Source organism: Diceros bicornis, chromosome 37 (genome assembly GCF_020826845.1).
Source record: "Diceros bicornis minor isolate mBicDic1 chromosome 37, mDicBic1.mat.cur, whole genome shotgun sequence".
Classification (NCBI taxonomy): Eukaryota; Metazoa; Chordata; class Mammalia; order Perissodactyla; family Rhinocerotidae; genus Diceros; species Diceros bicornis.
The window spans coordinates 15,523,665-15,667,843 of record NC_080776.1 but is presented as its reverse complement, the minus strand read 5'-3'; positions in this window follow the sequence as shown (position 1 = coordinate 15,667,843).

Here is a 144,179-nt window from a genome sequence, read left to right as displayed (position 1 = left end):
CATTCTCTTCTAGCCTGTAAGGTTTCTGCTGAGAAGTCAGCTGATAGCTTTGTGAGGTTTCCCTTGTATGTAACTTGACTTTCTCTTGCGTCTTTTAGGATTCTCTCTTTATCTTTAATTCTGGACATTTTGATTATGATGTGTCTTGGTGTGGGCCTCTTTGGGTTTATCTTGTTTGGGGCTCTCTGTGATTCCTGTACCTGGATGTCTGTTTCCTTCCTTAGGTTAGGGAAGTTTTCATCTATTATTTCTTGAAATAGATTCTCTGCCCCCTTGTCTCACTCTTCTCCTTCCGGGACACCTATAACACGGATGTTAGTGCGCTTGATGTTGTCCCAGAGGTCCCTTAGACTCTCCTCGCACTGTTTAATTCTTTTCTCTTTTACCTGTTCAGCTTGGGTAATTTCTTCTAGTCTTTCATCCAGCTCACAGATCCATTCTTCTGTATCCTCCACTCTGCCTTTGAGTCCCTCTAGTGAATTTTTCATTTCCAGTATTGTATTCTTTATTTCTGATTGGTTCTTTTTTATATCTTCCATTTCTTTGTTGACATTCTCATTGAGTTCGTCTATTCTTCTCCCCAGATCAGTGAGCATCCTTAACACTCTCTGTTTGAACTCTCTGTCGGGTAGGTTGCTCATTTCTGTTTCACTTAGTTCCTTTTCTGGGGTTTTGTCCTGTTCCCTTACTTGGAATGTATTCCTTTGCCTCCTCATTTTGCCTCTTTCCCTGTGCTTGTGACTATGTAGGTCAGTCACGTCTCCTGCTCTTGGATAGGTGACCTTATGTAAGTGATGGCTTAGGAGGCCTGCCGTGTGCTTCCCTCAGTTCTCACTGTTCCAGGGGTGACCCCTATGTGGGCTATGTGTGTCCTTCTGTTGTGGCCTATTTGCTCTCCCTGTAGGCGCCCAGGGAGGCCGAGTTATGCTCCTGGCCAGCTGTTGTAATGCTCAGCTGCTGGTAGTTGTTGTGGGCCCTTCAGTCTCTTTATCAGGTGTGGGGAGCCCCAGCACAGTTGGCTGCAAGTTCTAATACCACATTTGTGTTGCAGTATTTCTTTTAAGTGAGTAGGCCCCCAGTGTGGCAGCTTGTTAGGCGCAGGGCCTTACAATTGCTATAAGGCTCCAGCCTTCAGGTCTCTTGTCAGTTCTCTGAGGATTGTAGCTGGGTGGGGCTGGTCTCAGGCGTGGGAGCACCCAATTGTTTCAGGCTTTGGAATGTGGGGCAAACCCCACCTATGTGGGTCTTTGAGAAGCACAAGTCTTCTGCAGCTGACAAGCCCTGCCACCCACAGGTCCACACACACAGTCAACACAGTCCTGCCCCATGTGTGCGCCCCGACCTCCTGAAGGGGACCCAGTCTCTGCACTGCAGGAGCCCCACACACTCCACCACTGCCCCACACTCTCCACCTGCTCCTTGTGCACGCTCTGCCCCACTGAAGTTGGCTCAGCTGCCAGGCTGCAGAGAATCCAGTCACCAATCTATGCAGGCCCACAAGTTGCCTGAGGGCTTGTTGTTGGGTGGGGCCAGTCTCTAGGGTGGGCTGCCTGCCCTGGCTGAACTGGATTAAATCGGTGCTCTAGTGGGTGGGGCAGACCCTGGGCTAGCAGGCCCCAGGGAGAACTCCAATGTTGTCTCTGTCAGCATGCCCACACCAGGCCACAACAATGGCCGCCACCAATGTCCCAGACCCTGGAGAGGTCTCACCCCTCACCGAGATGCACTCAGGGCCTATTAGGTGAGTCTCTTTTCACCAAAGCATTGTACACCTGTCTTTCTGGTCATTTTAGGTTGCTTTCTGAAACGGGTGAGTTTGCGTGCGGGCCCTTTAAGAGCCCGTTTTAATTTCTTTGTGAACCAGCTTTTCTGGGGGTATTCCCCAATGTTTTAGTAGCAGGCAAAGTCAGATATTATGCCACTCCTCTCGATTGTGCTGGGTCCACAAAACGCCCACAGCGGGGGCGCTCCCGGCTCAGGGCCCCGTGTCTCCAGGGAGGCTGCGGACCTGTGAGCTGCTCCCGGGAGGCCATGCGGCGCTGCGGCTTGTGAAGGCGGCGTTTTTCCTCTCCAGAAGAGGGTTTCTGTCTCTTCCACCCCAGTTAGGATTGTCCGTTGTTGCAGGAGTTCCTCTCATCCAGTTTTCAGTTCTGTCTCAGGGGTAATTTTTCCACGAGTAGTTGTAAATTGGCTGTGTCCGCAGGAGGAGGCGAGTTCAGAGTCTGCCTACGCCGCCATCTTGACTTCTCCCCTCCCAGATATTTCTGTAACATTTAAAAGAACTGTTCATAAGAATACAAGATGAAACAGAAAATTCCTTGATAAATTTTCTCATACAATAATACTAGAAATTGGGATTAAATTTTCAATGGAAGTTTGCCATCACTTAACCACTTTAAAGCAAATAAACCAGAAAATACTGTCCTATGTAGAACATGCAAATTATCCTTCATGTGAAGAGAGAACAGCGCCTGTCCATCTCTGGGGGTGTGCCCACAGATTTGTGCTCGTAGGTAAGGAAGCTCATTGTCTTTCAATCCCTGCCTGACATGGAGAGATCAAGCTCAGATTTCACCATTTACTAGCTCTATGATCTTTAGAAATTGTTTAACTAATATAAGTTCTTTCCCTCATCTGTAAAACGGAGCTCATAGTGGTATCTATGGAGTTCTTGCTAGGGTTAAATGAGATATTACATTTAAAGTGCTTAGAACTATTTCTATAGAGAGAATAAAAATAAACCACTTAATCCTTAAATAACATAATAATAGAAAATAATTTGAAGGAAAGCGTGGGAAATGGTGTAATGCACATAAAAACCAAAATTATGAATTAAACAGGGAAACAATTGACCTGATAAACTCAAGACCTTTTTATATCAAAGAAAAAAAGATTAATATTCCAATTTAACAAAAACTAGTTAAAACACAAAACACAATATTATATATGAAATGCTTTAAAAAACTCATGCACTTGGATCCAGGATTTCCACTTCTAGAAAATTCTCATGAGGAAATAATCACAGAAATGCATAAAGATTTACAAACATACATATTATTTATTTTAAGAAAATAATAGAAACAATAACCATTAGTATGTAACTCCTTAGAAAAATTATGATAGAGCCAAACAATCAAAATCTATGAAGAATATTTATGGGTATAGGGAAAGGCCCATAATATAATAAAGTGTAAAACTAAGCTAAAAAGCTACATGCTTAGATACTAATTTGATTTTTAAAAATCTATTTTGAATTCACAGGCATAGGGGATGGATATGGGAGGGAGCTAATGATATAGCCCAAAATACTCAGATACAGTGGAGTGAGAGAATTATGCCATGAGTTTGACTTTCTTTGGTATATTTTTAAAAATTTCTTTATTTTCGGCAACAAGTATATGTTGCTTTGGTATCAGAGAAAAATATAAATACTAGAAATTACTATTGTTTTTCAAGCCATGCCTTATCATGGAAATAACCGAAAATCTCTGCTTCTCTCACCCTCTCTCTCTCTCTCTCTCTCTCCCCCCTTCCCCTTTCCTCCCTCCCTCTCTCCCTCCTGTAAGACACTTTGCTGGACTGGGTAAAGTCCAGGGATTCTTGCACAAACAGCAGTTGACATGAAGAAACTTGCATGGACAAAGATTATTGTTTTTCAAAACTCATCAAGGAGCTATGTGGGAGGAGAGGGAGTTGAAACGTCCATCATTCCCGCCTGAACCTCTTCTCACATCTATTTCTTCCCTTTATAACCTTGACGGGGTGAGACAGCCCACCATAATAAGGGGCTTCACAGCTCTCTGCTCTCCCAGACTCACCTTAATCACATTTTTTCTTTCCTGGCCTGGCAGAGTCAAATCATATTTGTATGTATTTGAACATAACTTGCATGGATAACTGATTTTTTTTTTAAAAAAATCCAGCTGCATATTTTAGTTTCTTTCTCATTTAGGAAATCTGAATGGAAAACTAAATCCATTCAGCAGAAGTTACTTTGTTAGTCTCCTGAAGCAGTCAGAAGATCCAGTTTCTAAAAAGTTGCATAAACTTCATTCAGTGGATTCATTTCTCTGTACATACTCTTATTAAATTGGTTTGCATTTCACACTTTCAAGTTTTTTATTTCCTATCTTTGGTATTGCATGTGCTTTATGGCAAGTGAGCCCAGAAGTGCAATATGCATGGAGCAGGGGTTGAGTTCCTTGGGTCGTCTCAAGGAAAACACTTGATCTTCCTGTACAGCAGCATTCTCTTCTGTAAAAGGAGAAGTTTATTTGCGTAAATTCTCTCTTGGTTGTTCTGGAAGGATTAAATAGCCAAGGCCTGGAAGCAACATAAGCGATTCTGAAAATAAGGCTCTGGGAATCCGTGATTTTCTTTCTCAGAAGGATTTATTGCTTTGGCATTAGAGCTTGCGTGTGTTGTGTGTACGGAGCAGGGAGAGATGTTCCTGGTTCAAGAAAGGAATCTATTTCTTTAACAAACACATAGGTAGTGCTTAGTATGTGCCATGCACCAGTCTAAGCTCTTTACAAATTTTAACTCATTTAATCCTTGCAATAACTCTATGAAATAGCACTATTATTATTTACAGTTTACAAGGCAAGGAAACAGCCCCCGAATAGTTAACTCACCCCAAATCTTGCATGTACTAAATGACAGAGCCAGGTTGTAAACTCAGACTACGTGTCTGTAGATTCCATGTTTATAACCATGAATCTATGCTGTTTCGAAGGAATTTTTGAGAAATGACTGAAAGTCACCCCTATTTTATATTGTTGAGGTTTGTTTGTTTTAAATATAATCTTACTAATGTCGCCTACTTCCTGATGGCTAGCCGATATTTATCCCACATGGGAAAGTAATTCCTGAACTTAACCTTTCAAGGGTGATTCCTCCTCTTTAAATGCTTTCCATGAGCTAACTGGAACCCTTTCCATCGCATCTACTTGAATGTATTTGAACACACAGGTTGAGAATTGCCAAAGAGGGGAGAAGGCAGGTCCTTCTCTGGATCCAAGGAGGAGGAATCTCAGCACGAATCTGTGCATCAGGAGGCTCAGAGCACTTAGGAAAAGCTCTAAGGAAATGGAAGTTGTTTTGAGGATTTTAAATCCATGAGCCCAGCAGATTCCCCACTGTGCTGATGGACCAGATTCACTGGACTAGCCCCGCCTAAATGTAACACCATGGTCTTGGCCCTCAGCGGAATTAGCTTGGCTGTAAATGACATTCAGCATTTGATCAAAATTAACGTAATGCAGTGCAGTTCCAGATAACAATCGTTAATTTTCAAAATGTCTCTGTTTTACCTAACATGAAACTTGGGCCGATTATGATTTCTTTTGCTTCAAACAAGTCATGCGAGTCGAAGTACCTGCTTTTTGCAATCTAATAAAAGAAAAATCCTGAAATATATGTCACCATCAAGCCATCTCATTTCTTTCTGAATGCATACATAAAATTAAATGCCATCAACCTCAAAATTGACTGCGAGGATCAGAATAAAGCAATCTCCTTGAAATAACTACTATCTGGAAAAGCTATAATAGAACTTGTAAGCATCATCTCCATCCTCCATAAGTGACTTAGTATGATATTCTTAGAGTCTTGGTGGCACTTTATAATTGGAACTGTTCTTCAATAAACTCTTTCCTAACAACACCCTTCACTCAATGATTAATTTTATAATCCATTTAAGCGGCAGATGAGTATTATTATCTGTATAATGCAAAGAAAAAATTGCAAATCACTAAATTTGAAAACTCATTAGAGTTAAGGCAAAAAAATAATAATGATAAACACTGTTAAAAATCAAACATAGAAGAGACAATAGGACAAAAAGATATTTAAAAACTCCTATAGACCGTGGACAATGTTTCTTATTTTTGTTTTTGAATACTTAGATAATTAGAGAATGCCTCTGATCAAATTCCTCTGTTTCTGTTATCTTTTTGATAGAACACTTGGTTTGTGGAGGCTGCTCATGAGATCAAACCAAGAAATTTCGGGTAGACTGACAAGGTTCGTTTATACTTTTGCTGTAGTGACACCCTTGTTTGGGCCCTCTCTGTAAAGGGTAGATATAAAGTGCTTCTCAGCTCCACAGTTGCTTTCTATACTTGGTCTCAGCAAATTGACAGCATCTCCAACAGCTCAGCAGCTGATGGAGGCTGTGAAATCCAGCCTAGGGGGCAGTGGCATTCTTCTGTTCTCTGGGTATCAGCCCTGTTTCCTTTTTGCCCCCCCATCTCATGTTAGCTCAACAATTAATTGCTCCTCTTTAAACAATTAATTTCTCATATTAACACCCCTCTATGCCTAAAATAATTCATTTTTCCTGAATGGATCCTAAGCTTAATTTCAGCAGACTCATGGAAAAGAAATGTTATTTCTTTGATCTTAATGATATCACTTGCAAACCATCCTTCCACTGGTGAGTACTTTCAGAAGGAGCTTTTAGAGGTGTGCTAAAAGCAATTTAAAAGTTGTTATCAAGCAATGATTAATCAATTTCATTTATTCATTAAGCATTTATTGATGGGCACAATGTTGTATTTATTATATACATCTACTATTTATTCTTAGCTTTTACAGAATTTTCTTCTCTTATTATTTCTTACCTAGTCTTAACTAGATCATAAAACAAGAATTTGATCAGAAGCAGAAATAAATGCTAGTTTTAATTAAAACCCCTGGTTAACAAGAAATAATGCAACTCTGATGACTCTAAGCAAAATAATAAGACAATTAAAAATTTTGGAACTGTCGAAGGAGCTTGAATCATAGCTAGAAAATTGCCAAACATCTGTAAACCTCTAAAGTACATTTTGAAACATCATCAAGGAAAATAAACTTTGATTCTAGAATGGACTTGTGCAATTTGCCAGTAGTACTAGATATAGCATTTCTAGATGCAGAAAGTATTGTTTTTAACTTCTGTAAGACTCATAGAAATCTCAGGGAATAGTGAAACTGGTTAATGGTCATCTTGGAGAATAAGAGAGGCAGCCTCATGTGCCAAGGAGCAGGCAGCCCAGTTGTGTGGCGCCTACCAGAGGTAGAATCCTGGCCAGGCCATCATTACCTGTGAGTTGTGGAGTGCAGATCTCTCCCTCTGAGGGTGATGAATAATTATAATAATAGAAATGAACTCATAGGATTATGATGGGGATCACATCTAAGGTACTTAGAATAGTGTCTGGGAGATAGTAAACGTTCAGTATGTTATTATTAACAATTACTATTATGGCTCATATGGTCACAGTGCACAGGCAGCCTAGACACTAATGAGTAATTTACCTCTGATCAGTGACACTCACCTCAAACTTCCTTCCTTCCTTCCATATTTCCTTCCTTCCTTCTTTCCACGCTTCCTCCCTCCTTCTCTCCCACTTTCTTCTACCTTCTCTCTTTGAGTGTCATTCTGTCTCTTTCTGTTTCCTTTGACCTCTCTCTCTCCGTTATTCCGCCCTCTCTGTTTATTGACTTTCAGTCTTCCCACCTCTATTTTTTCCCTACCATCTTTCTCCCATTCCTATCAATCTCATTAGTGTCCTTCCTCAACTTATGATCTGTTTAAAATGCATGTTTCATTACTTACTTTTTAAAAATAATAAAATTTTCACATCTCTACTTTAAAGGAACAAGTAGGCAATGGAAATGTGTTTTACTTCTTTAAAAGCAAAGCCCTCAAAACTAAAATAATTTTATGCATGTCTTTGCCCTGATTGGATATTTTTATTTGTAGGATAATAACAAACAAATCTTTCTTCCCTTCCACCATGGTAAAACATCAATGGCTTCCTTGCCCTGAAACAATAAAGAGAGGGAGGGAGGGAGAGAGAGAGAGAGAGAGAGAGAAAGAGAGAAGTTAGGGATTCTACAGGGTCTAATAGATTAGTATCTGCAGTTTGAACATGATTCAAACATATAGTCAGGAAGTTGGGCAATGTACAAGAGTCTGGGGCCACTTGCCCCAGGCAGCTCCAACCACTGAGCAGGGCTGGCCAAGTGGAGGTTGGGTGCAGCCATGGCCAGGCATATTGCAGGGGGAATTCCTGTCCTAGGAGGAGGAGGACTAGAGCCGCCCCTACGATGGCTCTCCCCCTGGGATATTAAGATAGTAGGATTCTTGTCTTTCAGGTCAATATATTTGGAGTGACACTTTTCTCTCTTCTTGCCTATATTTCAGAGCAACTAAGGAGACCTTAAACGTGATTCAGGATGAGATGACTAAGAGAAAGTTCAAGTGCATTCTAAGTGCTCATGATGTCACCAGTGCTTGGGAAAGCATATATCTGTGTGATTTTGTTCACTTATTTAATGGAAGGTCCCATATAAACAATATGGGGAAAAAGATTCACTTGGTAGACAGAAAACTGTTTGTCAAGAAGTACTTACCATGAAGCTACTTTACAAAAATTAAGGATTGTTTTTTTTATAAAATATTTTATCACTGTTTATATAGATTTTAATAACACATAATCCTCCCTATTATAATATAAACAGAAATGAAATGGAAATGGAAACAAAATTCCCTTTTCCTTCTTCACTGAAAAGCTTTTTACTTGGTACCTACATCATTTAGAGATGCCACAAAATGATGCATAGTTTATCAGTGTCCCATAGTATGCTGAACAGAATTAAGAATTAAGAATTCTTAATTAAGAATTAAGCCTGGACAAGTATCAGAGCTAAAATCATTAGCAGGATTACTTTACAGAATAACTAAGTGTCTCCACTTCCTCACACATTATGTTTTCATCAGAATTCTTAATAGAAACAGTGATTGAAGGATGTGGCTGCAAAGCTGGTGTCTTCAAGAACACCTGGTCTTGGATTCTGTCGTGTATCTGACATTTATACTATTGTTCACAAGACACTTCCATCTATTCCACTAGTTTGCATTTGTAGAGCACGTATAACTTCATAAAAATCTTTTACAGGCATCATAGTATTTTAATTTGAGGAGCACTTTAGCATTTATGAAGCATATTGGCCTACATGGTGGCTGGCATTTGAGTTTTGCAACAATCTTGGTGTGTTAAAGAGGGGGCCCTCTGCAGATCAGTGATTATAAATCATCCTCAGGTCACACAGGTAAGAGATAACTTGCTCTTCTAATGAGGCTGCATTAGAATCCAGGGCTTTTAACTCCTTTTCTCAGAGGAAACCGCCAACCAGTACAAAAAACTTTCAAGTTTATGCAAGGAGTGGATAGTGAACAGAATCTGAACAGATAGAAGTCACGACATTTCCTACATCCTAAGTGCAGTCGTACGCGTAAGTCAGGGTAGGTATATTGCCCTTTTTCCATATTAAATCATTCCAGCAATATGAAATGCATCAAGATGACACCAGCAGGACACTGACTTGATTTAGAACGGAGCCACACACCTGTTCTTCTAAATATAAACAAATTTGCAACCTGAGCCGTTGGCAGTCACCGGAGGGTAAGCAAGTGAAAGCTGGGGTTGGTGCCTGCCTGCAGTTTGGCTCTGGGCTGGCAGATGCACAAGAGCCAAGGAAGCATCATGACAGGCAGGATGTTTGGCATTGATCTGGTGGTCACAGTGACCTTTTATCTCATCAGAAAGATGATCATTATTAGCCTTATTATCCTTATTGTTATTTTTAAATGTGCTTTGTTTGCTCTACAGCTCAGCTTGTCCCAGGCTTGTTGAACATTCTAGGTCCTCTTGGTTTGTATATATGAAATTGCCAGAATTGCCATGTTTGAAGAAAGCTTATCCTAAGGGAAATTGTTTGCCGAGCTCCAGAACACTAAATTAAATCTATAAAGTATTTTTATGGTCCTTGTGAAGGTGACATTGTTTTGGATTTTAGAGTTCCTGGCTATTCAAAGTATGTGACAACTCCTTGATACCATCACGCCTCTTTTCATTCTTGCTCAGAGAGAAAGAGATCACACTGGGGTCCTTGGAAATGTTCCACATTATCCTTAACTGAGGGGATACTACAGAGGTGATGCAGATGTTAAGTAGCCCAGTGGCAGGGATGTTAATGTGCACATGGCAGAATTGTACAGAAGTAGGAGACTTGATTGACGTGGTTGGCCAAAGCTCTGAAGATTACACAAATTATGATTATCAGTAGATTTTCAAAGCCTTATTTCTAGATGCCGAGATCAGCAGAGAAGTCTCTTAATTCTCTTTCAAAATAACTCTTAAATCTTTCTTTATGCAGTTGCAAAAGATTTACATGTTGAAATGTTTGAATATAAGAAAAGCACCAAAGAATACTGAAACTATTGCCATCTTTTAATTTGCTTATGTATTCCCCCACCTCCAACCTGGTAATCTGGTAAATTCTACTAAAATGTCTTCTAATATGAATAAATATCTTCGTATTCTTGGGATAAATCCTACTTATACATGATAAAATGTTACATGTTTGGATATAGATAGAGATGTAGAGATTGGTATGTAAATGTAGATTGATTAGCTGTGGTGGCCATCGAGGTTTAGTTCAGTTCTCCCTTTGAGAGAATCCACTGCAAAGAGCAGTTGGCAGACAGCCTCAGTTGCTGCCACTTGGGATCTGCCTTCGTATTTGTGCTGTGGCCAGGCTCTCCGTGGTCTATTCTCAGCCAAAGGCTGAACATAGCAGGAGGATCAGAGCTGGGCCATTCTTGTTCCTCCCCATCCTCCACCAAGAAAGTAAATCAAAACAATATTGCAGCCCAAGGGAATAAATGGAGCTAATGCCACCATTAGAGACCTAAAAGATGCAGAGGAGGTGCTCCCCATCACGTCTTCACTTAATTCACCAGTCTGGCCCCTGCAGAATGACTATAGAATACCACAAAGAACCAAGTGGCTCTGATCACAACTGTTGTACTGGATGTGGTATCATTGCCAGAATAGTTTTGTAAAGGCTCAGGCACGTGGCATATGGCCATTGATTTGGTGGATGCATTCTTTTCTACTCCAATCATAAGAGAGGGGCAAATTAGTTTTGCCCCATGGCAAAGAGATCTTGACAATCTGCATATCTTGATGTGGCAGGCTGAGCAAGAAGTTGTTAGAGTGCTGGGGACCTTGGTAAGATCCATGAACTCTAGAGGATGAGAGGTAAGTTCGATGATGAATCAGGGACCTGTCTCTTCAGTAAACATTTAGGGAGCTAGTTGTCAGGAGATTTCCAGGACATAACCTCCAAAGTAAAAGTCAAATGGCTACATCTTGTATTCCTACAGCTAAGAAGGCAGGGAGCATAGGCCCTTGTAAATCCTTTCAGATTCTGGAGGCATCACATTCTACACCCAGGTCCTAGGAATACAACTCTGACTCATGTACCGGGTAACAAGGAAGGCTACCAACTTTGAGTGGAGCCTGGAGTAGGAAAGGGCTCTGCAGTAGGGTAGGCTGTGGCGTAAACAGTTCTGACATTCGGGCCACAGTGTTGGAAGCGTCAGTGATAGGAAAAGATGAAGTCTGGAATTAATGGCAAACCTAACTGGGAGAGTTACAGTTCAAGCCCCTGAAATTCTACAGCAAGTGTGTACCATTTGAGTGAGAATTATATGCCTCTTGAGAACAGCTCTCGACATTTTATTAGGCTCTGGTAAAGGCAGAACACTTCTCTATGGGGCACCAAATGATCATGCATCTAGAACTACCGATTGTGAGCTAGGTCCTGTTGGACCACCAAGTCATACAGTCAGATGGGCACACAGCAATCCATTGTAAGATGGAGATCATACATCAGAGATGGAACCTGAGCAGGAACAGACAGTATAAGTAAGCAGCATGAGCAAGTAGCTTAGATCCTCATAATTCCCACCAAAGTTGCACCAGTACTTCTCCTCCGATTTGCACCTATTGCTATACTATAGGGAGAGGTTCCTGTATGGCCAGCTGAAGGAGGAGAAAAAGCCCAAATTTGATTTAAAGATGGGTAAGCTTGGTAGGTTGGTGCAAGCTAAAATTAAAAGGAGGCTGCATTATGCTACAATCAAGGGTCACCTTGAGAATCAGTAGAGAGGAAAAATCTTTCCAAAGATGGAGCCGTGGGCAGTACTCCCGTGTGGAAGGAGAAGAAACTAAAGGTAGTCAGGGGCCTGTAAGGAAAAAGACTGGAAAATTGGAGACAAGGAGGTAGATGGACACATGGCATGGGAATAGAATGTGAAATTTTCTGTATGCCCATAACAAAGCCCCCACTTCTGATAAGACACTGAAAAACTAAAGAGATATGATTTAATCAGTTCATGTTAGCCAATTTCCATCATTGGCCATCCCAGAACTGGCAGGGTGGGCGTATGAAGTGAGCGGCTGAAATGAAGGCTACACATGGGCTCCTACTTTCCATAGACGATCTAGCTACAGCTGCCTCTGAATGTTCAACCTATCAGCAACAAAACTGATACCCAATATGACACTTTTCTCCAATAATCTAATTAGCTACTTCGTGGCAAGTTGACTACATTGGGCATCTTCCATTCTGGAGGGCCAATGGTTAATCCTTACAGAGGCAGATGCTTGTTCTGGTATGAGTTTGCCTTTCTCACCCAGAAAGCCTCTCCTAGCACCACTTTTGGGGGCTTATGAATGTCTGATCCACAGACATGGGAGACCGAATAGCACAGAATCCAACCAGGGCACCCACATTCCAGTCAAGAGGGTGTAGGAGTAGGCCTGTGACCATGAATCCATTGATTATATCACATACTATCCTGAAAGAGGCAGCCTGATAGCGCATTAGAATAGCCGACTGAAGGCAGAGGTGAAATGATAGCTTGTTGCAGACCTCTGCAAGATGAGGTGCTATCTGTATGCACAAAATAAGAGACTTCTATATGATGTTGTGTCCCCAGTAGGAAGAATACATGAGTCCACAGACCAAAGGGTAGAAGCAGAAGTAGCACCATTTGCCATTGTTCCCAATGACCCAAATTACAGAGTTGTTTATATAGCAAATATTTGGGAAAAACAGAAATGTCGGATAAATTATGGTATAATAACACAATGGAATGGTAATTAATAGATGTAATTATTGAAATTAAGAATACTTATAATATATTGACAATATTATGGGCTAATTTTTACCTCTCATCCCCCCAACTCTGGGGTCTGCAGGGTTGGAGGTTCTGTTCCCTGAAGGGCATTCACTTTTGATAGGAGACACAAGTTCCATTTAAACACATTTAAATACAAGTTCTGGCTGCCCCCAGGGCACCTTGGAGTCCATGTGTTCAGGGACCAGCAGGTGAGAAGAGGAGTTACCTTCATACCAGGGGTAACTGATCCAGACCAGCAGGAGGAGGTAAGACTGATTTTACAGAATAGAAAAATATGTGTTGAACCCAGGTAAGCCAATCAGGCACCTCCTGGTACTCCTTTACTCCATTCTAACCATGAACAGATTTGTTCAGCAACACCAGGCTGAAGATGGCATCATGACCAAGTGTTCAGACCCTCAAGGAATAAAGGTTTGGGTCATCCCACCAGGTAAACCATCAAGATCTGATGAGGTGATAGCTGAGGATGAGGGAAATTTTAAATAGCGGAAGAGGGAGAGAATGACAGCAGGTGTGGCCCCAAGTCCAAGTGCAGAGATGGGGGCTTCAGTTTATCTCACTGACTTCTTTCTTCTAAGCTTGTCACCAGGAAGAGAGGCTGTAGAAACTGTGGACAAGTTGCTCCCTGACTGTGTGGAGAAGTGGATATGTGCAATGGAAGGGGTGGATGTTGGTGGCCATCAAGTTGTATCACTCGGATCTCACTCTAAGACTATCCAATGGGTCCAGTATTGTTGGCAGACAGCTGCCAGTGGCTGCCATTTTGAATCTACCTGGTATTCAGGCCGTGGCCATGCTCTCTTCCAGCTGCTCCCAGCCAATGGCTGAGCAGGGCAAGTGTACTAGAGCTGACCTATTCCTGCCCTGAAGCGGAGGGGGATAGGGGGGTTCCTTTGATTTCTTTGTTCTGGGGCTTCTCATCAGCCTGGCTAGGATTTTTCTGAGCTGCTCTGCAATTTGAGTCTTTTCCTACCTAATTCTCACTGCTTTCAAGTTTGAGACCGTCACTGTAGACTGAGGGCTTTTCCTGCCCTCTCCTGATTCCTGCCCCACTTACTCTTCACAGACATTTCCCCTACGACAATGCACTGTGTCTAATCACATCTTGGTATCCTCTTTGCAGAGACCTATGTGACACACCAGATTTAAAACCTAAACCATGGTTTCAAGCCTTTCTGTCACGCTCCCCTTGCCGCTCCTTTAGGTTGGCTAGGGCTGCCATAACAAAGTACAAACTGGGTGGCTTAAACAACAGAAATTTATTCTCTCACAGTTCTGGAGGCTAAGAACTAAGCTCTTGTCCAAGATCAAGGTGTTAGCAGGGTTGGTTCCTTCTAAGGCTATGAGGGAGAATCTATTCCATGCCTCCCTCCTAGCTTCTGCTGGTTTGCTGGCAATCCTTAGGTGTTCCTTGGCTAGTAGACACATCACCATGATCTCTGCCTTCATGTTCACATGGTGTTCTGTGTCTCTGTGTCCAAGTTTCCCTTTTTCATATGGACATCAGTCGTTTTGAGTTAGGGTCCACCCTCATGACTTCATCTTAACTAATTATAGCTGCAATGACTCTATTTCCAAATAAGATCACATTCTGAGACACAGGGGGTTAGGACTTCAATATATGAATTTTGGGGGAGGGCACACTTCAATCCATAACAGTATTTATTTTGAAATTTCTAATAATTTTTATTTTGCCCTGGAGTCCACAAATTATGTAGCCATTCCTGGCTCTGGACAGCTAATTCTAGACTTTAATCTGCCTTAACATCTTGGATCACAGTAGAGAGAGTGCCTTTTTTCCTGTAAGTCAAGCAAAAGTCTTTCTAGGAGGCTGGATTAGCCTCAATTGGATCATCTAACCATTTCTAATCAATCACCATGGCCATAAAGACCCTGTATTCTGACTTTCCAGATCTGGAGCTTGTGACTCCCAAATCACGTTGCCTGCCAACGGGGAGGGGACAGCAGGACTGTCTTTGGTTCACTAGAGCATTCTTGTCAGGGTTTGGGATCAGGCTTACACTCGTTTGATAGAATGGAGCTTGCAGCAATCCTAATAATTCTGTGACCTGGAATGGTTTATGTTGTTTAAGAATTATCTGTGACTTGAAAGTCTAAAAACAAAAAGCACCAATAAAGTTCTCCGTTTTTCATTTTAAAATATTTTTGACAACTTGCATTTTTACATCATTAATCTCAGAATTTTCTATTCTTTGAGTCAAATTTTAAAATTTATATTTTTGTTAAAAATTTGTTCATTATTGAAATGGCAGTTTTAAAATTTTCTTCTATGTATTGTTGTTTATGCCCGTTATGGGCTGAATTGCATCCCCTGAAAATTAATATGTCATTCATATGTCAAAAGTTCTAACTCCTAGTACCTCAGAATCTGACTGTTTTTGGAGAGAGTGTCTTTAAAGATGTAATTAAGTTAAAATGAGGTCATTGGGGTGGGTCCTCATCCACTATGACTGGAGCGTTTAGAAGAAGAAGATTAGGACACAGAAATGTGTGTATACAGAGGGAAGACCATGTAAGAATACAGAGAGAAGACGGCTATCTATAAGCCAAGGAGAGAGAGGCCTCAGAAAAAACCAACCCTGCCAACACCTTGATCATGGACTTCTAGCCTCCAGAATTGTGAGAAAATAAATTTCTGTTGTTTAAGCCAGCTGGTCTATGGTACCTTGTTATAGCAGCCCTAACAAGCTAATACAATGCCTAAGGTTTTGTATTTGTATTTTCCTATTTAAGACTGTTAGACATAGATTTTTTTCTTCAGAAAATGCATTTCATTGAAATATCTTATGAAACTTTCCATGTTTGATAATATCTTTCTGTTCCTCTTCTCTCATCTGGCTATAATTTCTTGTTTCACAGCCATTTTTCGTCAAAACGCTGTGGACATTGCTTCATTGCTTTCTGTCATTTCATGTTAATGAAAAGAATTTTAATCTAAGATGAATACTTTATCTTTAGTAGACAATCTCTTTTTCTGCCTATATTCACGCAGAATTTTGTTTTCTTTATTTTTGAAATAAAAACATGTCATAAGACTATATAGCTTTTTTCATTTATTTTGTCTGGCAATCAAGGGCCCCTTTGACAAAACCTCAAACCTGCCTTCAGTTCAGGAAAAGTTTTCTTATGTTATTTTGGGTATTGTCTGTCATCTTTCTCCTCTGTTTTCTCCTTCTGAAACTGTTCTTACTTGCATGTCGTGGTTCTAGATATCTTTTCCATGTCTCTTATTTTTTCTCTCATCATTTTCACAACTTTATTCTTAACTCTCAGTTATTGAATAGTCTCTGGAGCACATCTGCTTTAATAGACTAGAGTTTCAGGTGGTTCTAACGAAGGTTTCACTGCCTCTATTGCAACTCTAAATCTGGAAATAGCGGTTTCTTTCAGATCTCAGGTGGCTGCTGCTTAGTGCATAACTTATATAGATTCATAAATGTAATGTTCTCTATAACTTTTCCCCAAATGTTTCTCCTTTTATTTCAGTAAATCTGGTGAAGTTGAGGCCTCTTTGGTTGATTTCTTGAGTTGGCTCATTTCTTTTGAATTGAAGTCTCTTTTTATGCGTTTGGCTATTTTTCTCTGTTCATCCTTACAAGGATTGTAAGGTCCAAGGTTGTCTAATATCAAAAATTCTGGTGACCTCTAACAGATATTGTGTGGTGCCTTCTTAGATCTTTAAGGCTTCAAGGAGGGGAAATGAATACTTTTATATTAGTAATAATTGTATTCACCAGGTAGTGATATGTATTGTGAGGGATAGAGAGGTAGTGAGAGCTGAGGGTGGCACACTTTGCCACTCTGTCAAGGAGTTCATTTTATTTTCTTTCTTTTCTTTCCTTTTTTTTCCCCCAGCTTTATTAAGGTATAAATGACAAATAAAATTATAATATATTTAAAGTGTACAGTGTAATGATCTAATATATGTATACATTGTGAAAGAATTACCTCCAGGAAGTTAACGAACACATTCCATATCTCGCATATTTGCCTTTTTTTTTTTGGTGAGAACATTTATGTTCTACTCTCTTAGCAAACTTGAGTTATACAATACGGTATTATACTATTGTCATCATGTTCTATATTAGATCCTCAGACTTTATTTGTCTCACACCTGAAAGTTTGTACCCTTTTACCAAACTCTCCCTATTTTCCTCATTTCCCAGACCCTAGCTACCACTTTTCTACTCTGTGTTTCTATGGATTTGACTTTTTTTTTTAGATTCCACATATAAGTGATGCTGTGCAATATTTGCCTTTTTCTGTCTGGCTTATTTCACTTAACATAATACCCTCCAGTTTCATCCATGTTGTTATAAATGATGGGATTTTCTTCTTTTTTAAGTCTGAATAATATTCCACTGTATATATATACACCACATTTTCTTTATCCATTCATCCATTGACAGACACTTAGGTTGTTTTCATACATTGGAGATAGCAAATAATGCTGCAATGCACATGAGGTGCAGATATCTGTTTAATATCCTCTTTTCATTTCCTTTGGATATATACCCAGAAGTGGTATTGCTGGATCATATGATAGTTTTATTTTTAATTCCTTGAGGAACCTCTATACTGTTTTCCATAGTGGCTGTACCAGTTTACATTCCCACCAACAGTGCATCAGTGTTCCTTTTTCTCCATATCCTCACCAACACGTGTTATTTCTTGTCTTTTTTTATTTTTGTGAGGAAGATCAGCCCTGAGCTAACATCCATGCCAATCCTCCTCTTTTTTCTGAGGTAGACTGGCCCTGAGCTGACATCTGTGCCAATCTTCCTCCACTTTATGTGGGACGGTGCCACAGCATGGCCTGACAAGCGGTGCATCAGTGCGCACCCAGGATCCGAACCCAGGCCACCAGCAGTGGAGCACGCACACTTAACCGCTACACCACAGGGCTGGCCCCCATCTTGTCTTTTGGATAACAGTCATTCTAACAGGTGTTAGGTGATATCTTGTTGTGGTTTTGATTTGCATTTTCCTGATTAGTACTGTTGAGCACTTTTTCATGTACCTGTTGGCCATTTGTCTTTCTTCTTTGCAAAAATGTCCATTCTGTTCCCCTGCTCATTTTTTCAATTGGATTATTTGGTTTTTTCTATTGAGTTGTATGAGTTCCTTGTATATTTTGGATATTATCACCTTATCAGACATATGATTTGCAAATATTTTCTCCCATACCATAGATTGCCTTTTCGTTTTGTCAATGGTTTCCTTTGCTGTGCAGAAGCTTTTTAGTTTGATGTAGTCTCACTTGCTTATTTTTGCTTTTATTGCTTTTGCTTTTGGTATCTTATCCAAGAAATTATTGTCAAGACCAATGTCAAGGAGCTTACCCCTATATTTTCTCGTAGGAGTTTTATAGTCTTAGGTCTTACGTTCAAGTCTAATTCATTTTGAGTTGATTTTTGTGTATGGTGTAAGATAGGGGTCCAGTTTCATTCTTTTGTGTGTGGCTAACCAGTTTTTCTAACACCATTTATTGAAGAGACTATTCTTTCCTCATTGTATATTTGTGACTATTTTGCTGTAAATTAATTGACCATGTATACATTGGTTTATTTATTTATTTATTTTTTTGCTGAGGGAGATTCTCCCTGAGCTAACATCCACTGCCAATCTTCCTCTTTTTGTGTGTGAGCCACCACCACAGCAAGGCCACTGACAGGCAAGTGGCGTATGTCTGTGCCTGGGATCCAAACCCCAGCCGCAAAAGTGGAGTGTGCCAAACTTAACCACTAGGCCATTGAGGCTGGCCCCAGTTTATTTCTAGAATCTCTATTGTGTTCTACTGACCTACGTGTCTGTTTTTACACCAATATCACACTATTTTGATTACTATAGCTGTGTAATATAGTTTGAAATCAGGAAGTGTGATGCCTCTAGCTTTGTTCTTCTTTTTCAGGTTGCTTTGGTTATTCAGACTCTTGTGGTTCCCTTCAAATTTTAGGATTATTTTTTCTATTTCTGTGAAAAATGCCCTTAGAATTTTCATAGAGATTGCATTAAATTTGTAGATTGCTTTGGGTAGTGTGAACAGTTTAACAAAATTGACTCTTCCAATCCATGAGCATGGAATATCTTTCCATTTATATATGTCTTCGATTTCTTTCACCAATGTCTTATAGTTTTCAGTGTCCAGATTTTTCACTTTCATGGTTAGATTTTTTCGCCATTTTTTGGTGTTTTTATTTTTTTGACTATATAAAAACTATTCATAGTTAGGCCAAGTATTTTGCTATAATTACTTTTCTTTCTTACAAAGCATTTTGTTTTTCCTGTAGTCAATAATTGCATTAAAGATTGAGATAATTATAGATTCACATGCAGTTGGTTGTAAGACAATACAGTGAAATCTCCTGTTTATTTTGCCCAGTTTCTCCCAATGGGAACATTTTACAAAACCATAGTATAATCACAACCAAGGTATTGACATTGATACAATCTATCTTATTCAGATTTTCCAGTTTTATTTGTTTACTTGTGCCCAGTTTTACTTGTCTGTGTGTCTGTGTATGTATGTATGTATATTAAATTTTGTATAATTTTATTACCTGGTCATAGTGTATAATTCTTTTCACATATTGCTAAATTCTGTTTGATAATATTTTGTTGTGGATTTTGTTTCTATGTTCACGAGAGATATTAGTCTGAAGTTTTCATTTTTTTGGATTGTGTTTGTCTTTTGATATTAGGGTAATGCTACCTTCAAAAAATTAATTGGGGAGTGTTTCCTCTTTTTCTGTTTTCTGGAATAGATTGTGTAGAATTGGTGTTAATTCTCCTTTAAATCTTTGGTAGAATTGCCATTGAATCTTGAGCTTGGAGATTTCATTTTTAGGAGCTTTAAAATTACGAATTCAATTTCCTTAATAGTGATAGGGCCATCAAATGACCTATTTCATTTTAGGTGAGTTATGGTAGTTTTTGTATTTCTTATCTTTGTTTCTCTACAAATAAGGTGTTTTTTTCTCTGGCTTCTTTGAAATTTTTCTCTGTCTTTGGTTTTCTGCACTTTGCATATAACATGACTATGTGTAGTTTTTTTGTTTTCTGTTCTTGATACTTGTCAAGCTTTGTGTTTTCTCAAAACACAGTCTATAGTTTGGTGTCTGTAATTAACTTTGGAATGTTCCTAGGCCATTGTTACTTTAAGTATTTCTTCTGCTCTGTTCTTTCTTCTCCTTTGGTATTTCAATTGTGTGTATGTTACACCTTTTGAAACTGTCCCATGATTCTTTGATGCTCCGTCCTGTTTTATTTATCCTTTTTTTTTCTTTGTATTTTAGTTTGGGAAATTTCTGTTGACCTGTCTTCACATTCACTGATTCTTTCCTCAGTCTGTTGATGAGCCCATTAAAGACATTCTGTATTTCTCCCACATTGCTTTTGATTTTTAGCCTTTTGTTTTGAATATTTCTTAGCATTTCTATCTCCTAATATCCAGGAAACTGATGAGCCCTCAAAAGAACTCATTTATAGCATTTCCGTGTGATTATTTTTCAGAGTTTCATCTCTCTGTTTACATTACTCATCTGTTCTTGAATGCTGTCTACTTTTTCCATTGAGCCCTTGACATATTAATCATAGTTATTTTAAATCCCTGTCTGATAATTCCAACATCTGTGTCATATCTGAGTCTATTTCTGATGCTTGCTACGTCTCTTCAGACTGTCCTTTCCTTTGTTCGTTTGTTCGATCCTTGCTTCCCTCCCACCTCCCTCCCTCCCTTCCTTCCTTCCTTCCTTCCTTCCTTCCTTCCTTCCTTCCTTCCTTCCTTCCTTCCTTCCTTCCTTCCTTCTTTCTGTCCTTTCTCCCACTCTCCCTCCCTTCCTCCCTCCCTCCTTCTCTCTCTCTCTTTTTCTTTCTTTCTACCTTCTTTCCTCCCTCCCTTTCTTCCTTTCTTTCTCCCTTCTTTGGAATGCCTTATACTTTTTTGTTGAAAGCTGGACATGTTGCATTGGGTAACAGGAACTGAGGTAAATAGGGCTTTAGTCTGAGGACTTAGGTTAATATGGCTAGGAATTGGTCTGTGTTTGTTGTTTGCTGTAGCTGTAGGGACCAGAGATTTCAAATTCCTCTACGGTCCTCACCTTGGTATTTGTCTTTTGAGCTTCCCTAGTACTCCTCCTCAGAGAGAGTTTGCACCTTGCACTGTTATTATACTAGAGCCCGGCTAGTTTGGTGGTTAGGTGTGGGGATGGGGGAGCTTTCTGTAATTTTATGATTAAATTTCAGTCTTTTAGTGACTGTGACCTCCCCAAGTGTTGTCCCATTGATAAACCCCTTTCCCCTCTTTAGGTGAGACAGGAATGCTGGAGAGGGCTGGAATGAGACGAATGCCTTTCCAGCTGGGATAAGGTTCTGGTAAACTTTTTCCCCTGGGGAATAAGCCTTTGTGGTGGAGAACTCTCTGGGTGAATTTCACAATGATTGTTCTCCCCCTCCCTTTGCCAGAGTCAGGAGGGGATCTTTCTGGGGATCTTCACTCTGAGTACCTGGTGTGGTTCCTGGAGGTAAAACCCACCAAAGTGGGGGGATCCCCTTAAGTCTGCAGCCTGCATGCATTTCTCCTTCTCATGCTGGTCCACATTCAGCCTCCAACAATTTATCAAAGCTATCCTTTATGTGTTCCTACTAGTTTATGGCTCCAGTGGTCATATCTATCTGCTCTAAGGAAGCAGCTTTGACTCAGAATTCACCTTTCTCTCCAGATTTTGGGTGATGGTTTTCTCTGCAACCTCAGTTTTCTGATGGGGTCGGAGAAAAGTATTGATTTTAAGTTTCCTCAGCTTATTCTTCTGAGGATGATAGTGACAACGTCCAGGGTCTTTATTATGTCAGGGCTGAATATGGAAATCCATGTGCTACTTTGTGCTGTACTTTCTTACTTCCATCTTTGAACTCTCCACAGGGATGCTAATAATTATATAACAGGCAAGAATTTTAAAAAATTGCTTTAAATGTAGGAGATAGAACACAAGGAAGAATTCAGATTTGGTATACCCATGATATAAATGCTTTTATATTGTTTCCCTGCTGCCAGGCACTATGATAAATATTTTCTTATAATCTATTTACTCTTTATAACAACCTCATAAAGTATACTATTTTGTTCTCATTTTACAGATGGGGAAACTGAGGCACAGAGAGTTTAAGCCATTTGCCTCTGGTCTCACAGCCATTAGATGACAGAGCTAGAAGTTGAACCCCAGTAGACTGCCTCTAGTGCCTGCTTGTTTAAATGCTGCTGTATGCAGTCTCTCTTCTTTCTCAGCTAAACACTTCTAAAGGTGCACAAGTCTGCATAGGTTGTACAAAAACCACTGGCAGATGCATAATCTCTCTGAAAGACCTGATAGTACAGCAGATAAATTTTATTGGACAATTTTGATCAACACTAAGTTTTCTGTAGCTTTAGACTATTTATGTACTTAGACTCTTCAAATTAAAGATAGATATGTTATATTAAAACTATATACAAGATTAAAATACATGTAAGTGAGGAAATTATGAACTAAGAAAAAATAAGGTAAGCTAAGGGTTAAGTTAGTAGCCATGCTGCTGCAAGGCTCTGCAGGGCCAGGGTAGCATGAGCAGGTGGGGCATCCTGAGTGAATCCTTGGTTCCTGTGCTCTAGGTGCCTCACTGGTCTCACCCTAGCGCTGGTCCTGAGGCTGTTCCTGGAAGATATGAATCACAGAATTGTCTGGACTATGTTTTACAGCAGTAAATACAAAAAGGCAAACATGATCTATTCTACAACTCACAACATTCACAGGATAAAAAACAAAGCTAGTAACTTATGAGAAACAACTATTGTTGGAACCTGGAATGAGAAAAAATTCTCCAATTGTTCCTCACAGAGAGACCTTTGTGTAATACCACGAAAAATGTTCTCAGCAACTTCAGAGTGGTAAAAATGAGGAGTGTCATGGGAAGAGGCTCATAATGTGACATCTAAATGTAATTCAGTGAAAGTGGTGACCTCCTATGACGTCTCAAGGCAAGATATTCCCAGGCTCCAGGCCTATCCTTTATTGTACTATTTACTCATAAGTCCCATCCAGAGAAACAGGGGCTTAATTTTATTGACCTACGCTGTTCATTTTGTTTAATGTAGTGAGTAATTATGGTGTGTGTGTATGTATGTGTATTTGGGGGGAAGGGAGGACTTAATTATCAGTTCAAATTTATCTACAATTCACAATGTGAGATCTTTCTGAATGACCTTAAATATCTTTAATTGCATTTCAGGATGCATAACTGATAAACACAAAACTGGATCTAACAGTATGAGGGAATATGTAATTATCAGGAGTGTAGTGGCTGTGTGAACAATAGAAAGCTAGAGATAGCAACAAACTAACATTGGCTTGGCTTGACTCTTGCAGTGTGCAAAGCCCAGAAGGAATTAATTGGATGAATTCTTCAATCATTTCTTTATCTAATGATCAGTCATATTTGGTATCATGACAGATGGTAGAGTTCTGCTGAAATCGAGACAGCTTTGAATAAGGAAATGTGTGAAAACTCAGGAGCCCCTCCTATAAGAACTCCATTACTATTCAATAATTAGATTTAATTTGTGGTTGGATATGTTGGTGGTTGGGGCTCAAGGCTTGTTGGAGATGGGAAAATTTCTATAAAGTAGCACTAGATTAAACAATGATAAAGAAATTTAAATGTTCACACCATTGAGTATGGGGCTAGGATAACATTCTTTTTAAAAAATCTGCTTCCCCCTCATTATAGTTGTATTTTCAATTGGAGTTTATGCATTCCTGTGGAATCTAATTCTTTCTGTTATTTGTAGTTCAAGTGATGGAGTAAAAAGAAAAATTGTTATTTCCTAGTAGAATTATCAGCCTTTATATCTTTGGGGCAAAGTTACTGGGTTTCAGCTTCTATATGTCCCTGTTCCCCATTTCAACCCCTCCTCTTGAAGAGCAATGTCATGGTTTTGGAAAGAGGAGACATCATATTTCAGGTGACTATAGAGAGTGAATATTTTTAATGAGATTGAGTTAACTGAGTCACAGGGGCTCTGTGGCTTTATAAGATACAGCATGGTTGATTTTACCTGCAGTGTTTCTTTTTCTAAGGGTAGAGATGAAGACTAACTCATGAATGATCCAGCAACAATCGGGTTACCCCTCTGTTCCTTAGGAAAGATAAATATCAAAGAATTCTAGACTATATACTATATTTAACATCTCACAAATACATGGGTAAAAGGACTGAGTTCCTTTTAAGGGCAAGATGGACATCTGATTCAACACTGGATCCCTCAAAAGACCTAGCTATGTGTTTCCTAAAGAGTTGGTGTTCAACGCATATTTGTTGAATAGAAATGTAAAAGGTGCTAGTTGGCCAATGCAAAAACAATGCATGAGAAAAACATACCCAGCTATTAACAGGTTTTGAGTATCTTTTGGAAAAGAGGCTTCATACCATACATGAGATATGACTGAAACTAATGAATATACCATAGGTGACATAGATGTCAGTTGTCCCTTCGTCTTCCTCTTGAAACCATCTGTCCATATCCTCCGCATTCTAATAAGAGAAAATCAAGCATTAGTCATATAGAATCTACTATAGATGTGCTAGGAAAAGCAGAGAAGTGGACTATAGCATAAACAATTTAGAACTTAGGAAAATTCATGGATTGGATTTTTCTGTTTTCTTCTGCCAAGTTCCTCTTGTTCCTTTTCATCTTTTCTTCCATAAAGCACCCAGCTCTCCCTAAATACAATCTCCTGCTCTCAAATATTTCTCAAGGTCACTAAATCCCTCGACCCTCTATTATATGTAGAATTTGCCTCTCCTGACTTATTACAGTGCTCAACAAAATGCCCTCTGGTTAGCATTATCCAACCTCCTTAAAAGGTATTAGGGGATTATATGCATTCAATAATTCAAAAGGACCTTTATTAAAAAGATTAAATGTTGTTAATAGTTAATACATTAACAAAAATTAACCTTATGTGATAGTATGCCTGTCCCAGATGTAGCAGATGGGAAAGGTCTGTAACATACGCAGAATTATAGCCATTTTTTTTGTTTGGAGAAGATTAAAATAAATAAGCCCTAGGGAAATGCAAGTTATGACCCATCTCAGGAATCTGTCAATCTTGTGGGCCTAACTGGAAATGACCAGGGAGTTCCTGATTCTGTGTGAACACTGTTTTAGGTTATTCAAATACACCTTTACATGCTTGTTGATGGTTAATGGGAATGTCACCTGGGCATTTCTCAAGGAGAATAAGGAATATCATGAACTCCAGGAAGCTATTTTAAGTAAGATTGCAGGGAGCAAAAGTCAGAAGATTTTATTGTTGTTGTTTTCAGTAGCCCCAAGCTCTCCCTTTTTTAACACTTTCATCAAAAAAGGCCCCATCCTTATTCTTTTTGATGAAATGTATTTGATGACTGGAAGGCAACTGAACTAGTGTTAACTTGTATAATGCTTTGCTATTTTGATTATCATTCAGAGCTGATCATTTAATCACTATTCAGAACTAATGATTAAATAGACATTATTATTGTTATTATCATAATTATTATTTTCAAACTTTCTCAAAAGTTTTGTGTTGCTGCAGATGTACTACCTGGTTTCCAACAGATTACCTGTCTTCCCACAAGAGGCCATAGATGAGCCTGTCCTATGGCCAATCATGCCTTTCCTTTTCAACTCTGCCTGCCTTAATTCTACTCCTCTGCCTAGATCATTTGAGAGTATCAAGGCTTGAATTTACTTAGCATTAACCTGGAGGAATGAAAAAGATCTCAGTTGGTTTTGGTCAGGAAACTGACAGCGTGGATGCAATAGAGCTTGGTCTGTAAGGGTACATGCACTTTACCAGAATGAAAAGGGGCCAAAGGGATGAAGCAAGAGTAGCTACTGTTGGGTAAATGTTTCTACTAGTTTAGTTACCATGGGGATCTCCTTGGCCTCATTTTAAGAAATAGTTCAATAAGTTGGTAGCCATAGAGTGATTAAAGGAGAGCAGACTAGCTAAGAGTAGCTGACTGGAGAGTGGGCAGGCTTTTAGAAGTATCCTCCCAGCTAAGAGGTGTCTCTGCATAAGACCCGTGTGGTGTTGAGCAATCGCAACTTTGAGTGACTCACCTAATGCATGAAGTAAAATGGCAGAGCCACCAAAAACAAAACAAAACAAAAAACACACACAGAAGCTACAAACCAGTGCAGACTTTTCCGAATTCCCTGTACTTTCTATGGAAATCCCCCATGAATGTTTTCAGTCAGTACTATTACTGTTCCGCTTCACAAATTTGGTTTGGAGGCAAACATATTTCCATTAAAAAGCCTAGAGTTAAACACACTTAATTTTTTACAAGAACACAACTGCTAAACACACATTTAAACAAAACTATTACAAGTGTAATAAAGCCATTTCACCACACTGCCTTATGGATAACCATAATTAATGTCATCTTCAAATATGAAGGACAGGTCCTTCTCTATTTTAAGAAAGAAGTATTTGAAAGTAATTTACGCTTCAATTATCCTACCATGAAAGTCAGCTGTATTTAGTCTGCATCGCTGAAAAGGTGAATAAAGCCAGCTGCTAAACCACTGTGGTCGTTTTTAGAACTATTTCTTTTACTAGGTTAATTGAAGCAAATTGAAGCATCTTTGTTTTCTTTCATTCATTCTTTTCTTTTTCCTGAGGAGCAAGAGTGGCGGGGATTACAGAGGGCAGGATGGTGTGATGGATTAGTAGGAAGTGCCTCAGTCCAGTGTAATAGTCATTGAAGTATCTTCAGTGTTGGCAGGTTAGATAGGAAGTAGATTGTTTCGATGCATTTGCAGGTCACATATGACCATATCAGCCAACTGTTCTCGAAACTGGAGTCCTCGTTGGCCATGTCCACAAAGAGTCCAACGCTTGAACTGTGTATAAAATCTGAGCCACCAGCTCCCTTTTTGGGGGCCAGACAGCGGCAGGCACAGGAGGGAAGGTGGTTGTAACGGCCTATGCAGAGCATGAGTTCCTTGTACTGCTTTTGTCTTTAAAGCCACACTCTTCACAAGACATTCATTAACCTTTTGTGGCCATGCTGGACCTCAGGTGCATAGAGTCAGGTTGACTCAACCAATTGAACCCCCCGTTAGTAGCACAACGTTATTATTCTTCAAATCACAACTCTATGACTATTGTTGTCTCCTTTTGACCCATTTCCCAGTTCCATCCCCTTTCTGTGCATTGCACCTAATGCATGTCCTCTCCATCCGTCTTCAACCAGGGACTTAAAATATGTAAATGTCCATTAACTTTAAAATATTGCTTAATATATAATTTTAAAATTAATGCAAATAGATTATTCGGTATGGACTACACACACTGCAACTTGATTTTTTTTTCATTCAGCATTATGTTTTTGGTATCCATCTATGTCAATAAATGTAGCTAGATTCTTTTAACTGTGGCATAGTATTCCATGGTATAGTTATACCACAATTTTTCTATCCATTCCTCCACTGACAAGCATTTACATTGTTTCCAAATTTTCCTAACAAGTTTACAGCATAAATACTACTCTAATGAACAACTATGTACATGTTTCCTGGTGAGTTTGTGCTAGATATTCTATGGCAAGAGAATTGGAATTTCTGAGGCTTGAGGCCCATGCATTTTCAGATTTGTTTTTCAAAATGGCTGTACCTACTTTTTCTCCCATCTGAAGCACAGGAGAGTTCCCAAATAAATTTGCAAGCAAACAATAATCAGTTAAACAAAAACAGAGTCTGGGGACCGGCCCCGTGGCACAAGCAGTTAAATGCGCGCGCTTGCTGCGGCGGCCCGGGGTTCGCAGGTTCGGATCCCAGGCGCGCACTGATGCACCGCTTGGCAAGCCATGCTGTGGCGGCGTCCCATATAAAGTGGAGGAAGATGGGCGTGGATGTTAGCCCACGGCCAGTCTTCCTCAACAAAAAGAGGAGGATTGGCAGATGTTAGCTCAGGGCCGATCTTCCTCACACACACACAAAAAAACCAGAGTCTCCCAGGGATGTGGTTATGATATTATCCAAGGGTAGATGAGTTGAAGTTCTTGACAAGGCCTTTCCATAGGACACGTCTGTAGTTACTGGGGAAGCATTTCTAGGTGACCATGTCTAAGGCAAGACAGAAATGACCATAGAATCAGCCACCAACTCATGCTCAATTTGTTAGTTGATTGGTGTTTTTTAGGAAGCTGGTAGAATTTGACCGATCACATCGCGTACTGACTTCACTCTAACATTCAGTTGCCCCAGCTCACAGGTTAACCACTCCTTTCAACCTGCTGGAGGCCAAGCATGATTTGCTGGGGTCAGCAACTTGCTGAAGCATGCAACCACCTCCGCCACAGGCTTGAATTAAGCAGCTACATAGAAAACAACTGTGAAAGATTCATCAATCACAGGTTGTCTATTATTGGGACTGAAACACCTTCTAACCATGGCATACATTTGCGTTGATTGCTATGGGCTGTGAGTAACGTGCTGCCTTCCCTGCTGGCACTGCACTGCCTCTGCCTTTGGCCTGAAAGCTCAGATACATAGGCTGATTTCCTTTCTTCCTTGGACCCTACTTCTGCATTGCAGAAACAATGGCGTGTTAAATGGAATACAGGTACATTAGGTGACTTGACTTGCTGTGCAGTCATTAAACTTAATATTATGGTGAACAATTCTTTGACAATTAGAAATGTGAGCATATGATCTGACAAAGACGTTTTATGCAAATTTAGTGTCAGAGGAAAGCTGGGAGATGCTGTTTGACACTAAAATATGGATAATGGAAACAAATGAAGAGAATGCCTGGAATGAGGATTTTCAAAAGTAGGAATGATGGCTATTTTTACAATGTCTTAACAATTGTCTCTCATATTGTTGTTCCTATGATGATGGGAGCCAACTTGTGTCCTTGTACCACTGAACAAGGAGAGGTAGCTTACGTTAAGGAGTCTTATAGTTAGAAAGAGTTTGTTCTTGGGGCTGGCCCCGTGGCTTGGCAGTTAAGTGCGCGTGCTCTGCCACTGGCGGCCCAGGTTCGGATCCCGGGCGCACACTGACGCACTGCTTCTCCGGCCATGCTGAGGCCCTGTCCCACATACAGCAACTAGAAGGATGTGCAACTATGACGTACAACTATTTACTGGGGGGCTTTGGGGGAGAAAAAGGAGGAGGATTAGGCAATGGATGTTAGCTCTGAGCTTGTCTTCCTCAGCCAAAAGAGGAGGATTAGCACGGATGTTAGCTCAGGGCTGATCTTCCTCACACACACACACAAAAAAAAACAAAAAAGAAAGAGTTTGTTCTTGTATATACAGTATGTTTTGAAAGTCTTTTTTGGACTTCTCAAGGTGCTCTAAATTTCCCAAGTAATAGTCACCATTTGTCAAACATGTACCAGACATAGTGCTAAATGCTTTAAGTCACTTGATCCTTATAACAATTTAAAGATGAGGTATTATTACTCACATTTGCAAAATATGGAAGCTATATTTAGGTTGAACAAGTTAATTTCTTTATGTTAAGGTGATCAGTATTAAAATACCCTTAGGAAGTGTGAATTTGTTACTTATAATTTGTCAGGCACACCCAAGGGGAAGCACCTACACCAGAGCAAGAGGCCAAGATTCACCCGGCATTACCAAAGATAAACTTCTCTCTAGCGTTTATACAGGTGATCCTCAACATCTATGCATCTTCCTTTTGTGCAATCTCTACTTTTTTACATTTTACAGTGATGCCTCAAATCACCTTTCATATGTCAAATTCAGACTTTCATTTCTCAGTGGTCAATAAACATTTTGAACTATATGGTGGTGCCAAATATATGTTTATGGTTCAATTTCAGGGACACCTTCATTTATGTGCATATAGCAGTGTTTATTTGTGTAGCTTAAAATGTTTTCTTACATTTTTAATTATTTTATAAAAATAGTAATTGGGAAAAAATAAAAGATTCATTGCTTGTAATAATAATAAGAAAGAATTTACTATTCTGGTAATTGAGACAAGGTTGGATGTCATTCATCTCAGTTGGGCGCTCAATGGACAAATGCAGTTTATTGAAATTACACATACATGAGTTTCTGCGTTTTAAAATACAACATCTAATTTATCGTTTTATTTGGAAACACTTTGCAGGAAACATGCTTTTTGCGTCACGGGGCTCTTCCTTCCTAGGAACTGAACAGTTTCCCACTAGTAAGATCTCCTTGTGCCCCAAAACTTTGTCCTTTGTGGGAAAGTTGCTTTCAGCCCACTTGTAGCAGTGCTGGAGGAGTGAGCTGAAATGGAGCCTCAAGGCTGAATGACAGGACAGAAAGAGCTAGCCAGGAGAAAGCCCTGAGCTCCAATGCAGGAAATTCAAACCATGAGGGGGAAGAGTGGGGGGAATGCAAGTGCCACCAGGTTATTAACGGGCTTCAACATTACAGATTCACAAAGTAGGCAAATCCCAAAAGCTTCTTTGATATAAACTAAGGTATAAATACATAACACAAAGCGTAATAAGTTTCTTGAATTAATCTTGATTCCCCTCTTCCTTTTACTCCACATCTTATCTGATAGAAACCTACGTTGACCTTGTCTTCAAAGTCTACTCGGAATATAACTGCTTCTTATCATTTCCACTGTTAAACCTGCTCAAGTCACAATCACCTTTCATCTAAATTACTGACATTGACTGCTATTTCACCCCTTCCCCTCATAGTCACATCAGCCAGTGATTCTTTCAAAGGGAAGGCAGGTTATGTTCCTCTGCTCAAAATCTTCCAATGGCCACTCATCTTAGAGTAAAAGGCAATGACCTTCAAATGACCTATAAAGCCTATATATATACATATCCTAAAGATTGTGTGTATGTGTATCTCTCTCTCTCTCTTTCTATGTCTATCTATCTATATCTATCTATCTATCTATCTATCTATCTATCTATCTATCTATCCGTCTGTCTATCTATCTATCTACCTATCTATCTATCTATCTATCTATCTATCTAGTACCCTCCCAGCCCACCAGATCCTTTCTGATCTCTTCTCTCACTACCCTCTCCAACTCCCCTCACCTCCAACCACTCCTGATATACTGGTTTCTCTGTTCTTCCTTGAACCTGCCAGGTACACTCCCTTCACCCAGTCTGTTCTCTAGATATCCACATGACCGGCTCCCTCACTGTTTTTAAGTCTTTGCTCAATATGAATACCTAAATGAGGTCTACCCTGACCATTCTTTTTTTAGAAAAATTACCAGTTTATTTTAGAACAATTTTAGATTTACAGAAAAGTTGCAAAGATAGTATAGTGAGGTCCCACATACCCCATACCCAATTTCCTCTATTGTTAACATCTTATATCAATATGATACATTTGTCACAGCTAATGAACCAATATTGATACATTACTATTCACTAAAGTCTATATTGTACTCAGATTTCTTAATTTTTACCTAAGGCTCTTTTTCTGTTCCAGAATCCCCTCCAGGATACAACATTACATTTAGTCTTCATGTCTCCTTAGGCTCCTCTTGGCTGTGCGAGTTTCCCAGACCTTCCTTATTTTTGATGACCTTGACAGTTTTGAGGCATAAAGGTCAGGTATTTTGCAGAATGTCTCTCAACTGGGATTTATCTGCTGTGCTCTTTATCATTAAGAACGGAACATGTTTTGGGGATGAAAATCACGGAGGTAAATTTCCATTTTCATCACATCATACCAAGGATACATAGTATCAACATGATATCACTTCTCATGTTGACCTTAATCATGTGGTTGAGGTAGTATTTGTCAGGTTTCTCCACTGTAAAATTACTCTTTATTTCCTCCTTTCCAAACTGTATTCTTCAGAAGGAAGTCTGTATGCTCAGCTCACAGTGAAGGAGTAGGGAGTTATGCTCCATCTCTTTAAGGACAAAGTATCTACATAAATTATTTGGAATTCTGCAAGAAAGGCTATCTATCTATCTATCTATCTATCTATCTATCTATCTATCTATTTGTTGTTTATTTATTTATTCAATCGTATGTTTACATCAGTGTGGACTCATCAATATGTATTTTATATTATGGCTTACAACCCAATATTGTGTTACTTATTTGTTGCTCAAATTGTTCCAGCTTTGGTCATTGGGAGCTCTTTCGGTTGTCTCCTGTATCCCTTTGAGATACGTACATCATTGTGTGTGTGTGTTTGTGTGTGTGTTGGAATGTTTAACACTTTCTTTCTTTCTGGCATAACAAGATGTTCTGGGCTTATCTTGTCACCCTAGCCCTAGAGTCAGCCATTTCTCTAGGGAGACTTGGTTCCTTTCATTGAAGACTGGGATAAGAGACTCTGGATACGCTTGCTGCTACTGGGATATTATTGCTGTTAAGCCCTCTCAGCTTCAAAGCCAGGGAGTATATCAACCCATCTTTTTTAATATTGCCCTGACACATCCCTGAGTCCTCATATTCTTTGCTTTTTTTCACTCCCCATAACATGCACCACCTAATTACATCCTGTCTCCTCTATTTGTTTACTAGCTTGTGCACGTATGCATGTATTTAAGAGAAGTGAGTGAATCAACATTAATGTACAAGTAGAATAATAGCATCCCTGGTGATTTCCCTTCCCTGGGGGAGATTGGGTGGGGGAGCTCAGCAATACCACTCTTCCATGGAAAGCACATCCTTAGAAACAAAAGCTAAATTTCATTACAAACAAGTAATAAACAAAAACCTCCTTTAAAAATCTGTCCTTGCCCAGGAGATAAGTAAATATATTTTAAATAAGATATTTAAGAAATGAAAACAAATTGCTTATATAAATAACTATGCATATATATTCAAAGTTGGCCTATAATAGAAATAAAAATCAGTTTGATTGTGGCATTTTTCCTCAATGTTCTTTAAGTTCTTGGATATATTTGGTAAGTAGAAGTTTTAATTTCTAAAACCAAAAGCAATACTTGCTGTTTCTTAATTGCCTTTTTACATTACAACCCTACAGAAAAGTCTGTTTCAATACCTATAGATTCATGACATTTCAAATGGCTACATACTTTACTCCTGTATCATTATACAGTACCATAATTAATTAATCAAATCACACTATTTTTTTTTTAATTTTATTTATTTTTCTCCCAAAGCCCCAGTAGATAGTTGTATGTCATAGCTGCACATCCTTCTAGTTGCTGTATGTGGGACGTGGCCTCAGCATGGCCGGAGAAGCTGTCCGTCGGTGCATGCCCGGGATCCGGGCCCGGGCTGCCAGCAGCGGAGCGCACGCACTTAACCGCTAAGCCACGGGGCCGGCCCTCAAATCACACTATTAATGGATATTTATATTGTTTTTCAGTTGTACTCAACACTACTTTACTGATCATCCTTGAATATTATTTGTCTAAATAATCTAAGGATAGATTCCTACAAGTGAAATTTCTGTGTGTCAATGTGGATAGGAAAAATTTTTAGTTTAGTTTTCCACTCTCCAGAAACATAGAAAATTTACACTTATACCAACAATGCATGAAAGTGACTAAGCCCCTACATGTGTACTAGTATTGTGTAATATCATTCTTTCACATTTTTGGGAATCTGAATTTGATTTGATTCAATTATTTTATTATTTATTATCAGTGAGTATAAACGTCTTTTCAGGAATATGTTGGCCATTTGCACTCCTTTGGTGAATTGCCTTTTCATCTTCCTATGCTATTTTTATATTGTGATTTCTAGTTTTTTTTTAATTCTTGATATGTAAGAATTGTTTGTATATTAAAGATATTAACACTGTATCATGTTATCAATTTTCTTTTGCTATAAAAGTCTTAATTTTAATGTCAGTCTTTTCCGTTATGACTCCTGGTATCAGTGTCATGTTAAAAAAAATAAAAGAAGGGGCCGGCCCGGTGGTGCAAGTGGTTAAGTGCGCACGCTCCGCTGTGGCGGCCCAGGGTTTGTGGGTTCAGATCCCGGGCACGCACTGATGCTTGTTAAGCCATGCTGTGGTGGTGTCCCATATAAAGTAGAAGAAGATGGGCACGGATGTTAGCCTAGGGCCAGTCTTCCTCAGCAAAAAAAAAAAAAAAAAGTAAAAGAAAACTTTTGTCTTAGTTCATATTTAGATTGTATTAAAAATGTATGTTTATGTTTTTGGAGTATATTAGTGGTGCTCGGGAAGGGGTAAATATGTGAACAATTGAGTTTAAATTGCCGTCTTGGAACCAGGTATCTTTATCTTTATTTTTAATTGAAATAAGATTTTAAAATTTAAACAATTTGCAGGCAACTCTTTAACCACTTTATTTATTGTTTAAAGAGAAGAAAAAAGTACTTTGAATTCTCTCATTTTTGTATCAATGTTGATATTTTTAAAAAATTACTCACTGATCACAAGAGTCTTTGTTCTCAATATTTTTTCTACCAGAAGAAACTGAATTCAATTATTTGTTTCCATTGTTGGAAAAATAAGCAATTTTTAAAAGAGACAAAATAAATATTCTATTAAGTATGTAAATTTTTGTATTCAGTTCACCTTTCTGGGATAAATAAAATTATGTGTTACTTCTGGCAAATGAAGGATAAAGAATGGTATATAAATTTACATTAGTGCTTACACTCACAGTTGCTATAAAACCGTAAATTGAACAGGTATATTCAGTATTTATTAGTGACTTCACACTGGAGTCTTCAGTCTTTGTTGAAAGGCATAGTCCAAGTGTTGCAAATTCATGGACATTCTGCACCTGGAATTTATAATGTTTCTTCTTCTTTATATTTCATGGGGAAGAGGAGAGGGGAGACCCAGAATCTCTAAGAATTGTCAGTTTCTTAATCTCTGCCCCCAAAACATGCTTTTTAATGAGAGGATAAGGGTGTACAGAACCCTTATGAGAGTGCACCAAAGAAGGTTGAAAAATAATGAAAAATTATGGTGTTGCCTGAGCATTCTGCCTGTGTAAGCTCTCCCTGCTCCTGAAGCCCGTCTCGGTCTCTAAGTCTGTCCATCTTTGATGGGTGGCATGCCAGGTAGTTGCCACTGGGCACGCTAGCAGACCACCAGCTAGAGGTGACTGTTGACTCGGCTCCTTGGAGCCTTCATTGGAAAACAAACTGAGCAGACAATGGGCAATCCTTATATTTCACTCTAAATAATTATATTTACACAGTAGAGATAGAGCGCTCACCGGGGTGGGGCTGAAGGGCCCTGAATTAGCCACATCAATCTGGGCAAGTGATGGATATGTTCCCCACTGCAGGGTAAAGCCTCACAGAGTGAAGAGCTTTATCTTCTATTTAAAAACTCTATGGACAAATCCATCAGGCTATTTGACAGGTAAATTAAGCAGAGATCCAGCTTCCAAGGAGCCCAACTCATATTCCTACCAGGCAGCAACAAATCATAGCCCTTTTCTTCCACCAGGCTTCACCTTCAGGAGCTTAACTGGCTTTAAAACCAGCCTCAGGATTTATGCCTCTCAGTCTTCCTTACCGTCCAAGCCAAGTCGCTGAGAGCCACCCACAGCTGCCGCCGTTTCTCCTAGATGTGGCTATTCCCGGAACAAGCAGGCTTTTCTTCTTGCTCAATCCACCCAAAGGGTGACCCATTCATTTGCAGTGCTTGGGGAAAGCTGTAGCAGTTACAAGGCACATTTTGGTCACGGATGGACCATGACATTGAAGCAAATGCGTTCCATTTGGGGACACAGACACCCAATGCTTTCCATTTACTTTCACTATAATTGGAGAGGAAAACGTAACCCCAGCCAAAATAATAAAACAAGCGAATTCCCAATCTCATATTTTCATAGAGCCACACACGATTCCTTTCTAGCTCGTCAATTGCAATTGTACTTATTCTTCTGAGATTATTTGATTGATATCTATCTTCCTTATTAGACAGAAAGCTCCATGAGGGAAGGGGCGATGTCTCATTTTGCCTTCCATTGTCTCCTCCGTGCCCGGGATAGAGTGAGTATTGAGAACTATTTGTCAAATAATTGAATGAACAAGCCTCTTTGACACTATAGTGCCATTCAGCATGTGTCATATTATTCTCTGAATAGCATGCTCCACCTGCCCGAGGGCATCTCTGCATCTGGGTCCTTCCCTAAGCACTTGCCTCATCAGTCGACAGGTCCAATTTTCAGGCTTTGTACATAGTAGGCATTGGGTACATAGTTGTTCAGTGAATGAATGTCCATATTCATACACTTGTCTTTGCACCCTGTATTACAGAGTCCTGTATCAGGACTTTTTCAGTTGTAAATGACAAATTCCTATATTATCAAAAATAATATGGAAGGGGGGAACTAGTGACTCACATACATGGGGAATATAGGGGTTGGCTACTTTCTATTCTGACCTTGATTCCGGTACTTAGATGAGGCCACCAGGATTTTGTCTCTCTCCATCCCTCTCTTCTCTGCTTGCCTTTGAGTTGACTCCATTCTCAGGCAGGTTTTTGTCACATGGTGAAAATGACTAGTGGCCATTTCAGACTTACAAGGTCTTTAAGAGTGAAAACTAAGAAGATAAAAAATTCTAGTCCTATCAATATCAATATCAATTTCCTTTCCACACAAAAGATTCTGATTTAGCTTTGCTTGGGTAACCGGTCCACTCATGAATCAATCTTTGTGGCTCGAGAAGTGAGTTATTCTAACTGGCCATTGGGGATGACACACTCACTCCTCCAGAGGGGAAGCCATGCCTTGTGACTTAAAGTTCTGCTGGGTGAGCTATCCCACTACTGGGTATTTATCCAAGGAACTTGAAATCAACAGTTCAAAGAGACTTATGTACCACTATGTTCACTGCAGCATTGTTCACAATAACCAAGATGTGGAAGCAACCTAACTGCCCATTGACTGATGAACGGACACAGAAGATGTGGTATACATATACATACAATGGAATACTACTCAGCCATAAAAAAGACAAAATTGTCCCATTTGCAACAACATGAATGGACTTTGAGGGTATTATGTTAAGTGAAATCAGACAGAGGAAGACAAACACCATATGATTTCACTCATATGTGGAAGATAAACAAACACACGGACAAAGAGAACAGATTAGTGGTTACCAGAAAGGAAGGGGGTTGGGGGGTGGGCATAAGGGGTAAAGGGGCACGTATATATGGTGACAGGCAAGTAATAATGTACAACTAAAATTTCACAATGTTATAAACCATTATGACCTAAATAAAATAAAATAGAATAAAATAAAATAAAATAAAATAAAGTAAAAATAAAATTAAAAGGATGTTAGCTGTAGGTTTTTCATAGATGCCCTTTATCAGATTGAGGAAGTTCTCTCCTATTCCTAGTGTGCTGAGAATTCTTATCATGAATTTGTTGAATTTTGTCAAATACTTGTTCTGTCTCTGTTGAGATCATCAAAAGGTTTTTCTGTTTTACTCTGTTTATATAGTGATTCATTGATTGATTTTCAAATATTAAACTAAACTTACATTCCTAGATGAAAAAAAAAGTTCTGCTCGGTGGAAATGGGACAGATGAAAAAGTAGAGCTGTTGACTGTCATCGTTGGCTTCCAGAAGTTTCACAATAAGAAGTAGATTTCTAACCTCCCCATTTTACTTGTTTACACTAATTTAAAAATGTTTTAATAGTAGTGATTTTTTAGGAAAACACAAATGAAAGAATAATTTTGATTTGCATGCAGCAATAACCCCAATGTTGTTTGTTTTGTTTTTTTAGTTTTTTATTTTTTTTGAGGAAGATTGGCCCTGAGCTAACATCTGTTGCCAATCTTCCTCCTTTTTTCCTTTTTTTTTCCTCCCCAAAGCCCCAGTAGATAGTTGTATGTCATAGTTGTACATCCTTCTAGTTGCTGTATGTGGGACACCACTTCAGCATGGCTTGATGAGCGGTAAGTAGGTCTGCGCCCAGGACCCATCTGGCGAACCCAGGGCCACTGAAGCGGAGAGAGCGAACTTAACCACTACTCTACCAGGCTGGCCCCGCAATAACCCTGATTTTTTCCCTGCAAAATACTGATAAACATCTTTATAGAAGAAAATAATTGAGGCAGTATGCATTAATGGTTTGTCTGAACAATTCCATCCAGGTGGGTTTTCCCTGGATGACTTTCAAGTTACCAGTTTTTAATTTAGAAAGTTCTGGTGTTTGGGCTGAGTGTTCCATATTATATCTGATACTTTATCTGGAAGTAGAAAAAAAAACTTAAAGTGCTCCTGTTTCTAGTATCCCTTTGGAATCGATTAATTTTTCAGAACATCATTTACAAGGAAGTTTTTAAAGGAATAATCTACCAGGTAAGACATGCTTCTGTTTTTTAGAGTAATCACAGAATGGCATGTTATGATTAATTTAATATTCTGGTTAACATGGAGTTACCCAAAATACCATTCATTGATTCTCATTCATTCTCTTTATAAAAATAAGGTCTTGAATGATTGAGTCTTTCACATGATATTTAAGAAGGACTTTAGACACGTGTGTTCTTTAATTTAAGCATCACAGTCAGGTGTCTGTGAAGAAATGATGGACTTTCTTATTGTTTAGATCAGAGGACAGCAAACATCTTCTATAAAGGTCCAGACAGTAAATATTTTAGGCTTTGCAGGTCATATGGTCTTTATCTTAACTACTCAAAAGGCCAGCAAAAGCTGCTAAAGACAATACATAAAGGGAAGGGTATGGCTGTGTTCCAATATCACTTTGTTTACAACAGGCAACAGGTGGCTTGACCCATGGGCCATAGTTTGCAGATTCTGGTTTAGATTCTGCATGAACAGAATTTATGGTCGCTATTTTGTGGTCATGGTCAAACGTTGTTTAGTTGTTTACAGTTTGCCTTGATAGCATGGTTTAAGGAAGAGATTCCTGGACAAAGAATCGTAAACTCAAGGGGTCCTGGCTGTATATGTTGACTTTAGTCCAATTACTTAATCCCTCCAAGACTCAATTTTCTACATCGTAAAATGAAGCTAGGAGTTAACTGTTCTACCAGTCTTTTTTTTTTTTGAATAGATGAATGGATTCAATTAATGTTGGCTCCATTGGTGTACTAACTGAAACTTTGAGCAAGTTATCCAACTGCTATAAGCCTCTTTTTTCAAGGAGTTATAATTGACTCATAACATTACATTAGTTTCAGGTGTATGTATTGTAAGATGATTTGATATTTGTATGTATTGTAAGATGATCACCACAATAAGTCTAGTTAACATCTGTTGCTACACATAGATACAATTTTTCTTTCTTGTGATGAGAACCATCAATCCTAAAGAACTATTTTAAGACTCAAATAAGAGAATGGCCAGGAAAGGGAATTGCAAACATAAAGTTTTTGCCACTGTAAGGGACTTGTAAGGGACCCTGTAAAAAACAGAGGAACACACACACATTGAGATATTTGGTAGCGTTTTATGAAGGGACTACTTAGAAAGATATGGGCAAAATATGAAAGAACTACAAGTGATAGTGCAGTGTTCTGGGATGAGCAACCTCAGAGCCTTGCTGGCCTGAGATATAGAGGAGGGAGAAATATAAAGAGGGTTTCCATGAGAGTAGCCATGCCCTTTGGTCAAGTGATACAACTAATCTAAGAGGACCCTGGGGAACAAATATCCTGCCTTCACACTTCTTCTCTTTCATCTCCTGTTGATGCCTCCAACTGGTGGAACCCAACCAGAAGCCATTCTATGCAGGTCAGAAACCCAGGGCAGACAGTAAGAAGAATGGCAGTTAAGAGACGATATGAAGGAATGAATAAAAGAAATCCAAAGTGACATGTATGTCTTCTTCTCAGCAAGCCTACACACAGCTTATCAATGACATTCTGAATATTGCATTTCTCTCCTTTTTCTTTGCTGGCATGTTTACGTGTTGTATAGCATTATTATTAACTAAGCCCGTTTTTAAAATTACACAGATTAAAGAGAAGACTTAATTGTACAAGTTAGAATATTCTGGAACTAAATAAAATTAAGTCAAATTTTAAAAAGTAGCCTAAAAAAATACCATAAAACAATAAATCCCTTTAAAAAAAAAAAAAAAAAGGGGCTGGCCTGGTGGCATAGCTGTTGAATTGGCGCGTTCCGCTTTGGTGGCACGGGGTCCGCTGGTTCAGATCCTGGGCACGGACTTACTCACCACTCATCAAGCCATGCGAGGGCAGCGTCCCATATAGAAGAGCTACAGCTCTACACCTGTGATACACAAACTATGTACTGGGGCTTTGGGGAGAAAAAAGAAAAAGAGGAAGATTGGCAACAGCACAGGGCCAATCTTCCTCAAGAAGAAAAATAGCCTATAGATAAATTAAAAATTCGGTGAAAAGTGGAAATTGGATAAAATGTTTCCTGCTACTTGTTTATTTATCTTTTCATTGAATTGGTGTTGTCTATTAGTGTATATAATTATATTTATACTGTAGTGAACAGGAAAATCTGGTAAAAGTAATGATGGATTTTTGTAAATGCTTGGGCCAATGTGCAAAAAAACCTCTCCTTTTGTTACTAATAAAAAATTATCGGTTAAAAATTTGATGAGTGTACATGTTTAGATTCATTTTTTCTTATTTATCAAATTAACCCAAACTCAAGTAACTACAATTTTCAATTAGCTTTTAAAAATCAACTCAAATTTTGAGCCAGCCCTGATGGCCTACTGGTTAAAGTTTGGCATTCACTGCTTTGGTGGCCCGGGTTCGTTTCCCAGTAGTGGAACCATACCACCCATCTGTGAGTTGACATGTTGTGGCAGCGGCTCACGTAGAAGAACTAGAACAATTTACAACTAGGATATACAACCATGCACTGGGGCTTTGGGGAAGTAGAAAAAGAAGAGGAAGGTTGGCAACAGATGTTAGCTCAGGGTGAATCTTTCCCTACAGAAAAAAAAGAGGAAATTAACTCAAATTCTAAGAGAAAGAAGCTTTTTTTTAAAAGCCTAGATTAAAAATTGATTTTGGAAATCCTGAAAATTTCCATGCCACAGCCCAGGATGAGCCTCTGCTCATCTCTGTCTGCTATGCCTTTAAGTCTATGCAAGAGTCCAGCACTGGGCAGGAGGAAGGACCTGTCACTTTGGAGGTTCCTTCCAACCAAGAGATATCGTGAGGCCAGGACTGAGGATGGAAATGATGGCACAGGGCATCGTGGGGTCCTGATTAATCAGAACACAATTCATCTTGATTGAGTACATGTAACCAAGGAAGGAAAGAGGGCTATTATATTTCCACAAAAAAGGCAGAAACAAAAGTGTCTTTCTGGTCCACTTTCAATTTTCAGAACATTTAAATAACTCAGATTCTACATCCCCAGAGCATTTTGATTAAACACAACTCCTTGCACACATGCCTTCACATTCTTCTCAGCTTTTCAGAGTGAGCCCCAGGGCTACTACTTCAGAAAGTGTTTCCCTGACCATCCTAATAAAAGTAAGGTTATTATAGGCATACAGGTATAGGTATATAATATAGGTTGATCCCTATAGGTGTTATTTTAAATAGTAATTACTTTTAGTTATTTGCTTACTTGTTTTTTTTGTCTGTCTCCCAGACTTGACTGTCAATTTGTGACTTATTCTTCATTGTATCTCTTCTACTTAGGCCAGTGCATGACACGGAGTGTTTGCTCAATAGATATGCCCTTGAATGAATGGATATTTTATCCACAGGTAAAAGGGCAGTCAACATGGCAGTCTAGTGAATACATCTGAGTGTATAACAACTGTTAGGCTTCCCTGAATGTCTGTCCTAATGTAGTTTGGAAAGAAACTGGGCTTTCTATATCACCGATATGCTTTCTTCATTATTGCAGACAATGGAGGCTGCTGTGAAACATGGCTCGTGAAAAGAATGCACATGTCAAGTTCTAAAATATGCAGTGCCACAAATCACGAGGATTGACACACAGACAAAATCTATGTAAATGAATCACTGATCAAAGATAAACTTGTTAGGAGAGCAGACTTTCCACAACACCAATCTATACATTTCTGAGGTTTTCACTGCATTATTCATTTATAGAATGTGTTCATGAGTCTTGGCATTTACTTTTAAGAAAAGCATATAATAGATAGACTTTGGAAATGTCTTTTCAAAAGTACTCTTTTTTAAGGGTAAGATTTAGAACATTTTGAAATAAGACAATTCGACATACATTATTTAAACGAATGTGTTCTGGAATCAAATTGCTGGGTTTAAAATTCAGGTGCTATGTGTTATATAACCTCATCAACCTCAATTTTCTCAAGAGTAAAATTGGGAGGATAATATGAAAATAGCATTTATCTAATTTGTGTGTGTGTGTGTGTGTGTGTGTGTGTGAGAGAGAGAGAGAGAGAGAGGGAGAGAACTGAGTAAATTTTGGTAAAAGTACTTAGCACAATGAGAATGTTTGGTATTTATTCTCAATTAATGCACTTTTATTTTGGTTTAATTACATGAATGGTTTTCTAAAGCTTGCTAAAGCATCTATTTGTATGAACATATTTCCCTTCCACTTATGTCATACTTTTCTTGTCTCCTTCTCTAATGTACTCCAATGTGCAAACATTACTTGACATTTTTAGGAGAAGGCAGGCCACTGTCACAGAAAAGTTGAAAACAAAGCATATAGCTTTATAGGGCATGTGTGCACTGGTGGTAGGGTGTGAGTGAGTGATCCGTTTAGGAAATGATCTCATCCAATGAAATCATTGTCATTTTTAGCTTAGTTGTCAACTTGGGAAACAGACTTCAGCCTCTAGCAGGGATTGTATATTTGATTGATTGATGGCATTAATGGTCATGATTCTTCAGCCATCCCTGTAACTATTCTCTTTGCCACGTGACTTGTATTGCCTCTCATGAACTAGGTGAAGTCTGTTTCTCCATGCCCTTCATTCTGAGTTGGCCATGTGTCTTTCTCTGTAGCAGATATGACTCTTGTAAAGACTTGAAAAAGCTCTTACACATTTCTGCTTCTCCTCTTGTTCCTCTGCTTTCCCATGAGAACATGTTGAGACATGTGAAACAGTTGCCCTAGCCAAAGCCATCCTAGGTCAGCTAATTAATAGTTGGCTGACCCCCAGACACGTCAATGGGTCCAGCTGAGACCAGGAGAATGTGCAGCCTAGCCCAGCCTAAATCACCCAACCGAAGATTCATGACCCAAATAAATATTCATTGTTTTAAGTCATTGAGAGTTGGGATAGTTTATTACTCAGCATTATTGTGGAAATACACAACTGACACTAAATATGAGATGAATAGTCTTATAGAACCCTGTGTAGAATCTTTCTTATATAACTGATTATATCGTGTTGTACTTAAATGGCTCTACGTTAAGCCCTGCCTATCTTATCAACCTCAACTTTTTCCCCCCATACCCCAAACACTATGCTTCTCTCAAAATTGTACTTATATTTCTGAATATAGAATATTATCTCATTCTTGGGCCTTAGGTTATGCCGCCTGGAAAGTCTCCTTCCACTCCCAGCAAATTAAATTTCCACTTGTCCCTTGGTTGTCATTTTAGAAATCATTGCCTTTGGAAAACCTACTTAGGCCCACCAAGAGAAGGTTAGATAACTTTCCTCTGGGTGCCCATAGCACTCTGTGGTCTCTCTTTCCTGGTGCTTATCAAATGTTGGTGTCATCACCTGTTTCCTGACTTTGCTCATTGGATCCATGTTCTTAGAAGGCAAAAAACATGTGTTTTGTGAATCATTGTATCCCCAGTATGAAGCTCAATGCCTGGCACACAGTATGTGCTCAACTAATAGATGTCAAAGAAATGAATGAATAGCTGCTGAATTCACGGGCAAATGGGGAAATGACGATATCGTGAGGGTACCATGCTGCAGGACAAATATAAGTGGAACTGACAGGAAGGGGAATATTAAGCCTGTCTGCAACTTGGTCAAACCACACAGAATAGTCTTCCACTCCGTAGACCTCTTGTATAGGTTTCCAGCAAAGATCAAACACCATCCAGATTTCTAAAATAAAATTTGAATTTTTGGTTTATAAGTAAACTACCTAAAAGGGGCAATCTAAATGGCCTCTGCAAACTAGGCGGCGTGGACTGGGTTTCAATTTCTTCTCTAAGGAAGTTAAAGAAAATGAAAAAGAAAGATTCTGTTTAGAATTTCTTTTACAAAAACCTATTTCCAAATTTTGGATATTATTTTAGGCATTGAATCTTCAGAGTTAGAAAAAAATACAAAAACAAAATGAGGGACTCAATCTTTTCACTATAAAGATCTCTTCCTATATTAGCAGGAAAATTCATGCATCAGTGACTTAGAAACATATCTATGATCATAGGATTTTAGATAAAGAGAAAACTTTTAGGATTATTTAACCTAGTATGTTTTGCAAACTAGTGGAGCACATGTTTGATACCTTATGTCTACTCTGACTCACTTCTGCTACAGCCGTTAGAATTCAGCCCCTTCAGGTCTTTCCTTTGAACCCCCTACACTTCTGTTTTCTTGAGAATTTAGACCATTAAAATTTGCATTTTAACCCATTGGTTGAGTTTACCATTTCTCACTTTACAAATAAAATAATTCCCAGACGTTGTGATTGCCCAAGTTAAGCCAAATGTAACGAGAAAGGTAAAATCCAATTCTCGAAACTTGCAGCTCACTCAGTGCTTTTTTCAACACAATGCACTCTCTTTGACCCCTCTCCTCACACATTCCATTGGGTTGTTCAGAATCTGCGTGGCTGGAATGAATACAAGTTGAAGGGGAAGTTAAATCCATCTAAACTTTAAAATCTAGGGGAGATTTAACATCCTTATGTCCTTTGGAACGCTATGGTGCATTCATGGTTCGTGTAGTCAGCAAACTAAAGGTCGGGCTTTAGTTGGTATTCAGCATAAAGTGTGTCATAACACTGACTGGCTATATTTATACAGTGGTGCTAAAAGATCAAAATAAATATATATCAACGTTGATCCTAACAAACGTGTGCACTGCAGTTGATAGAGTTAACATCAGGTTTTGACTTTGTAATCGTTTACCCATATGTTGCAAATGGTATTTTTCCCAAAATATGATAATTTGGCACATCATTCTGTAGATTTTTTTGGAGGAGGAGAAAATAATATGTTTAATATTGGTAGACCTTGATTTCTAGACTATATTAGCCAGGGGAAAAACTAGGGGCCTGGCTTTCAATCAACTCTTCAATCAGTTTTATGGGAATTTCATCTCTGCAAATCTTTCTAGGCAGCAATTTTTGCTCTTCCGTGTGCTAAAGGAATAAATACCTCACGCTTTCTGATTTCTCACAAGGGTACGTGTCATGAATCTATGGTCTTTGGATCTATAGGATAATGTATCATTTGTACGTCAGATCTGGGCTCACATTTCTCTTCTCTCTTGTGCCCCGGGGACCCCAACCTCCTGCCAACAGGGTTCAATCCCTATTGCACTTTCTGCTCACATGTCCAATGCTAATGGCTTGGTTCCCACATTTCTCTTGAGAAGAACTGCTCCCATGAGAAAGAATGGTTTCTCTCAGTGGTAGTTCTTCTTGTTCAACTGGTATGAACCTCTTAGCGTTAAAAACGTTGCCTTGTCGTATCCAGTTTAGAGCTCTTCCAGACAAAGGAGCACTTCTGGTAGCTGTTCAGTATAGCTCCACTGGATCCTGCTCCCAATGACACATGCCTTGTGTCTCCCAGCTATGCACATCTCCTTCCTATCCTCTCCACATCCCTGCCTGTCTGGGGGACCCTCCTGAGTAGCTGACAGCCTTCAGCTTCCCCTCTTTGCATTGAGTCTTAAGCCTAATGATCAGGGAGCATTCTTTTTTCCAAGCATCTTAGGGTATTTCATGCACATTGTACCTCTGGAATCCTTCATTGACATCCAAGAGCTCCTGAAATCCTTCTCTGGTCTTCTATACTGGTGATTTTTTCACAGGTGAAGTGCCTACATTGACATTTTAATAGTGTTATGGAGCTAACGTTTAAATTAGATATAAATGCGTGATTGGATGGGAAGGTTATGTAAACCATATATGGTATGCATCTGTATTAGATCCTCTTCGCTGTGTACCTGATAACCATTTCCATATCACGTCTTCCTTGTGGACAAGACCCAGGCACCATTACAGAGGCTGGAAATGCTGTTTAATAGGTTCCTATCTTTAGATTTATCAAAAGAACTTATTCATAATGGGACTTATTCATATCGTTTTTAACAATCTCTTTCTAGACTACTTTTCCAATCTAATAGCCTACGGTTTTCCCTCCCTTATAATTCTCTATCTATATTACTCTCTATATTCAACTACAGTAGGCCTTTTGTTTGCTTTTACTCATGGTGCTTCCACCTTGAAATGTCTTTCCTAGATTTTCCACTTATTAAAATTTATTCACATGGCAGGGCCCAGGGCAGATGTCCCCAGAGATATGAGCAAACACTCCCTTATGTCTCAATCAGAAGTAACTGTTTGCTTCTCCGTACTCCCACTGCACATTGCTCACATCGCTAAGAGTTCATTTATCCCATCATGTACTGTTATGTATGTTGGATATATATGTATATTTATAATATACATGAGTATGCATGTCTTTAATATTATGTACTGAAATATTTAATTTATCATAAATTCACACAGGGCCCTAAAAATAAAAGGCTCCGAATAACTATTTATTAAACCAATGGATATTTTGTGGTAGGTAACTGAACAAATGGGTTTTTTTCAAACCAATTTGATTGGATTATTTTATTGAAGAAACATTAAAATGAGCAGAGGTGACTATTCTGTTAACAGCCAATTGCTGTTGACCATGATTTTCATGAAAGTAACTTACGTCTTCCAGAAATTTAGATTCATTCTGATTTACCTAAACACAATTTTAACAAAGCACCCAGTTCTGGACCCACATAGTTCATAGAAAAATGGAAAATAGTATAGACTCTTGGTGATCAAGCTCCAAGGTGAATTCACGGGTGTTCCTGGGAAGATTTTTTTTTTTCCTTTTCTAAATATGCTTTCCCAATTTTTTTTTTTTTTTTTTTTGTGAGGAGATCAGCCCTGAGCTAACATCCACCAATCCTCCTCTTTTTTTTTTTTGCTGAGGAAGACTGGCCCTGGGCCATCATCGGTGCCCATCTTCCTCCACTTTACATGGGACGCCGCCACAGCATGGCCTACCAAGCAGTACTTTGGTGCGCGCCCGGGATCCGAACCAGCGAACCCCGGGCCGCCGCAGCGGAGCGCGCGCACCCAACCGCCTGCGCCACCGGGCCGGCCCCTGCTTTCCCAATTTGACCAAATATTTGTGCAAATATTTGTGTCATGCAGCACCATAGTAGAGAAAAGGCAACAAACAAGTGGATCACTGAACAGAGATGAAAATTTTATATTCCACCAAGAACTATGGCTTCTCTCTTTAAGAATAGAAAAATAGCAAAGAAAGAAAGAAACCAAAAAGACTTTTAAAACAGAGATCAGGAAGATGCTGCCTACAGATGGGTATCACAGTTGTGCTGACAAGTTAGGCAGAAGGAAAATCACTGTTAGCTCCCTGACTTTTGCGTGCTGAACACAAAACCACAGGTACTAATAAGAAGCCTAGGAAAGTACTCAAAACAGTATTCAAAACTAGCATTCAAAGATTACTTCATAGGGTCCAAGAAGTTCTTCTACGAATGTGGCTAGAACATATTACATCCATTATAAGAAATACTATGGTAGCATAACAGCATCTTTACAATTGCTTTACAGTTATAAAAACTATTACATATCTCATTTGATCTTCATCAGCAAAAGTTTCAGTCTCCTCCAGCTACTCGGCATCTTCCTGAATCTTCTGAGCCCTCTGTCACTTGCCCCAGGGCACCCCGGACAAGACGGATAAATATCTTCAAGTAGGTGAAGTAATGGAGAAATCACCCATGGTGATCATCTGTTGAACTGCTTTCATCATAATCTGAACTATAAAGAGACTAGAGTACAGGACAGTAATATATCATTATGGAATCCAAGTGGATTTTGATGGATTGGTTGGTGATTTGTGAAAAACATTGTTTATAAGCAATGTCAGAGTAAAGAAGATATACTTATTTAGAGTTCAGAATTTGTCAATTATTTAACTTATTAGAGTCCCAGTTATTCTAATCTATAAAATGGGATAATAGTACTTACATTGTGGAATTGTCGTGACATTAAGTAAGATCATATATAAAGTGCTTAGCATTGCACTTTGGGCATAAAGCATTCTCAGAACATGTTAGTTCTGCTAATGATAATAATAACATTGATTCACCACTTACTACTGTAGATGCTGTTCTAAGACTTCATATGGCTTAGCTCACTTCATCCTCTCAACAAACCCTACCAGGTCCTCAAAATGCTATATATAATACAAGAAGTTTAGTGCAAGCTTTGTCAGCTGATTGCTAACGTGGTATAATAAAATGTCCTTTCATAATTTAGCACTCAAAGATTAGTTCATGGAGTCAAAGAAATTCTTCCACTAATGTGGCTAGAACATTTTACAGCTATTATTAAAAATAGTATGATAGCATAACAATTTCCTTACAATTGCTTTACAATTGTAAAAACTACTACATACATATTTCATTTGATCTTCAGAATAGTTTTTTTAAGTAGGAAAGTGGTTATTAATTAGTTATTATTAAATAGTTATTATTTATATACATAGTAGTTATTAACTAGTTATTACACAGTTAAAAGTAGTTACATTTAAAGGAACCAAAACTCAGACAGATTAAGCAACTTACATTATCACATAGTAGAAATGAAGACCCAGATCTCTGAATTCTAGTCTAATATTTCAGGTCTCACATTGGTCCAGATCATATCACCTCACACCATTCATTCAATAACTAGTTTATTACACAGGATTTATTAAGCATCTGTCACTTCTCAGACCCTATGATAAGTGCAGTTAGGGTACTCTGGGATACCTTACTATGGGGACTCATAATTGGATGTGACACCAACTCTAGTCAGAAAAATCCAGAGACTACTCCCTGCTCCCAAGATCCATATTGTCTTCCTGGATACACAACTAGACCACACTTCCCAAACTCCCTTGCAGTTAGGTATGGCCAAGGGCATGAGTTCCAGCCAATGAAATGTGAATAGAGTTGTCATGCACCATCTTCAATTTCCTTTTGCCCTTCACTGTCTGGGTTCACATTACTATGGGGAATGTTGGAGCCCCAACAAAATGGAAGAAATCTCTGTCCCTGAATCACCACGTGAGGAAGCTGATCAGGGACACCTCAAACGGGAACTGAAACTATTACATAAGTGAGAATTAAGCTTCTGTTGTGTTGAGCCATAATACATATACACGTATACATATACTTCCATTTCTAAAACTCAGGGAATATTAGGAGAGGCTTCCTGAAGCAAGTAATTACTATGTAGAAATCTACACAGTATGTAGGTAAAGCATATGGGGAAGAATAGGAAAAAACCCAAGACCCAGCAGATGTAAAAGCCTAGAGACGATTTGGCCTTGCTACACAAAGTGCATGGACCAGCAACTTCAGCATCACCTGGGAGCTTGTTAGAAACGCCAAATCTTGGGCCCCAATGGAGGGAGAACCATTGAACCAGAATGTGCATTTTTAAAAAGATCCTCAAGCAATTCATATGACACTAAAGATTGAGAAGAACAGCTTTAGGATAGTAGTGGTTCAATGTAGTTGGCACATAGAGGGTGAGGTGTGGAATAGGGAGGCAAAAGGCCATAGGAGTAAATAAAGGCTAGATCTTCTGGTGTCTCGCCAGTGGTTCCTATAATAAAACAAAAGGTATATCTTAGTCTGCTCAGGCTACTATAACAAAATTCACTGGGTAGCTTAAACAACAGAAATTTATATTCTCACAGTTCTGGAAGGTGAGAAGTCCAAGATCAGGGTGCCAGGCTGGTCAGGTTCTGGTGAGAGCCCCTTTCCTGATTTGCAGATGGCTGGCCACCTTCTCACTGTGTCTTTACGAGGTAGAGAGAGAGCTCTGGTTTCTTCCTCTTTTTATAAGGACACTGATGCCATCACGGGGCCCCACCTTCATAACCTCATCTAAATCTAATTCCTTCGAAAACGCTTGACTTCCGAATACCATTACATTGGAGGTTAGGGTTTCAGCATCTGAATTTGGGGGTAACACAAACATTTAGTTCATAGCAATGAGTTAACATGGCTTTAAAAAATGTGTTCATTCAATTTCTGTTACATATCTGGCGCTGTGATGGACATAAGACGCAGAAAATATGATACCAACTGCTTAAGAAATGGTGTCCGTGGCCACACACTGCTGATTGAACTGGGATTCTCACACTGGTCTTACTCTAAAGCCAGGATCCTTTCTCTTAAGCCCCACGGATTCTAGTATGAGAAGCATGGATGAGAGATACACACTAAATTGAAGGTTTAAGATTTTATCCGGTTAACACTATACGTTCTTGAGCAAAAAACAACTGCGTTGAAAGTGGTAGTTAAGAAAATTTAACCAATGAGATGTGTGCAAGATAACTTACACAGGTAAGTTATCTCTAGATATTTATTGAGTACCTCCTATGTTCTGTGCACATACTGTTTGCAGCCAACTCTTATACTCATCTTTCAGGTTTCAATTTAGATAACACCATCAATATATTTCTTTACTAATGGAAGATTAGATGTTTTGGAAGGGTGGAGAAAGGGAGATGGAGGCAGAGAGAAATGGAAGGAGGAGGGAGAGAAAAAGAGAGAGAGAGAGAAAAAAAGGAGGAGATATTGAAACTAGAAATATTTCATATATGCATATAAACACACATTCCTATGGATCTTGAATAGTAATCTTACCTGGATTAAAAAGCAAATATTGGTATCTAATTGTTTAATGAGAATTTAATCATTTATCAATATGGTGTAACATCTTGCTTTAAATTTATTGAGTATTTACGTTTCTTCTGCAAAAAGATTTTTTTTTCTTTTTGTGAGGAGATCAGCCCTGTGCTAACATCTGCCAATCCTCCTCTTTTTTTGCTGAGGAAGACTGGCCCTGGGCTAACATCCATGCCCATCTTCCTCCACTTTATATGGGACACCACCACAGCATGGCTTACCAAGCGGTGTGTCGGTGCGTGCCCGGGATCTGAACCCTGGCCACCAGCAATAGAGCATGCACACTTAACTGCTTGTGCCACCAGGCCGGCCCCTGCAAAAAGATTTTTTAAATGTCCATTTCTCATTTGGAGTGTTTCTAATTTATAAAAGTGCTTTATACATTAATGTTACCGGTCATTTGTATATATATGTTGCAAATACTTTCTCCAGTTTATCACTTATCTTTTGATCCCTTATGTAGTTTTACAACATAAAATATTTTTTAGAAATAAATGTGTCCTTTACAGAATCTTCCATTGATGCTATACATAGAAATTCTTTTTCACTCAAGATTATAAAAACATAAATTTATATTTTCTTCAGTTACTATAGGGCTTTATTTTTTTCGGTTATATTTTTCATCCATTTGGAAGGATTTTTATGATAAGGAGTGAGGTAAGGATCAGCTTTGTGTTCTTCCTCACACAGCCGACCAATTGTGCCATTATAACTTACTTAATAATTATTATTTATAATAATAATAATTTTCTCATTAATTTGAAGTGCCTTTCAAAATAAACTACATTTTCGTGTATTAAATCCACCAATATTTTTTAATAATTTCAATTCTGAAAGAAAACTATTTTCTTCTACTAATTTCATGAATGTATATTTCACTTTGTTTTCCACCAAGAATTATTTGTGCAAAAGGCATGAGAAAAGAATTAACTCTGTTTTGCCAATATTCATCAATTACTTAAGCACGATTTATCCCCTCTTCTCCCACTGATTTCAAATGTCACCATTTTTGTACAATAAAGTTTGCTTCTGTTTTTTCTGTGTTTCCTATTTCTGTGCCATTATTATACCTTTAAAATTACTGTGGCTTCGTATTATACTTTGATATCTGATTGTACTGATCATAAATAGCTGGTAAAGTCCTTCTCATTATACTCCTTTTTTCTAAATGCTCTTGGCTATTTTCGTGTTTATTCTTTAGGTGAAATTTAGAATCCTTTTGTCAATCTAAGTACATATGAGTATATGGGCAAGGGGAATAGGCATTATTGGATATAGAGACTTCAGTGTCCTATAGGGCTTTCTGGGATATTATTGGGAAGTTCTTATAAAGAAATAGAAACTTTTAGAGGTAAATGCTCTTGCTTTAGATTAATAATAAATCTGAAGAAGAGTGAAGGACACATAATTTTTTTTTTTTGCAATATAAATTTATTTTTTTTTGTGTTAATTTCTTTTTTTAAACTTTTTTATTTTTATTTTTTTTATTGTGGTAACATTGGTTTATAACATTGTATAAATTTCCAGTGTACATCATTATACTTCTATTTCTGCATAGATTACGTCATGTTCATCACCCAAATACTAATTACAATTCATCACCACACACAGACACATAACTTTTTATTTCTAGTATGTTTGGAGGCTTTTTTTTTTTTAAAGGAAGCTATCTTCTAATTGTGTGTATCTCCTAAAGTTTCACTACTGTCATCACAAAATTGTTAATATATATTTGTAGACTAATGAATGGGTAACTCTGTAGAATTATTAATGAATGGGTGTGTTTTTGAAGAGGTACTTAAAACCAGTCCCTTTTTTAAGTCTATCTCAGGCAGGCTCCTAGGAGAATAGCACATTATAAATCCAGCATAACAACAAGATCTGGTTTTAAAAACTTCATGTCTATATGTCACAGAAAAACACAGAATATTGTTAACACTCACTTTGCATGATGGCAAGTCTTCCCCCTTCTCCTCTCTTACAAATGGAGCACCAGTGAAGAGCTGTTCTTGTAGTGTTCTTTGAGCTCAATAGCTCTTTCAAATTACAACCAGCTTGAGTAGAAAATGAAAAATGAGTGAGGGTTTTCATGTAACCCAAATAAAATCCAGGATGCCACATGGCCCAGTATTAGCAAATTGTTGTACTGAAAGAATCACCATTAGCAACCAATGTTATTAAAAATTAATTCCTAATTTTATTTATTTTTTAAAGAATTTTTAGATTCAAGAAACAATCCAAAACATGACTTCTTAAAATCCTTTTCCTCTGTTCTTCTATTCTCTAAAGCCCAGAGGCTTCTCCAGAGTCTTGTTAGTCATAGTCCTCCTTCTCCATCAACATTTTTTTCACTGATAATCCTGCACGCATAATGTCCGTCTTCTCTTTTCTTACTCTTTTATTTTTATCCTTAATTTCCAGTCCTTTATCTGCTCCAAAATTTGCATCAAATAATTTTATAAACTAACCAGAGAGAACTCTTCTTTAAGAAATAAAGATTGGGGGTGGGAGGAAGGGATGTGATGAGCAAATACAAGATTCTCTGACAGATGGAATGGGCAGGGCAGAGATAGTTCAAGACTGAGAATACTTGATATTAAATAATTTTGGACGGGTCACATTTGCACAAACTAATAGAATCCTGTCTAGATCATATCAAGTTATGGAATTAGGACCGGCTTTTGTGAAAGGATAAAGGCATTAGTAATTATTTCCATCTTTTATTTAAGGAAATGATTGCAGTTTTCTGAAGTACAGCATGGGAAGAAATAAGATGAATAAAAAATAGGAGGATACATTAATAGCTGTCATTTATTATGTGATTACTACATTCTATGCGATGGGCTAAGCAGTTGACATCTTAAAACAACAAACTTTGTGTTAGTATTTGTTCTTAACCCAGTTTTTCAAGGAGGAAACAAATAATCAGAACTTTAATCAATTGTCTCAAAGCACATAACTAGCAAGTGGTGAATTAGTCTTCCATTGTATGGTCTCTGCCTCCATATTTATAATAATTCCAATATACAACAAGATAGTCAGAATATAGTCAAATTAGGGAAATCGAAGAGGGAAAGCAACCCTTGTAAAATATCTACAAAAAATTCAGTGACTAAAAGCAGTGTGTACTCTTTCTAATAGAGAGCAAGCGTTCAATATTTTTCAGTGAAATGAATGAATAAATGAAATGGCAAGTTTCCTTAATCATTAGTACTGTTAACCTATTTTATTTTATTTTGTATTTTAATATTGTTTCATGTTCTAGCTGATTTTGAGTTTATTTTTATCTTGCTCTATTTTAAGAAGCATTGTAAGCTACTGAAATTATCGTTGCAGTGATGAAGGGGTTGTAAACAATTGTATGCAGTCTTGACAAATCACGTGAGGCAATTTATAGAGCACAATTCAGATATGTTTACTGTAGTATTATTTCTAATTTTTATATTCCCTTGGAACCCTTGTCCAAGATTGTGAACCAAGTGAATCGAGAGGAATCCACTTAAGAGACTTCCTCAGAATTTCTGAGAAAAATCCACAGGATGTTAAATTCCCTATTGAAATAGAAGCTCATGTTATTCATAATCACATATTTACATATAATCAGGTCAGTATGTAAGGGACTTTGAATGTGATCCATTGTGTCCATATTTTCCTTCAAAGGTTCAGCAAAGTCTGTTTTCTCCAGAGAGAGGTTAGTCAATATCTGTGGCTTGCACATGCCAGAAATGTGACATTTAGGGATCTGAGTGCCACGGAAAAATGGATTCCCATCTCATTTGCACACTGCACAAAGATTAGCAGTTATAGTAAGGATGACACTAGCATGAAAAATCCTTCCTCCTGATTGTAGGCTGGACTTGCTGTTCCATCAGTTCAATACAAATTATTTCTGAGCAATACCCCCTGCAATTACCTGATTAGCAATCCCAATTGCTTCTCCCTGTTTCAAAGACTTTGATTAAATGATATCCCCTCCTGATTGCTTTATCAACTCCAGCTACTACGGATTATTGACTGCTCTGTGTTAACTAACTGTCTTGTTTCTTTGGCAAGCCGCCAGGCAAATGGGAAAGCAGCTGTTTCTCGAGATGGGGAGAAGAGAAATGCCAATTGATACAGTCCTTATGACTTTTGCAAGGTGACAGACCATTAGTTGACCTTGAAATTGTTTTGGTGATTGTTAGTGTGTTTGACATCCCTTTGGATTACCAAAAATTGACAACTAGATAGCAGAGATGGTTGACATTCTAATGCAAAACCCCATCACTGTACAGCTGTAGAAAGGAAGTGTACTGTGGGTTGTTGTAGAGGTTTGCTAGATGGAGGAAACAAATGCTTTAGCCTGCTTCTCAGAGGCTTTGACACATGGCCAAGGAAGATTTAAACACTTTCATAATCATCCTCCCACCCTGATCTTTAAATACAGATCACTTCATTTTTAGATGTTTTCCTTCCTTTTCAAAATATTAAGTCCCTTTTTATGTCTTTTTTTTTTCCCCCATCCAAATGGTTCTTCAATCCGAATCTTTTGGAGCATGGGTAGGCAAAATGTTGAGAGAGAAGGATTGAGGTAATAAATATTATTGGGATGTATTGTGAATCAAGTGAATCAAGAGTAATCCACTTAAGACACTTCCTCAGAATTCCCGAGAAAAATCCACAGGGTGTTAAATTCCCTGTTGTAATAGAAGCTCATGTTCTTCACAATTATGAGGAAAAATACCAGACAAATCCCAACAATGATGTTTGCCTTTTCCTCACACTTAACTCCAACTACATTGTTTCTTTTTAAGTAAACTTTATTTTAGAACAGTTTTGGATTTACAGAATTATTGTGAAGGTAGTACAGAGAGTCGCTGTATATCCTACATCCAGTTTCCCCTATGTATTCTCCTGTTCTTAGTATCCTACATTACCATGGAAATTTTGCCACAATTAATTAACCAAAATTGATAAATTACTACTAACTAAGGTACATAGTTTAGTCACATTTCCTTAGTTTTTACCTAACGCCCTCTTTGTGTCCCAGATCCCATCCAAGAAACTATGTTGTATTTAGTCATCATGTCTCCCTAGGTTCCTCTTGGCTGTGAGAGTTTCTCAGACTTTGTTTTTGATGACCTTGACAGTTTTGAGGCATACTAGTCAGGTGTTTTTTAGACTGTCCTTACATGTAAAGAGTAATTTTACCCTGGAGAAACCTGATAAACACTACCTCAAGCCAAATGATCAAGGTCAACATCAACAGTTATAAGTCATGTTAATAGTATGTACCCTTGGTATGATGTAATGAGAACAGCACTTTACATCTGTGGTTTTCTTCTCCAAAACTCATAACTCCAAACTAATCATGAGAAAAAGATCAAACAAATTCCAATTAAGAGACCTTCTACAAAATTCCTGACCAGTACACCTCAAAACTGTCAAATTCATCAAAAACTAACCTATTAACTAATTAAGTAAATGAAGGAGAGTCCTTACTGTGGACTCACGAATATTTTATACTTTGGGTTACAGTCTAACACTACTTAATTTATTTTGTTACTCAGATTGTTCCAATTTGAGTTCTTCTAGTCGACTCTTGTATCCCTCTGACATATCTCCATCATTGTAGTGTTTTTTCTTTTTTTGTGGAGGGAGTACTTTATTAACTCCTAAAACTTTTTTTAAATTGTGATAAAATACACATAACTTAAAATTTACCATCTTAATCATTTTTAAGTGTACAGTTCAATAGTGTTAAGAATATTCACATTGTTGTGCAACCAACCTTCAGAACTTTTTCATTTTTCAAAACTGAAATTCTATACCCGTTAAACAACAACTCCCTCTTTTCCCTCTCTTCAGCCCCTAGAAACCACCATTCTAATTTGTTTCTATGAATTTGACCACTCTAGGTACATCATATCAATGGTATCACACAATATTTATCCTTTTGTGACTGCTTTATTTCACTTAGCATAATATCCTCAAGGTTCATCTATGTCGTAGCATGTGTCAGAATTTCCTTCTTGTTAAGCTACGTTCCATTGGAAGTATATACCACATTTTGTTTATCTATTCATCTGTTGATGGGCACTTGGGTTACTTCCATCTTTTAGCTATTGTACATAATGCTGCTATGAACATGATTGTACGAATTTCTCTTCAAGCTCTTACTTTCAATTATTTTGGATATATGCCCATAACTGGAATTGCTGGATCATGTGGTAATTCTATTTTTAATTTTTTGAGGAACTGCCATATTGTTTTCCATAGTGACTACACCTTTTTATACTCTCATCAATAGTAAACAAGTGTTCCAATTTCTCCATATGTTTGCCAAACTTGTCATTTGCTATTTTTTTGTTCGTTTTGTTTTTGATGGTAGCCATCCTAATGGGTGTGAGATGATGTCTCCTTGCGGTTTAGATTTGCATTTTGCTAATTGTTAGTGATGTTGAGCATCTTTTCATATACTTGTTGAACATTTGTGTATCCTTTTTGGAGAAATGTCTATTCAAGTCCTTTTCCCGTTTTTAAATCAGGTTATTTTCTGTTGTTGTTGACTTGTAGGAGTTCTTTATAAATGCTGGATATTAACCACTTATTATATATATGATATCCAGTTTTCCAATACCATTTGTTAGAAAGGCTGTCCTTCCCCCCATTGATTGGTCTTGGCACTGTTGTCAAAAATCATTTGACCATATATGTGAGGATTTATTTCTGAGTTCTTTTCTCTATTCCTTTAGTCTATATGTCTATCTTTATCCAGTACCACATTGTTTTGATAACCTTAGCCTTGTAATAAGTTTTGAAATCAGGAAACGTGAGACCTCCGGCTTTGTTCCTTTTTTTCAAGATTGTTTAGGCTATTTGGGTTTGAGATTCCACGTGAGTTTTAGGATGGAATTTTCTATTTCTGCAAAAAACACCATTGGAATTTTGATAGATATTACATTAAATCTGTAGATCACTTTGGGTAGTACTGACATTTAACAATATTAAGTCTTCCAATCCATGAACATGAGATATCTTTCCATTTATTTGTGTCTTCTTTAAGGAACATTTTGTAGTTTTCAGTGTACAAATCTTTTGTCACCTTCGTTAAGTTTATTCCTAAGTATTTTACTCTTTCTGATGCTATTGTAAATTGAATTGTTTTTTAAATTTAATCTTGGATTGTTCATTGTTAATGTATAGAAATATGCTGATTTTTGTGTTCGATAACTTTTAATTCTAATTTAACTCATAGCTTCAGAAAACAGGTATAGAATTTTAGTGTCCATTTTGGGGTATAATAGTTTGCCTGAAGAGGAATCTACAACCTCAGCATTTTGAGTTCAGGGTGCTTTCACTCACCTATGTGACTCAGTATCTAATTTATTTAAGTCAGTTCTTGACTTAAGGACTTTCTTTACACCATCTCGCTCTCACTCCCAGGAGAGTGGACATGCTTGTCCTTCTTGGTAATGGGGAAGAGAGAGACCAGATTAGTCTCATCTTGTTTGGCAGATCCCCTGAGTTAGTAATAGTGTCTTTGCTACTGATGAGAAACCTTGTTTCACATGAGCCAATTAGAATTTACGTAGTTGTTAGAAACATGGTTTTGAGGTTTGAAAAATTTGGTTTTACTCTAGCTCCAAGATTTACTAGCTGTGAACATTTTCTGATTTTCTTACTATTACTAAACCTCAATATTCTTATTTTTTTTTTTTAAAATGACAAAATACTTATAACTACCTCCTAAAGTTCTTATATGTATGAGTCAGTGAACATATGTGAAGTACTTAGCACAAGAACAAGTGTCTAGAATACAAGGCATTGTATAAATTGCTATCATGTTTGTCATCTGATCAATGATCACATAACACAATGAATCTAGTGTTTAGCAGTAGAGTTTTTCAACTTTGCTATTACCAAATGCAATAGAAAGAAATACTAATCTCAACTGGAAAACATTAGCAGTGCTAATGATTTTCTTGTAGGAGTGGTGGAAAGGATTTGCACCAGAAGGCATGACCAGATAGCCATATTTCCTAGTCTTATCTTTTTATTTGAAAGTTGATTGAGAAAGATCAGTCTGTGGCAAGGGGGCTCAGCAAGGATAGCATATGTGTGTCAGGGGACAGGATGTGGTGTGTGGTGTAGAATTCATAATCTACAATGATTAGAAATTCAGATGCCAAATTTCACAAACTGGCTCCATTCCAACTCTCCTGAATGTGTGCCTGAATCCAAATAGCATCGTTAAAGAGAAAAGAACAGCAAAACTGTGAAATATGCAGTTTAATGAACTTCCCACATATAGGGCCTCAACAAATCAGCTCTAAATGAAATAGATAAATATGTACTAAATGAAATTTTATCTTCCAACACTCTGAATGCCACTTGTCCAGAAGTCCTCCTACACCAAATATGCTTGGGATTATCTTAGCAAATGTGTATCACTCTAGATGAAAATAGTTGAAATGAAAACAAGTGGGTAAAAAAGCAGAGTTAGAGAAGTGAACAGATGGTATGTAAGTATAATGATGATCCAACTGCACCATATTATAAATGAGCTATCACAGAATCTCAGAGGAGCTTCCGGCCAAACACTTGGACGTAATGGAGAAAAACCCTTCTTCTATCTCTCCTCCCTTTTTTTTTTTTTCTTTCACAATTTAAGAAAATTGCAAACAAAGGAAGCAACTTACCAGAAAGTGTAACCTGGAACACTTACTCATACAACACATATCCTTCTTAATGTCCTCCATTGGAAATTGAAAAAGGCTGATTGGCATTTGGTCAGAATGAGGTGTCTAAATACTATTTCCTTGGAATTTATAGCATAAAGGGCAATCGTTAAAAGGGCCTTTAGAACAGCAAGAGACCACAGCATTTTCCCTTTCCTAGTCTCTCAAGGAAGCCATGCATTTCATTTCCCTCAGTTGCGGTTTGGTTTTCTGGCATCTTTTCTAATTTCCTCAAATTGTTGGTGGAAATTGCTTCAAATCACTTTGTTATCTCTCTCAGATGTTCTCACTGAAACTAACAGAGATGTGTCATCTGCAATCATTTAACAGTTTTTAAAAGCACTTCTTTTAGAACTTCACAACATAATTTTGCATTCCGTTTAAGCCCTTTCGACTAGGTTGAACCGCTAGCAGAGATATTTGCAAGAGCCCAATGATTGTTTTATTAGTCTGAACATCAAATGAATTCTGTTCAGCAAATATTTCCAGAACATCTACAGTCAGCTTAGAACTGAGTTAGGCAGAAGGTCTCCACATTCTTGAGGAGCACTGAAATTTCCATGCATAGAGAAATCTGTTGATCCTGAACAGTTTACACTAACAAAGTGTTAAAAGGAGACATTAGTGGCTATTCACAGGTGAATCCTTAGTTTTAAGAATTGGCACAATTCAAATGCTTATAATATCAACTGATGAATTTTAGGGATTACTGTAAAAGAGAGTTTTTCAACCTCAGCACTATTGATCTTATAGTTCAGACAGTTCTTTATTGGTGATGGCAGAGGGAGCTATCCTGTGCATTGAAAAATATTTAATAGCATTCTTGGCCTCTACCCACTAGATGCTAATAGCACTCCCTTACCCACCAAAAATATCTCCAGATTTTTCTAAATGTCTCTTGAAGGGCAAAATAACTGCTGGTTGAGATGTTGCTATAAAAGATATATCCTCAGTCCTCAAAGAGTTTTCTATCCAGTGGTAAAAGAAATAGTACACATATTAAGCAGTTAAGTCAATAACAGTACTAAGAAGAAGATAATTCAATGCTAAGGAGAACAGTCAAAACATACTATGAAACCTCAGAAGAGATCCTTAAGTCAATTGATCTGGTTTCCTACTTGAAGGACTTCTGATAGTACCACCAGTTTGCTCTCAGAACTCTCATGTGGTAAAATTTTCTTTCTCATAAAATTTTCATCAATTGTTTTTAGTAGCATGCATTGACTAACAATTACCTCCCGGATGGTAGTGAGTAATCAGAAAAATGATAGTACTAATGCTTCTAGTAAATTTTTCTATTTGTTGTATGATGCCTTGCTCATTTTTGATTCTCTGCCTGTGCTATTTTTTTCTAGAAATTCTAAATTGAGAATCCAAGTAAAGCAAATTGGAGGTAGTGCATATGATACCTCTTCTTTGATTGGAAATTATAAAGTCAAATGTCTAATGTCAAAGGAGACACCTTACAGAGGCTAGAGTTTGCTCTAAGGAAATAGTGGCTAATCATTGACTTTCCGTTACTATGATTATGCATCGTTCACCCATTAAACATTTATTAAGGACTTATTGTGGAAGACATTGTCCTTCCCATCCTCCTTGTAATTTGAAGACAGAGTCTCTTGCCCTTGTTAAAGATGGAAACTACAAGATACTCAATTTCTTGTCTCTCTTGAAAGTTGAGCCTATGATAGAATTCAGAGTCTCTGAAAGGAACGCTGCAAGAGCTAGTGGATATGAATTTTCAAAGAAAAATTTGACTCCATGGTGAAAAAGAAACTGTTAGAAGTAGCTCTCCTTCTCTTGGGCCATGGTTATGTCAGGAAATAATGCCTGGAGCTGTGGCAGTCATCGTGGGGTAATGAAGGGGCAGCCTGGTGATGACAGCTACACTCTGTGAATGGCAGAAGTGAAAAATGAACAGCCCAAGGTCCTTGGTAACATGACTGAGTGGCTGAATTCTTTAATCCTGTATCCACCTGCCATCATACTTCTTGTTAGGGAAGATTACAAATGTTCTTATAGGAAAAGCCTCTATTAGCAAGATTTTCTGTGAATTATAGCTAAAAAATTTCCCAGATAATATTTTCTACTATATTTAAGATACTATGCTAAAAAATGTGTGGAACTAAAAATGAACGAAACAAGAAGAATGAAAAACCCTATCCTCAAGAAATGCAACTTGACATCATTGGGGACGTTCTGTTTCTAGAATTAATATTATGTCTTCAGAATAACCCTCAGACTCAAGTGGAGACAGATAATATAGCATTTCGTCAACTTGATCTTGCCATGTCTGTTATGAGTTGAATTTTGTTGCTCCAAATTCATACGCTGAAGTCCTAACCCCTAGTCTCTCAGAATGTGACCTTATTTGGAGATAAGGTCTTTACAGAGGTAATCAAGTGAAAGCAAAGTCACTAGAGTGGATCCTAGTCTGCTGCGACTGGTATCCTTACAAAAAGGGGAAATTTGGACCCAGAGATACCCAAGAAGGGTATAAAATGTGAGGAGACGTAGAGAAAAGATAGCTAGCTACAAGCCAAAGAGAAAAACTTGGCACAGATTCTTCCCTCACAGTCTCAAAAGGAACCACTCCTGCTGGCACCTTGAGTTTGGACTTCTAGCCTCCAGAACTGTGAGACAATAAATTTCTGCTGTTTAAGGCCATCCTCTTCACGGTTCTCTATTGCAACAACCCTAGGAAACTAATGCAATGTCCAACATCGAACTCCTGATTTCTTCTCCAAACCTGCTCCTTCAATAGTCTTCCCCATCCTAGTTATCCTTCCAACTCCATCCTTCCAAAGCTCTGGCAGAAAACCTTGGCATCATCCTTGACTGCTTCTTCTCTCCTACTCTCCATCCAGTCATTTGGCACATTCTTTTGGCTCTACTTTCAAAGTTACTAAAATCTCCGTGTTTCTTGCTACCTCCACAGCCACTACCCTAGTCAATGTCACTGTTGTCTTTCTATTTGACTACAGCAAAAATTGCGGAGCTTGTGTCTTTTGACCTCATTGCAGTCTCTTTCTATCAGAGTAAGCAGATTGATCCTGTTAAAATATAAGATAGGTCATGCCATGACCCTGTTCAAAACCTCCAATGGCTTCCATATGACTCAAGTAAAAATCAAAGTTACTGACAATGCCCTACATGATCTTGCCCCCATTATCTCTCTTAATTTTCTATTATGCTTTCACTCGGCTAAGGCCATAGTGGCATGCTGGTTGTTCTTTGAGCTTCCAGGCATTCTCTTTTGAACTTATAGTTCTTTTGCTTGAATAATTGTTTCCTCCAGATATTTGGTTGACTCACTCTTTCACCTCCTCTAGATACTTCATATCAGAAGATCTAATTTTCCTAATGAGATCTTCCCTGACTACCTATTTAAATATGTAATTGTTCCCCTCTCCCAAACCTAGACATAACCCACTCCTTTCCTGCATTATTCTGTGTTGCAATAGCATTTGTTGCCATTTACCACATCATATATATTTTTCTTTTTTTTTTGAATTAATGTCTGTCTCCCTTACTATAATGTAATTTTTATAAAAGCATGGATTTTTGTCTAGTTTGCTTGCTGCTCCATCTCTAGTGCCTAGAGTAGTGCCTAAGAAATATAGACACTCAAAAGATATTTGCACAATAAATACATGAGTGAACAAGAACTCGCTTGACCACCATGTATTACAAAGCTGGGAATTCCAGGGGATTTGGAATCATCAGAAAGTTCTTCTGCTTTGTAGCATGTTACTGTTACTGTACATGTTACTGTACATGTCACTGTTACTTTGTAGCATGTTACTGTTACATGTTACTGCCAGCTTTGAAAATTAAAATTCCTTGTAGTGTATGTGTAACGTTTTAATGTCAATGAATAAATAATTAAGTGCTTACTATGTGTAAATTTCTGCAATATAGGCTCACAACGCCAAATTTAAGATTATGTACATATTACAGTTTTAGTAAAATTTTGTTTAGAGAGTGAAACCAAAAATACCGTGCTTCATTACCTTCAATATCACACTCCACGACTATCTGAGTGACTAAGATAAGTGAATGTTATTGCTGTTTTTGTTTTTCTTCTTTATTCAAGTTAGTTCCTAGGGTCATGTGTTTAAAAGTTATCTGAGTAAAGAGTTACATTAGTAAACAGTTTCCAATCTTTCTTGATGCAAATAGCAGACCTAACTTTAGTTGCTACATAGTTTTAGTTTTATCTCACTGGGGGAAGGTAAAATAAAATAAATTTGTTTATATTTTTAGATTCTTACTATAATACAATTTGTTTATAGAAATCTCTGTCTTCTTTTGATTTCTAGCAAATGCGTTATACGGAAATATTTAACATATCAACTGTAAACATTTTGTATGAAAGCAGCATATGTACCTTTTTCATCTCTCTTATGCTTGATATAGATTTAGACTCTGTGATTTTAAGCCCTGTCAATTACCTGGAATCAGCTGTCAGAGGAGATTTCCTGAGGAATTCTGAGCATGGTCATAAATTCAGGTTAATTTACACCCAAACCATCAAACACAGGTGGTGTTTTAGTCTTTCTTTTTTTTTTTTAAGGATTTCCAGGGTTAGAAAATCTACAAAGGCCTCCCTTCACTCCTGAGTTTAAATCACGCCTTTAAAACAAAATATCTATATCTAGCTTAAGTCATTCTTGCTAAAGATAGATTTATTTTCTTTTAGTCCTTAGTGAATAGGGGTGGGCAATGTCACAAGGAGAAAAAAAAAAAGTAGTTGAAGGTTATACATAAGACGTAAAAGCACACTTTTAAATTATGGACTTCTGGCAAGTAATAGCCAAAGAGATTCTTACCAGAGATTTTGTAACAAAAAATATTACAACTCTTTTTTGAGTGAATCTATATAGTCATAAAGGAGGGATCTTTGAGAGTGTCTCTCTTCTTTCTCTCTCTCTCTTTCTCTAATGTATAATTTTAAAGCCATGCCTTTTGTGTGATAATTAGTAATGCAGGGGCACCTATTTCCCTCAATTCTTTCTATAGTCTGTTGCCATACTAATCATCTTAAAACATAGTTGTTCTAAAACCTGCAGTAGCTCCCCATTGCTTATATAATACAATCCAAACTTCTTAACTTGACACTCCTTAGTGTCTTAGGTCAGATCCCCTAGAAGTGAATATGAAATAAGGATTCTTCTGCAAGTAAATGATTAAGGAGATGTTCTTAGCAGAAACCTATAAGGAAGAGAAGGAAGCAGGAGAGGGCAAAGGAAGAAGCTAAACAAAGACGTGGTTTCAGGTGACATCTAACCTTAGCCTGATCCCCTGGGAAGCTCTGAAGTATAAATGGCACCAATGAGTTTTTCCACCTTAAGGCAAGGAGACAAGATTTTTTGGTTTTTGGTTTTTTTTTTTTTGAAGAGGAAGATTAGCCCTGAGCTAACATCTGTTGCCGATCCTCTTCTTTTTGCTGAGGAAGATTGGCCCTAGGCTAACCTCTGTGCCCATCTTCCTCTACTTTATATGTGGGATGCCTACCACAGCAAGGCTTGATAAGCAGTGCGTAGCTCTGCGCCAGGGATCTGAACCTGTGAACCCTGGGCCGCTGAAGTGGAGTGCGCAAACTTAACCACTATGCCACCCAGCTGGCCCGGAGACCACATTTTGTATCCTTGTATCACTGCCTGCAGGCCACCATTAATCCTGCAGATCCTAGGCATCTCTCGCTGAGGCAGCTTCCTTCAGCCATGAGCAATTTTCCAGAGAATGGTATGGCTGTGAGCCTTTATCACCAGCACTCATGGCAGCTGGGGGATGGGTGCACAAACCTAGCAGAGGAAATCTGGGTGGGGCACTAGTAAAGTCTAGTGCCCAGGCTCCTATGATCTGGCTTCAGTCTTAGATACCAGCTTCCTATTTTGTTTTCATTTCCCTCTGCTGTTTCCTACAAACATTACTTCCCCCACCTCCTACTTTATAATGTTACGGTTTAAGGGTCTACCACTTCTTTCACCTTCCCTTCTGGGACCTGGACAATGGTTCACTATAAGATTCTCTAGACGACTGGTAAACCAGTACAACATTTATTAAACTAGATATGCTTCTGGGTGAGATCCTCTGGGCTGTGTACCTGATTACCATTCCCATCTCCCTTCTTCCTTGTGGACAAGACACGTGCACCATTATGGAGGCTGGAAATACTGGATACTCCCTATCACAGTCTCCTCTCTTGCAGTAGCCTGAGTGTGTGACCTAATCCTGGTCAGGGGATTTAAGAAGTCTCCTGAGGACTTACGGGAGGAGACTTTCACCTCTGTCTGGCTGCTTTGGACAACATCATGTAAAACACTGGGCTTAGAGTCAAGAGAAGGAGATTCTAGACCTGATGCTGTCATAGAGAAAGGTGTGTGCCGTCAGAAGCGGTTATGGGTTACTAGATAATCATTAAGGCCATTTCTATTTCTAAATGTATGCCATTACCTTAAAAGTATTTGAAAATAATTTACTAGATGCTAAGAGTTTTTGATAGATATAACTTAGCCATGTGTATATTTGTTTGGTTTCCCCTGAGGAATGACATAATTATGTGTTAAACATAATTAAGTGGCTATCTCAAGAGATATATGAAAGAAAACCAACTACTCCAGAGGGAATAAGATAAAAGATGAGATGGGGGCATGGTTACATGGCTTGTGATTTTTTTTGTGTGACCTTAGAAAGAAGTGCTCCATTTCAACTTGGCTTAAGCTTTCTTTACAAAGCCCTAGTTGATGTAGAGCTTGGTGGGGTGTGGGAATTGAGAGGAGGTGTCTTTCAGTGGTCCTGTGTTTCATCTGACTTAGCCATCAGAGCTGACTTTCGCACTGGCTCCGAAGATGTATTTTTGTACCAGGCAGGATTGTCTTACATAAGCTAAGTACTTGCCTTTCCCCCAAATCCCTTCAGAAAGAATATCTGGAGGATGGGCCAGGGGATTCTCTTCCTCTCAAATACATAATTATCTATGCTGTATTTATAATCACTCTAAAATCTAATTTTTGGAGATTTGATGCCTGTAGTGTGGCTGTGTAAGTGACAAATGACCGAAAATATAGCAGCTTAACATCCATTTATGACCTCACGGTTTCTGTGGGTCAGAAATTCAGACACAGGTGGCTCTGCTGGTTCTCTGCTCAGAGCCTCAGAACGTGACAATGTCCCTCTTGAGTCTCTAGGAGGAAATTCATTTCCAGCCTCATTCAGGTTGTTGACTGAATTGAGTGCCATGGGGCTATAGGACTAGGGTCTCTGTTTCCTCACTGGTGAAGGTCGTTCTCAGCTTCTGGAGTCCACTTGCATTTGAAAGGCTTGTGGCCTTCTTCAAGCCAGCAATGGAGAACTGAGAAGTCCTTTTCACTCTTCTAATCTCTCTGACTCTTCTGCTTCATCTCGCCCCATCTCCAAGAGGGCAACATCTCCCTTCTGACTCCAGCCAGAGGAATTTCTGTGCTTTTAAGGATTCATGTGATTAAATATGGCTCACATGGGTGGATATTCCAGGATAATCATAAGATTCACCACGTTAATTACATCTACAAAGTTTCTTCACCAAAGTGCCTAGATTAGGGTTGATAACCAGGAAATGTGGATTTTGGGGGACAACCCTTTATAACTCTACCTACCACAGTGGTGTAGTTTGAAATTTAATTCAATGTGAATTTTAATGCTTATACATGAATGAGAAATTAAGTGTCATTCTTCTTCCTCACTGATTCATTCATTTATTCTTTTAGTGATTATTTCTGGAAAGCTTATTTATTATTTGTCAGGCACTGATCTAGGCACTGAGAATACAACGATGACTGGGACTAGATCTATGTTACCCAGTATGGTAGCTAGTAGCCACATAGATGGCTATTGCAAACTTGAAATGTGGCTAATGAGACTGAGAAACTGAAATTTTAATTTTATTTGATCATAATTAATTCAAATTTAATTGCCTCATGTGTCTATTGGCTACCATTTTGATAACAGACATAGAACGTTTCAATTATAGCAGAAAATTCTCTTGACAGTGTTGTGCTAGACACATAAAGTTTCTGCCCTCTTGTAGTTTATATTCTAGTATGGAGTCGACAAACTTTTTCCATAAAAGGCCAGATAATAAATATTTTAGTCTTTATGGACCAAATTGTTTCTGTTTAACTATTCAACTTTGCCACTATTTCTGAAGGCTGCCATAGACACCCACAGACATTTGTAAATGAATGAGCATGGCTCTGTTTTCCAATAAAATTTTATTAGCAAGAATAGTTGATGGGATGGATTTGTCTGGTGGGCTATAGTTTGCACACTTCAGTTCTTATGCATGATTCCCTATTCATTCATCTTCTGAATGTTGCTAGATCTTCTCCACTTTTTCTATGATCTTCACTTTTACTATTAGACCAACCACTCTAACATCATTTTATTCAACATTCAGCGAATTAGTTTGCTAAGGCTGCCATAACAAAATACCACAGACTGGGTGGCTTAAACAACAGAAATTGATTATCTCAGGTCTGGAGTCCGAGAGCAAGTTGTCAGCAGGTTTAGTTTCTTCTGAGGCCTCTTTCCTGGGCTTGCAGAAAGCTCCTTCTTGCTGTGTCTTCACACGCTCATTCCTCTGGATGCACGCATCCCTGGTGTCTCTGTGGATGCGCAAATTTCCTCTTCTTACAAAGACACCAGTCAGACTGGTTTAGGGCCCACCCTAATGGTCTCATTTTAATTTTATCACCTCTTTAAAACTCTTATCTTCAAATAAAGTTCCATTCTGTCGTTCTGGGAGTTAAGGCTTCAGCATAGGAATAGTGGTGGACCCAATGCAGCCCATAACAAGCCTTAAGTTTTAATACAGTGCTTTTCAAACTTGGCCAAAATTAAGACCACTTAAGAGCTTAAAACATATATAAGAGATTCACTGAGTAAACTTGGAGTATGGCCTGGGAATTTAGATTTTTAAAGTTCCCTAGATAAGAATGATGATCAACCATGCTGAGAAGTACTGTTCTATCATGTATCCAAATGCTGCGTATTAAGAAATCCAGACTGGCATGTGTGATGCACCATACGTGACTCTTCAAAGACATGATGTTTGCATCTCTATGCACCAATTGCAAAAATTAATTTAGTTTAAACTAATTTTTCTCAAGCTTTTCCCTGACCTATGACACTTTGGAACAAGCCAGAGACACTGGGGAAAGGACTAACTCTGCCAGGGGTGGTGCCTGTACTCCAAGATGAAGCAGGTCACTCTGTCTACTTCTCTGCAAGTGATGCTGCTTATGTGTGTGAAAATGGTGATGACGAGGACTCAGATAAAGACACCTAGTCTATATGTTTCTAAAAAGAAAAAAATTTTTAAAACTATAATGTTCCCTTGATTCTAAAAAAATCGTTAAAAATGATGAATAATTGAAATCGTTAGCATGCTCTAGAGAACCCAAGACCAGGCGGCCTCATGCTGCCTGCTCTGCTTCACTTCCTGCCATCCTTACGTAGGATTGCTATGTCATAGCCACTAGCACTTCTCACTATGCTCATACACATGCTTTCCTCTCTATGGAAAGTTCTTTCTCTTACCTTATGCCTTTTTAAAAACACCTCTATGATTTTGATGTCTTCTCTACATCTCTATGTATAATTATTTATTATCTATGTTTCTTACTATTCACCTTCTAATATTGCAAATTTTCTGTTTATGTATTTATGCTGCTCAACAGATGGAAGACATCATCTGCTATCCCTTATCTCCATGTCCATTGTAGATATTGATAATCTACTATGGCACTCTTTCCTGCTTGACCCACATGTGGACTCACAACTCACTTCAGCAAAGTGTGCTAAGCAGCCACCACTAACTGACCATTTGTTTGGGAGATTAAAAACGCTTGCCATTCGGGCATTGAACTGTTTCTTACAAGCAGAGATTGACAGTCAAAGCTTGACAGATGTTAATTGCATTAGTGGAATCTTGACGTAAAGGAGGGTAAATGGAGCTTTTTTAAAAAAATTAAACCCTTTATATTGAGATAATTGTAGATTCATATGCAGTTGTAAGAAATAATACAGATGCATCTCATGTACCCTTTACCCAATTTCCCCCAATGATAACATCTTGCAAAATTATGGTACGCTATCACAACCAAGATACTGACGTTGATATATTTAAGTTACAGAACATTTCCATCACCCAAGAGTCCCTCACGTTGCCCTTTCATAGCCACTTCCACCTTCCTCCTATATCTACCCTTCCTCAACCCATACCAACCACTGATATATTCTCTATTTCTATAATGCTTGTCATTTCATGTTATATAAATGGAATCTCACACTATGTAAGTTGGGTTTGGCTTTTTTCACTCAGCATATTTCTCTGGAGATTCATTCTGGTTGTTTGTGTATCAATAGTTCATTTCTTTTTGTTTGTGGGTAGTATTCCGTGGTATGGCTATACCACAGTTTGTTTAACCATTCACCCACTGAAGGACAATGACTTGTTTCCATTTTGGGGATACTATGAATAAAGCTGTACATGATTTGTGTAAATACATGTCTTCATTTCTCTGGGATAAATGCCTAAAAGTGCAATTTGCTAGGTCATAAAGTAGTTGCATGTAAATTTTTAAGAAACTCTTCAACTATTTTCCAGATGGCTGTACCACTTTACATTCCTACCAACAACGTATGAATGCAGTTTCCTCACATTCTTCCCGGTATTTGGTATCGTCAATATTTTAAATTTTAGCCATTCTGATATGTGTGTAGTGACATCTCATTATTGATCTGTAGGTGCTTGAAAAGAATGTACATTCTGTTGTTAGTGTTCTATAAATGTTGATTAGATCCTCTTGGTTGATGGTATTGTTAAGTCCTGTATCGATGCTGACTTTCTTTCTAATTGTTCTAGCAATTATTAAGAGAAGAGTGTTGAAGTTTCCAAGTATAATTTTAGATTTGTCTATTTTTCCTTTCAGTTCCATTAGTTTTTGCTTCATATATTTTGCAGATCTGTTGTTTGGCACATGCACCTTTATGATTGCTATGTCTTCTTGGATGGCTGACACTTTTATGATTATATAATACCCGTCTCTGCCTCTGGTTATATTCTTTTCTCTAAAGTCTACTTTATCTGATATTAGTAGGCACACTATTGCTTTTTTTAAATATTTGCTTGATATATTTTTCACCCTTTTGCTTTCCATCTGCCTATATTGTCATATTTGAAATGAATTTCTTGCAGACAGCAAATAGTTGGATCGTGTTTTTAAGTATGATCTGCCAATATGTCTTGTAATTCATGTATTTAGACCATTTACATTTAATCACTATTGATATGTTAGGGTTTAAATCTGTCATTTTATTTTTTGTTTTCCATTTGTTCTTTCTGACTTTTCCTTTCTGTTTTCTTTTTCCTCCCTTTTGGTGGATTACTTGAACATTTAAAAAAGTTACTTTGATTTATATATAGTGTTTTTAATGTAGCTCTTTGTATAGCTTTTATAATGGTTGTTATTGGTATTAACTTATCACATTCTGTTGGTGTTGACACATTACCCGTTCAAGTGAAAATAGAAACCTTACCTCATCCATTTACCCTCTCTTATTTATAGTAAAATTGTCATAAATATTTCCTTTACATACATTTAGAAACACATCCCACAGTGTTATAATTTTTGCTCCAATCATGAAACTTAGTTTAGACAATTCTCACTATTTGGACATGTGTTTGGCTCAAATTGGCAGAGTTAGTCACCCTTTGGGGAGGCTATCTTCATCAATAAAACACCATTTTTAACTAGCTACATCTACCAGATCAACCAGTGATCACTGGGGGACAGAGATCCCAGGCAGAGTGTCTTAATATTTGTGAAAACTTGATGTCATCCTGAAACATAGAATTTCAAGACAGACCAATTTTAAATTTTTCTTTATTTGTATGGCATTTCAGAAGTTAAGTAACAGACAAAAGGAAGTGGGAGGTGTAGTTACTAAATTCATGATTTTTCACTTAACATTTCTCAAAAACTCTTTCTCCAGACATTGGTTTCAAAATATGTTCACAAGAATAAGGCAAATAAAGGATTCCATGATCAGATGAATTTGGGAATATACAAAGTTAAGCAAGACTTTTACTCGGAACTTTTTATGTTCTAATAAATATTAAGAAGAATACACAGGCCCTATTTAAACCATAGGGCCTAAACATATTTAATCTATTTAACCAATTTATTTTCTAAATGCATTTAACCATAACACCTTTTTCTCTTCATGGAATATGTCATATGGTCAGTAGACCCCAGATTACACTCTGGGAAACCCTGTAAGCCTTAGTTTGAGAATAGGTGAGTTAGAAAAATTGGGACTAATTTTTCATTTTTTAATCAGGGGGATAAAAAAGATACATACACACAAATAATTATTTTACATCTCAAAATATGGTGAATAGTCTACTGGAACAAAATTTATAGAAAAGAGGGTTTTTTGGTTTTAGGAGGAAAGAGATTCAGAAAAAAAATTACTAGGAGGAGATAGTACTTGAGTTGAAATTTTACGATGGGTGGGAAATGAAATAAGTTTTACGCGAAGGAAGTTCATAGGTGAGTATAAATGTGATGAGTCCAAATTCGACAGAATGTGAAAAAGTTACGGGAGACATATCGTACAAAGTTCTTTTGGTTGCACTTCAGAGACCCTACGTACTAGTTCACACTTTTGAACTTCTGTAAGGAATGGGGAGTAATGGGAGCATTTTGAAGGTATGTGGATCACGTGCAGAGTCATGTTTCAAGAGCGTAAATCTAGCCATTGAATACAGAATGAACTGAAAGAGTAAAAAAAAAAGGAACAACAACAACCGAAAAAAAAAAAAACATAAGAAAAGTAATAAATTATGATGCTGTTGGCAAGTTTTGGAGACATATAATTAAGAATGAATTGAGGTGTGGAGTGAGGGTGGTGAGGGTGGAAATCTGCATCTTTCTCGTCCCATAACGAGGTTTATGTGGATAGATGATAATTACAGATTCTTACTCTCTTTCAGCCATCATTTTAACTTAAGTCATATGTTCTCCTTTCATAAACTGGAAAACTCAGAGCTTTGTAGGTAAAACTCAAATTTAACCCTTAATTCATGTCTTCCACAATACCCTTTCCTTTCTATTTATTGCAATTTTAACTTCGCTCTAAACTACCCTAAATCCTGGGCTCTTCTCATTCCTCTAAACTTGATATACTTCTTTTTTCATTTTTCTACAGCTCTTATCATCTTCTAACATAAAATATGTTTTACTTAATTGTTACTTAATATGCTTTACTTAATGTGTTTTCCGTCTCCTCTATTAGAATGTAAGTTCCACAGGGTAAATATAGTATGAGCTCAATACAGGTTTGTTGAATGAATGCGTGAATGAATGAATGAATGAATGAATAGATTAGCTGCAAAGCTGGAACTATATTGTGACACTCAGTATTTCCAGAACATGCTTCTCTGGCATTCTCTCTCACATATTTAATAAGATGATAAACAATTAACTTGGAGGGTAGAGTATTCTACTGATACTTGCAAACTACAAAACCATTAATGTATGGAAAGTAATTATATCACAATTTGATGCATTCACATTAATTAGGCCTCCACTGCTGTTATAAGAACAAAGTTGAATTAAATTGTGCAATCATACAGGTCCTTCAGTGCTAATCAGTCACTTGTTACATATTGACAAGAGGAATTCTGGGAGGATCACTTAAAACAGATGACCTTCAGGTTTTGGGCCACACCTAAGGTGTGCTCTACAAATGTGTGGCCATGTGACTGTGCCTTGGTGAGCAAACAGGCGGTGTGGGACCAGATTTTGGCTTACTCAAAGGCAACAAAGGAAGCCAGCCATATGGTGTTATTTCAAGCATGTCAGGAAAAACTTTGTATGAGCTCCCAAATGCTTTTCCTATGTACTTGTTGTTGGTTTTACTAGGAAACAAACAGAAAAAACCTTTCTTTCTACAAATACATATATGGCTTAAAATGCAATTTCTTTGGAAAATGTTAAACTCTGATTTAAAAGTCCATTAAAATATGAATGATAGCAATCTTTTGTCCTGAGAGGATATTTTAATATGGAGATAGCAGTGCAGAGGCATTACAAGCCTGATGATGGGGAAGATGAGAATGCCAGGACAGGTGTCTAAATACAAACAAGGAGTTGAGTGCATTCCGTGAAGCATCTATTTCCATTGCAGTATTAGTGAGTTCGGGCATTCTGTGTGTAGGAAAGGAGATTTACAATGCATAGTCCCTTTTTCTGGTCATCCACAAAGTTGGTAGGTAGAACCTTTGTTTCACATTGTTTACAGAATAAAATAGTTTGATCTTCAGTTTAGGCAGATAAGACCCCATATAAACTAAGTACATTTCCCAAGGTTCTTTGGACTTAGAATGAGACCGAATTCTATCTGTTCCAGACGAACCATAGAATGGAGGGTAAAAGATCATCAGCTCCTGTTATTACCTAGTTAACTTATTAGTTAGCCTTAAGGAAATAGTTTCTTGTGTCTCCATTAATGTCTTCATCTATTAATCAGTGGGATAAGCTGGTCTCTAATTGGCCTTCCATTTCTGAGAAGCTAAGACCTCTTTATTTTTGTCAGCTCATGAGCAAAACAGATTAAAACCTGAGATTAGTAGACAAGGCCTTTGAAGGAGCTGTGATGGGACAATTTCGTTTAAAAGCATCCAATTCTGAAAATGTGCTGTCTTGTGTAACAATTATCCTTCTTGGGCCTCAGGTTCCCATTCTGTGAAATGAAGGTATTGGGTTATAGATTCTATTAACTTCTGTTAAAATAGTCTGTTTCCGTAGTTCTAATATTAACATCAAGTTTTATAGTTGAGACAAGCTATGTAGTGATTTGGTACAATGCAGAAATGGGGCTAACATTAATCAACATGGTCTTCCCATTTGGTAAAAGAACAGCTACTGAAGATCTTTTCTTATATTCCTTTATAACCTGTTCAAGAGGGTAAGAAAATATCTGCAAAAATTGCAAATTTAAAATCAACAGGAAACCTATACATAAGAGAAGCATGCTGAAGAGTTGCTTTTATAATTCAGTCATACTGTACACCTTGACCTTAGTATATAAGGATTTTTTTCATCTAGAAATGTAGACAGATCTTCTGAAAGATATTTGAATTGCATGGATTTCGGAAGTCATTTTATGGAAGTAAATTCAAGGTAGATATATATATATTAAATCAATTATAAATCGATCATATTAAATCAAATATAAATTAATTATATTATATAAATATATAATATATATATATTAAATCATTTATTTATTTTAGCATTCTCACAAATGTTTTTCTAATCCATTTTATTCTAGAAAAATTGAAAAAGTATTCTTTTTATGTCCTCCCTCTCTCTTTCACTTTCACTAGAATTTACAATTCTTCTTAAATCACTTTGTTCCCATGAAACAAAGACGGCTCTGTCATTGTATTTTCCAACAGTTCAAGTTTGAATTCTTGTGGATTCTACTTGTAAAGGTTACATTTCAACTCTGTCATGTTCAACCTCGATTTATTAACTAGCAAATTCTTTTCTTCTGGCCAAGCTCCTGGTTGCCAATGCCTTTATCCTTTATTTCATTATTTCCATCCATTTTATTTTGTTCATCTGCCTACTGTAGAAGAAATACCCTCCAGTCAGCAGATTTTCTCAGAATTTGTGAAAAAAGGGTTGATGATCTAAGTGTTTGCTGGCCATGACACGGGTGGGGCAGTGATGAGGAGAGTCTGTCAAAATAGGAAGTTATCTTGTCACTAGATTTGATAGACCTAAAGCCAGGATACTGAAATGTATGAAATAGCAATATCTAGCTTTCAGTGCAGGTAGAAAAATGCAATAAAAGAAGTTTTATTAGATTCCCAGAAAATATGAGTTACCACTGATGTGTCTATAATTGCAATGCTGTGCAGCACAGCACAATGGAAAACTTTATTGCTCTGTGTCCCTCCAACTCCCATTTGCATCTGTTTACTGGATGAATGTGTACAGATCTTGGCTGGCTCAGGCTTTGCTGAGGGCGCTTTATGGCAATGTGCTTTGTTGTTTATCTAGCGGTGTTTTTCTGTTTTCCTACAAGGAGATGCTTTGAAAGAAAAGAAGCAAAGGGGAAATGTGCCATTCAGAAATGGGCTTATACCAGGCAAGTTCTGTGCCAACTGCCAGGAAAGTCACAGGTGCGTTCCACCTGAGACAATGAAATGTGCTTGGGGGTATGAGTAGGTGACTGGGCTGGAATGCATCCATCACGAAGACTCATGTGCATCAGCTCCATTGTGACAGTATTTTTCAAATATATAAATCAGGTTAACAAGTATCACCTTATATTAAAAAATAATCAAAAGACTAAACAAGTGGATCCAATCGGGATTTGGAGGCTTCGATAACTCTCATGAACTCTATTAATATAAAAATATCATCTGCAAAAAAGACAGTCATTTTCTGGCTATTGTTTGTTCTCAATGCATTCTCTCTGTTGTTCCCAGCTGTTCCCAGAAGTGAGCTGATCTTGGCTTGTTTCACTCTGCCTTTCAAGAACAGAGAGGCCAGGCCATTTGTTAAATTCATACTAGTTTCCCACAAATTGGGTACTCATACTACATTTTGGGTACTTCTATCTAGCTCTACGGCAGTGAAAGAAACTTTTATTTCTTCAAAAAGCAACTTTCTTTTTTTCAAAATAATAATACTTTAAATGTTTTAATTGTCTTATAGTATAAAGACCAGTTTCACATGTTCTCTCATTTAAGTAAAGCAACACTCTTAGGAACTTTAGTTATTAAGTACATTTCATAAGTTCATTAATTATTATTATTATTTTATTTTACCTATTTTCTGTAAATCACCTCAAAACTTTGAAGGGATGAAGTGGAAATAAATTTAAAAAATAAAAATAGATATTGCCTATGTAGTGGTAATAAAATAACCATGATTAGGACTCGGATTCTTTGTTGCTTAATTCAGCTGCCTCTACCTATTAGCAAGACAATCAGAATCAGTCTCTCACAGCAGTTTTCATTCCATGACTTGTTATGCCCTACAATAATTGTCAGAATAAATGTTACATTGCTTTAAGAATTAAACATTTTAATAACTATTGAGAAAATTAGGGTGGGGAAGCTGACTGGCTCACTTCTTGGGCACGAAAGGAGAATGGGCAGCTTTTCAAGGTGCATGCTTTCCTCAGTCATGGATTCCTCCACTAATTCAAGAGGGATTAAATGTGACCTGTTTTCAAGATAGTGTTATTTGTGCTTAGGACTCAGAGATATAAAGAACCATTGTTTCTACCCTTTATTGAATAATAATACTAACATTAATTGTAATGAACTGTTGTATTTTACGTGGTAGGTAGTACATAGATGGTAGTCAAAGCTTTGTGGTGGATGAAGTAGTTTAGCTAAATCGTGTAAAATGAGAAGGATAAAAGGCTGCACATCAAAATCTGGTAAATAACATTTAAATATCAAATGGAGGAATAAGAGAAGAAAATCTGGAAAGAAGTAGGAAATATCAGAAAATAACATAATGGCGTCATAAACGTTAAAGTAGGTGAGTGCATTAGTTTCCTAGAGCTCCCGTAACAAAGTACCATAAACTGAGTAGCTTAAAACAAGAGAAATTTATTCTCTCACAGTTTGGAGGCTAGAAGTACAAATTCAAGGTATCACAAGAGTCATGGTCTCTTCAAAATCTGTAAGGATGGATCCTTCCTTGGCTCTTCCAGCTTCTGGTGGCTCCACGTATTCCTTGGCTTATAGCTGCATAACTCCTCCCTCTGCTTCCATCTTCATATGACCGTCTACCCTCCGTGTCTGTATCTTCACATAGCATTCCCCTCTGTCTGTGTGCGTGACTGTGTCCAAATTTCCTTCTTCTTATAAGGACACTAGTCATAGTGGATTAGGACCCACCCTAATGACCCTATCTTAACTTGATTACATCTGCAAAGAGCCTTTTTCCAAAAAAAGTCATATGCACCGGTGCTGGAGATTAGGACTTCCTTATATCTTTTGCAGGGGATATAATTCAATCCATAACAGTGTGTGTTGCAGGAAGAAAGGAGAGTCAAACATAAAAAAGAAAGCAGAGAACAAATAAGGTAAGGAATACATATGTCTGCTGGATTTCACGATTAGAAGTTGGTTAATAACCTTATGTCAGCAGACACATGAGAATGATGGGAATAATGGAAGATTACATAGGATTGAGAATTGAATGATGTAAGAAAACTCTATGAAGAGGAAAAAGAGAGAGTAATGACCAAAATGAGATCTAGAGGTGAGGAGTGTTTGTGCGTGTGAGTGAGAGTGTGCGTGTGGTGTGCACACATATGCAAAAGCACTCCCCTGTGTACATGCGTTAGGACAGATTTTCCTGCTTCCTTCAGTCTCCTTATTCCTTCCTGTCAGTCTTCATTTCTAGGCAGTCAGGAGTCTTTTGATATAATGACACCTAAGTGATGCTGGGAGAGGTCTACATTTGTGAGAGAAAGTCTGTAGAGACTGTAAGAATGTACCAGAATGAAGCCAAGACCAAGCTCCAAATGACTTGGTATGGACGATGAGAAAAGCAGTGAGATGATCTGCCCTGCTTGTTTTTGTGGATTGTGGTGCCTTGTAGTTGAGTAGAGTTGCCAGAATAAATACAAGATGTCCAGTTTAGTTTGAATTTCAAATAAAACATAAACAATAATTTTTGTATATAATGCAATATTTAGGACATACCTAAATTAATGTTTTTCATTGTCTATCTGAAATTTTTGGGGATGTCCTGTATGTTTTTTTGCTAAATTTGGCAATCCAATAGCTGAATGAATATGTGTTAATAGGGGAAGAGAGAAAGGGGTATAGATACAGAGAGAATATGAATATAAGAAGAGTTCTAGAAACAATAGGAAGGGATAAAATCTAGAGCTTATGTGGAAGAATTAACTTGAAATAGAAGGAACGATTCTGTCACTGAGGCAGAAAAGAAAAGAGGAGGATTAATTATAAATAGGGTCATGCGTTGTTTAATGATGAGATATATTCTGAGAAATGTGTCATTAGGCGGGTTAGTCATTATGTGAACATCATAGAGTGTACTTACACAAACCTAGATTGTGTAGCCTAATACACACCTAGGCTAATGATACTAATCTTATGGGACCACCTTTGTATACACTGTCCATTGTTGACCGAAATGTTGTCATGTGGCATCTCTATTTTTATCTGAATTAGGAGGGAAAGCCATCTTCTGGAATTGAATGAAATTGATGTGAAACTAGAGAGGAGGAGCTTGGAGAGAATAGCGAATATTTGTAAGGGCCAACGGAGAGACAATGTCATAGGAAGGTGGAGGGGATAAATGGTGATCCAGGAGATCAAGAATTGAGCCTCCCTCTTGTGCAATATTAGTAGCAAGAAGCGTAACTTTACTTCTCAAGAGGACTGCAGAGGAAATGGTTTAAGTTGTAGGGTAAGGAGAATCGCCAAGCCATCAGGTCCCCAAGTCTGGAAAAGAAATTGGTGAGACTGGAAAAGGAAGAGAAGACTGAAAAAGGATAATCTCTCTCTCTCTCCCTAACGCTTTTCTGCGTGTTAGTTTACATGTTAGGTAAGGTTCTTATGTCACTGTGGAAAGATGCCAGCAGAAGCTTCAGACTTCCTTCAGTACTCCTGCAGAAAGAGAATTTCTAATTCCTATTTGCTATAGCAGAGGTTTCAGAACTGATGCTCCTTGGTTCTGATTGGCTCTGGCTGGCTCTAGTTGACCACTGCTGAATCAGGCATGTAAATTAGGTTGATAGAAACCTTCAGTTGGCTAATTCTGGGGCTGAATTGCATGGTCTAGGATCAGGGATCAAGGACAAGAAAAACTGGAATGCCATATGGTTTAATGGGCAGATAAAATTTGTTACATATATGTTCAGAGTTTGGGGAGGAATAGGAAGGAAGAAAGTGACATTAGAGGACAGAAAAAAGCCAAACATAAATTTCATACTTTGGCCTAAGGTTTACCTTCCTTATATAATTTTGCATGTCCACTTTGCATTCAGCCCAATCATATATAGAACTAAAGTTACAAAGGGGAATTCTGATGGAAAGCAGTGGTACCTTCCCATTTACAGGTGAAAATGAGCTTAAGCATTCCTGGTTGATAAATGTCTGTCTCATTATTCTAGACCCAGAATTGCATGCTAGTTAACAGTTATCCTAAAAGAAACAGAACAATAAGTGGTCTTCCGAGTAATAATGGCGTGATCTAATTGAATTCAACAATGCAGTTTAACAAGCATCTAATACATGACTGCCATGCAAAAGTCACTGTCATAGAAATTAGGAAATATGATGTGCTGTGTACACAAGTGTTCTCAGAAAACATTGTTGAATGAAGCTGTTGATACATATGATGGATACAGTTAATGTTATATGGAATTGCTGTAGGAAAAGTTCAGTACTAGTAAGGATTTGTGTAGATGTTATTGGGTGAATAGTTATCATGAAGATTTAACTTTGAACTTCTTTTCTTGTCTCTATCAGGATAGTCTAGGTTACATTGCAGTAAGGGAAAAAAAAATCTCCAAATATCAGGGGCAGAAAACACACAAGCTTGTTTTTTGTTCACCTTACATGTCCATCTTTCATCGGCAGGGTGCTGTGTTCCATGTGGTCCTCGCTGAGGGCCTCAGGCTGATGTAGGCTGTGATGATTCAGAATACCAGTCAACAGTTCAGAAGAAAGATGGGATAAAGAATCACGCAATGACTCTTATGTGCCTCCACCTATAATGATACATATCACTTCTGCTATATGTCAGTGGCCAGAGAAAGTCCTATGGCCACACCTAACTTCAAGGGGGTGGAAAATTGAGTCTTTCCTTGTGCTAGGAGGTAGAGGGAAGCGAGATGGTTGTCAATTGCAGTCTATCTCAATTTCTCAACGACGGACTAAAATGTTGAGTCATTAGCTGCTACCGTGATGAGAATATGAGAGATTTTAATAATGACAACCACCATGTATGACCACTGGATGGTTAATATTGGCTTTACTTTTTATGGATGGGGAAAGTGAGTTGCAGTAGTTATGTAGCTTGTCCAATGTCACAAGAGCTAATGCATGGCTATATAAATGATTCACACTGTCCAATTCTAAGAGAGCTCGCAAATACCTCAGATCTTGTTACCAAGGAATCTTAGTGCCTAATAAATGTATGTTGATTAACATTCATTGAGTAATTAGTGAATGCCAGCCACTGGTCTAAACACTTCCTGTGTATTTTCCCATGTAAGTAATAAACGCCCACCCCAATTACCCCAGTTCTGCAGTTTGCCCTTTCTTTGATGGATATGTAGTGACTTATTTTGTTACTATAAACTATTATTTAGAAATAGTCAAGTATGTCAAAAAGAACTCTCAAGGTAGAGAATATGACCTAGAAAGAGTCTTAACTTGACATAGAGACTTCACTCTTCATTTCTTCTCCATTTCTCACTTTCTGAACAAATCACTCAGCCTTCTTCGACCTGTTTCCTTTTCTACAAAGTGAGTGGATTAGATCAGTGACCTCCATATACCCTACCCATACTACCTATGGTGGTTTTTCCTTTAATCACTCTATTTCCATTCAGATTAATACAGTGAGGCAGAATTTGAAGCCTCTGTCAGCTTTATGAAAGAGGTCTCTGGAGCAAGAAGAAAGAGTGACTAAGATAATGGTGAAGATCAGACAAGGATCTGTTCAGACCTTAGCAGAGGTAACAGCTCTAGCAGGGGACTCTTGCTTTGTTTCAGGTTTTGAAGGTCTAACTTACAAAGGAATCGCCATGGTTAATTAAAGCAAATGGCACTGAATTTTTTCTTGTGTGTAAGAGTGTAGACGCATAGGCCTACCTGCTTCTAAGCTTGATGCAGCTTCTCCTGCAGCCCCCAATTTTTTGCTTAGCCTCAGAATTAATACTGAACAATGAATCTGAATCAAGTGAGAAATGAAGTCAGAAGGACTTCAAATAAAAGGTAAAAAAAAAAAAATGCAGCCATTCCTCCCTCCTTTCTAGCTCTTTGATTCCTTACAGACTTCTTAGATATCCTTTGAGTTCACGATTCTTAAGTCGTGACTGAAATCACCTCCTTTTCATGCTCCTACAATATTAAAATGCCACATTTCTAAAATGAAGTGCTATACCAATGGTATGAAAAGTAGGCTATTTTATAGAGTCAAATAACAATTTTCTCTCCAGACAATAAGCTCACCGTGCCAATTTTTCTCAAGTGACAATAAGCATACCAAAGAATGATTTCCTTCTCAAAATTTTAAACTTAAGTGCACTTGCTAAAGCAGAGGTTATGTGATATGATAAATGCATGCTGCCTATAAAGTAAAGTTGTAATTATTTCAGTTCATCATAACATTATGTAGAAAAGATAGATGTTATATAATTCAGCTACACCTACCAACTAAGTCTTTAAACCTAGAGACTGGAGAAAGACAAGACTACTTGTGAGCATAAGTAAATTCTTTTAGGTGTCCAGCCAATTAGAACCATAGATCATATCCAAAGAGTAGAAACATTTTAACACAGTTTGCAGGCTCCAATCTGCTCCTTAGTACTTCAGATAAGTCAGCCAGATTTTTCGTTAAACAGAAATGACCAATATTTCCATAAAATTTTACTATGTATACATTTTTTCCCATAAATTATTTGATACTTATGATAGCACTAAAAAGAGGGTATTATTTTAAATCTGATTTTGTGGGAGAGGAAGCTGAAACTCAGTGTCCCGAGCTCAGGTCGTAGGAGTGAAATCAGGATACCAAACCAGGACTCCAGCCTCCAAAATTCAGGCTACATCTCGCTGTCACACATGGTCCATTATATTGACCATTATATTATCTGTGGTCCTCAAAGACATAGAGACAACCAGAGTCAGATACTTCTGATACGACCCAGATATAGTGGCCAAAACAAAGAATGAATTTGAGCAGTAGAGATTTGTTGAGTGCCTACTATGCGTACAGCTATGGAAAAGATAAATGAAAATGACTTGTGGATTTTAATGGAAATGGGCAAGGTAGGGAGACATAGGCAACAGGGATAATAAAATAAATAAGCTACCTGATATATTCAATAATGATCAGTGTGAGAGGAAAATAAAGCAGAGTGGAGAGTAGGCAACACTGGCAGGCGCTGCTGTTGTAAATGTCAGGGAAGATCTCCTGAGAACATGGCATTTTAGCAACAATCTGACACACAGGAGGGAGATTAAAATGCAGGTAAACTGTAATTTAAAGGATTATCAGGAACAAAACCGAGGATGTGATTCTATCACAGCTTCCCAAACCTCCTAAGTAGCTACATGCAAGGTGGAGGCAGGAGGTAGGAGGATGAACCATGTTGCGAACGTCACGGTAGCTTAACAGGTTCTAGGGAGCTTTGTGCTGACCCCAGAAGGTGTCAGTGGTGATTGAAGTGCCAGCAGGAAAAAACAAGGAGCATCATGCTGACAAAACAGCCTGTTTCCTTGAAGGAAATGATCCTCCTCCACTTTCCATGTTGGGAGAGAGCGCCAGGACAAGGCTCCAATTTTATTTCTCCTTCTTCTTTCTTTAAACACCTTGTCCTCTCGGCTCCTTTTGTCTCCATCATCTTTTCCTCTAATTTCCATATCATATTACAAGGCAAATGGTATAAGAAGTGGTAAGTGACTGAAAAAGAGAGTCAAATTGGAGTCAGAAGTTAAAATCAATTCCTCCTTTCCTCCTTTCCCACCTCCTGCTCCTAATAATTTTGCTCACTGCTCATCTTAAAATTTGCGTTTTTCTTGATTCTATCTAATCAGTGTTGCCTATCTTTTTTCCTTATGTAAACTCAATTCTCTTTGAGCATTGAAAAAATAAAATCTATGTTTGCATGCATAAACAATTAATTCCATTGGGTGATTGATGAGTTTAATCTTTGAATGATTGAGTCAAAACCATTTTAAGCCTTTGTTTGCTTTTATTTAGTGAATCATACTATTTGATTGAAATATTGTGGCTAGAATGGTCAGTTTGGGTACGTCCTGTGCACACACATCCTACAAAAAGAAATAAAATGGAACCAAACCATCCATCTTCAATTTGGACTATATAGAAAGAAGTTGCCAAATATTTTTACTGTAATATTTCTGGATAGTATTGGAAGATAAAAATTCTCCCACTTCCTTCCTCCTCCGTCTACCTCCAACAGGTGTATTCACTATTAGACCAGATTGCCTTCAGTGATGCTGTCCCAATGAATCATCCGTCTGTGTTGGCTTATACTTTTTAAATCACAACGATGAATACCTGATTTTAAAATTTTACAGATGATGTCTCCTTTTTGTTGACCTTACTTTAAAAGAAAATTTATATTTTATCTGGGGGGAGAAAACAGCCCCTCATGTCACAGATTTCCCAAGCCTTTCCAACATTTCAAATACTTGCTGCTGTAGAAATAAATGGAATGCCCTAGCCTGATTCATGGATGCCAGTAAGGTTTAATTCTTGGCTTTATTATGTATAGAATTGGAAATGACATTTTGAAAATTTAGTTTAAGTTTAGAAATGCGCAGACGTAGAGAAAGTCTAATTGGAAAGGTTACTAGTAGTCATCAATCTGTACTCTTACTTGATGTACAAATTCACTATATAACAGCCCAATAGATGATTTTCCAGTTCACGCTTAAAGACTAACAGCATGTCTTTCAAAATATACATGAGACTCATGCTGTGTTTGATTGGGAAAAAAAAGGGATAAGAATTAATGAGAAATATGATACCCTCTACTGTATCTATAGAGGTGAATGCTTTTGTCCTTACATTTAAACTATCCAGTCTTCAGCACAAACCTAAATATCTTCATGTATTCTCAGAGATTTTTAAAACATTCTTGGCTTTATAATAGGATAGTGACTATATTTTCAAGCAATAATAGCCAAGAAATCTAATTTGTGCAAAATTGTAATATGGTCTATTTTTTTAATGCACATACTTCTCTGCTAAGGTTGACATCCTCTTTGAACATCTTTTCCCTAATTATAATAAGAACGTGAAATGTGTTTTTAAAGAAATTATATTGTTGAAACGGTTAAAGCCAATATCTGAACTACTTACTCCCCCTTGTCTCTGTTTTAAGCACGTGGAATTCTTCATATGCATTTTATTTATTGCTTTACAAATGTATTGGTCACATTCATTTAAAAATGGATTTCTCGGTATCAGAACCTGCCTTGAAGGTCCAGCTCCATCTTATTCGCTTCACATTATGGTATTTCTTTATCTCACCTCACTAACAGTTTGAGATGAGAGTAATTAGGTCAGGGGAAACAGTACACACTTTCTATTCTTAAGCTTACAATTGATGTTTCCCATAGTTTTCGAATGAGGTTTAGTGCGTATTAGGGCTGTGGTTAATAGCTCAAGCACAGAAGTCAGCCATCTTGTGTCTGAACATTGGATCTTCCACGTGCTTACTATGTGACCTTGCATTAATCACTGAATCTCATCTGTAAGATATGGTAATAATAATACTTCTATTATAAAGCTATATTTAAAAATGATATTCCATGTGAAAGTGTTAATCTCTGCTTACCACAAAGTAAACTTACCATGAATTTTAGTTATTACTTGTAATTTTTCCTAAGCACAAATTTGAATTGATTATGCTGACAGAGGCTAGTTTTCCGAGCCATGCTGCATTGGTTAAGCATGAACAGTTATCTGTCTATTTGGATGACCAATTCATCCCTCTTTCCCAGGCATTTGCTGAGTTTTAGTCTGAAAGTCCTACATCCTGGGAGCCCTTCTCATACCTGGGCAAACCAGGATGATTGGTGAGTCTACCCAGAATCCACATCTCCAGCCTGAATATGTGATTCTCTAATCGCATTCTCATCTCTATAATTTTTTTCTATGATGCAACTCCTGAATTATGATAATTCATTCAAAAAACATAAAATCTTTCAATATGTATCATTCAAGAATGTAAAGATTTACTCTAATTTTTGAGTTCTGGATTAAGAGAAACATGCTACCTTATTAGGACAGCTATTATTAAAATGTGTCGGGGTGATTATTTTTCTCCTCCACACCCGTTGTGACAAATTTAATTCTAAGTGGCTCTCAGGGTTGGGGTCTAGAATGCCTGGGCTGGTTGAAGAAATCTCAAAGAATGTGCTAATTTTACTCTGAGTAGTGATTGTTTATTTGGAAATATATGAACTACTGCCCATGGATGACACTCAGGGTTTCTGGGAAACTCTTAAAACAGTAATAAAAATTCATGTGCATATTTTTGTGCGTGCATTTTTCAGGGAGTGTATTCATAGATTTCATCAGATTTCAAAATGAAACCATGGTGCCCAAATGTTTAAGTTTCGCTTATTGGAGAAGGCTTGAGAAGCTAACATTTGTAAAATTTGGGTCTATTTGCTGCTAGGTCTACCTACCTTCCCCACCTCTGATCCCTTTTAATCCTTGGATTTAGTGAGTGAAGTAACTGGGGATCACTTCAGAATAACTTGATTCAAATCTTCTATAGAGTCTCCTTCCCTCACTCAATATTAGACAAACTTTGATTTGGTCTCAAATTTGATTTTAGAATACAGAAAATCTGTGTTTTATAGGGCATTTTTGTGTGAGCGTTGTAGTTAGAAACAATGATACTAGAGTGTCATTGGTTACTAGAGTAACAGGGCAAATGTATTACAAAAGGGTGGGCAAGAAGTCTGCTTAAGGTTGTATAGACAGTGTAACTGGATTATTTACCCTAATCATGGGCTTAGGTCAGTGACTAAAGAGCACTCCTAATTTTCAAATGAAAATAATGTTTTTTATGGTAGCGTGAGATAGTATACACTGAAGGACAATCTGAACCATCATCATAGGTGGAAGCAATGGGAATTTAGCATTTGTGAGATGAACAACGGTTGTAAACACAGAATTATCCTAAGGTCCAAGAAATGTCTTGTGAACAAGAAATGGGTTAGGGAAAGTGGTTTCAAGACTAGATTTGAGGATAAGAGCATTAGGTGCTCATCTTTGTGTGATGCCAATGCGTGGGTGCGTGGATAAGCATGGCAATTTACAGGGCTATACACAAAATTGCCTAGGAATGTAGCAAGAGATGAGAGATTCTCTGTCATCCAGGCAACAATGCTCCACTGTCAGGCACACTGTACTTGGTAAAAAAGCATTGTACAAGACTTATCAGGTTGATACCTCTAAAGTTGTGGATACCAGTGTTAAATGGACCTTCAATATTGCTTGGCAATCCTGCTACTTTTTTCTAATTGACTCGTGATTTAATTTAACACAATGTTTATTCCATTACTCCATGGTATTGTCAAACCTCTAGCCTCCAGCCCTTTTTCTCTCTCAGTAAATGATTACTTCTTGCTTCACAGAGAAAATCTAAGCTACCAGAGAGGAAGGCTTTTAATCCCTGAAACCATATTTGCCCATCTGGCATGATAGAAGTGGCACATCTTCTTCCATTCAAGTCCAGTTCCTTCACCTTTGCTCAAGTCCTTCTCTTCCTGCCATCTCAGCAATCTTGCACTTGACATTACCTCCTGTCTCCTGAGTCTTCAACTTGTTACTCTACCTGAGCTTTCTTATCTCAGCTAACCTTGCTTTTCTCATCTTAAAAAAAATAAGAAATTATCCTTCCTCTATTTTATGTCTCCTCTCACTCCTGCCCTTTACTCTTTTTCTCTCTCAGGTAAACATTTTAGGAGTTGTTTCTGCTCATTGTCTCCACTTACTGCACACCAAACTGTCTTCTGTCTCCACTTTTCCGCTCCAAAACTGGCCATGCTAATGTCACCAATGACCTCAGTATTACAGAATCCAAAAGCTACTCTTTCATTATTTTCTTAGTTAAAATCTCAACCACATTCAATGAATTTGATTTTGCTTGAAAAAATTTTTCACTTTGACTCCATTGACACCAAAAACTTCTGATTTTCATTCAATTCACTGGTCATTCCTTGCTTGTCTCCCTTGCTATCTCCCCCTCTTCCACTCAGTCTTCAAACATTGACATTCCATCCCAGCCTTGACTCTTCTCTCTAGTGCTCTGTTTCTAGGCAATGTTTTATCCTCCCATCCCTTAAACTCAACTGCCCACTTGGTCCGTGTGTTAAATGCCTCAAACTCAACTCTTCAAAACCAAAACCAAATCAGTTCTCCTTCACCACAAACCTACTCTTTACCCAGGATTCTCCATCACAGTAAATGATACCTTGATGCCTCCTTCTACCCTCAATCACACTCAATTACTCACCATTCTTTCAATTTTGCTTGCATCTCTCCATACATAACATTCTAGTCTAAACCAACAATGTCTTTTTCTTGGTCTCCTCTTATCCACTGTTCCTCCCTCAACATCCTCCCTCTTTTTATTTCTTCTCTAAGCAGCCAGAGTTGTCTTTACAAACACAAATTTTTATCATATCACCTCTCCACTAATATCCATCAATGTTTTGCGTTGCTCCTAAAATAGCCTCTAAAATCTTTAACATGGACTACAAGGTCTTGAAATTATATTATTCACATTGACCTCTCAGCCTCTATCTTACCATTCTCTAACATGCTCTCTGTGATATAGTCACTTGGGCCTCCTTTTGATTTTCCGATTACCCTGTGTTCCTTCACACCACAGAGACTTCAGGCACATCTGGGCAGCTTTTTACTTGCTGCTGCACCTAGCTAACTCAACCTTCAGTTCTCAGCTTATGAGTCCTTTCCTTCAACCCAGATTAGTTTACACTGTATTTCTCATTCTTGATACTTATAAAAATTATCATATGTGTAATTATTTGTTTAAGGACTTTATTGTCAGCCAGATAATAAGCTCTATGGGGCCAGGCATTATCCGACTTATTTACAGCTGTATCATTTGTTATTTGTTGTACGACAAAGATACTCCAATCAAATTTCTCCTTTCTGATAACTTCTTGATTAATCTTGTTACAAAAAAAAAAAAAATCACTCTGAAAGCTAATACAATCAAACCACTATAAAATATTCCCTGGTAGCAAACTAAGGCATTTCTGGAACTCTTCTCAACTGTTTGTAAAGTCCATTATTTAATATACATATTTGTTTGTTTGCTTGCTTACTTATAATATTGTAAATTTTGCAGATGGTATTGAGAGCTTATAACAAACAAATGAAAAGCTATGCTTCTGTGATTTTTAAAGTATCATAAATAAGAAAATAATATCATCAAAGAGTTTAGCTGAAAAGAATCTAAATTACAGAGGTATGAGCAGGAGTAAAGACATCAACATGGGATAGTGACACATCCAGCGACTAGAAACAGAGTGAAGCCATTATCATCTCTGGGACTGGAAGGGAAAGGGAAAGGGGTAGTGTTACTAGAACCTGGTATGAGTTACACCCATGGAAGGGAGGCCTCTCACTTGAAGCTGGGACTTGGAGGAAAACAGATTCTGCTAACATGCAGCAAGACTGGAAGGGACCAGCAGCAGGGTTTGTGGAGAGAAAATTCCTTCACCTTCTTGCACATTACTGTTCTTCTTACTGATGCCTGCCATTGGTCTAACCCAACACAAAAGAGGAGAGCAAAGTAAAGAAGAGCAGAGAATACTCTGTTGGATAGAGTTTAGGTGGGTAAGAGAGCTTCAGAGAATACCCAGAACACCTCCTTTCTTCCATAATATTGTGTAAATATGGTTCCTAACTTATAAGTCCTCTTTTTTTTTTTTACGTCTGTGGTTTTGCTGTTCCAGATAGCCTAACAGTAAGAATTTATCACTCTCATTTCTAGTATGACCCTTAATAATTTTTTCCTTAGATTCTTTCCATACCACTCTAAATTAGGGATGTCAGATGACTAAATAGGGACATGTCATTAAAAGTACTACCCATAAAATGTAATTTTCCCTATGGAAACTTTTTTTCAGACCACCATGTGAATAAGTTACAGAAAGAAGTTTTTATGAAGACATGACCAACATGGAACTGGTTGTCATCATGACTAAAAGAAAGTTAATGTCATATGCATAGTATCACTTGGATGCCCATAAATATTTTAAGCCAGAAGTGAAACTGATTTGGATAAGGCAATATGGTAACAGACAAGAAACCAACAGAGGTAGATAATAGCCAAAGAATTTGTGACTAGAGTATAAGATTTAATTCTGTCTTGGAACCTATTTAAATAATGTAGGTCAAGCCTCCTATTATCTTGCACTTTGGATAGTTGAGCTTATCCTATGTCATTTATACTGCTTGGACAATTAATCAAGAATGGTGTTATCTGATAATAGACATTCTATTAGGTTGAACCATATGAATTGCTGACGATTGCCTATTTTGACCTATAAAAACAGTTACAGTGGTAAGACCTAATATACAAATGCATGTTAATTCTGTGAATTTTAAAGTAAATGGCCAGATAAATACATGCATTCTTGATTTCTGATGTTTATTAGTTTCCTCAAAGTGCTTGGCCTTTTTAAAATGGCATTCATTTATTTGGTAGAATACTAGCAATTTTGAAGGAAATATACAATATTTATATTATAGCCAACAAGTACATCTGTGCCAGAATTAATCTCTTTGACATAGCACTTTCTGAAAGTAATTTGTTTATATCCTTCACAGTACATGCTTGCACAAAATTCTTTTGTGAATATAACACATAGACTCATCTTTTTCATTATGCACTTTGAGTGTAGCCAGACACTGTGGTGATGGGGGAATAACAAATCTCTTTAATATATTAAAAAAGTAAAAAATAGCATAGCTACTATTTCTTCTTTGGCACTTTTACTATTCATAAGAATGCTCTGTGGATATATTCTCTTATTCAATTTTCACACTTTTGCTCCTACAGAATTTAGCAGGAGCTAAGAGTGTTAATGAGAATATCCTTTGACAGTATTTTTCAGACCTCCAATTCCAAAGACATCTAACTACTTATTTGTCATGAAACAAACAATAATTTTGATGAGTTAAAGACTTAATAAGAAACATGTATAGTATCTATTTTTAATACAAACTTTCTCCCATTGGTATTATATACTGTAATTTTGTACAAGGGAGATATGTAAATACCATCCAAAGAGATGTTTATGTTTAGTCCTGTGACAATTTATAAGGTAAATGAGTTACTTTTAAATTATTGTTTAAAATTCTGTGATAAAATGAAATCTAATATAACTTCCAAAATAAACCATTTTTCTACTTTAGCAAAATGTAGTGGGTTTTTTGAAAATATGCTTCTGGGTCTTAAATAAATAGGAGATCAAAAGTGAATATAATATCCTTAATTTCATAAACTGTTAATTAGCACATCTCAAAATCCTGTTCCATTGAAGGTGAACTCCATTGTAAGAAAGAAATAAGGAAAAAGAAAAGAAATAAACAGGAAGGAAAGGAAGGAGGAAGGAAGGAAGGAAGGAGGGAGGGAGGGAAGGAAGGAAGGAAAGAAGGAAGAAAGGAAGAGGGGAGGGAGGGAGGGAGGAAAGAGAGGGAGGGAGGAAAGAGAGAGAGAGAAAGGAAGGAGGGAAGGAAGGAAGGAAGAAAGAAAGGAAAGAAAGAAAGAAGGAAAGAAAGAAAGATGGAAAGAAGACAGAAAGAAAGAAAGAGAAAAAGAAAGAGAGAGAGAAAGAAGGAAGGAAGGAAGGGAGAGAGGGAGGGAGGAAAGAAGGAAAGAAAGGAAGAAAGGAAAAGAAGGAAAGAAGAAAGAAAAAGAGAGAAGAAAGAGAGTAGAAAGAGAGAAAGAAAAAGAATAAACCTAAAGAGGGCCGGCCCCGTGGCTTAGCGGTTAAGTGCACGCGCTCCGCTACTGGCGGCCCGGGGTTCGGATCCCGGGCGCGCACTGATGCACTGCCTGTCCGGCCATGCTGAGGCGGCATCCCACATACAGAAACTACAAGGATGTGCAACTATGACGTACAACTATCTACTGGGGCTTTGGGGAGAAAAAGGAGGAGGATTGGCAATAGAGGTTAGCTCAGAGCCAGTCTTCCTCAGCAAAAAGAGGAGGACTGGCATGGATGTTAGCTCAGGGCTGATCTTCCTCACAAAAAGAAAAAAAAAAGAGAGAATAAACCTAAAGCAAACCTAAAATCAAGAAAAAATACTGGCAGGAATTCTACCCCAGTGTGTTGGCGAGTTTACATTACACGTTTCATAAGTTGGCTGCACATTTAGTTGACTAGAGATGGCAGGTGACACTGAGCTGGGTCATATGTGGTGAGGGATGATAAAGGACAGAAGCAAAGCCCTCCTTGCCTTGGCAGGAACTTCCCTCCACAGCACTACGGCTCCAACTTTTGTTTTTAGAGGAGAATTTTAGGTGAAAGCAACGAGTCTCAGGTTACAGCTAAACATGAATCAGGGAGAGTCACTATAGCAATGGCTACCTCTGCTCAGGTTTAATTCTCAGATGTCAGCTTGACATTTGTTCAGGGCAGGTGGTCTCGAAGATTTGGCTTACAGTATATTTTTTCAACTCTTGATGGAACTGGAGAAGCTGCCAAAAATAAGACAAGATTAAGAACGAGGCTCTCTGGACAGCTGATAGACTACTCTGTACGTGCTAATAATACGTAAATAAATAATTTCACATCCTCGAGCCTTCCCTTTCTCACATGTAAATTAGTATCTGTTTCTCTGATCTCAGGGAAGTGTTATGGGCTCAGAGGAGAGACTATACTCAAAAGTTCTTCAACAGCTACCCCGTATTATGCAGGTGGAAAGTATAGAATTACAATTGTATTAAAAGCTAATTTGAAGGCATTGATCTGGAAAACTTTGAAAAAGCCATAAAGCATAAATTCACAGAAAGTGAACCAAATCATTTGAACTTTTGAACAGTCTCTACTCCCAGGGGCTGTATATTTCTCTCTGTTGTGAAGATTCAGTCTATGGCTGTGGGTCTTAAACATAACAAGTACCTGATGCACTTAATAAAAATGCAGATGCCCTGGCCACATCCCTTGAGATTCAAAGTAAGTGCATTTTCATAAGTCTAGTGATTCTGGTGAAGAGGTCAGCATGGAGAAGGACTACCTAGCTTCCACACTCATACAGAATATCCTAGCATTTAAGAGTGTTAGCCTTTGGATCAGCTGTAACATTTACTACCTATGTACTCTTGGGCAATGTTATGGACTGCATTTCGAGTCCTCCCCAAATTCATATGTTGAAGCCGTATTTCCCAGTGTGATGGTATTTGGAGATGGGGCCTTTGGGAGGTCATTAGTTTACGAAAGTGGAGCCCTCATGATGGGATCAGTGTCCTTATAAGAAGAGACAGGAGAACTTGCTTCCTCTTTCTGCTCTCAGCAGTGTGCGTATGCAACTAGAAGATTGCCTTCTGTAAACCAGGAAGAGGGCTGTCACCAAACACCAAATCTGCTGGCACCCTGATCTTGGACTTCCAGTCTCCAGAACTGCAAGAAATAAATTTCTGTTAGTTAAGCCACAAAATCTATGGCAATTGTGATAGCAGCCTGAACAGACTAAGACAGGCAAATATCTTCATTTGTCCATTCATTCATCATTCATTCAATATTTACTGAGCATCTGTTATGCTAGATACTAATCTAGGCACTGGGAATAAAATCAGCCAGATTGAAAAACATCTTCATCCTGAAATTCTGATGCTAGTGGTGGGAAAGCAGACAACAAGCAAATAAAATCATACAATGATTCATTCTGGGAGAATATAAATTTGTGTTTCAAGAGAGAATAGTCATAGAATTTATATTAGCAAGGTGGTCAGAATTAATAAACATGCAATATCATTTGGCCACTTGCGACATTAATGATGTTCAATCTGAGACTATAAATTATTAAACATTCTGATCCTCAGTTTTCTCATCTGTAAAATGAGAATAAATTTGGGAACTACTTCAGAAAGTTGTTGGAAGGATTAAATGTGGTGATCCCTGTAAAGCATTTCACAGATTTCCAGGTACACAGCAAATGTTCAATAAGGGTTAGCCATTACCACGATGATGATGATGAAGATAATGACGATGATGATAATTTTGGCTGTTGGTATTGTGGGGAAACATAACAAGCACTAAATAAACAAAACAAGACTATCAAGGTGAACAATGTGATAACTTCCTTATTTTTTGGAATTTTATCAGAGACTCAGCAGAGAAAAGGTTGTATAACAACAGATTGGTACCCTATGTAAATTAAAATATATATGTGTTATATATATATGTATATATTTTTGCCACAAGTTATAGAAAAAAATATGTTTAAAATGGTTGAATAAGTAGAATTTATTGCCTCACTGAAGGTAAGACCACGATCAGGGCATCAGATCCATGAGGAGTTTCAACCAGGCTTCAGATCCAGTTATCCATGAGTTTCTGGTCCTGGTCTGCTCGATGTGTTGCTTCATCCCTAGGCTGGCAAGCAGATGATTACACTGGTGCCAGACTTCATATCTGACCCCAGCTAGATCTGGTGGAAAATAGGTGATTGTTTCCAAAGGATTTCTCATAAGTGGGAATTATTTTCTTTCTCAGAAATCTCAAGCAAACCCTTGTGCCTGAGTCCTGAGAAAGTTCCCCTTATTTCTTTCCCAAGATGGAATTAGAAGTTGGGTGTCTCCATCCTTCACCCTCTGTTCACAGCCCCGGTACTCCCGATTTAGCATCTAGAGTGAACACATTCTCCATTGCACTTTAGTTGATGCATCAACCGTGACATTTGCTTTTTACAGATTTAGAAGAGAAGATGTCCCCTTATGTGCTGCTGTGCTAAATCTCTTGACACATTTATTTTCAATATATTGCATATTAGATTTCAAGTCTTCAATTGGCATCTTTCTGGCAAATAGTGTCAGAAGGTTGTGTCTCAGCACATGTCTAGAGTTGTATGTATGTAAAACAAAGGCAAATTCAAATGGCAAAGCTCAGAGAAGGAAACAAAGGACACATCATAATTGTTTAACCTGAATTGTTTTGCCCTTTCTGCTGCAGAAGTGCCAGAATAAAAAGTGGCATCATTTAAAAAATATGGTAGGTTATTTCTGAAGTTGCTCGTTGCTGGTTTTGTTTTGTTTACACCTGGATTGAAAGCAATGTCTGACTTCTGTAAAAATGTTTTTATTGCAAAATATACAATAAGTACCAAAGAGAAGCTTGTTTTCTAATTCAGGTCAGTTTTCAAATTGTGTTATGACGAATGCAACCAGAAAAATATGAACCAATTCCTTCCAACACAGCCTTCATTAAAACCATTCACAAAAGTGGGCTCTCTTCTTTTTCCTTCAGTTAAGAAGTACTATTTAGACAACAGCCGTGTAATAGAATTACCTATTTCACTTGAAATACCTTATTTCATTATTAAGAAATAAGCTTAGATGGCTGGATTCTGACTAATCTCTCCCACTTAGGAGTCCAACAATTTGAGCAGGCGCAACCTCTCAGTGTCCTCAGCTGGAAAACGGGCCTAATCGTAATTGAATTAATAGATGCTTTGTAGGCTTATGAAGGGAATTGAATGAGAAAATTTATGTGAAACTGGTTTGTAAATTCTGCAGAGCTATAAAATGCACAGCAATATTGTAACACATATATTTTGTAACTTTATCTATAAATTATATAATTTATGTAATATAAATCACCACATATTGCAATTATTTAACTAAAGTCAGTGATACTATGCAACTTCATGAATTTAAAGAGTGGCCAGGATTAATAAACGTGCTTTCAATTTCGACTATTATCATCCATATATATCTAACAGGGCGCTGGCATGCAGTTGTCCTACTGGTTTGCTCTTTAAGGATATTTCTGATCATTTGTGATCAACATCAATTTTAATACTGAATTAATTATTATAGTGCCTTAGAGTTTTAACTTTTTATTTTGTATTTTTTAAATGGCTTTTGCCAGAGTAGCCTTGTTAAATTGGGCTATATAAACATGTAATTATTTATGCTAACTCACGTTAGTTCCATGGTTTAAGGACTGCCAATTTTCCACTGTTGCAATTATAGCCATAACAGGTCTTAAGTTATTTGAGTTAAATAGTTCACTGTCTTGGAACCATACTTTTTGAATTTTCCTTGCAAGTTATACATTTATTAGATTTTTAAAGGTAAAGTTACTTAATATATATGTTATATACACAGAAATTTAAACTGTGTATGAGATGTATTCATAATTCTTAAAAAGTTGGTAATTTTGACCTCTAATATATGTTTCAGAAACAGTAAATAAGACTTTCACTTAAAAAGATGTTCTTCATACTTTAAAATAACTTTAATTTCCTTGGATGTGAGTACTATGTAATTAAGTAATCCCTGTTATACAGAAAAAAAGTGTTAGATGTAAATACATAATTCTGCCACTACAGCTAACAGAAATATTATCATTAGTGTTTTCTACATTCTTGAGGAAGGTAATAAATATCCCCAGGTCTGTCCTTTTTTTTCTTTTTTTTTGAGACAAGCATTAATCATATTGGCTATCCAGTTCTAGCAGGGAAACAGGAAAACACAGAAGACACAGTATCAAAGACTTTTGAGGGCAAACATTCTATCAGCCTTGGCTACCATGAATGGCATTATTAACTAAGATTTGCTATCATAAAGCATCTCTTGTAACTCTCACAATTCTTAATTCTCTTAGTTGAAATAGATGCTCTTTACAATATTATAATTCCCAAGTTGACCTCTGGTTTTATAGGTTATTTTTATTTTCTTAATGCATAATTTCCACTCATTCACTTGATTTGCTTTGTGGGACACAACTAGTTTATGGTGGTCTGACTCGGTTTAAGCTTGATCTCTTGTCTACTTCTGAATCATCAACACAATTCACATAATTGTGTCTAGGTAAACAACACCCACTGGAATTTAGAGTTATGTTTTCACCATTACTTCTGGCAAAACTTTTTTTATAGCAACGTGGAATGTTGGCGTAACAAGACTTTTTAGGGTAGATCAAAGAAGTTTGTGTCTGAGGAAGGAAAGGTTGACATGATGTGCTGTTACAGTTCAGAGCCAAATACGTACATTAGATCCATTTTCAACAAGCCCACTCCACCTTCAAAATGTGCCTTATTTGGATAAAATTATTATTATTCCCTCCAGAGCTTGGCTTCACTTATCTGTCCCAAATTTTTCTTAGAACAAATGAGCTAAGAAATTCCAGAACAAAAGTTGTGAAACTTCATAATCGCCCACTAAATAAATTTAATTTAGTAGTTTGTCTGAAAACTATTGATCAAAAAGGGGGAAAAATACACCAGAAAAACACTTTTGGATCTCTATGTTTTCCAACATCTCCTAAATGAATTCTCTTGATTGTGTATGCTGAATCATTTGGAGGGACACATAAAATAAGTCTGACATACATGTAAGTGATTTGTAGGCAGAGGCAATATTTGTGCTCAAATTTGAGCTAATTTCTCTATAGTTTCATTGCTTTGCACTCATAAAGGATTATATTTAATTCATTCAATTCAGATGGTTTCAGACTTTGTCCCTGTAACTGATATTAATTGTATTTGAATTGCAAATGACCACATAATCTCATTTTTAATTTCAAGCCTGGGGATCCAAAGATTTTACTAAAATCCAAACAGATGTTAAACATGAAGAACGTTTATAGACTTATTGAATCAAAGGTTTTTGGTCTCTAAACTTTTTTGACAATAACAAAAGGTTTTTAAGAAAAGAAACCCATTTTTCTGTGTGGCCCCATTTACACAGCAATTGTGTGTGCAATCAATTGTTAAAGCTCCTTAGTTTCTACATCGTAGAGTCTGGAGGACACAGCAAAGTGTTTGTAAAGTAAACATCTAGACTTCTACTTCTGGCAAGACGGAGTGAAAGGGACTAGTTTTACCCTCCAGTCTTAAACAAATTTTTAGTTTTTCAGGAAAAAATATATGAAACAATGGTTTTCAGATATTGGACAACAGGCAGTGAAGTTCAGTGATACTGGAGAAGGAGAAAATGAGCAAGCTGAGTCCTACAATTGCCCCAACTTACTGCCTTGAGAGTTTCCAGGTCACAGTACAGAGGAGAATGCAGGCAAAACCAGGTGATTACTCTGCATCAAGAAGACAGAATTGGGAGGTGCAGGAGGACAAGAAGCTGGGGTTCCTTGGACAGAACAATGGTTGGGAGAAAGTTTCACAGAGAGAGAATGAGTTCTAGAGATCTGCCAGGCGTTCCCTCCTCTGAGTCTTCAGCTAAATACCAGTCAGTGCATGCATGTGAGCCAACTACCAAGCCAGGGAAAGAATCACCTGTAAAGAGCAGATGAAAAAACCCTGGGGCTACACCAAGCCTTTAAGTGTTGATGTTCTCAACAGTTAGGAAAGAAAAACCTTATAAAACATGGATCACTGAGTAGTGCTATCAAATGCTATTGCCTCGGTAGTGGAGAAAAATCAGTCCTGGACTAAAGGCTTTTCTGGTCCCACCTAACAAATCTCAGAAACAAGCTTCACGAAAAGATCAAACTATTTCCACACGACTTGAGAGTCCCAGAAAAAAAATTTGAGTGTCTTAAAAAATACAAGAATATTTGAAGAAATAATCAGAAATGTTTGCAGAAATGAAAAAGAAGAATCTCAATGAACAAAGCACAGGAAAATTAAGACAGCTGTAACAAGGCACGCCATAATCAAATTGTTTACCGCTGGTGATAAAGAGGAAAATCTTAAAAGTAGCTAGATAAAAAAGACATAGTAATACAGAGAAACAAAGATCAGAATGAAAAATAGTTTCTCTTAGAAAACAATACAAACCAGAAGATAGTGGAACAATATCTTTAAAGTACTAAAAGAAAATAAAATTATCAACCTGAAAGTATATATTCGGTATAAAACCTTTCAAAAACTAAGGCAAAGTAAAATATTTTTCTAGGATACTAAAGATGAAAAAATTAATTAGTATTAAACTTGCAATGTAAAAATGACAAAGGAAGTCTTTCAAGCAGAAGGAAAATTATACTAGATAGATATCTGGATCTACACAAAAGAAAGAAGAGCACCAGAATTAGTAGCATGTAAATACATGTAAATTGATTTTTTATTTAGAAAATCAGTTTAAAAGATAATTATTTAAGTAAAAATAATGACAGTGCATTGTGGGGTTTATAATGAATGCAGAAGTAAAATGACAAAATTAAAAATGCTGGGGTATGTGAAATGGAAATATTCTGTTATATATAAAGTGGTATAATGTTATTTGAAAGTAGACCATAATACGTTAAAGATGTTTGCTAGAAAGATGAAAACAAGTGCTAAACAAACACACAGAGGAAGTTAGAACTAATAAACCAACACGGAGATAATGTGAAATCGTGAAAGATATTTAATCCAAAATAAAGCAGAAAAAGAGAAGAAAAAGAAAAAACGACAGATAGAACACAGAAAAAAACAAATAATAGGATGGCGGTTTTAAATTCAACCATGTCAATAATCAAATTACATATAGATGGTCTAAATACCTCAATTAAAAGGCAGAGATTGTCAATTTGTCAGATTGTGTAAAAGAGTAAGACCATACCATTTGCCAATAAGAAATTGACTTTAAATTAATGCTACAAAGAATTTGAAAGCAAAAGGATGGAAAAGAATATATCATTTTAACACTATATAGGAATGTCTATATAATATTAGACAATATTGATTACAGAACGAAGAGTTTACTAGTGATAAAGAAGGTCATGTCATAAAGATTAAGTGGTTAATTAACCATGAGGACTTAACAATTACAAATGTTTATGTACCTAATAATAAACTTCCAAATACATGAAGCAAAAACGGTCATAACTGAAAGGAAAAACAAATCAATTCACAATTATAGCCAAATGTATCAACACCACTCTCTCAATAATTGATAATGTACAATGAAAATTGGATCCATAAGGATACAGAAGACTTGAACAATACTATCACCTACTTCACTTAGTTGACATTTAGTGATTATCACTTGACCCAACAACAGCAGGATATACATTTTTTTCAAGTGCATACAGAAATTTTCAAAGCAGACCATATTCTAAGCCATAAAAGAAGTCTCAGTAAATTTAAAAGAATTCAAATAATACAAAATATGACCATAATGAAATTAAATTAATAATCAGTATTGGAAGGTTATCTTTAAAAAGTCTCCAAAGGTTGGGAACTAAATAACTTACAGCAAAGCTACAGAGTAAATCAAAAGGAAGATTAGAAAGTATTTGAGCTGAATGAAAATGAAATATATCAAAAACTGTATTGTGCAGCCACAGCATTTTTGAGAGGGGGATTTATAGCAACAACAACAACAAAAAACCCAGAAAACTTATAGCATCTTTAAATGCTAAAAAATTAAGAGCAACTTAAACCCAAGTAAGCAGAACAAAGGAAAAAATAAATATAAAAACACAAACCAATGAAATATAAAACAGAACAGCAATAGAGAAAACCAATGACATCAAAAGCTGGTTCTCTGAATCAATAAAATTTATAAATCTTTAGTCAGACTGATCGGGAAATAAGATAAGATACAAATTGCCAATATCAGCAATGACAGAGGGGAGATCACTGTGGATCTTACCAAAATGGGAAATAATAATAAGAAAATATTATAAACAAATTTATGTCAATGTATTCTATAATTTAGTTGAAGTGGAAAAATTCTTTAAAAGACACAAACTGCTAGAACTTCCCAAGAAGTTAGAGAAGATAGAGAGAGGAATGCTAGATAAAGGTAGATAACACGAACAGTTTCTATGTATTAAAGAAACTGAATTTATAGCTACAGACTCTCCCACAAAAGAAACTTCCAACTCAGATGACATTACTGGTGAATTCTTCCTAACATTTAAGAAGAAATAACACCAATTCTACACAAACTTTTCCAAAAAGTTAAAGAGGGGAAAATACTTCCCAATTTATTTTATGAAGTCAGCAATGAACTGATATCACAACCAAATATAGACATTTAAAAAAAAAACTATAGACCAATACTCAACATGGAGATAGATGCCAAAATTTTTGAAATTTACCAAATCAAGAAATGTTGCTACCCCTATGTTCATTGCAGCATTATTCACCATAGCCAAGAAGTGGAAGCAACCTAAGTGTCCCTCGACTGATGATTGGATTAGGAAAATGTGGTATATATATACAATGGAATACTACTCAGCCATAAAAAAAGACAAAATCGTCCCATTTGCAACAACATGGATGGGCCTGGAGCGTATTATGTTAAGTGAAATAAGCCAGAAAGAGAAAGACAAACACTGTATGATCTCACTCATATGTGGAATATAAACCAACACATGGACAGAGAAAACTGGACTGTGGTTACCAGGGGCAGTGGTGGTGGGGGGTGGGGGTTGGCACAAGGGGTGAAGGGAGTCATATATATGGTGATAGACAAACAAATGTACAACCCAAAAATTTCACAATGTTAGAAACCATTAAAACATCAATAAAAAAAAAAGAAATGGTGCTAAAACCGTTGGATACCTATATGCAAAACAAACATAACCCCAAAACAAAAAATCAAAGAACTTCAATCTGTATCTTGTACTATATAAAAAATTAATTCCTAATGGATTATAGACTTAAATATAAAGCTAAAATTTATAAAACGTCTGCAAGAAAATACATGAGGAAACCTTTGTGACCTTAACTTAGGCAAAAATTTTTTAGATTCAAGGCCAAAAGCACCAGCCATAAAAGAAAAATTGATAAATTGAACTTTATTAAACTAAGAACTTCTGTTTTTTGGAAGAAATTGTTAAGAAAATGAAAAGACATGCCATAATTGGGAGAAAATATTTGCAAGTCAAATATCTTATGAAGGACTTATATTCAGAATATATAAAGAACTTTCAAAACTCAACAATAAGAAAGCAACCAATTAAATAAGGAAATGAGCGTCAAATTTAAACAAACTTTTCACCAAAGAAAATACAGGGATCGCAAATAATCACATGAAAAGAAGTTCAATATCATTAATAATTACAGGAAAGCAAGTTAAAACCACAATGTGATGTCCTTCCACACTTACAGTGATAATAAAAAACAAAATAAAACAAAACAATGATAACGCCAAATTCTAGTTAAGATGCAGAGCAAGTAAAATGTTCATACACTGCTGGTAGGAATGTAAAATGGGGAAGATTCTTTAGTCAACAGTTTGGTAATTTCTTATATTCTTAAACATACACTTGTCATATGGCCTGGCAATCCTACTTCTAGTTGTTTAAATGAAATGAAAAATTATGTTCACATAAAAATCCATATTCAAATGTTTATAGCAGTTTCAATAGTAATCATTGAAAACTGAAAGCAACCCAAATGACCTTTAATTGGTGAATTAATGAACAATGTGTGATACATCCATGGAATGGAATAAAACTCAGCAATAAAAAGAAGCAAACTATGGATATGTGCAATAACGTGGAAGAAACTTGTATTAGTTTGCTAGGGCTGTGGTAACAAAGTACCACAATCTGGGGGGCTTAAACAACAAAAATTTATTTTCTCACAGTTCTGGAGGCTGAAAGTCCTAAGATCAAGGTGTCAGTAGGGCTGCTTCCTTCTGAGGGCTGTGAGGAAGAGTCTTCATGTCTCTCTTCTAGCTTCTGCCGGTTTGCTGGCAATCTCTGGTGTCCCTTGGCTTGTAGAAGCATCACCCTGATCTGTTTTCATCTTCACATGGTATTCTCTCTGTCTGCCTGTCTGTGTCCAAATTTCCTCTTTTTATAAGGACACTAATCATATTGGATTAGGGGATCCATCCTGTTTCAGGACGACCTCATCTTGACTTAACTAATTATATCTACAATGACCCTATTATCAAACAAGGTCACATTCTGAAGTACTGGGGATTAGAACTTCAACATATGAATTTGTTGAACACAATTCAACTCATAACAAACTCACATGCATTACACTAAGAGAAAGAAATCAGACTCAAAAAGGTACATACCGTGTTATTCAACTCATATCGCTTTCCAGAAAAGTCAAAACTCTAGGGACAGAAAACAGATCAGTGGTTGCCAGTGGCTAGACTAGGGAAGAGGCTGACTGCAAGAGGGCCTGGGGGAATTTTTTGAAGTGACAGAACTGTTCTATACCTTGATTGTGGTGGTAGTTATATGACTGTATTCACTTGTTACAACTTGTTAAACTGTACACAAAAGGGATGAATTTTAATCTATGTTAATTGTACTTTAATAAAAGAATATGGAAAAAAGTAAATGTTTACCACTTATGGATTTTTCACTTAAATCCTTGCATTTCTATGGGCAGAAATTAACTTTATTGTATAGCAAGACTGGAAAAATAAGCACTTTCATTCATCATTGGCCATCAACTAAGCACAAACTTGATGCAAATTTTCTGGAAAGTAATTAGGCAAAAAGAAAAATCTACATATATACACATCCTTTAAACCATTTATAGGCATTGTTCCTAAGGAAATAATGTGCTTATGAAGATGCTCAAACATTCTTAATACCCAATCAAGAGGGAATTAAAGAATTCAAGTAATGTTTGCGTAATGGGGTTATCACGAAGCCTCTAAAATAATGATGTAGATTTATATTTACTGACACAGAAGATGTCCACAGTACAGTGGACTACCATTATGGCACCTACTAAGTCCACATGCCCCTTTTCTTGAGAACTACAGCATGTTCCACTCAACTCTTAATACAAATTGAGCCAAGATTCTCCTTTCCAAGAATTTGGAATTGAGTTTAAGGGGTGCTTGTTTTATCTGGGATGGTTACAGGAACTGAACATGTAGACTCCGGAACTTTGAGGAAGCCAAAGCAAGGAGAGAAATAAAAAAGCAGGTTTGCAGAAAGAAGCAGACATAAGACTAAAAGACCCCAAAGAAAGAGAAAAGAGTCGTGGGAGACAATGGGTGTCTGAGGATTTCTTCTTCTTGATTCCAGTATATCTTCATACCCAGCTATTCTTTTACCCTTAGGTTTTCTGAAATACCCTGGATTCCTTATTTCAAATATCCTTAAGTTAATAATTTATTTATAATTGAAAGATTATATGAAAAATAAAACTAATAACTTTCAACCAAAAAATGTGTGTGAGAAAGAGAATGAGAATGAGTAAGCTAGCTGCAGGATATGTACAAAACTATTACTAGTGATTATCTGTGCAAGGTGGGGCCACAGGTGATTTAAGTTTTTCATTTATACTTGACATTTAGATAAGAAAGTTTTTTCAAAAATAGAGGAATGTGCTACCCCATACCAGTTCTAATCACTATAAGAGAAAATTATTTTAGAATTTAGAATTTAGAAAATTATTTTAGTTCAGGGTTTAGAACTCTGAACTACCATCTTGTTTTCCCCTTGCCAAATAGATTTGTTTGCAATGAGAATGTATTTTGTAATAAAAGAACAATAAGCATATTTAAAATAATTCAGAATGAATTTGACTGTTATATATATAGTCTATTTTCAGATATGAAATTCTATCTAATATTTTTGTTTCCTGATAACACGGAAAAATTTTCTTGTTTCTTTGCCATTTCCCCTTGATATTTTTCTTTTAAATTAGCATTTCTTTTAGCTTCAGTGATGTTTACACAGCAGAAGGACAAATACTTACTCTTACCTTTCTTTAAGTAAAACCCCCTTTTAGTAAAGAATTTCCTAAAGGAGTTCCAATTTCTTTGCTTTTATTGGAATTTATCATATTTAATATTGTTTCATAAAATCATAAGTATTATAAATAATTAAATTGTTTAAAAAATAAGTTTAAAAAATAATTAGCTAAATCTCGCACTTTTCAAATGACAAGACAAAGACCTAGAAATATTAAATTACCAAAGATCACCATCAAGCTGGTCTTCTGTTTTCTAGAAGAAAACAATTTTGTATACTATGACTTATTTTAGGATAGTAGATATTTCTGCTCTTGATAACACCATTTCAACAGCTGTGATTTGTTCTTTTTTCTTATGTGTTTTACATTCTAATTTGTAATGGTGTATATCTAAATGCAATTGTACATCGTCAAATGTACTTCCTCCTCCTCCTCTGCCTATCCTCCCCTTCTGCTCCTCATCCTCCTCCTTTTTCTTCCCTTCGTCTTTCTCCTCCTCTTTTTTTAGATAAGGTTTGACATACCAGACCGTTTTAAGATCTTGTCTTCACTCCTTTTTGAACTGGTGTCAAGTGAAAGAAACAAGAAAGGGTCTTGACAGACAGTTGTCACTTGTTTCTTGACCCTACCTAGGTTTAAAAATTTGAGAAATCAGTAACACACGTTTACCAAGTCTGCACTATGAACCAGGTACTGAACTAAGGACTTTACATGGATTATTTTGTTAAAGCCTTCCAACAAGCCTGATAAGATGTTCTTAGAGTCTCCAGTGAAAACTGAGGCCCAAAGAACTTGCTCAAACTCAAACATGTAGGAAGAGGTGGAGTTCTGATTCAAATGCACGTGGTCTGATTCCAGAGACCAGACGCTAAATTTGTTTATTTATTTATTTATTTTTTGTGAGGAAGATCAGCCCTGAGCTAACATCCATGCCAATCCTCCTCTTTTTGCTGAGGAAGACTGGATCTGAGCTAAGATCTATTGCCAATCCGCCTCCTTTTTTTTTTTCCCCAAAGCCCCAGTAGATAGTTGTATGTCATAGTTGCACATCCTTCTAGTTGCTGTATGTGGGACGCGGCCTCAGCATGGCCGGACAGGCAGTGCATCAGTGCGCACCCGGGATCCAAACTCGGGCCGCCAGTAGCGGAGCGCATGCACTTAACAGCTAAGCCACGGGGCCAGCCCAGACGCTAAATTTGGACACTCCATTTGATCAAGGGCACTGAAGCCAAATACTTTAACCTTTCAGGTGGGAAATCGGTATTTCTGGATCACCACAATGGCCTGCAGATGGGTGTTATTGTGACCATTGGCCAAGTTTCTCCACTAGGAGAGGCTCATGTAGACTGTAGCCAAGACTGAAGACATCCATTTAGATCAAATTCAGACTCCTTGTTTACCCCTCGAGCTGTGGTTTCGAGCTGTGGTTTCAGGGTCGTCTTTTGGGGATATTTCTCATCTGTCCTGAAGCTTAAGATGTTCTATGCTGGGAACTAAGTGACTATATTCAAAAAAGAGTCCTTTCTTTATTAAGTCTATTTATTTAGCCCCATAAGCAATGTTAAAGGTTACTTTGCTTGCATTGATTATTTACGGCAGTCACAGAATTTCACACAGACTGACAGCAGTTTGCCCTGGCATTTGATGACCTCAGAGTCCATACAATTTCTTAAAATAATTTCCTATCTGATGTTAATCTTTCTACGGAGGCTGATGCACAACAAAAAGACACATCTTTGCTCTGATCATATTAATGTAGAATAGGTTTGGGGCTGATAAATATATTTGGTGGCTAGTATATTTTTACTCTTATTACACCACTAAATGTTATTTAATCCTAAATCATAAATTAGGATGTTACTTATAATTTTAAAAAACAAAGCAACTTAAATGTCTAGCAACAAGGGATTGGTTAAGACAGTTTTATTCAGGGGCTGGCCTGGTGGCATAGTGGTTGAGTTTGCGCACACTCCTTCAGCGGCCCAGGGTTCGCAGGTTTGGATCCCAGGCGCAGACCTATGCACTACTTATCAAGCCATGCTGTGGCAGGCATCCAACATACAAAATAGAGGGAGATGGGCACAGATGTCAGCTCAGGGCCAATCTTCCTCAGCTAAAAGAGCAGTATTGGCAACAGATATTAGCTCAGTGCCAACTTTCCTTACCAAAAAAAAAAAAAAAAAGAAAGTTTTACTCATAAGATGGAGTACAACACTCATTAAAATATATTTAAATGAGTAAATGTTACAAATGCTAAGACATGGTTAAATGGCAAAATATTAATAACCACCACAAATCAGGGTATGGGAGATGAGTTCACTTTTGTAAAACAATCAACAAATGAAAATACTTCCTTATTACGGGAGATTTTAATCTTTCTTTTTGCTTATTTCTATTTTCAACACTAAATACGTATTGTTTATATAAGGAAAAATAGCATAAACAAAATAATACTTTAGGACAGTATTTAAGGAGGTTATCTATTTATGAACGAAACATAATTTGGATGTTGCAGATGAAAGCCAGCTCATTGAAAATGCTTTCTTATAATTTTATTTATGCAAATGTTAAGGACCATATGCTGAACCTTCCAGTTTGGCATGCAAATAGCTCATCTTCTAATGGCCCTGGGGGATCTTGCCCAGGTTTGAAAGATTATTTTAAGTTATTTCAAATAACCAAGTTCATTTAATCTATAGAACCAAGTAAAGCTAAAACAAAAAAGAATCTATCCCAAGTGGCAACAGGTCAGCTGCATTCTGAAAAACTTATGGGAGCCGGCCTGGTGGTGCAGTGGTTAAGTGCGCACTCTCTGCTTCGGCAGCCTAGGGTTTTGCAGGTTCGGATCCTGGGCATGCACCGACACACCACTTGTCAAACCATGCTGTGGTGGCGTCCCACATAAAGTGAGGAAGATGGGAACGGATGTTAGCCTCCTCACACACAAAAAAAATAATAAAAAAATAAAGAAAAAACTTGTGGTTTGTTATATTATTAATTCTCCTTAGGGCCAATTATGTCTGTGTGCATTTGTATTACCTCAAGAATGAAATTTGTATTGACCTCAAGCAGAAATCTTATTCCTTCTACTGTCCTTCTGGCCATTTGTGATTTTACTCACTGGCAGTTTTCCAAAGAAGATCTAACGTGGTCCAAAATAGATCCTCTCTTATATTTAAGATCACATATAAAACTTTAAAATATGTTGTCAATGTACGTGAAATGCTTAAACTTCTGAAAAAACTGCCTATTGCTCTTTGAGCAAAATCTAAACTTAAAAAAATGATTTATAAGGTCCTCTATGATCTGGCCTCTGCTTGCCCCACTTGTCCCATCTGTCATGATCCTCCTGTGCCTCAGCATCCTCAGATTAAACTGGATTTATTTCAGTTACTTGATTGAGTCACACTCTTTTGTTTCTGTGCCTTCGTAAATGCCGTTCCCTGTGCCAAGAACATACTGCCCCTTCTCCTAACCTAACCCCACTCAAATTTGAAGTCTGGGCTGAGACATCCCATTTCCTCTGGGAACCACATCATAGCACTCTTCACAGTGACAACAGTACAATCACCTGTCCACCTGGACAACGGGTAGGAAATGAGTCTGTCATTCTCCTCCACACTGCCAGGTCCTAACATACAGAAGACATACATTGAGTATGGAATGATGGATATCATTCGATTTATTTTTGAACACTGTGATATTTTCAGAAGATGAATGTGATTCTTTCCTCAATATGGTATGTAGGAAAGATCAAGAGATTTGAAGCCAAAACATTCTGGTCCTTGGGTCCTTTGCTGTGCATAAGAATTCTGTAATGAGTTATGCAACCTCCCCGACCCTCAGTTTCTTCAATTTAAATGGAGTCAATACAAATACTCTACTCAGTAGTTTAACTTCAGGAACAAATTAGGTCATGTATATAAAAGCGTTTTTTGAAATGATGAAACGCCACACACATGTCAGATATTTTATTGTCTACATTTCAGTGGAAGTCTCATGAGCAACGTGTGGTGGTGGCTGGGTTGATGAGAAATTCCAGAGGTACCACCATGTTAGCCTGCAAGATTCTTACAGCTACAAGCATATAGCAATCAAAACCCATCCCAAATGGATTGGTTTAAAATTAAATTGGCCAGATCTATTAGGGAGATTTTTTTTAGTCACCTTATTCTACCATTGGATATCATTGAAGTTTTGAATGATGAAAAAAGCATAATTTGGCATAGAATTAGCACCAAGATCAGAGGAAAAAAAAATTCTTTTTTAATGGATTTTGAAAAGGGTTATCTCTGGAAGAGCCTCCATTTAGGAAATGGTGACATTTGACTAATTAAAACCTGAGACATCTCCAAATGCTCAGCTTCAGAACAATCTGCTCTTTTGACTGTCAAGACTTCTCTTTAAATAAGGTGTGTTGGGCTCTGTTGATTTGCATGAATTCTTCTGGTTTCTGTCATCTGAAAGTCGTGTCTTACAATTTTGAATGTTTGTGGGCTTTGACAGTTCCCATCTGCTGCAGGGACATCTAAGTGCCCCAAGCCTAGTTGGCAAAACTCAGTTAAATCTTTGTTTTTACTTGATAGAATTTAAATTATTTATAGTGGTTATGTCTCACTGATTATTAGAGAGATTTTTTTTTTTGATGACACAAGGATTTCCTGTCACCATTTTCCAGATAATGAATAAATGCAAGGCAAATGACACACACTTCTTATTAACATGAACTTTGTGATATTGTGATCATAATTAGTTGGGCTGTAGTCCCTTCATTAGTTATGTATTTATTCACCTTCATTTTCCGCTTCATTTTAGAAAGGATTTTTCGTGTTGTCATTTCATTAAGAAAAGTGCAAGGGCAATAGTATCAGAAATGTTAAGTATTCAGAAATTGGCGACCTTAAAACAATCCCCCTTACGACCCTACAGAGCAAAAATTTAACTATGGCAAAGATGGCTTTCTACAAGAAAGGAACTAGGGGAAAAGTCAGCCATAAATGCCACATATGTCAAGACGGCTGACCACAGGCTGCAGTTGTCAATTCTTTATGCCCAATTCATGGACGTTCATGCTCTCTGTATCACTTTACTTAATAAATATTTATTGAGAACCTACTGTGCGCCAGTCGTTGTCCTTAGCAACAGGGAAAAATAAAACAAAGAGAGGAAGTAACTGTCCTTATGGAACTTATATTATAATGAGACAAGTCAGGCAATAAATAAGCAAAAAAATGGATTTTTTAAAGAGCTCTGTGAAGGAAATACAGAAAACCATGACTGAGAATATGGAGATGGGGAGGTCAGGCAGAGAGATATTTTCCTGCATAAACCTCTAGTTTCTCTGTCCCTGTATTTGTTTCAAAATATTCTTTCAAATTAGCATGTGAGGTTGTGATATTATGTAAACAATGGCTATTATGCCTCAAATGTTATGGACTTAGGTCCAACTTTTCTCCTGTTGTAAAATAATCGTTCTTCTCAAAGGCAATATTGCCTCCTTGGATGTAGGCAATATTTCAATTCCAATTACTGACCATGAGGGAAGATTGAGAAGGCAGAGTCAATGCAGTATGAATATGGCCTGTGAGCATATGGGCCATTTGCTCGTGCAGCTTATATTTGCCTTTAGGTTACAATTGAGTTCAATTTTGTACATACCACTTCCATTCAACAATCAAGTGCTATGGTGCTGTCCAACCTAATGGTTTGAGGCTCAGATAACATCCACTTTATGATGAGCAGCTGAGGTCTTGTGATAATTTGCTCGTCTATGATCAAGCATTCACTCTTTGCTTGGCCCCGATAGCAAGCATGAAGCTGTTTCTCAAAATGATAATAGTTATTTGCAAAGGATGGAATAGTTTTGACCCCAAATCCTAAATGTTTGCACTGTAATCTACTTATGGGGTCTTGCCAAAGTCTCTGTAGAGCATCCTGATCTGCTGTAGACATGTCAAGCACCATCAGACCATGCCAGGTCATATGGTCCAAGTGGCAGGGCAGCTGAAGAATTATTTTTTTCTGGGCCCCACTCAAATCTGGCAGATTATCAGGCTACTGAATAAGTTGGTCAGAGTAGCACGCCCAAATGAGGTTTATGGTTCTGCAAAATCTAAAGTAGTACACTAGGCATTTGGACTCTCTTTTAATGATAGAAGGGAGCAGATGCAGATATTCTTTGGAAAGAATATCTCAATATGCCTCAGACCACTGTAGCCCTAGAAATTCCACTGAGGTGACAGGTTCTTGAATTTTTGTGGGGTTTCTTTCCCTTCCTTTCTCATGCATGTCTCCTACCAAAAAGTCTAGAGTAGTTGCTGCTTCCTGCTCATGTGGCTAATCAGCATGATATCATAAAGGACAGGATTATCAACGTAATGATGCCTTGTGGAATGAAGATGCCGTAGAAATCCTTGTAGACTAGTTATGGCATAGGACTGGAGATTTAATATGATCCTGTATTGTTGGCTCTGCCAGAGGAAAGTAAATAATTTCTGATGGTCTTTACTGATAGGTAGAGGGAGAGAGAGAAAGAGAGAAAGAGGGAGAGAGAGATAGGAAGCATTTGTCAAATGCCAGGGGATGTGTTGATTTGTTCCACTGATGATACTACAACTGGACCAGCAGCTGCAATTGAGTTTCACCACCCGATTAAGTTTACAATAATGCACTGTCATTTTCTGAGTCCCATCTGTCTTCTGCACAGGCCAAATAGGCAAGTTGAATGAGGATGTGGTAGGATCATCACACTGCATTTTTCAAAACCTTGTTGACAGAATTTATCTCTGAAATCTCTCCAAGAATATGTTATTTGCTTTGGTTTATTATTTTGGTAGGTGGAGGCAGTTCTATAGGCTGTCATCTGGACTTTTCTACCTTATTTGCTATGGAGCTACTCAGGTACTTGGTTCATGCCTCTAAGAAACTGATGGAGGAAATCTGGTGGGAGTGGAAGGAGCAGAAGGTCTGATTGCTGCCCCATGTTAACTAGGTGAGCTGGCAGATAAGTGACAATAGACATGAACTCTCTCAGTGCCTGTGCCCTGTGCTGGCTTCAGAGTATAAGAAATACGACTATTACTTTACTTCTCCTTCTAAATATCATCTCATGATCATGAAGATAATTGTCCATTTTACTTTACATAAGATTTATTCTTTGTTTTTCAAATTTAGATTTACAATCTATCTGGAATGGACTTTTGTAGGCGGCTCAAGATGGGCATTGAAATGCCTACTTTCCCCATACCGATACCCATTTGATTCAGCATCATTTATTAAAAAAAAAAAAAAAATCCGTTCCTCCATTTCATTGCTCTGGTATCTTTGTGGTAAAGCAGGCTACCATACACGGAATAGAATAGAATAGAATCATTGTACTTTAATAAGAAACCTTGATGTTTAGCAGTGCAAGTCTTCCAAAATTTTTGTCTTCACTATATTGGCCTTTTGCCTTTCCGTACATACTTTAGAATTCACTTGTCAATTGCCACAAAAATTCCTGTCAAGATTTTGGTTAGGGTGCGTTGAATGTATAAAACAATGTGTTGAGAATTGACAGTTTTACAATATCGAGTCTTCCGATCTATGAACACGGTATATTCCTATATTTATTTGTCTTCTATAATTTCTTTCAATAGAGTTTTGTAGTTTTCTGTCCAGAAGTCACGCACATGTTGTTAGTTAGATGTATTCTTAGATATTCGATGCTTTTGATGCTAGAGTAAATGGTACGTTTTAAAATTTTTTAATTGTTTTGCTACTTTGTAGTAACTGTTATATATGATCTTTCATTCTGTAATTTCTATATTTAATTATTAATTGAATTTGTTGAATTTTCTATGTATTAAATTATGCTGTATAAAAATAGTGACCGTTTAGTTTCTTCCTGTCTGATTCTTATAACCTTTTTAAATGTCTTTTTGAACTTTCTAGAACCTCCAGTACAATTTTGACTAAATATAATAATAATGGACAGTCTTATCTCATCTATAGCGTTAGCTGTAAATTGGGTTTTGTTTTTGTAGATTCTCTTTGTCAGATTAAGAAAACTCCTTTCTGAGAAGTCACGATCGTGGTGTAGGCAGACTCTGAACTCTCCTCCTCCTGTGGACACAGCCAATCCACAACTACTCTTGGAAAAATTACCCCTGAGAGAGAACTGAAAACTGAATAAGAGGAACTCCTGCAACAAACAACAATCCTAATTGAGGTGGAAGAGACAGAAATTCCCTTCTAGAGAGAAAAAACGCTACCTTCACAAACTGCCAGCTTCACAGCCGCCTGGGAGCAGCCCACAGGTATGCAGCCCTCCTTGGAGGCGCGGGGCCCTGAGCTGGGGACCATGCCTGTTGTGGGCATTTTGTGGACCCAGCACAATCGAGACGAGTGGCATAATATCTGACTTTGCCTGCTACTAAAACATTGGGGAGTACCCCCAGAAAACCTGGTGCACAAAGAAATTAAAACCAGCTCTTAAAGGGCCCACGCGCAAACTCACCCGTTTCAGAAAGCAACCTAAAATCACCAGAAAGAAAGGTGCAGAGTGCTTTGGTGAAAAGAGACTCAACTGATAGGCTTTGAGTGCATCTCAGTGAGAGGTGAGACCTCTCCAGGGACTGGGACATTGGCGGCGGCCATTGTTGTGGCCTGGTGTGGGCGTGCTGACACAGATACCATTGGAGTTCTCCCTGAGGCCTGCTAGCCCAGGGTCTGCCCCACCCACTAGAGCACCGATTTAATCCAGTTCAGCCAGGGCAGGCAGCCCACCCTAGAGACTGGCCCCACCCAACAACAAGCCCTCAGGCAACTGGTGGGGCTGCTAAGGGAGCTGCCTGGATTCTCCACAGCCTGGTGACTGGGTCCACCTCTGTAAGGCAGGCTGTGTGCAAGGAGCGGGTGGAGAGTGTGGGGCTCCCGCCGTGGAGAGACTGGGTCCACTTCAGGAGGTTGGGGTGCACACACGGGGCAGGACTGTGTTGACTGTGTGTGTGGACCTGTGGGTGGCAGGGCTTGTCAGCTTCAGAAGACTTGTGTTTCTCAAAGACCCACATAGGGGGTTGGCCCCACCTTCCAAAGCCTGAAACAATTGGGTGCTCCTGTGCCTGAGGCCAGCCCCACTCGGCTGCAACCCTCAGAGAGCTGACAAGGCACATAAAGGCTAGAGGCTTATAGCATTTGTAAGCCCCTGAGCCTAACAATCTGCCACACTCGGGGCCTACTCGCTTAATAGAAATATGGCAACAGTATGTGCTATGAGACCTTGCAGCCAACTGTGCTGGGACACCTCACAACCGATAAAGAGACTGAAGGGCCCACAACAACTACAAGCAGCTGAGCCTTCCAACAGGTGGCCAGGGGCATAGCTCAGCCTCCCTGGGCACCTACGGGAAGAACAACCCTGCCACAACAGAAGGACACATGTAGCCCACACAGGGGTCACTCCTGGAATATTTGCAACTGGAGAGGAGAGGGAAGCACACTGCGGGGCCTCATAAGGCACCACTTATATAAGGTCACCTCTCCGAGAGCAGGAGACAGGGCCAAGCTACCTAATACACAGACACAAGCACAGGGAAAGAGGCAAAATGAGGAGGCAAAGGAATACGTTCCAAGCAAGGGAACAGGACAAAACCCCAGAAAAGGAACTAAGAGAAACAGAAATGAGCAAGCTACCCGACAGAGAGTTCAAAGAAAGAGTGTTAAGGATACTCACTGATCTTGGGAAAAGAATGGATGGACTCAGTGAGAATGTCAACAAAGAAATGGAAGATATAAAAAAGAACCAATCAGAAATGAAGAATACAATACTGGAAGTGAAAAATTCACTAGAGGAACTCAAAAGCAGAGTAGAGGATACAGAAGAACGGATCTGCGAGTTGGACGATAGACTAGAAGAAATCACCGAAGCTGAACAGATAAAAGAAAAAAGAATTAAAAAGAGTGAAAACAGTCTAAGGGACGTATGGGATAACATCAAGCACACTAACATCCATGTTATAGATGTCCCAGAAGGAGAAGAGTGAGACAAAGGGGCAGAGAATCTATTTGAAGAAATAATAGCTGAAAACTTCCCTAACTTAAGGAAGGAAACAGACATCCAGGTACAGGAAGCACAGAGAGCCCCAAACAAGATAAACCCAAAGAGGCCCACACCAAGACACATCATAATCAAAATGTCCAGAATTAAAGATAAAGAGAAAATCCCAGAAGCCACAAGAGAAAGACAAGTTACATACAAAGGAAACCCCATAAGGCTATCAGCTGACTTCTCAGCAGAAACCTTACAGGCTAGAAGAGAATGGCACGATATATTTAAAGTGCTAAAAGGAAAAAAACCTACCACCAAGAATACTCTACCCAGAAAGGTTATCATTCAAAATGGAAGGAGAGATAACAAGTTTCCAGACAAGCAACAATTAAAGGAGTTTGTCACCAAGAAACCAGTACTACAAGAAATGCTAAGGGGACTTATTTAAGGGGAAAAGAGAAGACCACAAATAGGAAAAATGATCTATTTCCATGATAAGAGGGTAGTGGATACAAATGCACAAAAAAGAGGTTAGAGATGATATCAAAAACATAAAAGGAGGGAGGAGGGGAGTTAAAGAGTACAGCTTTCAGACAGAGGTCAAACTAAAGAGACTATCAACACATGTTTTTTCTTTATTTTTCTGATGATGTAGTAAGTCACATTGGTTGATTTTAGTATGTTAACTAATCTTGCATTTCCTGAATAAACCTACTCTTCCTAACATATTATTTTGAATTTGACTGCTATCATTTAGTTTGTAATGTATATCCACATATTTGCATTTATGCTCATGAGATTGCTGTTAGGTTCTCTTATAATCTGTACACTACAGATTTGGAAACTGAGGTATAGACAGTTTAAATAAATAACCAAAACGAGACAGATAGTAAGTGATTCCAAGTGAGGAAATTTGATTTAAGAATTATTTCTAGAAAATTAAACTATTAAATAACAGTTGATGATTATATTGCTTTCAGAAAATGTTATAAAATTGATGCTGTTGTTTTGTGAAGTCCGTTATATTAAAGGTTATAAATTTGTATTTTTCTTGAAATTATACCACTTTGGCAAGTGTGATGGTTATTTTTATGTGTCAACTTGACTGGGCTAAAGGATGCCCAGAGAGCTAATAAAACATTATTTCTGGGTGTGTCTTTGAGGATATTTCCAGAAGAGATTAGCATTTGAATTTGTAGACTAAGAAAGAAGATCATTCCTCACTAATGCCGGTGGACACACCCAATGCCCTTAATAAAGCAAAAGGACAGAATTTGCTCTCTTTTATGGAGCTGAGGCTTCCACCTTCTCCTGCCCTCAGACATTGGCACTTCTGCTTCTCAGGCCTTTGGACTCAGACTGAATGACACCACTGGCTTTCCTGGTTCTCCAGCTTGCAGACAGCAGATCATGGGCCTTGTCAACCACCAAAATCACATGAACCTATTCCTATAATAAATCCCCTCTTCTACATACGTTCTATTGGTTCTGTTTCACCAGATAATCTTAACTAATACGGCTAGTTTTATTTTTTTCGATACAGTGGTAAGGCATTTTACCACAGCTTATAATCTACCTTCTTTCTCCCTCTTTTCCACTTTTTCTCCTTCACATGGACACACACTCACTGTTCTTCAGCCACACTGACCACTTGCTGTTTTTTGAACACGTCAAAGCCCAGAGCACTCCTGTGTCACAGTCGTTACATGTGCTATTCCTTCTGCCTAGAAATTTCTCCCTCTAGACATCTGCATAGCTCAGTCCCTCACTTTCTTCACTTCTCTGAAGAAATGTCCTTATTAAAAAGGACTTCCCTGACTCACGCCACCTTCCTATGTAAATTACTAACATAGCCACTCAGAACCATGATCCTTCCTTCCCTGCTCACCCATAAACTAGATCCCTTCTCCCCTCCATAACCTGTTTCACCACGTGACACTTTCAATAATCTCTCCAACTTCAGCAAAATAATGTAAACTCCTTTAAAAGGCAGGGCTTTGTTCTGAATCCTATTTCTAGAGCCCAGATGAGTATCCTACATATTATAGACTTTTTTTTTTTACAAATATTTGTTGTATGAATAAACAAATAAATGAATGAATGAATTTCCAAGTGTCAAAAGTTGCCTAATTTCTCAGAAATTCTTGCTAATTATTTTTTCCTGTGAATTTAATCCTTCTTTCCCATAAATCTAACCCTGAAGAAAGCCAAGCTTGGTGCCTTTATCATTATCTTCTTTTTATAGCAATCACTGCAGCGGGTGTTGATAGGTATTTAACACATCTTTGAGATGCATCCTGACTATGCCCAAGGTAACTTGGAGGTGAAAGCATCCATCATTTGCCATATGATAAACTTCTGTTATTTGCTTGTGGAGCAGGGAGTTCATAATGCCCACTTTATATGCAATACACTTGAAAAATGAAAGATTATTGTTGATATTAAAGTAAGATATGCAATATCATATATAATTCATTTCCCTCAATGTATGCCCTTTAGCTGTATTCAACTCTATCCTTCACACCTAGTCCTGAGATAAATGTAAAAGTGGGGTTCTGTATATAAATGGTGCATCTATCTACCAAATTGATTTCTGGGGCCAAAGAAATAATTATAATTTATGATATACGCTTGTGACAGTCATGAATGTTAAGCAGAGTACATAGTCTGGGTGGCATGACTTTGATTTTTAATTATAGGTCAACTCAGCTTAATTCCATAGTGTGACACTTCACCCTTCTTTCTTCTAAATTGAAAGCTAAAAGTGCAAATGAACTAACCTGTGAATGTCAACCTGAGTTCCAGCACCTAGATGTGGAATTCTGAGCAAGTGACTTGACCTCCTTGGTCCTTAGTTTCCCTAACTTGGCCCATAAGATTTCCAAATCAGTTCTTAAATCTGCAAAATGCAATGATTCTATATCATTATTTATTAAGGGAACCATTTTGGGAATTAGGACTTAGATGGTAAAAAGTGCTTTAGTCCTAAGTCTCATACAGAGCTTTCTGAAAAAGAGAGAGGGAAAGAGAGAGAGAGAGAGAGAGAGAGAGAGTCCTAAGTCACAAATTTTTCTTTTAAAAATACGTCCCCAGTTTTAAAAATACAACCGCAATTTCCCTGCCTACCTGGGGGATAGATGGAGGTCAAAGTCAGAGTAACTCAAGTTTTGTGGGTGTTTTCCTTTAACTGCTGACCTAGAATCTCATTGGCTTCTTTTTTTGTGTGTGTGTGAGGAAGATCAGCCTTGAGCTAACATCCGTGATAATCCTCCTCTTTTTGCTGAAGAAGACCGGCTCTGAGCTAACATCTATTGCCAATCCTCCTCCTTTTTTTCCCCCCAAAGCCCCAGTAGACAGTTGTATGTCATAGTTGCACATCCTTCTAGTTGCTGTATGTGGGACGCGGCCTCAGCATGGCCGGAGAAGCGGTGCTTCGGTGCGCGCCTGGGATCCGAACCCGGGCTGCCAGTAGCAGAGCGTGTGCACTTAACTGCTAAGCCACCAGGCCGGCCCCTCATTGGCTTCTTAAACATAATTCTTCCCCTGTATGAAAGTGTTTCTAAGAATCCCGAGGGAGAGTGTTTAAGGGTGAGGAAGAGAATTGGGACAAGGCTCAAGGAAAGAGGTTTCAGTGATGTGAGCAGCAAGAGTAAAGTTTCCGTTATCTGATGGAACGTGGTGCATTTGAGAAATGACGGGGTTAGAGCCTAAGGAATGGGGGAGTAGGGGTGGATAACATGAGACCAGAAAGGCAGGCAGGGGCTAGATCAATCAGGGGTCTGTAGGACAGCTATTTTAGCTTTTATGTGTGATAATTCTGTTCACCATAAGTCTAGGCAGGGCTGAGGTGGGAGGAAAATTCAAGTGCCCAGCATCGGGCTGTATTCAGGATGCATCCTTCTTCCACTGCCAAGGGTTTCCTTCCTAGTTCAAATTCCTCCTGGATGGTTCTTTCTTACCTAAGTGTAAGAGGCCTCCCAGGAAGTTCTAGAACTTTCATAGATTTCTTGGAAATCAGCCCTGCTAACTCATTAGATATGCCCAGTCATGTCAGAATCACATTTTAGGTAGCATGTGGAAGTGGTTGCACTCAGGCTACATAATAAAAGAATACCATAATCAAAATTTGTGATGCCTTCAGAAATCTAAAAACCTACATGTTAAGTACACTTTCACTTCTAATTGGAGGTTAAAGATGTTTTAGATAAGGTTACTCCTTGTGTCTCTCATCAAAAATGGATTTTTCTTTAGCTCCTTTGCTATGTGCTTGCTGATCCACTGATCCTAGCTGATCCCACAGCTCCATCACAGAGGTGAAGCCACACCCCTCTTGAAATAAATCCCCTTATTAGTAGAACAGGCTGGTGCCAGTGGGACTGTTTTCAAACTCTCTGACAAAATATAGCCAAACTCTCTGAGAAGGGCTGCCAGAGAAATAGCTGGCCTAATTGGAAGCTGATATTTAAAACCATGATATAGAATCTTCTGTGCCACCCTAAAGGTTCACTGACTTCATGCAAACATGTTGAGGGCACACTGCTTTCTCATTAGAAAAGATGATCAAATATATTCTTGTATTACCTATATGTGGCAAGGCTAGTTAGTAAGGACCAACAACATACTTGTTTCAGCCACAATGACGAAAATAAATGCCTGCGTTTGGGTAACCTCCACTCGTGAAACCAATCATTGTAATGGAAGGTATGCACTTTACTGCTAAAATTGCGTCCCGATGTAAAATGTTTATTTGTGGAAATGATGCTTTATTTAGTAGTGCTCACAAAGCTTGATGAGGAAGTAAAAGGGCTAACAAACTGAATTGTAGTATTAATTTCTCTGCAAAATATTTTATGTGACTTAACTATTTTGTGGGTTGACTTCAGGGTTTTGTTTTTGTTTTTAAAGGGGAAGAATTCATTTGCTGATTCTTTTCTCCTTATTGGGCTCTTTAAATGATTTCAGGAACATTGTTTCAGGCTCTTTATGGATAAACTCCTATTGGATTAGTATTGCATTTATTTGTTATTAAGATTTGATTCTATGATTATTTGAGACGAACTAGTTAACACCTAGATTTTTCACGAAAACAGCAAACTTCAATCACATAGTTGGGTGTATGGCCCGTGAGAATTAGGGATACCTGCTTCACTAACCCCACTACTTTGCAGGGAAACCCAATAAAGACTGAGTCCTGCCACACACCAGCCTAGCAGATTTATTAACTAAGAGATGTATGTTAAGCACAGATTAATTAGAGATTTAAATGCAGGATTCCCTCCTAGCGCTGATGATAGCGTAAAGAATTACACACTGTTTGAACAAGTATTAAAATTCCCAGAAATTTCTGTAAATCTGTGGAAAAAATAGTTTAAAAAATAGCTTTTCTGAGTTAATTGTGTTGATTCATTTGCCCAGTGTAGAGGAGCATGTAGAGGAGGTTATGTAAGGCTCACAAGACTCTGTTGAAATAAAATTTTATTAGAGGTGAAGATACAATTTAAAACCTGAAATTCAAAGGAAAAGTAACGTTATTTTTGATACTATGGACTCTTGGAAAGTTTGTACGAATGGCTGAGGGCTAATGACATCCATAGCATGGACAGAATTCTCCAGCAGGGAAGGGTTTGCCAACTTGTCCCTAAGGCTTACTGTGTGCCAGACACTTCATGTATATTAGCTCATTTAATCCTCACAATGATTCTCTGGGGGGAGATTTACTATTGTTATCCCTTTTCTAAAGATGATGATGTTGAGGTGCAGAGACTGAGTATAATCATGTGTCCAAGGCTACAGAGAATTGGAACAGAAGACGGAAGAGCTGAACTTAGGACCTCTGACTCTAGACTCTGTGCTTCTCATCATTGATCTATAGAGCTCTAGGGATGGAAGCTGGTTACTGGCACATCCTCTCTGGGTAGGCTAGAATGCTACCTGGACTTGTCTTGGTTTGAGAAGCTGGAAAGACACTTCCGGCTTAAGGTTCCTATGCTTATTCTAGAATCTTCCACAAGGGTCAAATCCTCTCATTCTCTCTTTCCTGTCTTGGTAGACAGTGGTGGCAATCAGGTCAGTTTTATGAACCTTGTGAAGAGAGAGAGGAAGGGGAGTCAACACTGACATTTGTTCAAGCTAAGCATAAAGAAGAGAACTTTATCAGGACAGAGTCATGACTTTCCAAATAATAAACTTAGAAAAAAAGTGAAGAAACTTGCTATACATTTTGCCATAGTCTAGAATAATGGCTCCCCATTAGAAATTCATGTACCATCTAAACCAGGGTTTCTTAACCTCACCACTGCTGACATTTTGAATGAATACTTTTTTTTGTTGCAAGAGGCTGTCCTGTGTATTGTAGGATGTTGACCAGCGTTGCTGGCCTCTACTCATTAGATGCCAGTAGCACCTCCAGTGTGACAACCAAAAGTGCCTCCAGACACTGCCCAATGTCCCTTGGAGGCAAAAGCATCCCTGGTTGAGAATGACCAACATATATAGTTGTGCACATATAGTTGTGATCTAAGTAGAATGAAGGGCTTTCATAACTTGAATTAATATTAACAGAATTCCTATGAATTTCTATATTTTTAGAGAAATGGGAGTTTTTCTTTCTATGTGGATTAGAGTTCATATTTATATTTTAATGAGTCAATTTATTTTTGATAGAGTGATTAGTGGCATGTAAGATAGGAAAGGTAGATTTTTTTTCAGGACATGGAATATTGAAGGCTAAAGCAACCTGGAATGCTAAGATATGACTTACTGAGAAATTCCAGAAACAATTCAATAGGGATATTTCTAATCCAAGCAGAGCGGAAGTTTATCATATAAAAAAGAAGTTAGAGCTTCAACCATGGTATCAAGAAATAGTGACAATGGTGACTTTATCAGCATCCTTGAACAATTAGTATCATGGCATGTCAGAGCCAGAGGGCCTTTTTAAGATCATCTTATTCAGTTCTCTCACTTTACAGAAAATGGGGATGCAGGAAGGTTGAATTTCTCAACCAATGTCCTGGTGGCCAGGGTAGGAAAAGAAAATAAATCTCCTGATCCCCATTCCTACGAAATATGGTTTCTCTGGGGAATGCATGAAATCTAGAAGTTAGTCATCAGGAAGAGCCTTCAATTCCCATCTGTTGAATCAAGGACTCTCTTGTCTCTGCTCACATAAATGGTTTTTTTTCCTCTTTAATATTTCTGTTATATTGCTGCCATCCTGTGCTTCTCTTTTGTCAACTAAGTTTTGGTTTTTGTAGAGAAGAGACTATTTTTATATCATCTTAGTATTTAGCATGGTTATTCAAGTCTTTAAAAAAACAATATTCTATAAACCATAAGAATGATAAATTCCAAACATTGTGTACTGATACAGAAGCAGCTGCTAAGCGCCCTGATGACACTTGTGATTTTCCAATATGGGGGAAACTATTATTAGACACTATTGTTTTATTTGATTGATTTTCCTGTCCTCTCCTCTGAATGCTTCTATGAGAACAGGGTTTTTTTCTCCCTTGCTCAATCTTGGGTCCCCAGGGCCTCACACAGTAATTGGCAAATAGGAGGCCCTTAATAGATGTATTTGTTGAATGATGAAATAAAGTAGTGGATTTGCCAGGGTGGACACAGTGGAAATTTTCAAAATGAATTCACATGCAACATAGTCTCTTGACAATCATTTGCCAAACAGGGAATATATCGTAACGTTTAGAAACACAGTCAGCCAGACTTGGGCAAGAATTCCTGTTCTGATCATTATTAGCTATGTGATCTTAGTGAAGTTGTTTAACTCCCCTAAGTCTCAACTTGTGCATCTGTAAAAAAGGTCATAATAGTACTGTTTATCTCTTAGGGTTCTTATGAGGATTAAATGAAATAAGGCTGGTAGATTGATTAGAACAGGACTTGGCACTTAGTATGCACTTAATAATTGTGAGATGAGTGGAAAGGATACTTCTGTCCCACATGGCCATTTTGCCATGGAGAAACTTATTGGCCAAACCCTAGGTTTTCGGAAGGATTAGCATGCTCTAAATATCAAGAGTTATGCAGGGTAAGCCTCTTGTTGCTTCCAGCATCCAAGCAGTAGGTGCCCCAGATTTCTTCCCTCCCTGCCATAGGGGTATGGCATGGCCAGGTATCCTTATCTAGAGACTAGCTGTGTAAATGGACTAAGAGCCTCATCCACAGGCCATTATTCTGAATGCATAGAGAGAGTGAAAGAAACAGCCCTTTGAAATTCAGCCTGAGTCCCTTGATACAGCAGTGCTTTCCAGGGAAGGCCTACATGAGGAGAGCTATTGAGTGCTCAGTAACAATCAATAAAATGGACTTCATTTTCCACTTGGCCATTTATTTCTTTGTGTTGGAGAACTCTAGAGAGCACCAAGGGTGAAGTACCAAGACACAGCCCTTTCAATTATTATGAAAAGAAATATAAGCCTTAGGATCCTACCCTTTGTCTAAATGAGAAAATAAAATATAGATAATCATAACAGTTAGCTAAGGATGGAATCTATATGTAAGTGAAGAAAATTGAACAAACTATATTTAAATGCTGAAAAGATATATTGAGAAATGCTGGCTGTATTACAATCCATCCCCCACTCCTATGCATACTGCCATTCACCTTATGCTAAATTCTATTAATACCTATTTACTTCTGAATAATGAAGTCACACACTTCTCTGGTGTGGGACTTTTGGGTTGCTTTATAGACTTTTTGAGTCATTCCAGAGGGGGTAATTAGAAAATGAGAATAGTGGGTGTTTCAAGATGGTAGAGCAGAAGGCTGAGCTGAATAGCGCCCCCTTGAGAGAGATGAAGAAAAGGGCGATAACACAGCAGGGCTTGAGGAGAGCAGGAAGTGGGGGATGGTTAACAGACTGGGCAAATGTGGTCACAGAGAATGGCTATGTTCTGATGAGCACTGGCAATGATGGACTGAGTAGGTTATTAAGAAAATAAATAATAAAAAAAGCTACTCCACTTGTTTCTTCTTGAGTGTGGAAATGTCTTTACATCTCTGGGGCCACTGTGGGCAAGAGGCAGGAAGTCAATTTTTTTTTTTTGGTGAGGAAGATTCGCCCTGAGCTAACATCTGTTGCCAATCTTCCTCTTTTTTTGCTTGAGGAAGACTAGCCCTGAGCTAACATTTGTGCCAATCTTCCTCTATTTTGTGTATTTGTTGCCACCACAACATGGCTGATGAACGATGTATGTCCACTCCCGGGATCCAAACCCACGAACCTGGGCCGCTGAAGCAGAGCACGCTGAACTTAACCACTATGCCACAGGGCCGGCCCCAAGAAGTCAATAATTTTGAGACTTCGACAGATCTTGAACACTTGAAGAGAGTATTCATTCATTCATTCATTCTCTCATCCACTTATTTATTCCTTTAATAAAGATTTAGTGTGTTCCTTCTACGTCCCAGACAAGAAAAATATATTGAGGTACACATCTCAGTTATATCAAAGTTCTTAATGAAAATCCTGCAGATAAAAAATTTGGAAAGATTCTAGCAATCTAGAGATGGTATATTAAAAATAACTGAGCAGTAGTTGTTACTGTAAATGAAGCCTGTGAGAAACATCAATATGCTTCTTTATTATTTTGTATATTGGGAAAAAAACCTTATAAATGGCTACATAAGTCCAGTAGGGACTTTAGATCTTCAACAATAATTTTCTTTTTAAAGATAATGGTTTCACAGAGCAGGCGCCCTAAATTTGGTTGTGACTGCTCTATTTTATAAAAGAATGATAAAAAGAAATGTAAGACTTCTTTAGATTAAATCATCTTTCATCCACTTATAACTGGGTGATTGATGATTAATTTTAGTTCATATTGTTGATTGGCTCTTTATGTTAATTGCTTTTTGATTGGTTTGTGCAAATTGGAACTTGAAATTCCAAGGTGAGATTTATAACACCAGGAGGATTTTTATTAAGTCCTGAACCAAAAAATACGTTTATAAAGTGAATTTTAATTATATTCCTCTGCAAAAAAACAAGTTCATATATCACGATTAAATAAAAACCACTTAGGATTAAGGAATTTCTATAGATGAAATATTCTGAGTTCCTTGGAAAAGATACGCCATAAAATAATAGGGAATTGAGATTTGGGAAATATTTCTCATTTTCTGACTCTAATAATCAAAATCACACATAAATTCCCTAATTATAATAACAACAATACAGTAACTCACATTTATTGACCCCTTAAGGTGTGGCAAGTTCAGTGCCAAACACTTGTCTACACGTCATTTTTCTTAATGCTCAGCACAGCCATATAAGACAAATATCATTGTTCTTCTCATTCTGTAGATGAGATGCTGTGGCACTGAGATGTTGAGTCATTTGTCCAAAGTCACACAGTTGATAAAGAGCGGAAGTTGGATTCTCTAGATCTGTCTGGTTCCTAAACCCACTGGATTAACTATGTTGCATGGCATGATGTAGAAATTACTTTCTTTGACACTGTCAGCTGACATTTACATTAAGGAAAGAAAAAGAGGCTTGCTACAATCCTTGTTTGATTTCAGAATGTGGAGGAGAAAGTAGAGAGGAAAGTGGACCCAGTCTCTTGATGAATCATAAATTCTATCTCAAAGCTATACACCCTTCATTAAGTTTCCTTCCGTTCTGAAGCACAGCCTTCCACTTAGCACAAAGAAACTGCTTAGTTCTAAGATCATCACATTCAAAACATACAGACTGGTTGAGAAAATTCCCCTTGAGAGTGCATGATAAGGGGAAAATCCCAATTGTCACCCAAAATGAAATGAGATGGAAAAAAGAAAAATGAAAAAAAATTTCAACCCTATTCTGCCATTCTGCCCAGTACCCTTCTCCCGCCCAGTCTCCATTTGAAGACATTTTCTCAACCTTCTCACGGTTTGAACACATATTTAACATTTTTAGAAACCTCTATTTGTCTTAGGCTAGAATATCCTTCATAAACATCCCCTGCCTACTCATTTAGGACTGCCCTTGTTTCTTCTCATACCCTCTTCTTGCAAGTTCACTAGTGTAATAGCAATCATATCCACCAAAATGTGATAATTAATGCTTAGTAATAGGAATGTAGGGAAATTTATTCTTGGTTTCTCTAACCCCAAAATGAAATTGCTTTTTCCTTATGATCTCAGGGGAACACTAGGTAGTGTGGCAGTGTTCTTGAATTTCCAAATCTCATTCCTGAAGAATTCTACTGACAGAGATCAACTGGTTGATAGTATGCAGAGGATTGTGTTTCCCCCAAAAGGCTCTTGAAGGAAGAATGCCACAAAAATGACATTTTAGCCAGAGATCCCAAAATGGGTTGGTTTCCTTGCTTCTTGTTATTCTTAAGCCAATCAGAGATGTTTGTAGTCTACATACGTTTGGAAGGACAAGCCAGATAAATGTCAGTTTGATTGAACAAAGATGAAAATCAAAAATGGAGTTGGAAAACAGACTGGGAATTAAGATGAATGCTAAAGGAATTTGCTATGGTTTCAAATGAAACATCAAATTTATTTGTGGCTCAACCCCAAATATCAATTTATGAATAATGCATTATTTGGGTAATAATTATATTTGAAAAATTGGAGTTCTTACTTTGATATTCTGTATTTCTAATGTTTTCATTTTCAGCTTCATCCTGATTCTTTCTCTTAATCATTCAACTGGACTATCAATCAATTTTTCCTATAGGTGGTTTTAAGGAGCCTTTGCAAACTCTTCTCACAGTCCCTATATACGTGGTCTAAATCTCTTAAAATGCCCTCCTCCATATTAGTTTGAGTCCACTATCTCTTTACAAAGACTCCCTTCCCCATTCTATATTTTGTATTTGTTAATAGTTTCCGATACTCTCTAGCTATATGAAGATTTGCTTCCACTTTTATGGAGGAGAAAAAAAGATGGATTACTGTTCTTTTTTAGCTGGAACATCTTGATTTTACGATTTCAAGACATCACCTTTTGTTACGTCTTTCAATTTTCCCAAGAGTGGTAAAATTTTCAAGATGGTAGAAAAATGTAACTGTTCCTTCATGAAAATACAAAAAAGAACTGATATGAAATATTTGGTCCTCTTTCTCTGTAAAATAAAGCAAGAAGAATGTATTAGCCTTCTCATGCTAGTCCCAGGTAGATCATTTGTTTCTGGGATATTCAGAAGTGTTAACCACTTGCTACAATGCTTCTACTCACAAGATGGAGAAAATTCCTATCAATTTTGAAGATTTAGCTTGAGTTATGGTTGTTATTTTGTTCTTGAGATATTTTGTTTGTTATTTTGTTCTTGAGATATACAAATGTATATCTTCATCACACTTGTAAAAATAAAAAAGAATAAAGAAACCTGTAGCTTGGTAAAGTCATCTACATGTGATGGCTTTTAAAGAATTCTAGAAGGATCTGATTCCTGGCCCCCTTCCTCAAACTCTCTCCATCTCTCCCTACTCAGAACGATGTCAACATGTTGGGTTAACCCTCTATTTCCTCCACTTAAGTTACATCTTTCTAATTTATGGTTTTAAATCCTATTAAAATGCAAGAGCATCTTTTTTGTTGTATTGCAAGAACACAATGTATTTACTTTGCAGAGGTAGCACCATGGTTGCTGCAGAGCGTGAACATGATTAACGTCACCTTTAAGTGTTGCCTGGCACAGATTTGCTCACATAGGATGTAGCTTCATTAAGATGGAATCCCATCTTCACTTCCCAAATGAAGAATCTGCAAGAGAATTTTGATAAGGCACTAGAGGTTGGGGGATGGATTTAACTACATGAAGTGCAGGTGGGGTTGAAGAGGCCATGCCAATGAAGAGGTAATAGAGCACAGCAGGAGGAGAGAAACACTGAACACAGACAAACTCAACACAAAAACTTTGCTTAAAGCAATTTTGGCCAAAGACCTCACTTATTTTCACCTAACTTGTTTACAGTTTTCTACTCACATTTTAACCTTACCTCAACCTTCAGACAGTGGCTAAAACACATGGTTATATACATAAGAACATTTCACATCCAATAGCCAACTGTTGTGTTTCGAGAAGCTAGGGTGAAGAAGGACAGTCTTGGATTGATATGATTGTGAATTTCTTTATTTAAAACCTCGTCTCTCATTTAAACTCGCTTCATTCTATATTTTGTAGGTAAATATTTTCCACAGCAGTATCAAATATGAAGAGTTAACGCTTCTATTAAAATAAACTTTTTAGGTGAGGCTGAGTTGTTATTTATTCCTCACCCACATCATTAGCATATTAATAATTGGGTATTCTAAGCACAAGTAAATAAAGTGTCTGTACCCTCTGAATAATATATCATATCATAATACATACATATAACACACACACATATATATATACACACACATATATGTAATACACACAGATAAATGTGAAAGAAGCTTCTGTTTTCTGTATTAGCTTTAATAACTCATAACACATGATCTCTTATGAGTCTAAGATTGTTAATATTGCTTCTCGTTTGACAAAGGAGTTACCTTGGATAACCTATCTCCACATAGAGTTTTATGGCCTGCTTTCCAAATTTTACAAATTACTCTGAAGTGAAAACCACATGGAAATATTCCAGAACCACATTCCTGGCTCTGGAACACAATGCCTTGGTTGTTTGCCAATTTCCTTTTCTTCGTTGTTCAGAGTAGTTTATAAAAATATTTTTATATGTCAATATTGAGTACTGGCACTGTGTTCTCCTTTAAATTTATTGCTGGCAGCTACTAAGATAATTTGGAAGGAACAAATCAGTATCGTTTGAATAGTACATCTCAATCCAGGAGATCTCTCATTATCCTAAATAGACCATTAATTTGTATCATGGAGACTTCATCTGAAATATATGGTCAGAGAGTAAAGGAATGAACCAAGACTTACAGGAACTTCTGGTAGAACAAGATGCTACTGCCAATTTAGGGTCTTACCAGGGTAAATTTTTTAAAGCTTCAATAGTTTCATTACCAGGGTCATCAAAAAATCATATAAGAATTCTGCACAATGTCCTGGGCATTTACCAGTATTGTAGAAAGGAAACAATGCAAATAACATATATTCTATGATCAACATCTATAGTAATTATAATATGGTATTACATTAAAAAGCATAAAACACGACTATGTAAAGTTCATGCAAGAATGCAAAAATATTTTAATATTAGGAAATCTGCTTGTCTACTTATATAACTCATCATATTGATTGGTTAAAGAAAAAAAAACATGCAACTCATTTAATAGATATTAAAGACATTTGATTAAATTTCATACCATTCCTGTTGAAAACGTTTTTTGGAATGGTCATGTGTATTTTTGTAATCAGACAGGAATAATCAAATTCAACCAATGACTTGCATCACACTAGAAGGATTCTCATCAAAATAAAGAACAAGACATGGATGCCGCTATCACCATCACTATTTAACATTATCTTTCTTTCTTGTTGTTTTTGGTTTCTTTTTTTGTTTTTGTTTATTGTGGTAACATTGGTTTATAACATTGTAACATTATCTTTCAAGACCCTACTTGTCCATAGAAAAGAATAACAAAAAAGAGGTGTCATGATGAGAAAAAAGGAGGCAAAATTGTCATTATTTGATCTTTTTCTTCGTTGGAAATCTGAAGGGCTTAAATTTACTTTATTCCTTAAATTGTATATTTAATTACTGATGAGTTTGAAATTTTGCCTTGTATTTATGGGCTACTTGTGTTTTCTTGTGTGGATTGTACATTTATATTTTTAGGCCATTTCTCTTTCCAATCTGAGTTTATTTTTTTTACAAATTAACTTCTAAAAATATATCTACATATTAAGGCTATTAGGGCTGTTTTTCAAACACATGGCAAATATTTTCCCATATTGACCTTTGACTTTACTTATAATGCATGTCATCATAGAGAAATTTTAATTTTTATGGAGTCAGATTTGTCCATCTTTCCTCTTTGTCTGTCATGCTTAGCAGGACCTCCCCTGTCCTTATATTCACATAGACTTCTCTTTGTAAACTGGTGGTTTCGTTTTCACATGTAAATCTTTAATCCATGTGGATTTACTATGGTGTAAAATATGAGAAAGGAATATAATTTTATTAGTCTGCTTTCCTTCTATTCTGAAATATGATCATTAGTTGATATAAATCAATAGGATTTGATATATATTATTATATAGTATATTTGATACATTAATTTTTATATATTCATTAACAATAATTTGATACATATTAATATACATGCACGAGTTAAACTGAAATATTTTCCTTTCTTCCCTCTTATTGCTGTAGCAGACAGAATTCTACTGCTGACGTTGAGTGAGAGAAAGCAGCTTCCAAGGGGGCCCAGAGGACTCAACTCAGGACGACATAGACCTGCCTCATTGCAAAAGCAAGCAGCCAGCTTTTTGAAGGGCATACTGGAGCATAGTAACACTTTCTAAATAAATCAGGTATACAGCTGATTAATAATATTTAGTGCAAATGCATAAGCAGACTGTAATTTACCTTCATATGAGGCTTAAATTATTTGTTACAACCTAAAAGGAAGTCTAAAGAGACATGTCAAAAGAGAACATTTAGTTTAATGCTTAAGTGTCAAGCCATGTGGCAAGACACCATCAGTGATGTCTGACACCTATTGTGGCCAATGCACATACTTGATAGATCGTAAGTTTCCAAAAGCCAGCATTTCAAATTGAACTTGTGGAACTGAATGTAGAAACATTGAGAGTGGACCTAGAGGACTTTTATTACTCTGTATATTCCAATTCTTCCCGCCCCCTTTATCCCTACCGCCATCATCATCATCACCATTGGCAGCAAAGTCTCTCTATTATTCCGTGAGGAAATCTCAGGTATCAATGTTGCATGGATACACAGTAAACAGTGCCCTTCATTACTATTTTAATATATGCAAAATGTCGTTGATATTATTTTTAGTTAAAGTACTGCCTAAATTAAAGTAGTTTATATGAACATAAACATATTTGCTTAGTGAAATTTTAATTGTCCTAATCTTTTTTTCTCAATACAATTTTATGTGCTTTTCAACAGGTTCTCACACCAAAAAGAAGCCTGAAAAGTACCACTTTACTCAAGTGATCAAAGTGAACATTATCAGTAAAGGGACAAATCTAATTATTGATATGATGTAACGTGAAGAACACAGCTCCATTTCTGTAATATTACAGACAGAATTCTTAGCATGAATCTAATCATAAGAAAAGTCAAAAAAAGCCTAAATTTGAGGGACAGTCTACAAAATAACTGGTCTATAATCTTTAACAGTGTCAAGGTTATGAATGTCAAGGAAAAAGACTGAGAAACTATTTCAAACTGAAGGAGATTGGCAAGATATGCCAATTAATTGCAATGTGTGATTTTGAACTAGATTTTTTTGCTATAAAAGTCATTATTACGTTATTTGGAAAACCTGAATGGGGGTCTGAAAACTAGATGGTAATAATATATCTGTGTGAATTTCCTGGTTTTTGATAGTAGTATTGTGGCTGTGAGGAAGAACATCCTTATTTGTAGAATATGACAGTAAAGAATTTAGGGGTGACTGGATATCTTGGTGGCAACTTACTTTCAAATGGGTAAGAAAAGTTCTTCCAACAGTACTCAAAACTTTTCTGTAAGTTTGACCTATCAATGGTGGATGGTCATTATTTAAGATATGCTTGCTACCCTCAAAGAATTTGCAGTCTGCTTGAATATATCATATATGAAATAGAATCATTTAAGGCTAATGGAGTTCTCTATATGTTCAATAGGCATTCAGAGATTGACTGATGTATGTAGAAATCAAAGTGAGTGCCTTTAGGGAATATTTTACATAAAACATTCTTTAAGAGATGAGAGGAAACCTCTCTTGCCTGCCTCAGTGCACCGTGGTTAAGAAAGGGGCAAATTGCAACAGTGATGTTGCGTAGGCTAGAACGGATGATTGGCAGTGGATTATGAGCTGAGCTACTAATTGCGGGAGCTGGGCTCTGGATAGGAGCTTTCGGATTTAGAGTCAGCAAACGCCAACACTCCACTTCCAAATTGAAATAAGGCACATAACAGATCTCCATTATTCTTTCTAACATAGAGACTGTGTGATAAAAGGGGGTTTTATATGTCAACAATTAAGTTATACATAAAGAAAGCTTATATAGACTTAATAAATAAGTATATAAAGGGATAGAACAACTTTTTTATATTTACATTACTTTTTAAGAGTAAAAGTGCTGATTCTCCCTGGCTTTCTGAAAACTTTCAGGGATAACTAGCTGTATTATTCTTTCAAACCATTTTAAGGATATTTTCTTTATGCTTTACCTCAATCACATTGCACTGCTAGATCTTGCTTCCTTGGCATCGCTACTTATCTATCAGTGATATCTTATTTTCCAGAGGGAATAAAAGAAAAAAGAAATTAGAATATGAAAACCAATATGCAAAGTCACTAATTTCTAGGAAGTCATATGTGGCATTTTTTAGAAAAGGGGAAAAGTATATATATACATATATCTTTGACTAATGCTTGATCTCTGCTCCAAAATGTTCATGAAGGGTCACCTAGAGTTCTACATAGGCACCTTCAGCTCACAGACATACTGCTGTTTGAATGAGTATGTATGTATGTGTATTCATGTGCACAAGTCATGAAGAAAAGGAACAATAGCTTTTACACTTCCAGAAGTTTTTCCTTTTTCCTTTTCCGTGGGACACAAAGTGTTTTAGATGACTTTCGGAGCAGCACTGTAATATCCTGCATGCCCACCTCCTTTAAATCTTGTATTTAATATAATAAATGAGTAGCACCATTGGCATTTTAGATTCATGAGGATCTTGGGATAATTTTTTTCCAAAAGAATGAGGGCATTTTCAGAGTCTGTGTCAGCTGACTGGTACTGAAAGGTCTCTTGAATAGAGATGGTGCTATTATTTGATGTGAACATATTGAGGCCAGGCTAACACATCCTCCTACCTGGTATATGTTCATTTACACATTATGTTGAACCTTCTACCTGTGAGTATCTCCTCTTTATTTTATTTCTTGCACTCAGAGGATCCCTAAAGCTTTCAATTACTTTGATCAACATAAAATGGTTCCCAAGACTTGTGGCATATTAAAATCATGTAGGAAATTAGAAAAAAAAAAGCCCAAGGCCGGCCCTGGTGGCTTAGTGGTTAAGTTTGGTGCACTCTGCTTCTGCAGCATGGGTGCAGTTCCTGGGCATGGACTTACACCACTCATATATCAATGGCCATACTGTGACGGCGGCTCACATGCAAAAAGAGGAAGACTGGTTACAGGTGTTAGGTCAGGGTGAATCTTCCTCAGCAAAAAGAGGAAGATTGGCAACAAATGTTAGCTCAGGGCAAAACTTCCTCAGCAAAAAAAAACAAAAAAAAGCCCACAGTTGATTCACAAAAAAAAACGTGAATTAGGGGCTAGTCTGGTGGTGTAGTGGTTAAGTTCACGAGCTCCGCTTCAGGGGCCCAGGGTTCGCAGGTTCAGATCCCTGGGCACAGACATATGTACCACTTGGCAAGCCATGCTGTGGTAGCGTCCCATATAAAGTAGAGGAAGATGGGCACAGATGTTATCCCAGGGCCAATCTTCCTCAACCAAAAGAGGAGGATTGGCAACGGATGTTAGCTCAGGGCTAATCTTCCTCAGAAAAAAAAAAATGTGTATTAATTTCTTTGGGGAGGAATCCAGTTATTGTTACTTTTAAAATCTTCCCTGAGTTCTAAAATATAATCAGAGATGAACATTAGATGGATTAGCTGGCAAAGTCTCCTAAAAATTTGACTTGTTTATGCATCTTGTTGTACTACTCAAACAACTGTTAGCATGTTAAAACTTTTTTTGGTTGAATGGATGTAGTAAACTCACATTGTGTGGAAACTTTCAAGCTGCTTTGATGGCAGAGAAGGGAAACTTAACATTGACAATAAGAAGATGCAAAGCTTTCAATGAGTCTATCCCTTAGACTAGTTTTAAACAATGAGCTCAAATGGAAGTTACAGGGCTAAATATTCATTCTGAATGAATTTGTTTATTAACCCAGCACCTAGCATGTGCCAAGTCCTACACTAGACATATAGGATTGAAAGTTGAACAAGGTTCAGTCTCTGTCTTTATGAAACACACAGCATAGTAACAGAGAGAGGAAACACAGGATAAATGCTTTGAAACTGAAACGTGCAACAATGGAGAAATACAGTGTAGGAAAAGGAAATAGGGTATCTGGTGACTAAAAGAGAAGAGCATTATTCTCTGAAATGTTGGATTTTTAAAAAAATTTTTAATCCAATTTCAATCCCTGAAATGTTGGATTTTTAAAAAAAATTTTTTAATCATGGTGAACTCTCTAGAATTCTTACTACAGTTTCACCAGTCTTTATTTATAATTCTTTTCTTCTTTGCGAAATAAGAGAACATCATGATCTGGGACTCCAACTTTATTTGAATAAAAATGTTTATTTATGAGAACTTAAAAAACAAACCAGTCAGTTTCAGTTAATTCCCAAGAGGCCCCAGCAATAGTTAATTGTTTCCGTCCCAGGGCAATTATAGCTAGCATTTCCCAAGACTACGACTTGGAACTTGTCCAGAGGTGGTTGATAGGCTTAACTCCAACAAAAGGTTCCAAGTCAAATGAATCTGGAGAATTCCAGAATAAACAAAGTTAAATATGTTTATTTACCTTAGGATTACTTAGAACCTTTAATATACTAGTGTACAATGTGACTCACCAAGAGGAGGGTATTTTGCTCAGGGTTTCTCAAACGTAGGGAGACATGGACCCCTTTTTTCCTCAGAGCTGGCAGTAATACAACACTTTGGATCTTCCAGTTACGTCTTATGAGTTTCTGCTTCAAATGTCACCCTAGCAGAGAGATTTTTGTTGACCACTCTGTCTAAATTAATATCATATTCACACCAATTTCTATGCTCTTACCTTGTTCTCATTTTGTTCTTCATAGGACTTAGCACTACCTGGAATCCTTACTGTCTGTTTCTCACTTGCCCTTGGAATTTAAGGTCCATGAGAATATAGCCCTGCTTCTTCTCAGTGCTTGCCTCACAGTAAATACTCAAAGTACACCTGTTGACTGAGTGTGTTTTTGCATCATTATCGTTAGTATGTGACTTTCGTGTCCATGGCCACAAGATGACTGTTGTATTTCCAGGCATCACAACCATGTTCTAGACGAAAAGAAAGGCAAATGCTAAAAGTCCTGTGCCTGCTGGGACTGTCCTTCCTGTCTGGAAAAACCACAGTTTTCCGAGTGGTTCTACCCTGCCGACTTCTGCTTGTATCTCATTGCTACAACTGTGTCACGCAACCTCCATGAGCTAGAAGGGATTCTACCAGGATGAGTATTTTAACTGGGCAAACAGCCATTCTGAATAAAATAGGATTTTTGTTCATAAGGAATAAAGCTACACTGGGAATTATGTGTGCCTCTAGCATGCTGTCCCCACCAGCCCCAGAAGGTTGTGGTTGTCACACAGGAAGTTTCACTCACGTTACTTGCTTGGCTCCCATTGGCATTTGAGTTTGCAACCTTGAACTAGAGATTTCTTAAAGTCATTCCCAGTCTTTAAACGTTATGATTTTACGATGTGTACGTCTTCAGCAAATGCCCTTGACTTATCTGTAAACAGAAGATTTCACGTATTACCTTTAAATTATTAACTTAATGATTATTTAAGAGAAAAAGCTTTCCTTTTTTCCTTCCTGTTAAAAAAAAAAAACCCAACACTTTCAGGTAATGGTCAGCCCTGTTCTGAAGTCATTCTTGGTCGTGTTCACTGAAGTAAAACAAACGCTCTGGAACAAGTAAGCGTCCTTCCCCTGGGAAGGTTTGTCATGCAACCATCACGAGTCCTAATCACAGTCTCAGGAACAATGATGACGCTGTCACTGGGAGGTCAAGAGAGGAAGCTGAGAGGCTCTGAAGTCTAAGCCAGAACAAGACTGACAAAGGGCACAGGAAAAAAAAAAAATCAGACTCACACAAAAAGAAATGAAGACGCGCAAAGAAAAGACTTTGTGAAATGTGTTGAAAATTGGAACGTTTGGTTTTATAAAATATCCAGTCACTTTCTAACAATTTTCCATTTTGCTGTTTGATAAGTGATGAATTTCACGTTGCACAGGTGGCCAATTCCACTAAAAATAGTTTCTTGAGCCTTATCAGTATCATTTATCAGAGGCAGCAGAGAATGTTGTACTGCACTAGAGACATTCATTCCACTCCTATCTATACTTCTGACTGGCCAGTGGACTTCGGGATGGGCCAAGAAGAGAGACTGATATTTATTGAGTGCCTCCTAAATGGTAGGCTTTATAGTAGACACATGCGTTCACATTCATCATATCATTTATTTCTTGTAATAACCCTACCAAGGAGGAAATTGAAGCACAGTGTATAAACTTAGGCAAATTACTGGAACCTGCTGATTTTCCATTTTCTCTAATCTTATTGGCTTTGGACTGGGTGACACCCTTCTTCATTCATTCAAGCAAATGCCTTAGCTTCTTTAAAATGTAGTTTCCTCATTTGTAAAACAGAGACAATATCTATCATGCATACTTCACTGGGTTTTCATAAAAATCAAATGAAACAATAATATGTGAAAGTGTTTTAATGCTGTTAACTATATGTAAAATTAAGTTAATTTTAGGACTTTCAATTTATGCTTATTGTGTTTTCACAAGGAATCTGTAATTTCATTTTTGTTTATTTATGAAGGACAGGGTTAAGATTTATTTGTTTTTCCCAATAGGGATATCCAATTAATCTATCACTATTTTTTAATCAATGAAGACCCCTCTCCCCACTATTCTGTGGTACCACCTTTGTAGTAAATCAGGTGATATATATGTCTACAAGTCTGTCTTGGGACTCTGTTCTGTCCCATTGGTTTGTCTATGCCTGTATCAATGTCACATTGCCTTAATTACCATAGCTTTTAAGTAGTCCTTGACGTCTAGTAGTGTTAGTCTACTGGATTTGTTCTTTATCCACATTGCCTTACCTATATTTGGGCCTTCACGATATTCAGTTTACCAATCCAAGAACATGGCATTTTACTCCATTTATATGTCTTCTTCTTTAATTGCTCATAATAATATTTTATAGTTTCTAGTGAGGAGATCTTACAGATCTTTCCTTTGATTTATTCCTATGTATTATTTTAAAAAATGCTTTGGTAAATATGATTTTAATTTTAAATTTCACATTCATTTTTTTGCTGCTGGTATATAGAGATGCATTGAGTTTTTTAATATAGAAACTTGCACCCAGTACATTGGTCAATTTGCTTATTAATTCTACAGTTTGTTTGGAGATTCTTTTGGATTTTTTAATGTACACCTTCATGTCATATATGAATAATCATAGTTTTATTTCTGCATTTCCATCCTTTATGACTTTTGTTTCCAATTCTTGCCTTTTTGCACTGTCTAAGACCTATGGTACATTTTGAATTTAACTAGGGACAATGGATGTCCTTGTCTCATTCTCAATGTCAAGGGGAATATTTGCAATATTTTATTAATGAGAGTGGTGTTTGCTCAGGTTTTTAATAGATATTCTTTATCAGATTTAAGAAGTTCCATTATGTTCCTAGTATGCTGAGGTTTTTTTTTTAACCATTTAATCAGCTTTTTTAAAATCTCTAACTCTCAAATATGGCTGAATAGCCAAAGATCATCAGATATATATGGGGAGAATTTGCAATGTAAAAGATTCAAACCGGCAAATAAAAACCATAAATGAAGAACACGCATTTCCAGATTGAAAAGATCCACTGATTGATTTGCACAGGGAATGAAAAAAATCATATCATTGATATCATTGCATATCAATGCATATCATTATGAAACTTCAGAATACCGGTGATAGAGAAGGTTCTGAATATTTACAAGAGAAGAGAGAGAGAGAGAAAGAAAGAGAGAGAAAGAGAAAGCAAGAAAGCAAGAAAGAAAGAAAGGAAGGAAGAAAGGAAGAAAGGAAGGAGGAAAGGAAGAAAGGAGGAAAGGAGGAAAGAAGGCAGGAAGGCAAGAAAGAAAGGAAGGAAGGAAGAAAGAAAGAAAAAAAGAAGAAAGGAAGGAAGGAAGGAGGGAGGGAGGGAGGGAGGAAGGAAGGGAAAAGAAAGAAAGAAAGAAGGAAGGAAGGAAAAGAAAAGAAAGAAGGAAGGAAGAACGAAAAAGAAAAAGGAAGCAAGAAAGAAAGCAAGCAAGAAAGAAAGAAAGAAAAGAAAGAGAAAAAACAAACCAAGGGCATATATAAGCTCAGAATCATCTATAAACTTTAAATTTCTTGAGTAGCACTGGAAATAAAAAGATAAATAAATAAATCAGTTCAAAATCCTGAAGGAGAATTATTCTCTCCTGGAATTCTGTACCTAGACACATTATCAATAAGGCATGAGGATAGAATAGAGATATTTTCAGACATGCAAAGGCTCCGAAATTTCATTCAATCCCAAGTGACCCCTCTCCCGCCATCCCTCTCTCCTCCAATAGAGCTATGCACCTTCCTCCCTTCCTCCAAAGTTACTACGGCAGTGCTTCACAAGAAAATTCCTTTGTAAAATAAATTAAAAATGAATTACTAACGAAAATGAAATACCAGTGTAGACCAAATTTTTATTAGATTCAACAGACATAAATTACATTTCAATAAATATGATCTGAACAAACCTAACATAAGGAAAAAGGAATTACAAAATCTGTACATGTTTATCATTAAAAGAGAGTGTAGAGACGATTAAAATTCAGAATCTTTATTACACATTAGTAACTTAACAAAATATTGTAGGGAAATAGTGAGTCCCTATTTTAGACCCATATATGCGGAGTTTGAAAAGCAAAGTTTATATTAATATTTAATGTTTTCATGTCACAAATGTGCTGACTTTTTACTTGTTAATTTATCCACTCTAGGTTGGATCGGTGACAACAGTACTCCAGAATATAATGTGTTTCTAAAATATTTCTATCATTAGTTTTAATAACATTTGTAATAGAAAAAATTAGTCTCCCAAAATATGTAACAGAAAGGGAAGACAAGATTTCAGAGTAATTTCAAGATGCTCAGGATTTCAGCTGTATCTTTTATTTAGAATGAAGTAAATGATGTTATGTTTTCAACATTCACCTTCAATTTTCCACCAATAACTAGTTCCAACAATCTATCCTGTAAAGTTTTAAGTTTAAATTATCTTTCAATGAAAGGATTCTAGATCCATGAGTATCCTACTGTGTGAATTTTTTTTTTTTTTTTGTGAGGAAGATCAGCCCTGAGCTAACATCCATGCTAATCCTCCTCTTTTTGCTGAGGAAGACCGGCTGTGAGCTAACATCTATTGTCAATCCTCCTCCTTTTCTTTCCCCTCAAATCCCCAGTAGATAGTTGTATGTCATAGTTGCACATCCTTCTAGTTGCTGTATGTGGGACACGGCCTCAGCATGGCCAGAGAAGCGGTGTGTCGGTGCACCCCCGGGATCCGAACCCAGGACGCCAGTAGCGGAGCGTGCACACTTAACCACTAAGCCATGGGGCCGGCCCCTATTGTGGGAATTTTTAAATGTAAAATAAAAATGTTTTATCAAATTTTTGAAGTGTTCAGTGGTAATTTTTCCCAGATGTGCACTATCAAGATTATCTCCTACTTCACTGATCCTCTTGTTAAGTTATGAAATAATGCACAACAATCTGCACAAATTCTCCAAGCTGATCTCCCACGTAAGTATGTTGCATTCCTTCCTCACAAGAGAGTATTAAATAATTAAAAATATCAATGATATCAAACAAATAAGCAAATCTGACTACCCAATTTATATTTTAGAATTTTGAGACTCACCTATTTTCTTATTTTGTAGAAAAACCAAGCCTAGTTCAATCAAGCTAGACAGAACTTTTCCCTTGAAAACCTTTGTACCTGAGCATGCAGAGAAGCTGTTTGTGATCAGTGTCCATGTTATCCCATCATTAGTAGAGCAAGCTAAAATTTAATGCATTCTTTACATAATTGACACTGCATAGTGTAGCTGACATTTTTACTACATTACTACATTTTTTGGTAGTAAGAATTTCTTCAAAAAGAATGCTGTGTTATTGATAGACACATTAATAGACAATGTAATATTTTATAGTTTATATTCCAGAGTTCAGGCCCAGTTGTATTTTTTTTTTGTAATGGAAAACCTTCCCTTGTAGTACCATCATAGTCAAATTTCATATATTCTAAAGGAACAACCACATTAGCAACATATGAACATTTGGCAAGTTGCAACAAAAAATACTTTCTAACTTGATTTGTTCTGAGTTGGGCTTTTATGCTATGTATGTGCCAGTTCCCGAATATGTTGAGCTGTGTGGTGTAATTGTAAAGTGGCCCTTGTTCTACTTTCTTTACTTCTTCACCCAACATTTAGTTTTAATTATATATCTTTGCACTTTTTTTTTGCTGAGAAAGATTCGCCCTGAGCTAACATCCCTGCCAATCTTCCTCTATTTTGTATGTGGGTCACCACCACAGCATGGCTGATGAGTAGTGTAGGTCTGTGCCCAGGATCTGAACCTGGTGAGCCCCAGGCCGCTGAAGTGGAATGTGCCGAACTTAACCACTAAACCGTGGGGCCAGACCCATATTTCTTTATACTTTTATATGTAAATGATGCTTAATTGTTAAGGGCTTCATTATTTCATTAGCCAGTACATCTGTGCAAACAGCAGAGTGTGGTTTTTGCACATTGCCATCACTTATAATTTAAAATAAACAAACTCAGTACAAACTTGTAAGTAAAGTAGCATGAACCCTTTTGATCTTCATTTCTTTGGAATCCCTTCCCTCTCAGCTGCCAAATTCAGAAAAGCTATGGCTCTTCTTGACAAAAAGTCTAGTAAAGCTTATTTCACCATTAGTATTTTAGGGTTGCCAATAAATAATACAAATTATAGCACCCTTATTTAAGTGATAAGCTGTATATTTAGAAAGAGCTTATTAAAAGTATTGTAAAATAACTTAAAATTAATGCTCACGTTTTTTTCAGATTTTATACACTGTTGGGTTACCATTGACTAACCTTAAACTATCACCCTGTGTGATATGGTCCTACTGCACCTGTCTAGTATGTGCCTTACCATGCTAGTTCAATGATACCTGAACTGGTCTATAGCTGGACCAAATGTGTGCATGGAGGGGCAATACCAAATCATTATAAAAGCTTTTAAATGCTCACTATTGATTTCTGTTATCTTGTCACAATGATGATAGTCTGGATCAGGAGTGGTTTGGGGACCCCACTCTGTGCGGCACTATATCAGAGGTTGTCTTCCGTTAAAACAGAGAAGCAAAGCCAGAAGAGAAAGACACCAGACATAGCAGGATCCAGAATAAATGAAGTTGCAGGACAGCAACTGAGGAGCAGGCATCGAGCAGGACTTCCAGATTGGACAAAGATAGAGGATGCAAAGAAGAAGTTGTAAGGAAAAAGAAAAACAATTGAATTGTTTGCTCCCTGAAGTGCTTGCCCATGCGATAAAGAGCATTCAAGATCTTTTTAACTCACTTGGAGAGCTTAGAAAGCATAAACGGTAATTACAGAAAATCATGAAAGCAAATAAAAAAGTTAAAATTACTAGCTGCAGGAAAAACAAAGTAAATCATGCTTAAAATAATCACCATAAAAGTATGATATAACTGCATCAGAGAATGTAGAGAAAGGAGTGTAGGGCATGGGGGATGTAAGAATGTTTTTTTCTCCAATAGAAGGTTAATAGATGATGCCTAAGAATTACAAATCAAGCAGTAACAGGAAAAGTTTATTATTTAGAATTATGGGGGCTGGCCTAGTGGCGTAGTGGTTAAGTTTGCATGCTCTGCTTCAGTGGCTCGGGGTTCCCGGGTGTGGAACCTGGGTGTGGACCTACATATCACTTGTCAAGCCATGCTGTGGCAGCATCCCATATACAAAATAGAGGAAGAAGACTGGCACAGATGTTAGCTCAGGGACAATCCTCCTCACCAAAAAACAAACAAACAAAAAAAGAATTATGGAGGTGGATACCAGAATAAACTGCTAAAGAATTATCAGTAGTTACTTTGGGGGAGCAGTATGCAGAATAAAAGTGAAGTAGGAGACATCTAATTTCAGGATAAGGTTTTTAAAACAATTTGACTTGCAAATCTCTACCTGTGTATAAAATAATTTAATAAAAGAAGCTAGTCTGATTTAGTATTTTTATTCTTAACATTATCAAAATTTTAATCTACCAAAATATCTGTTTCACACAGATTTTTTTGCTAAATATGTGGATGTGTCAATCTCTATGAACTGTTTAAAATTACTCAGTTATCATGGCTATGTTTAACATTCTAATATCATTTGAAGCCATTCTTAAAACTTTTAAAATTTTATCTGAAAAAAATAGTTAATTCTCATTCCATGGGTCTTTGTGTAAAGGTTAAGAATTTTGACATTTTAAAGGTTCAATAGAGGTTATTTCTTTTTGTGCTTATGACTTAAGAGTGGCTCAGAAGACTTCAAATTATCTTTTTAGAAAGTCACCTCACCTCTGAGCAGAGAAACCCCTGCCCCTTAGAGGGAAAGCTCTTGTACAAATTTCAACCAAGAAGAAATGAGGTTAGAGTGGAAAGTATTTGGCAATGATAACCCTTGCCAGAATTACAGTTATTGTGCTTTAAGTTTGTAAAATTTCGTATTGTCATGCTTAATATAAAATATAAAGATGTTATTTGAATACGTAAGTTAAATTTTATGTTAAAGCAAGTAAAAGCATAGATGAACTTGGCTTCATCAAATTAACAACTGCTGACAATATCTTTGTCAAGATTTCTTTTCCTATTATTTTTTTTAATTACAAAAATAATATAAGCATGAGGCAAAGAGCTTAAACCTGGAATGAATTCCGTTCTGTTTAGTGACCTGAAACATTTCCCTGGAAAATTCTTTGGCCACATGATCCTTGCTTGTTCTTTAGTCCTCCATAACTCAAAACCTTTCAGGGATTCTCATCCTTCAAAATGAAAAATTATTCTTTGGCTGCAATTTACAGCCTCTGAAATTCCCACTAGAAATGCTACTTGTGGGTGTATAGAGAGGGGTGCCCGGAAAAAACCACATGAGAAACTGCCTTGAGTTATTCTGGAGCAAAATGACACTTTGTGTTTAAAATGGAAAAGAGATTGCTTTCTTGCACAATATCTATGCTCCAAGTAAATCATACCTTCTGTCCAAAGATTCACTGTAGAGTTCACATTGACTTGGAAGTAATTCAGTCTACAGGGATCAAGGCCAGGGGAAAGAGAGATACGGCTTAAAAGTCAATTCATGACACTAGTCGTCCATTCCCAAAATGAGTGTGCCATTGCAATCAGGTCAATATGAATATCAGGGTCACAAAGTAACATAGGAGGCTGGGCGAAATTGCAAGGAACAGAATGACCTGTTTTGCCTGGGTCATATCATGGCAGGTAGATTTTAATCTTATGCTGCTTCAGCAACATATTGTGACAACGAGGTCTTCTTTCCTATTGGCTACCTTCCCAAGGCATCACCTAGACCTCTGTCTCTATGGAGTTGCAAAGGCTCTGGGTTCAGGTTCGTCAGTTCAATTCCTACACCCTTGTTGTGAGTAGCCAGAGGGAGAATAGCAAGAAAGATTTTAGGATCCATCAGATCCTATTTGATTCCCAGTCTCTGAATTACTCCAACTCATAGCTGATTTCGTTCAATTCCACCCCCTGTTGGAGGCTTAATTATCAGAACCAGTTCCATCCTAAAGAGGGAGAATTTGAACTAGTTCAAAGTGTGTGAAGGATGTCTAAGCACTGTTAGTTAACCAAGTGGAAAAGCATCATTTTTCTCTAGGAATCTCCTCAATGCAGTGAATTTCAGCCCAGACACTCCATGATCCCCAGTTCTCCTTGATCTCCAGCTGTAAATTTCAATGATTTATCCAATACACCAGGCATGCTAGGTCCAGGAACTTCCTTGGATTTCTCCCCTTGGGGACACTAAGCCAAATCTCAAATGCAAAATGTTCCAAACTGCGATTATGATGTTTCCCCTTTCAAACACAATCTCTCTTTCTGTTCCCTTCCATAATTGGTGATATTGTCCTTCCCTTTAATCAACTAAACCAGAAACATTGGTCTTCTCCTTGATTTCTACTTCTTCCATGCCTCATTCTCCGCATCCACTTGACCGCCAACTCTTGGTAATTCTTATCCTATCCTATTTTTGCTGTTAATTTATACTGTCATTTCCCTCTTACACCACTGTAAAATCTTCCTTCCTGCTCTGCTCACCTTGCCTCCAGCCTTTTCTCACTCCTCATTCTGCCAATGTAAATCACAAATAGCGTGATTAAAATCTTTCAGTGTCTCCCTATTGCCTCGGGATAAAATTTCTTTTCCTTAGTAAAGCCTGAAGGACTCTTCTGATCTGACTCCTGTCTCTATCCCACCTCATACCTTTTGTTCTACCCAGACCTTCCCTTCGCTTTAATGCTCAACGTCGTGTGTCTTCAAGCACGCCAAGTTGTTCTACGCCTCTGTGCTTTGCGTGTGTTCTTCGCTGCGGAGCCCCCACCCCAATCCAGCTGGCAGACATCTAGTTTTCCTTCAAAGGGCTAATAGGCTTCATCTTCTCGGCAGTTCTCTCCCTCACACAGAATCCCTAAGACAGTCTGATCTTATTGTCCCACCAGGTCATTTTCTTCCGTCTTATTTACTTCTCAGCCCACTGTATTCTGGCTTCTACTTTCACTGTT